Here is a 144,179-nt window from a genome sequence, read left to right on the forward strand (position 1 = left end):
GCCAGATATGCATTTCGAGACATAATTCCATTTTGGCCCCTGGTCACAACTGAGACCTCAATGATCCGGTGATGCTGTGATACTCCAGGACAAGATTACACCAGCTGAAGACATCCTGGGAGGAACAAAATCTTCATCTGCATAGTTCCTCATTAATCTAGGAATTGTGCTCCCTCTCCAGTCATTTGTTACATTTGTTTCTCCCGATGTACAGAATAAAAGGTGCTGTAACCTGGGGGCTTTCGTCTCTGCCGTCCAGAGCAGCACTGATCAGACCCGAAGCTCAGCTTCTTCTCAGTCTCATTTTTCTACCTTTCCTGTAATTCTCCTTGTGCTACCGTGGCTCACAGGAGACTAGGACTCACTGCAGAGGTTCTGGTAACGTCCCCTTTCCCTGTTCCCTACACTTTGGGAAAGGGGAAAGGCAAAATAAGGACAATCTCTTATGACCAGGAGCACGAGAAAACTTCCCCAGACAAGCATCTGGTCTGGGGTATCTCTTTCTACTTAGGGACAGGGCGACCCCATCCTTCCAGGGGGCTCATGCAACCTAGTTTCCCTCTGTGCCTGACTCATCCCCACACTGTCCGGACTTACCTGCACCTTACCCGTGCATGGATGGGAGTCATGGCTTGACTCCAGCCCTGGTCCTTGGTGTTTCTTTTTATATCCTCTCTATTGCTGCCTTTGCCATTCTTCAAATACGTGGAGTTCCCCAAAAGCCCTCTGCTTTACAGAGTTAAGGATGGCCATTAAGGTCACATCCCAAAGTGGCTCAGGTGTCACTCAGGGCCAGTAAGGAAAGCAGGACCAGAAGGACCTGCACAGTTCAGGACAGGGTCAATCAGGCTTCTTCTGAAACTCAGTCACAGAGTTCACGTTGGGGAGTTCTAATGCATATAAGAGAAAGAGGGGCCCCCTTGCTCAGTGTCCAATTTCTCATCTAAGGTCCCTAGGTAATCATCAGGATGGGTTGAGAGATGGCAAAACAAGTGGAAGATGAATGGGAGGAGGTGGTCTGGGTTTAGCCAGGGCCTAATCTCAAATGCCAGTTTCCCCTAGGACAGGCATGACAGAAGCGAGGATTTTGGGTGGGGAAGCACATTCTCATGAAGAGGTGTGACTCCTGTCCTGAACAATTTAGGCTGGAGATGACCTGAAAGAAATTGTGCTCTTGAGCCCGCAGGCAGATAGGTCGCTGGGTCATGGTATACGTACAGCAGTACCTCAGTTCATGAACGCTTCTGTTCATGAACAATGTCGTTAGCAAATAGGAGTGTTTAGAAAAATTTTGCTTCTGTTTTCAAATTCCCCATTGGGTGATGAACACAACCACAGCCGTCTCCCCCAGCACCGTGGAATGAATTAAGTTTATGAACCAAGGTACCACTACTATATTTCCTGCTTTCCCCATGTTGGGGTCTAACTTTCTGACCAAACCAAAGAGAGTCCCTCTTGGCAATAGGCAAATTAGTTGAAGTTCTCGATGGGGTGTGGACCAGAGTCTTGGGCTCTTAGCAATAGGGGAGTCTGTATAAACCCCAGACTAGGTGTAGACCAGTGTGAGGATGGAATCCTCCTAGAATGGGGCCCCCATCACCCAAAGGGGTCCCAGCCAAGGGTTATCAGCCATGCTAGATTGTGGTTGGGGGGACCTCCAGGTGTCTAGAAAATGACATAACAAGGTGATGAATGTCTTCCTGTGTTCACTGCTGTTTAGGCTGGGTTATGCTGACCGTGGCCGTTGGTCTTTGATGTCTTTTCATGCTCCTCAACGAGCCCCCCAAATATGTCATGTCCAGTGGATCTGGGGTTGCCAGCCCACCCTTGAACTTTCCTCAGCTTGCCTCTCTCTCCAACTTAGAAAAAAGAAGAGGAGTCAGAATACCATGCAGAGCCAAGGATGTAGCTCAGTGGTGCCATCCCTGCCTGGTAAGCACAAGGTTATAAGTTCGATCCCCAGTCCAAAAAAAAAAAAAAAAAAAGAATACTGTGCAAAGCAGGAGTAAAGTTTATTTGCAAAAGAAAGTGGTACAAAGCTAATTCAAGGAGTGGGAACTGCAGAGCTGGGTAACCGCTGACTGTGGGCAGTGATCCTGTTTTTATGGAGTAGGGGCCTGGGACCCACCTTCCTCTGAGGGTAGCTGCATTTGATTGAGTGTTCAGCTTGTTGCTAGGGGTTTGGGCTTTGTGGGCTAATAGAACTTGAATAGGCATGGCTGTCTGCACAAGGAAGTGCCAGGGTAGACCGTGTTGCCCACAGAGAGACAGAAGTAAAGCCACAGACTGCCTGCTTCAGAAGAAAAACCACAAAACTCCCACAGAGGCTGCTTTTCTTTTACTTTCTAAAAGGTCCCATGTCATATTCTGACCCTACCTATGGGTCCCATCTTTCCCTGCAGCAGGGAGTTGGTGGCCAAAGTGAGGATCTGCCCCTCAGATTCTATCTGCTATCTTCCAGCATCAGGAAGTGACCCAAATCAGCAAACAGACACAGTCTAGGAGCTAAGATGGCCACAGAGCCACACACAGAGGTGCCCTGTAAGACAGCCCTACATCCACATGGTGCTTTCTGGCTAGCTGACACACAGAAACAGGGAGGGGAGGCCACCTCACCACTCTAGCGCACAGAATCTGCAGGAGTTGCATGTGTCGAATGGAACTAGAGCACATCCAAGACACACTACAAAAGAACCTGGGACATGTGGTTTTCAGCTTTTCAGACGATTCACACTACAAGGAAGTCACAATAGTATCAAGGGTCAATGGATCACATCTGCCAAGAACATTCTGTTCTTCCTCTTCCCCTGGCTGGATCCTGCTCATTCTCAGGTCTTGGACTAGACTGCACTTGCTGAACAAGGCATTCCCTGACCTCCATTTTGCTTAGATGCACTACCTCTCCCTTGCCCTTTGCTGAGAATAACCTCCTGTTGCCCTGCTATTTTCCATTGCAATTTGTACTCATATCCTCCAAGAACTTGTCACTCTTCCTTGCTGAGCTCCAGGAGAGCAGGACTCTATCTTGTTCACCCTTGTATTCTCCATAGTGTACCCAGTGCATGGCACTCTGTGGTCTCTATGTGAAATGAACGAGTATGTTGAATGAGTAAGTAAATGAATGCTCAAAGCACAGGAAGGGGGTAAGTATCATGAGAAGAGTGTGAAATAAGGCGATGCAGACACTGGTTGGAGAGAAGTTCCTTTGACATAGGAGGAGATTGCAGTATCTGTGTTCTGTTTTGCAGGGATTAGATACACAAAGTATTGTTGTTGTTATTGCTGCTGTTTTTCCAGTACCAGGAGTTGAACTGAGGACCTTGGGCTTTTGAGGCAGCCCCAGTGCCACTGAGCTAAATCCCTGGCCCTAGATACGCAAAGTATTAAGTGTGGACATTCTCTTAAATTGCTATCAGGCTGGATATCATTGGGAAAAAGCTATCACATTCTCAAAGACTAAGTTTCCTAGCCAGGCATGGTGGTGCATGCCTGTAATCCAGCATTCTGGGAGGCTGAGACAGGAAGATGGTAAATATAAGCTCAGCCTGGGCAAGTTAGTGACTTAGAGATGGCCTGCCTCAAAATAAAATTTAAAAAAATTCGAAGGCGCTGAGGATGTAGCTTAGTGCATGCAACACCCACCCCCCATCTAAATTTTCTTAAGAAGGACCAAAAGGAGCCCAATTCTCCTAAGACAGCAGCATTGCCTGCTCACTGGTGTCTGTCTCCACTCAGCAGTGCCCCTGGGTCCCTGATCGTGAGGAGGCTGGAGCAGATCCTGGGATGTCCCAGGCCTCAAAGAAGGGAGGCCGCCACCGCTCAGAGGCTGCTGTGACCAGTGCTCAGGAAAGAACAAGGCCAGGGGCAAGTCCCAGCCAGAGGACTGTCGGGCCTGAGCACTCTGAGATTCTGACTGCGGCTGGTGTGTGAGTGTGGGGCTGGGAGGGAGCCAGGACATGAAGCTCTCAGCATCTCTGAGAACAGTATTTGGCATGGTAGTGTTTAAATTCTGGCACAGAACCTGGCTCCTTTCATCACAGAAGAAAAGTGACACTGGAGGGACCAAGGTCTTGTCACAAATGAATGCAGAATTCTCTTTTGGGTTGCTAGGCCCATGGCATCTTGCCTAGTGAACTGACCTTACAGCCGGAAGCGTTAACCCCAGGAGTTCAGAGAGCGCTGAGGTGAGGTGGGGTGGGGTAGAGGGCTGGGGTTGGTCAAGGCAGAGATCTGCTATGGGGCTTGGCTGTGACACCTGCTATCTACGGCCACACTTCACCCCGAAATGCACCATCACAGTCACAAAACTAGTTTCCAAGGTCACAGAAAATAAATGAAATGAGAAATCTACGCTGCGTGTGTATATAAAAACAGCCATGTTTATGGGCATGCAGGGTCCTTCACAGCTAGTCCTGCACCCCAAACCTGCCTCACCTACCAGCCCTCCTTCCTCCCCAACAAGCCTATGAAACTTTTCCCTTCCAGTCCTGCTACTTTCTTTGTTCCTACTTTCTTGGTGTAGCGTAGTCATTAAGAGGCAGAACGCTGGAGCCAGACTTTCTTGGTTTACATTCTGCTTCTACCACTTGTGCCTATGACCTAGGAAAATTAACTCAATTTTTCCGTGCCTCAGCTTTCACTCCACAAAATGGAGATTAAAATATCTCTAATCACTTAGAATCATAGTGGGATTTAAATGAAGTAATCCATATGGCACTTGAAATAATGCTTGTTGATTATAACTCTTCAATGATATCCATTATCCTTCTTATAATTATTGTTACTAATATTGGTTTATAGTATTCTTTTATTGTTTAGAGGCATTGCTTTCATGGGTTTTAGGTACTAAGTCAAATTATGGTTTAAATGACAGCTGGATCACAATTATTTCTCTCTTATTCTCCATTCTAGGGCTTTAAGTATAGCAAGTGTGAATAGGTTGATTTCAGGATAATCTAGAAATGAAATGAAATTTACCACCCAAATGTTCATATTGCAGAAAAAGGATCTTTAGCTAACCAGGCTGCCTTGAGCAGCAGGCAGCCAGTCCTCATGCACTATCCTAAGTTAGACCGGACTGGATCCCTTCACTTGACAATTGCCTACCAATAGGGTGGGCATCAGGGCTGGTGGATTCCGTGATTCAGCAATGTCTGTGTGACCCTAGGCCCTTCCTGTCTCTTCTCTCTGCCTCAGGAGCATCAGCCTCTTCCTATGTGTGGTTTCCCTTGTGTTCAGATGTCGTCTGCAATGGCAATCAGGACACACATGGATCTTTCACATCCAGTGATGGAGAGAGACCCTGGATTCCCGATGTGGTTCTTTTCTGGTCTCCACGAACTTCTCCCCCGACTCAGGGGCCCACAGTGCCTGCAGCCTCCATCTGCCCCGGAATGATCACTGGGAACCGGTGGTGTTGCCAGGGTTTGCTTAGACCAGGCAATTAGGATACCAGCAGGGGTGGAGACTCAGCTCCTGTGGGCTCCGTAGGGATCATAGGCTGAGGCTTCAGAATGACCCAGGGCCTTACCAACTGTGGCTGTTTATCTGTTGCTACACCACAAACAACAGAAGTGGCTTAAAGACACGAACATTTACATGTCGTCAGTTCAGTCAAGGCTCAGCTAGGGTAGGTACTTCAGCTTCATGTGGCTTTGACTAGGGTTGCTCAGTGGCACTCAGCTGGCAGCAGGGTGGCCTGAGGACCCGAGGTTGTCATCACTCATGAGTGCGGCTCCCAGGTGGGTGGGGGGCTGGACCAGTCCCTCATGTGCATCCTCAGGGCCTCGCCATGTGGCCTCTCCAGCAGGGTAGCTGGAAGTGACAGAGTTGTGAAATAAAAGATAAATCCAAATGATTCAAATGTTATTTTCAGTGCATGTAATTAACACAAGCAATGGACATGCAATTTTAACAATTTGTTTCTCTCTGCTTACTAAGATGTGTCCATATTGTTTGACTTGCTTAAGCCACATCCTAGGAAGGGTAAAGACCTGGGGCGAGCAACAGCTAATCTCTGAGACTGGGGCCGGGGCTGGGATGGGAGCAGAACGTGAACACTGAGGAAGGATGATGGCCAAGGCCTCCACCTCAGGGCCCAAACCCACATGAGTCTGGGCAATCCATTCCCTCTAGGCCTCTGCTCCTTGAAGGTGGAGTACTTTGCTCAGTCCCCATAGATATCCTTTTTGTGCACATAGTTTTCTTATTTGGCACACGTATCCAACCCTGCCAGTAGTTTTCCAAGAGGGTGAGTTTTCTGGAGTGATGCATGGACTGCCTTGCCTCAGCCTCCTGGAATGTGACTGCATTCCTTCCTCAGGTTGGTCCCTCGTTAATCAGCCTGACTAGTTCTGCCCCAGCAGGCAGCCTGTCAGGCGTGCATCTGGCACAGGAACTCCCACTGCAGGCACCAGGCAGCCTTTGGTGGTTAACAGCATGGACTCTGGAGAAAAATACAACAGCGTTTGGATGCTAAATCCATTCCTTACTCGCTGTGTGATTTTGGTGAAGTCATTTATCCTCCTGAGCCTTGACCTTACTTACCACAGTGAAGCTAATAAATACTAGCACCTACTGTAATTCCTAGTGTGTTTGTGAGGATTAAATTATTAACCCATGAATCTATATGACAAAGAGTTCAATAAACTTTGAGTATTGATTTTCTACATAAGAACTTCCCTTGCCCTTGGGAAGTCATGAGTTTCTCCAAGATGGAGCAGAGGTGGAGGGAGAGAAGGGGTAGGCGTTTGAGCATGGACCGCACCCTGGGATGTATCAGTGCTGTGTTGGCACAGCTACAAGCCCATGTAGTTGTGTGTAACTCTAGCCCTGATTCCTGTGGACGGAATGCAGTTGGTAGATTGTACAAGCCAAGAGGGAATCCAGGCTCTGATGCTCATTTGCTGTGGGAATCTGGCCAAGTCCCTCTGCCTCCCTCAGCCTCAGTTTTCCACAGTAGTGGCAGTACCTACCGATAACAGTTGCTGTATGGATTGTTTGAACTAACGCCGAGCAAAAAGGCTGAGCTAGGTAACGCTCAGTAAGTGTGAGTTTCTCCATCCCTAAGGGGATGGCTGATTGAGAGCAGGGACTGATTGAATAGAGGGAGAATTCGGGGACATGCAGGAGGGGGCACCTGGGCATTAGGATCTTAGAGGGCTCACCTGTCTTGCTCCTGCACGTGGGATTCCTCCTCGGGCTAGCAGGACTCAGGTGGCTCTATCTCTGACCCTTCTGGGTCCAGAACATGGGAGGGGAAGGTAGAGATGAACAGGAAAGAGTCCCAGCAGCATTCTACCGGTCAGCACTCCTGGGCTTTAGCTCTGACTCTACCGCTTATCATCCATGTGACTTTGGACAAGTCCTGATCTCTGTGAGCCTCACTTCCGCTCTAGAAAGAGCACAATACCACATGTGTTCTGATTGTCCACTGTTGCAAAATCAACCATCCCAAACCTGAATGGCTCACAGCTATAGCTCTTCGCTCTCAGGTCTCTGTGTTGCTGGGTTCAGCTGGGAAGCCCTTGATGGAGCTGAATGCAATTTGCAATGAGATGGTAGTTGGGGCTGGAGTCCTCTGGGGGCACGGCTGGGCTAGATGTCCCAGCTGGCCTTTTCATTCACATGCCTGGCTCCAGGGCTGGGCAGCTGGAAAAACGGCAGGCTGTCTGAACCCTCTCTTTGGCCACCTGACCTCACCCTATGACTTGTGGGGCCTCGCTGCACACTGGTCTTAGGGTAATCAGACTTCTCACACGGCTGCTGGCTTCCCCGGAGGAAGGATGCAGGACCAACAACAGGCTACTTCTGACCAAGCTTGGGAGTCCTCTGTGTCCCTTCTGTTACACGCAGTTGGGTATACGTGAGTCACAGGGGCAGCCTAGTCACAAGTGTCCACAGTCTGCCACCATCACTAACCTGCCGGTCCCCGTATGCCATATCTCTCTCCCCAGGGCTGTTGTGAAGACAGGGAAGATGGGGTACATAAAAGCCCTCAGTGTAAATCAACAAAGACACGAGGCTGTTGTTCAAGTCCATCCCTTCCTGCTGCCCTGGGCCAGGTAAGCGTCCTTTCCCTCCGGCATGGCAGCCTCTCTGCCTGGCATCTCCCTGTCCAATGTGTCCTTCACAAATGTCCTCCTCCACGTCTGTCCCCAGTGGGAAACTGCCAGGAGCCCCCATGGCCTTCTGGCCTATGCAGTCTAAACTGGCCACATACTGAGACCCCCCACCACCCCCAGGCGCAGTACTCTGCCCCACCTCACTGCCCTGGCCCCCTCTTCCTCCCCAGAATGCCTTCCTCTTTCCGCCTCTGCCCTGAACTCTCACCTCTCTGGTTAATTCCCCCTACAGATGTTGTCTTCTCCAGGCAGTCTATCCCAACTCCTGAGTCCACTACTGACCCACACCCCTGCTGGATTTAAGTCCCCCACCCTGGGCTCCATCAACCCTGCACTCACTCCAGACTGGCCTTCCTGCTATTCCTCAAAAATGTTTAACATCACTGGTCATTCCAGAGATGCAGATGAAAACAACGCTGAGATTCCACCTCACCTCACAAAGAATGGCTGCTATCAAGAAATCAACCAATAACAAATGCTGGCAGGGCTGTGGGAAAGAGGAACCCTGCTCCACTGCTGGTGGGAGTGTAGACTGGTGCAACCACTGTGGAAATCAGTATGGAGATGCCTCAAAGAACTAGGACTGGAAGTCCCATTTGACCCTGCTATTCCACTGCTGGGGATCTTCCCCAAAGAATTAAAAGAATCATACCACAGTGATATATGTGCACCCATGTTTATAGCGGCACAGTTTGTAATAGCTAAAACTTGGAAACAGCCCAAATGCCCATCAACTGGAGACTGAATAAAGAAGATGTTTTTTTTTTTATAAAATGGAGTACTACTCAGACATAAAGAATAAGGAGATATTTATAGCTAAGTGGTTCCACATTGAGGCCATACTCTTAAGTGAAATAAATAGGACACACATGCGTAAATACCGAATAGTTTCTCTAGTGTGAGAAACTGAAAGTGTAAATAAGGGCTAAAACGTATGATAGGTAATGTGAAATAGGAAGAAAAGGTCTAAAGGAGTACGGGAAGTGGGAGGTGTAGGAGAAAGGAAAGAAGGGATAAGAAAAAATATGAGAAAAGGAAAAAAATGGAAACAAAGTCTTTGTAAATAGGGAAGGGTGGAGAGGGTAAAGGGAGGGCAGGAGAATGGGGAAAAAATAAGAACCAAGATACATCATGTTAAGGTACAAGATCCCAATGATGAATGAAACTGTGTTGTATACATAAAATGTACCAATAAACTTAATGAAAAAAAAGGCCAAGAAGATTGGTGCCTCGGGGCCTTTGCACCTGCTGTTCCTTCCCCACTAAGTAGCAGATTCCTAATTTTACTCCAGGCCCCTGTGCAAATCTCACCTCCACAGCAAGGCCACATGGCCACGGGTGTAAAGTAGCGCAGCATCATTCTGGTCCCTGGACCCTTCCTTCCCTCAAAGCCCTCCTGTCTGTTACCTGTCTCAGGGTCTGTGCTCTGCTGCAAGAACAAATTGCGTTAATCTCTCACCACACTGGGCCTGAGACTGGCCACAAGACAGCAGTCACAGCAAGCATGACACCCAAACACACAGCTTAGGGTGCTCTTTTCTCTTTGTCCAGCAGGTTCCGTTGTCAAACATCGACTGCACAGTGCTGTGTCTGTGTAGCTGTTTATTTTTTCTCTCCCACGAGATCCATTTCCCTCAAGGCAGTGGCTGTATTCCTGCTGTGTTCTCAGCGGCTGGTGCACAACGGACATGCTCAGTGTTTGTTGAATGAGTGAACAAGTGGACAAAACAACCAATGAGTGACAGTACTCATACTGAATTGTAGGCTGAGCTCCTTAGGAACAGACATGGTCTCTCTCTCTGTGTCTCTCTCTTTTCTTGAGACAGTGTCTCGCTATGTAGTTTCAGGGTATGATGGCAGTCCTTCTGCCCCAGCCTCCCGCGATTACAGGCCTGTCAGACATTGTCTCTTTTTTCACCTTTCATAGCCAGCACAGAGCCTGACATGTAGAAGGAACTCAGGAAGTGTCGATGAAGAAGCAAATACACTCTGCCAAGGGCTATTTCCAGCTCAGACCCAGCTGCACCTTGGTGAGCATAAAACCCTGGGCGGCACGGCTCCAGCGGGAGACAGAAATGTGCACCGTGCAGGCAGAGAGCAAGCCTTGGCCTGCAAAGCAGGAGCTTAGGTTTCTGTCTCATGGTGGCTCTGCTGGCTGTGTGACCTCAGGCAAGTTGCTCCTCAATCCTGGCTCTTAGTTTTCCCACTGGTAAAATTATTTTTGTGTAGTTCCTTTAGAAATGGCTTCACAATCAAAAGTATTCCAGAAAAAAAAAAGAGCAGGCTGGGGATTTAGCTCAGTGGTTTCACCTCCTGCTGCGCAAGCACAAGGACCCGAGTTCGATCCCCGGTACCAAAAAAAAAAAAGTATTCCAGGGCCTTCTTGACTTGAAGAAAGAATTGGATGAGACAAGCCACACAGGGTGCCAAAAGTTTATTTGAAAAGTGCAGGGTGAATGGGTATGGAAGAAACCAGCTCTGCAGATCGAACTTGGGCTGAACAAAGAGGAAAAAGAGAATAAAAGCAAAAATAAACGTGTGTGCTGTGTCTGAGAAATGCAGCATGGGCCATGGTGGGAAGTCTGATAGCGAGCTTCCCCTGGTGTCTGTCTGGTCTTCTTTTATGCCATCCATCTCATGGGAGCTTGCAAGGAACCATAGGGGGTCCTGAGAGTTATTTGGCGCTATCCTGGGATCCTGCAAGTGACAGGTCCCGCCCATTACCCAGCTAGCTTTGCCTCGCTATGTAAGAATGAGGCAACTTGGAGTCAGGGGTGGGCTGCTGGGTACTGGGGTGGGTGTGGGCAGAAAGTGGGTGACTCAGCGGGGCTGGCTCCTACAGAGCACCCACAGCTGGATCAGAGGATGCTCCAGACCCTGCAACACTGGGAGCTGTGGGTAGGCCCTTTCCCCTCCCACGTCCTACCTCTGCCTGGAAAGGAAGGCAACTCTTCTCCCTGCCTTGACTTGGCTCCTGACCTGAGGTTTCTCTGCATATAATTAGACAGTGGGCTGCTCCTCCTCCTTGAGCTGGACTCAGCCCCAGACAGGGAGGGGCGGGGAGGTGTGTCCCGCTTCCACCCGGGCTCATCTTCTTACAAACAAGCTGGCCTTATTGTTTCACCAGCTCCTTGTTTCCTGTTGTTGCTTGAGCCACAGGGGTCATGAGCAGTTCACAGCAGTTGGAAGAGGCCTGGTTTGGGGAGCAGAAGCTAACTTCATTCAGCACTTAACTGTGCGACAGTTGCTACTCTCAGCTAAAGGCTGCAAACTCCAGACCACTGGCCAAACTCTACAAAAACTAAACTATCTGGCCTTGTATAAAAAGTTTGCTAGCCCCCATTCGAAGTCTTTACCATGGATGAACTTCTTATCCTTTGATGACCCTGTAAAGTAGGTCACTGTTATTATCCCCACTTTATCGATGAGCAAACAGAGGCATGGGGAGGTCAGGGGATTTACTGAGGTCGAATAGCCAGTAAATGGTGAGGGCAGGGTTGGAAGTCAGGCAGGAAGTCTGAGCACTTTAAGATCAAAGTGCCTAGGGTTCTCACTGGCTGGCTGTGTGACCTTGAACAAATCATTTCAAGCTGGGAAGGCAATGAACTCCATCAGAACATTCACTGACTAAGCTGAGGGAGAGAAAGTCCTTGAAATGAATAAACTTCAGGGAATCTGTGACACTCCCACTGGGAACAGTGCAGAATAGAGTGTGCTTATATGACAGTTGCATTAATCTGCAGAGACAATCCAACTTTCCTCAGAAAGGGATGCCAGGACTCCAAACAGATTCTCTGCTGGCCTTCCCGGAAGGCCCTCTCCATCCATAGCTGTCTGCTTGTGTGGTCATTTTGTTGTTTTCGGTGTTACTTCATTCAGTTGTCTTTTGTATGCAAATGGTGGAGTTTCCCCTCCAGCTCTAAATAGTCATCTGAAAACAATGAGACAAAACAGACAAATTTAAGAGCAAGATATGTTTTTCTAGAGGCATTCTGCAACTCCAAGTAAATAATCCACAGCAGGGAAGGCGGGAGCTGAGGTTTATAACTCTTTACTGTAGCTATTCATGCTTCTGTATCAGCACAGGTGCACTGAGCCCCACCCCTGGAAGGTAGTAGCTGTGTGGAGTTTGAGCTCCTCTGTCAGGGGCTGGGTGCTACTGGCCCATGTCCCGTCTAGTGCAGGCCCGGCATGTGGTGGGTGTCCAATGGAGGATGCCTGGCCCCAGCCTAGAGGGTGGATGAGTACATCGGTGAATCCTGTGAGTGGGTGGGGAGGGCGGTTCAGGATGCTGAGTGCCCCGGTTCTGCTGGCTCCCAGTTGCCTTCCAGTGGGCAGTGGCCCATGGCCTTGAAGAAGCTGGTGAGGACGGCCCCGTGTTCCTGACAGCAGTCATGGTTGGAAAGGTTACAGTGGAAGTTCTGCAACAGAGCCTGGACTTCTCACATGAATCCAAAGAAATGAATCCAACTTCTTGCATCCCACTGAGGCCAGAGGAACAATGAAGATTTTTCTTGCCCTTTGTCTTGGACCCATACACCCAGAATTAGAAAACAAAAAAGTCTCTTCTTTCTAGCCTGCTTCATTCTTCTAGACTTCTGAACTTTTTCCTCTCCCACTCTTCCTGCCTTCTGTCTCCAGTGTCTAGTGACTCACAGCGTGCAGAGTCGGAGTCTAACTCCTCAGCTCATGTGACCAGGGACCTCAAGGAAGGAGGCGTGGGAGGGCCATCCAGGCGCCTTTTTGCTGGCATTTTCCTTGTTTAAAGGAAGAATAACAAAGGCTATCTCATCTTGGTGTCATAAAGCTTGCGCTGCTGCACACTGTGCTGCTGGCCTGTAACAGCCTCTCTGTAAGTTGAATGTAAGTAGTGCCCAGGAACCATCTGCCCCTGGGAAAGAGGAGAGGAGATGGGTAGGGGGCAGGTAGGGCTCCTCCCCATTCCTGGGCTGAGCAGGGAGAGGTGAGACAGACAGGAGAAGTGAGTCCCAGGCCGTAGCTTTCCCACCGTCCTGGGCGGCTACATCTCCCAGCTGCCTGGTCTGCTCCAATGATGTCATTTGCTGGCCTGTGCCACTGGTGGAAACAATGCCGACCACAATCCAGGTGTGAGGCTGGCATGGGAGGAGGGGTGAGGAAATGGGGAAGCTTCATCTGGAGAGTCCTGGGAAGGGCCAGGGAGGGAGCAGGAGAAAGGAGGAGCTGGGGACAGGAGAGCAGGCATCCATACCAGGGACCCAGGGAGGAAAGGTGAGAACCACCTGTTCTTTATTGCTGCAGGAGACGCAGATCAGCTGTGACAATTCCAGAGGCACAGGACATCCCCGGGTACCATGACAGGCTTTCCAGTGAAGTGCCTGGGGTCAGCATGGGCTGGGGATGGAAGGACGTTGGTCATCACAGGTAGCGTGTGAGCAGTGTCATGGGGTTTGGAGCAGGAATTCCCCTCTGGGTGGTAGCGTGGGCTACATGGCTGCTAAGATCCCTCTCACTAACCTCAAGGAGCAGCACTCAGGTCAGGAGGCTCCAGGAAGGGTGGCTCCCTGGGTGGCAGCAGCACACTTGAGATGGGTTGTCACCTGTGTTACTCATGCTAGAAGTGCTCAGAAGCAGCACATACCTGTGCATCCCTCTCCACACATCACCTGGCTGCCCAGGGACAGGCAGTGCCCCTGTGACTCATCCGTGTAGGTTCCAGCAATGTGGCTGCCTCAGGCATCCCAGAACAGGATTTCCCAGTGCCTCTTCATTTGTTGCCAGATCTCTCTGGAAACGGCAGAGGGACGATTGGGTGTTTACACCCCGCACACATGTGGAAAAGAAGCTGGCTCCTCTGGAGGGAGAAACCAGGCAGGTAGGGGAGCTGTGCACACACAGTTGGTTTGCAACTTATGACAAGGAAACCATGAAGAGAAGAAGGCAGGCAGGTGAAACTGCAGCGAAACCACGGCACAGTCAGGTGGAATCACACTCACTTTCCACATCTGAATGAACTAGGAAACTCAGCGGGATGGGTACCTCACACCAGCCTCTCCTAAAAACTGGAGAAGGACCCCACCCACACAAACAAGCACAAACAGAAATGTTCATCTTCCCAGAAAAATGGGACCAGACATTCCCTGAGGAGCCAAGACCCACACCACACCCAGTATGTCATCCTGACCTCTTCTCCCTACCTCAAGGCCCTCAGGCAGAAACTAAACTGTCATGGGAAAGTGTGTCACTGTTATACTTAATCTCGAGAGGTTACAGAGAATCACCACCAATCTGAGCTAAATTTGAGTCCTTTAAAGTCAGCCAGCAGTCAAGAGTGGCTTGTGCCCGGAAAGCTCTGGACGAGGAAAAGCAGCTTGCAGGGGTTCTTTTAAGCATCTTTTCTAGTTGGAGAGGACTCAGGAAGAAAGGGAGCCCAAGCAGAATTTCACAAGAGCAGAACTTTGCTAAATTAGTGGGGGACAGGGGAAGTTTCACACAGCTTAGTTGAAACAAAGTATCACACAGGTGTGGAGTATCCTGTTTACAAGGTTGTAAAGATAACATATAGTTGCAGATTGCTGAATCAAACAAGATGGGGCAGTCTGTCATGCATTAACTGAGGGGACTCCTAGGGGGAGAGGGGAAGGTGACCACCCTGAATCACTTGACTTTACGCAAATGGAATCAGGTTGGCTATCACCTCACCAGACCAGGGTTCAAATCCCTTCTCAACTTATTGCTAGCTGTGTGACCTTAAACCTCAGCTCCCTCAGGTGAATGGGGACAAGAGTAATTGTTTTGTAGAGTTGCTGGGGGGATTTATCACATGATGAACAAGAATGAGAGTCTATATTAATAACAGAAATTATAGAAGTGGAGAAAAGATGAATAGAAGCAAACTAGAAACCCCACGCTCAAATACTTCTAAAAGTTTTTTTGTGGGATTGACAACATAAAAATTGCTTATTATAAATGTTTTAGGCACACAAGAAGAGATAAACTAGGAAGTAGGGAGATTGATCTTTCTCAGAAGGAAAGGGCATTAAGGGATGGAGGGTGGAAGAGAGGGGAGAGAAAGGGGAAGAAAAAAGAAATTAAGATATTTCTAACATGTACCAACTCCCTACAAGGGATGTAAGCATTATGTACTGCACAGATGTACTAATAAATAAATAAAAATAGACTGCACCCATCCCCTGGCTCTTTTGAATTCTAAAGTTTCACAGTACCTGAGTTACATGTTTAAAGAAATGAAACATTGAAGGCACAGTAGTATATGTCATTCTCTGTACACCTGCTCCCCTAATGGTGGGTCTAGGTTGATTTCTTCTTGGGCTCTCCTTCCTCCATCCTAACAGTCACACAGATGCCTTCCCTCAGTCTGCTTCCTGGTTTCTGCCTAAGATTCACATGCTTGCTCCCTGAGGAGGAAGGGAGACCCTGCCCAGCCTTCCACCATGGCCAACCATCTCAGAAGATGCTCCTTGTTGACACTCAAACTGACAGTGGTCAGGCTAGAGAAGAATGAAGAGTCTTCTCAGACAGCATACCACTGGGTCCTTACACCATCTCTGCGAGGTAACCACAGTACGTGTTTGGGAAAGAGACAAACCAAGAGGAAGGACCTGCCCTGAGTCCAGGGCTAATAAGCAGCAGCACAGAATTCAAACACAGGCTGTGACCTTGCAGCACAACAGAGGGAGCAGGACCCTTTCCATGCCAATGTCTGAGGGGCTGATGGTTGTGACCCTGAGGTCCTAGAGTTTTTAGGTGTGGGCTCACAGCTATGCCCTACACAATCAGTGGTTTGTTCATTCTTTATGGAACCAGAACTTTCAAAAGTACCTGTACAGAGAAGAAGAAAGGAAGAAGAGGAGGAGGAGGAGGGGGAGGAGGAGAAGAAAGCCCCAGGAATGTGAACTGGGTGTTTAACCTCTTTCATCCCTGTTAGTTCCATCTTTGTTAATTTCTATACATCAGGAGACACGGTCAGGAGACCTGGATTCTAGATGTGATCTCAGCACTTACAAGCACCTGACTACAGGAAGCAGGTTCTTCCCTCTCCTGCTAAGGCCTGTTTCCACATCTGCAAGATAGGGGTAATAATACCTTCCCTGCCTGCACCCCAGGGATGCTGCAGGGATCCCAGCAGATAATGAGTGCAGTAAATAAGCCAACACACTATGTCCATCTAGATGGTCTCTGTCCTCCCGAGTCCTGGGGGTCAGGGGATGGTGGGGCCTTGGTGGCTCTCTCCTCGAAGCACCCAGCTCTGTGGACTTGATTTTCAGCAGTCCCCACAATCACCGGCGGTGCGAAGAACCCTTTAATGATCTTTCAACAGCCTCACATCCCCGATTACAGCAACCACAATTATTCTACTTACTATAATGCCCAATACTGGGTGGGGTATTTTGTATTTCTTTTTAACCTTGAATCGTTAAAATAATTCTGGATGGTAAGTGTTGGTTTTTAAATTAATGATACACAGTTTGATTTTTTGTTTTGTTTTTATGTATTAGACTCACAAGTTGGCTTTAGTCTTGGACCAAGAAAAACCGGAGAATCACTGAGAGTTTATAAAACAGAGCACTAGAATAGCTGATGTGGGGTGGGGTGTGTGTTCTTAATAACAAGGTAGGAAATCATTCTTTTCACAGACACTGGGGAAAGGCAGGCATTATTATACCTGTTCTACAATGAAGGAAACCGACTGGTATAATTTAGTCAAAACCACACAGCCAGTGAGTGGTCTAAGGCCAGAATTAAGAGCTCAAGGCTTACTGGATTCAATGGCTGTTTTCTTTCGCCCACAATGTATTCCTTGCCCATAGAACCCCTGGCTGCACCACATCCCTTCTCCCTTCGCTCAAAGCCTCCCTTTCCCAGGGTTCCCTGAGACTGGGTGTTAGGCAGGTGGACAGGCAGAGAGATGAGGATAGGCAGCCGGACAGGCGGTGAGCCTCAGAGCAGGAAGGAAGAGCTGAGTGGGTCTGTGTGAACACTCCTGGGAGGGGAAGTGATCCTGTAACACCCAGCAAACTCGACCCCCGGAGACTCCAGCACACATTACATGGGTTCCTGCCCCTCAGGAACACTTGACAAGCCTAAGGGGATGGAATGCCTTTATGGAAGCTTTTTAAAACACAGTAAAAAACCCCCAAAACCAAGGAAATGAAACAAACAACACGATTTGTTTTGAACTAGGCAGGAAATGGGTAAAAACAGAGGACAGAATTAGCCAGGGCTGTGTTTTGTGTGCCCTTTGGGGGAAAGCCTGGTAGAACCACAGAAATTCAGGCAGGAGTTGGGGAGGAGCACAGAGGTTGCTTTTGGGTTCACTCCATCTTCCACAGAGGATGTAGGCCTGAGCACCTTTCTAACCAGTACCTAATGTACCTGCACTTAAGGACCAAGAAGGCAAAGCCGTGTGCAGCAAACTTTTCTGACAGTCAACACCTCATGGCATACAGACAGGCCCAAGAACCCTCCTCCCTCGGGTTTCCCCTTGGCAGCCTAGGTCCCTGTGGAAGGACAGCCGGGAGGCTCTGCCAGTGACAGAGCTACCTAGTCCATCTTGGAAAAGTGAGAAGACAGGAGAGAGACTTTAAAAGTAAAAACACAAACTAATATTTTTAGAGTCTTGGAGTTTACAAAACTTTTGAATCTCCTGCGTCCTTGAGTTAGCTAGCCTGGATTTTCAGGATAAACTATGAAATACAGACTCTGCCACACCGATTCACTGACGGGGTTGAGAAGCCCATGGAAGTTACTATGTACTCATCCATGTCTGTAGAAAATTAGAAAAGCACAGGGAAAACTCATAGTCCTCGGTGCAGTGGTGAAATCGAGGTCCTCCTCACCAGGGAGGTGACCCTGGAACTGAGAGGAAAAACACAATTCTGCACAAAACAGGTAAAGAAGGGGAGGCTCCAGGCAGACGACTCTGCAAAGACTTGAAAAGCTCGAGAGGTCAACAGGAGGAAGATGACCACAGTAACAAGGACAGCAGCTGACACCTACCCTTCGCTTACTATACCGATAGCGTCAGAACACTCTTCTCAGCAGCGTGTCACATTAATTCTCACACCTTTCTCGTAAGGTGGGTGCTTTTTATGAGGAAACTAAGGCAGAAAGAAGTGGCCTGCTTCTAAGGTTGTATAACAATCTTGCGTTGCTTTATGAAGTATGGATGTCATCCTGAGGGCCAGGAATACACGCATACGCATGCGCGCGCCCACCCATGAAGCTCGAAGGGTCCTGTGATCTAGAAAGCCTGGTCTGAGGCAGGGTGGCTGTGGGCTGGGGAGAAACTGGAACTTGACAAGGCTGTTTGTTCGAGGAAGACTCGGATGGGGACAGCAGGGACCGAGAGCGGAGGGATATTCCCAGAGCCCTGGAGTTGGTAAGAAACCGTCCCTCACAGACACGTCTGTCCACTTCCTCTAGCTATAGAGGCAGACTAATACGCTTCCATCTACGTACCTGCCTCAAGAATCGCTGGAAAATTAATGAGGCAGAGCCCTGGCTAGGTTTCACGTGCCAAACAACAGCCTTGTACTACTACTGGTGCATATTTAAAGCTGAACTATAAAATGTGCTTTGGCAGGGGACCTGGGAATAATTATAGCTTGATAATTATTGTTAATTTTACCACAGCTTTGGAACTCTGAACTTTCTCAGTGATTCAAAAAGAGATTGTAAACCCCTCCATCCCATTAAAGGGGGCACACGGGCAGACCAGCAATTTCTCATCGGCTCATTCTTCTCTGAGCTACTTACATGGACACAGAGTGGGAAAAGCAGTCATTTTCTCTCAGACTCACATTGTTCATAGAACCCCGTACAGTCTTTCTGGCTCTTTCAAATTTGCTTTTTCATCTCTCTACTGAGTATACACATAAACGCTGTGTGTGTGTGTGTGTGTGTGTGTGTGTGTAGGAAAGAAGTGTTTAACGAAGATTTTAATACACAGGACACCAGGACATCAGGGCTGTACCGGTGATGTGCTACCGGAACTGCTCCCTAACTTTTCTTGAGTCCCCTAACAGCCAGGCAGAGAACTGAGACCTCTCCCGGGAATCTGAGAGTATGCTGGGCGACCTCAGTTCCGGGCCTCATCCGCAAGACCTACGAAATTCGGCTGAGAGCCAGCCGGCCAAGGGGCAGGCCTGAGGACGGAATAATACGGGGCTGGGGAAACGTCTGCTATTTGGAGAACCGCGGAAGAAGGGGAGTGGAGGAGTTAGGAGAAATGGGGCTGGGAAAGGGAGAGAGAGGGGGCGGGAGTCTGGGAGCGGCGGGGAGGCCGGCCTGGAGCTGCGTTCCGTCCGTCCTGGGGAAACTCCGGAGGACCCGCGCGTGGGAGCGAGGTGGAGGGCGGTTCTGGGCGGGGCGTCCCCGCGGGGCCGGGCAGTATCGGTGTCCCTCTCAGCTCTCGGTGGGAGGAGGCCGGGCAGCGTCCCCAGCCCTGATCCTATCGCGGGCGGCGCAGGTCTGGCTTCGCCCTCCGTGGGACCGGGCGTGGGGGGTGGCACCCAAATTCCCCGGGCGCGTCGAGGGCTTAAGAGCCCGCGGGAGCGGCCGGCGCCAGACGCCCGCAGCAGCCGAACCATGGCCAGGCCCCCGGGCCTCGCGCCGCTCCTGGCGCTCCTGGCGCTGGCTGCGGCGACCCGTCCGGCGGGCGCGCAGCACAACTGTACGTGCGCCACCAACAAGATGAGCGTCTGCGGCCCCGACGGCCCGGGCGGCAGCTGCCAGTGCCGCGCGCTGGGCTCGGGCGTGCTGCTCGACTGCTCCACGCTCACCGCCAAGTGCCTCCTGCTGCAGGCGCGCGCGCGCGCTCCCCCGCGGGGCCGCTCGCTGGTGTCGCCGGGGCCGCTGGCGATCGTGGACAACGACGGCCTCTACGACCCCGAGTGCGATGGCGAGGGCCGCTTCAAGGCGCGCCAGTGCAACCGGACGTCGGTGTGCTGGTGCGTGAACTCGGTGGGCGTGCGCCGCACCGACAAGGGCGACCGCGGGCTGCGCTGCGCCGGCGTGGTGCGCACGCACCACATCCTCATCCACCTGCGCCACGGCCCGGCCGCCGCGCTCAACCTCTCCTTCCTGGACGCCGAGCTGCGGCAGCTGTTCCGCCAGCGCTATGGCCTGCGTGCCGCCTTTCTGCACGCGGTGCGCTACGAAGCGCCCACCATCCAGATCGAGCTGCTCCAGAACGCGTCGCAGAAGGCGCCCGGCGACGTGGACATCGGCGATGCCGCCTACTACTTCGAGCGTGACGTCAAGGGCGAGTCGCTGTTCCCGGGCCACAGCGGCGCAGGTGTGCCGGTGCGCGGGGGGTCGCTGCCCGTGGACCACACGCTTATCTACTACCTGGACGAGAAGCCGCCTGAGTTCACCATGCGGCGCCTCACGGCCGGCGTCATCGCCATCATCGTGGTGGTCGCGGTGGCCCTGGTCCCTGGCGTGGTCGTCATGGTGATCACCCACTACAAGAGGTCTAGGAAGTACAAGAAGGTGGAGATCAAGGAGTTGGGGGAGCTGAGAAGTGAGCCAAGCTTGTAGGTATCCAGTGGGCACAGGTGGTTGGAGAAACGGACACCACAGCGTCCTGGACCATAGGGAGCACCTGCTTCCTTCTTGCGCAGGAGAAGGCGTTTCCCCAACCCAAGCCCCTGGTCCCCTCTCCAGCTCCCCATACACCAGGCTTGATGGATCCTGGTCTCACAACACCTCTTCCTGACATATCTTGAAGGCCGAATTTCCAAAAGTCCTTCCCTTTGGGTCCAAAGACGAGAAACAGGACTGAGAGTTAGGGGAAGGGCGGCGCAGGGCCAGCTGTAAGAAGTGAGTTTCCAGCCACCCAGAGGCCTTCGCCAGTGACGGGCTCAGCCTTCCAGGCTGTCCTGGGTGTACAGGGAAAGGGTGCTCTTGCTGCCTTGGAGAACGAGAGCTGATGAGCTTTCCTGTCTCATGGCCTTCTCGGCAAAGGGGAGCCTGTTACTGGGGGGCCGGTGTAGGAGTCCAGCTTACCATCATATACATTTCCGACCGCGTATCTTGTCACCCCAAGGAATCCTGTCTCCCTGCCGGAACACCCTGGAGATGTTTTTAAGGGCACATGCCCCACACTGTCTCCTCCTCAGCTCGCCCTGATTACGGCTGATAATTGTAATGTTTTCTTTTGTAAAATGTTTGTACATATGTCGCCTTTGATAATGCTGCTGTGATTCTTTTTTAAAAAACACGAATTTAATAAAATATGGGAAAGGCACAAACCAGAAGATGGAGTTTGTGAAAACACCCGCCTCTAATTCCCACAACTCTTGTTTTTATTTTTCCCCCAAATTTTAACACTCTTCAGAAGCGACCATTTCATATCGACACTCTGGTGCTTTCTAAGCTGTGCTGACTGCTGAAAATTCTGTTCTTCCTAAGATTATTTGGAAAGCTCCTTCAGACTGCAGGGCGTGGGCCTGAGACAAGAAGCAACTGGCAGTGCTGTGGAGGGCGCCAGGCGGATTTAGTTAGCCCGAACAGCTTGTGAATTTGTTTCCCAGGCTGTTTCTCCTCTAAATCCCAGCCCTACTCTGAAATAGGAGGTATGGGTCTCACTCAGCCCTTGGGCAGATGTCTTAATCCCCAAGTGCTGTGGCTCTATGGAAGGTTGCTTGACTTTCTCAAGCTGCTAACCCTGGGGTCCCTGTGATCCAGCTGTGGGCGCTGGTTGTTTCCCTAAGTTTTCTAGTAATGTCAGAACGAGCCCCTGACTCCTTCATGCTTATCTTCTTTTCCACTCATTCACATTCGATTGTGACAGCCAGATGTATCTCTATAGGGCAGCCTAGAGGGAAACGAGTTATTGACATAACCAGGAAGCTGGTGCTGTGTGTGCAGGAGGGAGAGAGTGGTTGGTACAGCAGGTAAGTTAGACCCAAGACTTGAGTTCTCCCCCAGGAGCCTCCCTGGTACCTCTCCACCTACCCTGCCTCTACTTCGTTCCCAGACCCCTCAAACGTCAGAGGACAGACAGTAAAAGAAGGGCGAAATGGATCTCAGCCACTGTCTTCGAAGCTTGGGGCTGTGGGTGTTAAGCACTGGAGGAGTGCAAACTTCAGAATTGCCTGGGTCTCATTCTGTAGCCCCCGAAGTGAGGGAGGAACTTGGGAACTGAGAGTGCAAGGCTCAGCTCTGGACTCCCTGGGTCCTTTCTGCTTCCCTGAGTCACTCAGGGGCTTTAGCAAAAGGGGCCTTGGTGATTGATCTCTCCAACTTAACCCCTCATTTCATGGGTGGAAAAAGCAAATGACTTCTCAAGATTAAGGATTCTGTAGCCCAGGTGGAACGAAAAAGCCTTGTGTCGAGTCAGTTCAGAAAATATTCCTTGACTGCCTGGAAGAGAAACATTATGAATGGAGAGAACAGCTAAACAAAAGGCCTCTGCAAAAGCCCTTTACTCCACCAGGATGTCACTTCTTTGGAGATTTAAGTTTCGGCACTAATTCTAGGCTGTGACTTTCTGCCCTTCTAGCACTCATGGTTGGAAAAGCACTTTCATAGGTATAATTTTTTTTTTTTTTTTTTTTTGGTGGAACCAGGGGTAGAACTCAGGACCTTGCGTTTGCCAGGCAGGTGCAGAGGTATAATCTCTGAGACACTGATTTACTGAAAACAGTGGAGTGCTGACAGACCTGAGTTCAAATCCTGCTTGGTTGGCTAGGGTGTCACGTGACTCCTCTTTTTCCTCATCTGTTAAATGAAAGTACAAATCTGCCTCTCACTGGTGTAGAGATGAAATGAGCTGATTGAGATGTGTGCCTAGAGCGATCTGGGAAATTCATGAGAGTTCAGGAAATTCAAAATTTTCTCTGTTCTGAATTGTATCCACGCCACACATGGGAACACAGGTCTGAAGGGGTTGACTAACCCCATGAACACACATCCTCCATATGCCAAAGCCAGGGTTTGCAACATTGGCTTTGACTTCCTAGCCCAGGAGGTTGTCCCGGCCCTAGCAGGAGGAGACACCTTTCTTACTCATTTCCTCCAAGCCCCTCATGCTGTTTTGAAGCTCAGCTTGCCTCTGCGGAGGCCAGAACTCCTGAACCAGCTACCCGAAGGGATTTAGCCTCCACGCCCGGGATCTTCCTCCTTCCCAAACTTCCCCTTCTCTGCTTTGGCCTTCTCTGTCTCTGCCTTGGAAGGAATGTGAGAAGCAGGTGTGGCTGACGCAGCAGGTCCCAGCTTGTGTCTCCTCAGCCTGCAGAAGGCTCAACAGGTTACCTTGTGTAAGTTCCCAGGGCTTTCTCCACTCTTGCTGTTTGCTTCATTGGAGGAATTTTTTAAAATCACCCATCCTGCACTACCACCACTTGCGTATTTTTTTCTTTATCTTTCCAAGTAGACTGTTAGAGCTGGAAAGAAGGTTGTGTAGTCCAACACCCCCATTCCACAGATGAAGAGGGTGAAGCCCAGAGAGAATGGCTTTGCCCAAGTCAGGCTGAGAGTGGCAGAGTTAGCCAGAGCACCAAATCCTGGCTCTAGGTAGCTCTTCCTTCCACTGCCTCCGTGGGGAGTGTCCTGCTTACTTATTTTTCCATTATTTCTGTTCTTAAATTGTGACTATTCTTTAGGTTTGGAATATCGCTTAAATGCGAGAGATACTTTGACTAAATGTAAAATGGACGAGCTTTGAAGTTCCTTGGCTGTGATTCTCCTTATACACCAGCCGTAGTTTTAGCTACGATGCTACACTTTAAAGATCAGACGGAAGATCTAAAAAGATTAAATCTGTATTCCATGAATGATCACTGTTTGAGCTCTAGCAAGTTACCTAAGAGGAAACAATTACTAGCACTGGCTGAATTATTCCAGTGGGATGTGAATAGAACTTCGCCCTGTTTTCCACAAGGATACCTGCATCCTAAATTCCTGTTACTAGAGCAGCTAGCAAGACCTTGCAAGGCACCTGTTCTACAGAGGCAGAGCCCATGGACCAAGTACTGTGCCCGGCCTGCCAGTGCAGCACACTGATCTGCAACTATGATGTCTTCTTTTTAAACTACAAGTTGAGCAGCGCCAACTTGAAAATCTGAAATCCCAAATGCTCCCGTCTGAAACTTCCTGAGTGTTGAGCTGGGATCACAAATGGAAAATTCCACACCTGAAGTCATGTGACATGTCACAGTCAAAATGCAGAAACACTGGACATACTGTGTAAAGTTACCTCCTGGCTGTGAGTGTAAGGTGCATATAAAAAATAAATGACTAGTTTATTTAGACTATTAGACGAGTTTAGGCGAGTCTCTCACCTCCGGGATGTCTCATTATGTGTATACAAGTATTTCAAAATCTCCCAAAATAAAAAAATCTGAAATTCTTTTCTGGTCCCAAGCATTTTGAATAAGAGATATTCTGCTGTGCTTTGTTATTACTGAGTCTCTGTAATAATTTTTCATTTTATTTTAACTTGCTCTTTTACCCTAATTGATTTGAGTGGCTATACTGTCCCTGTGACAGAGGAGACAATTAAGAGACTGAGAAGTTAAATCAGTTGTTGCAGGTCACACATCAGACAGGTGGCATGCTTAGATTAGAACTGAGGTGATTGGCCCTCGTATCCATGTTTTAACCAGGGTGCTATACTGCCTCATTGTAATTTATAAGATTGCAAGCCAGAATGTATTCATTTTCTCTTGCTGCTCTGACAAATTTCCATAAACTCAGCGGCTTAAACAACACACCTTGGTTATCTCAGAGGCCTAACACTGGGCTAAAATCAGGTGTCAGCAGGGTTCGATTCCTTTTGGAGGTGCTAGGGGAACATTTCAGTTATGGGAACAAAGTCTGCACTTCCTTGCTGGCCAGAAACTGAGGGATTTTCCCACCTTGCAGAGGTAGCCCATGTTACTCCCTTCATCTTCTGAGCCAACAAAGAAGCAATTCTATCTCCCTCCCACCTCTTCCCTTGTTCATCTCTTTCTGACCACAGCTGGCAAAGTTTCCCCACTTGCACGGGCTCCTCTGATTAGATTGAGTCCACCAGTAATCCAGGTTGAGATGGTCCTATCTCAGAGTCTCTAGTTTAATCATACCTGCAGAGTCTCTTTGCCATGTTGGGTAACATAGTCACAGGTTCTAGGGTTAGATGTAGCTATCTTTCATAAGGGAGAGCACTGTTCAGTCCACAACAGAGGACAGCCCTGAATCCATGCTGTTAGGCAGTGTGCTATACTGCTTCTGTAAAATTGCTAGCCAGAGTAGGTTTTTATATTCAGTCGTTGCTATTTACTGAATGTACCCTCCTCCAATTCATAGGTTGATACCCACCCCACAATGAGGTGATATTAGTGGGTGGGGTTAGAGCCCTTCTAACAGGGGCCCCAACTAGACCAATGCCTCTGTCACCATGTGAGGACACAGCAAAAAGATGCTCATCTATGAACCAGGAAGCAGATGTCACAAGCACTGAATCTACAGGCCTCTTGATCTTGGAATTCTTAGCCTTGGGAACTCCGATAAATACATTTCTGTTGTTTATAAGCTACCCAGTCCAAATAGATTAACACAGTCACAAAAGAGAGGTCTGTCCTCCACTGCTCTCTTCTCTGTCCCGTTTTAAATGCAATCTTTTCCAAGGAGGAAAAGGACCTCCAGGAAGAATTATTCATGTATTTCATACATGTGGTCATATAGGATGCTGGTGTCTAATAAGCACTCAGGAGAGGTGTGTTGGATTCAACTAGTACCAAAGGCTGCCAGTGACCGAGCGCATTGGACGTTCCTAACACAATCTTCATTGTCTCATGCATTTCCAGTAATCCCAAGGACTTGAGGTATGTTCTATCATTCCTACTTTACCGATGAGGAAACAAAGCATTAAATAAGAAGTCACATGGCTGATAATGAATACAATTAGAGTTCAAATCCAGAGACTCTGCTCTTACTACCACACCCTGCCACATGCAGGGTCGATTTTTTATTTTTATTTATTTTTTGGTGCTGGGAATCGAACTTGGGTCCTTGTGCTTTCAAGACAGGCGAAACCACTGAGTTAAACCACTGGTCCGGGGTCGATTTTTTAGATTTGGGTTCTCGGAGAGTTGTTTACAGGTTCTTTGTGTCCTGAAAAAATAACTGAGCAAGACACCCAGGAAGAGTAGCAAGAGTAAGATTAAAAAGGAGCAACAAGAGCAAACGAAAGAAGTGAAGGTCCACAGGGTGGGACTGGGCCAGTGAGAAGAGCTCAGGTTCCAACAGGGGCAGCTGCTGGGTTTGTTCGGGTCCTGGGATTATGGGATGGTCTATAGCTGGGGATTGACAGGAGTTATGGGCCAATGGGTACATGACTCAGCCCACCCATCAGGAAGGGGAATTTTCAACCATACAAGGTTTTCTGTGGCAATGTCATGGTGTCCAAAGTTCACTAGGGGTCAAAATCACAATGCAAATGAGGTTGGGTGAGGCTGGGGTCATATACTTTTGGGTGTGTGGATTCCTGGGCGCTTTAGGAGGACAAAGTGACTTATCTATAAATGGTTTGATACTTTATATAGCCCTTCGTGTTCTGTCTGGTTTCTCGATTCTTGTCCTGTTGCTTTCTGTTTACTCATCCTTGTTCTACCTCCTAACTCAGAGCAGCATTCCAGGACACAAAGCGATGATGTAGCAGGGATGCTCATTCTCAGTGACCTAGGTGCAATCCCTCCATGTGGGGCCTTAACAGGGTTCTTTCACAATCCAGCACATCCGGCTGGGCATGCTCCAGTTGTAATTTCCTTCCAGGAACCCTCCTCAGCTATCGCTAAATACCATCAGAGGTCTTTTTATTGCCTTTGGCGGTGAGCTCAAGAAGAACATTATTGGAGGGGGCTAGGTGATGGAGTTAGGCCCAGTCACTGTTAGGGAATTAACTGGAACTAACAGGAGAACTGTGTCTCCTGGCCCCCAGTATATTTTAGTAGAAATTTTCCGTTGCATGCTGTACAGTGGGCCCAAGCAAGCTGGAGAAGGAGGGAGAGGGACATCACCTAGAGTGAGGGTTTGAGCACACTGACCAGTTTCTCTTACCACAATCAAGAATCCTGCCTAATAGATGCTCTGCCCTATGGAATTTAAAAGCTGGAACCAGAGGCAGCTATTAACTACATAATGCAACTGTTTTAGGAGTTAGATTTCATATATTTCTATCCATAAGTCACCACTCAAAATATATTCAGAAGCAAAAGGAGGAAAAGAAAGCTACTTAAAACTTCATGAGGTTTCTTAAGGAAAAACAATATAGAAAGAACATAGTTAATTTATGAGTAGAATAAATATAAAACAAGACACAAGGAAACAAGAGTTAGCACAATATAGTATGCAGAAATTTAATAGCTTTACTATATAAAGAATTTAGATTGATTAGAAAAACAATGACCTAGTTAAGGCCTGAAGTAGCACCTTTGTGCAGACGAGAAAGGGCGCCCTCTGGGGGCAGACAATTTGAAAAAAGCTCTTTGTCAGGTCTTGCAGGGAAGGGGAATGGCGTAGGTAGGAAGGCACCTTTATGGGAAGAAAACTCATGTTCCCGACTCAGCTTCTGGGACAAAGGTAGGTGATTGGAGTCAGGCTCGATGTCGCCCCCGCTCCCCTCAGTCTCTGTGAGGCAGCCCTGGCTTCTGTAGATATTGGACAAAGGTCATGAATGGACAGTTCTGGAAGAACTAGAAACACTACTCGATATCTTTGAAAAACACATGGAATATCCCCAGTAATCAAATGAGTTAAAAGCACAGTGGGATAAGAGGGTCTCTTGAGAACTTAATAAAACCAGTGTTAGTGCTGGTTGAGGGCACATTAATTGGTATAACCCTTATGGGAAACAAGTAGAAAATATCCACCAAGAGCCTTGATGTTTCTAGCCTTTCCTTTGATCCCTAATTCCATTTCAAGGAATTTGTCTTAAGGAAAGGAACATGAGTGCAAACAAAGGTTCACATTGTGATGCATTTTGTGCAACCCTTTTTGTAAGAGTAGAGAAGTGAAAAGAAGGTAAATATCCAATGGAGTTGGTCATATAGGTCCACAACTCCAAGACCTTGTGTATTTCAGAAGTGAGAAATTTTCAGTAGTAGGAGAGTTTGGTGCGCATGCCATTCAATCCTTCAGCAGGGTTTCTGATGACATCCTGTAGTCACCACATTCAGACTTCTATCATGTACTTACGACTAGTCACACACTAAGTGATATAAATAAATAGAACATAAATATCCATAAGTCACTTCAGGTCAGCTTAGCTGCCAAAGGAGTATGGACTAAACTTGCAAAACAGCATTCGATTTTTGGAGCGAAAATGCTTTGTGAGCAAGATATTGTGAATCTGTATAAATTATGATATAATCCTTGAGGATTTTTCAATAAGAGACTAGGCTCACAACATCTTGTTGACCTAAATAAAACTACATGGTGACCCTGCTTGATTTTGCAAAAATGGGAACAGATTTGTTATTTTAAGTGCAAATTTTGTTCCTTTAAGTCCAAACTGAATGGAACTACTTTCCTTTCTCTCTGGTTTTTTTTTTTTTTTTTTTTTTTTGCCTTCTTTCTTTTAAAAAATCTCTGAGTAGAATGGAATAATTTTTATCAGTGGAGAATTCCCACTGTTTTACTTTGGTCTGTTTTACTGTAGGTGTCACCCTTTGAAGAGCCTGCCAGGGCAGAAGAAAAGGAAACTCCTGGTGGCCCCTCTTCTTTGATGAGACAGAGGATGGGCCTGGGATGTGCCAAGAGGCCTTGTGCTTGTAAGGGTCTAAAGGTCGCTTTGTGAAAGAGGGAGAAAATAGTTTGGACTTGATGAAGGTTGGTGGTGAGAGAGGAATCTCACTTGGCAGGGGATTGTGTTAGGTTCCTTGGGCTGCCATACAAGGTCACAAATTTGGTGGCCTAATAAAAACAGATTAATTTCTGGTTTTGGAGGTTACAAATCAAAATCAAGGTGTCAGCACAATCATGATTTTTCTGAAAGCTCTGGGGAAATAATTCTTTCTTCCACCTTCTTGCTTTTGGGAGTTACTGACAATCGTTGGTGTTCCTCGGCCTGGAACACAGATTAATTTCAATCTTTGCTCCCTTCTGTGGCTGTCTCCTTGTGTGTGTCCATGTATCAAAATTCCCTTCTTCTTATGAGGACGCCAGCCACTGGACTGCAATGCACCACCCTAATCCAGTATCACCTCATCTTTATTTAATTACATCTGCAAAGATGCTGTTTCCAAATAAGGCCACACTCATGGATCACAGGTGGGGATGAATTTTGGGGGGCTACAGTTCAACCTAATTCAGAACCCTTCTGTAACTTGACTAAGAAAATGGAATTCTCATATTACCCTTATTTTACAGATGATTGAATCAATCAATCACTCCTTGCCTTTACCCCCAGATTTTTAGTTCAAGTTAACTATGCAAGTGTGCTGAAAGGGTAATGTTGTTTGTGTGGAACTTAAGGGAAGAGCTACTGTGGGATAAAAATGGGAGCATCCAGGAGAAGTGAAGTCAAGCATCCTGTAAGAGGAACCTTAAATAAGTCCCGCCAGGAAGTGCCGAGATGTCCCCTAGAATAAGAGCTGCAGATCTGACATGCAGTAGTCCATACATGTACCCTTAGCTACTGGGGAGGCTGAGGCAGAAAGATCACTTAAGCCCAGCAGTTGAATCTACACTGGGTAATGTTGCTGAGACAAAATACTCAACAAGTTAAAGGAGGAGAAGTTTATTTTAGCTCACATTTTATATGAGTTTCAGTCCATAATCATTGGCTCCAAGGCAGAGGGGCATGGCAGAGGAAAAACAGTCCATGGCATAGCAGGCAAGAAGTGGTGAAACTTCCTTCTTCTTTCCTTTTTTATTCCTTCCAGCCTATAGGCCTATTGGTGTCACCCACACTCAGGGTAGGTCTTCCCTCTTCAGTAAATCCACTATCCAGACACACCCAGAACTATGCTAAGCCAATCAGTGGACTAATACAGTATCACACACCCATGATACAGTCATTCCCAAAAGCTCCATCTATGAATACATGAGGCTTTGGGGGGACATCTAGATATAAGCCACAACAGACCCCATATCAGGAAAAAAGGAGCGGGAAAGATAAGACTTTAGCTCATTTGTAGAGTGAGCACCAGTTTAGCATGCCCAAGGGCCTAGGTCTCATCTCCAGTACCACAAAAGAAATCCATAAGTAAGAGCAGTAACTAGATTTTATACTAAAAATTAATCAGAACATATTATCTTTGTCTAGTAGCCATATGAAAACACTTACACTTAGTCATAATTTATTTTACTATAATTTTGAAAATGAAATGAAGATTCAAAGCTACAAGTGATTAGACATTAGCTACCCACTTAATTCCATCACTGTGCTAGAAAGGGGAATATAGCAATAAACAGAATTTGTTCTGCCCTCAACAATCTTGTAGTTCAGCATGGTGATAGTGATGAGTGAGGGGAATAAATGAAACAAGTGATTACAGTCACATGGGAACAGTGTGTATGATAAGGGATTGCAGGACCTTTGAGGATGCCAGGCAAGGAGAACTGACATAATCCAAGGTGGAGAGGGGACCCTTTAGAGTAGATCTGCTCAAGAAAGAGATGTTTCAGCTGTGACATGAGAACAAATAAGAATTTACCAGATGTAAGAAGAAGAAAGGGACATTAACTGAGGAAGAAACCAAATGAACATCAAGCATGTCAGCAAGGACTATTTCAGTTCCAAGCGTTAGTAACCCAATTCAAATCAAGCTAATTTCAGTAAAAAGGATACTTGTTAATTCATGTAACTGGAAAGCAAAGGGGAGGAATTAGTTCTAGTTGTAGCTGGAAACAAGGATTCAAATGTACAATATTGTCAGTCTCTGTTTCTTTTTTGTGTTATTATTCATTAAGTTCATTGGTACATTTTAGGTGTACAATATGATGACATTCATCATTGGGAATTTGTACCTTTACATGATATATCTTGGTTCTTAGGTCTCTGTTTCTTAACAGCTTTTTAAAAAATATTGATGTTTCATTAGTCAGAGTTTTCCAGAGGACACAGAATAATTACGATATATACAGATATATAGATAAAGATTTATTGTGAGGGATGGGTCTTCCAATCATGCAGATGGAGAAGTTCCATAACCTACCATATACAAGCAGGGAGCCCAGGAAATCCAGTGGTGAGCACCAGTCCAACTGAACTCCTGGAAACCAGTCCAAGGCCCAGAAACCAGGAAAACCAATAGCTGAGGACAGGAGAAAATGGATGCCCAAGCAGTGCAAGCAAAAAGAGCATCTTCTTGTTTGTTGGGGCCTTTGATAAATTGGTTGATGCCTATGAACATTGCTATGGGTGATTTCTTTACTCACTACAGTTCAAATGCTGATATCTTCCAGAAACACCCCAAGAAACTGTTTTACCAGCTACCTGGGCATCCTTTAGTCCAGTCAAATTGATAAAATTAACCATCACCATAGGCTTTATTTTGTTTCAGCAGTCTTAGGCTCACATGAAAATTGAGTAGAAGGCACCAGATATTGTATATCCCTTGTCTCAGTACATGCACAGCCTTCCCCACCAGAGCACTGCATGTCTTTACAATTCATAATCTGTGTTGACACGTTATTGTCACCCAGACTCCATATTCACTTTAAGGCTCACTCTTGGTATTTTATGCTTCATGAATTTGGACAAATGTATGACGTGTGTCCACCACTGTAGTAACATACAGGGTGTTTTTACTGCAGTAAACATTTTCTATGCTCCACCTAGTCCTTCTTTTCCCCTGACTCCTGACAACTACAATTTTGGCTTTTACAGAATGTCATATATTTAGAATAATATAGTACATGACTTTTTCAGATGGGCTTCTTTAATTTAATAATAAATATTTCAGTTTCCTCTGGGTCTTTTCATGGCTTAATTATTCATTTCTTTCTAGTGCTGAATAATATTTCACTGTCTTGATGTAGCACAATTTTTCTATCACCTACTGAAGGAGTCTGTGACTGCTTCCATGGTTTGGCAATTGTGAATAAAGCTGCTATCCGCATCTGTAGAGATGTTTGTGTGGACCTAAGTTTCCAACTCCTTTGGATAAATTTACATCAAGGAGCATAGTTGCTGGGTCAGCTGGTAAAGTATATGCTTGGTTTTGTAAGAAATTTCCAAGCTATCATTAAAAGTGGTCATATCATTTCGTATTTTCATAAACAATGAATGGGAGTTTCTGTTGCTCCACATCTTCTCCAGCATTTGGTGTTGTCAGTGTTGTGGATTTTTGCCATTTTAGTAGATTATGTAGTGATGGCTCATTGTTGTTTTAACTTGCATTTCCCTGATAACATGATGTGGGGCATCTTTTCATATGTATTTGCCACATGAATTTTCTTTTTCATGAGATATCTGTTGTTATCTTGTTTTTAAGTCAAATTGTTTGTTTTCTTATTGTTGAATGTTAAGTCTTTGCATATTATGGATATGTCTTTTATTAGTTTTTTTTTTTTTTTTGCAAATATCTTCCCTTAGTCTGTGACTTGCCTTTTTACTGTCTTTTGCAGAGCTGACATTTTCAATTTCAATGAAGTCAGTCTCATCCATTTCTTCTTGCATAGATTATACCTTTGGTGTTGCATTTTTAAAAATCATTGCCAAAGCCAGGTATGGTGGTGCACACCTGTAATCCCAACATTCTCTGTATTAATTAGGGTTCACTAGAGGAACAGAATATATGTGATTATATAAAGGATTTTTACTAGGTAGCTAGGTAAGCTTTGGCCACCTGCAGAATCAGAGGTGGAAGAATGCAAAATGGTCTTCTGCATCCTGGAGAACTAGAGGATCTAGTTGAAAGTTGATGGCCTGGAGCTCACTGCAGAGTCTGTTGAGAGTGTGTGTTGGAAAGCCAAAGAGTCTTACTGTAAGGCTAAAGAGTCTGCACTGTAAGTCTAAAGGAACTGGAGACCAATGTCCAGAGAAAATGATGAACGCCAGAGCTCCTCCTCTGAAGGAAAAGGGAAGAGTTCTTTCTTGTCTTTCTTTTGTTCTGTCCAGGCTGCAAGCCTGTTGGTTGGTTTCACCCACATCCTGGTGGGTCTTCCCTCCTCAGGCTTACATGTCAATCCACACACATCCAGAGCTTTACTCATCTGCTAGGCAGTTCTTACTGAAGTCAAGTTGACACATCGCAATTAATGATCACACTCTTGGGAAGCTAAGGCAGGAGGATCACAAGTTTGAACCCAGCCTGAGCAATTTAGTGATTCAGTGAGACCCTGTCTCAATATAAACAATAAAAAGTGCCAAGGATATATCTGTGTGAAGCCCTACATTCAGTATTCAATATCACACGTACAAAATCATCGTTAAGGGCTGGGGATTTAGCTCAGTGGTTTAGCCGCCTGCTGCACAAGCACAAGGACCCGAGTTTGATCCCTGGCACCAAAAAAAAAAAAACATTGTTAAACCAAGTGTCACCTAGACTTCCTATGCTATCTCCTGTGTTTATAGTTTTGTGTTTTATATTTCATCTGTGATCCATTTAGAGTTAATTTTTGTGAAAAATGCATGGAAGTCTGTATCTTTATTCTAGTGTGTGTGTGTGTGTGTGTGTGTGTATGTGTCCAATTGTTCCCTCACTAATTCTCAAAAGGACAAGCTTTTCGCCATTATGTTGCCTTTGTTTCTTTGTCAAGGATCAGTTGAGTATATTTGTGTGTGTCTATGTTATGGTATATAGCTAGACATCCCCCAAGAGCTTCATGTGGTCATAGGTGGGGCTTTTGGAAGGTGATCGGATCATGGGGGCTTATAGCTGACTTGCTGTTAGGAGGTGGGATCACAGGGGGTATAACCTGGAAGGGTGTGTCTCCCTTTCCACTTGCTCCCTTCTCTGTCTTCTTCCTGGATGCCATGAGGTGAGCAGCTTTGCTCTTCCCAGGCCTTTCTGCCATACCTTTTCTGTGTATAGCCTACTGAACATGGGCTGGGACTTCTGAACTCAGCCAAAATAAATTTCTCTTTTAAGTTATGGGTATTAGGAATTGTGTCCTAGTAACTATGAGAGTCTATTTATGGGCTCCCTGTTCTGTTCCATTGACATATTTGTCTATTCTGTCCACAATAACCTGCTGCATTAATAAGATTAGTATCATATTAAGTCTTGATGTTGAGTATTGTTAATCTCTTAAGTTTGTTGTCCTTCAATATTGTTTTGGCTACTCTGGGTCTTTTGTCTTTCCATACAAACCCTAGAGTCAGCTCATTAATATCTATAAAATAACTTGATGGAATTTTGGTTGAAATTGCATTGAATCTATGGGTCAAGTTGTAAACAACTGATATTTTGACAATGTTGAAGTTTCCTACCCATGATCATGGAATATCTCATTTATTTAGGTCTTCTTTGCTCTCATTAGGTGTTTGTATGTTTCTTCATGTAGTATTTATACTTTTTATTTTTTTATTTCAAAACACAGAGTAGAGAGAAATGTGAAGATGGAGGTAGACTATAATGATACATCTATAAACCAAGGGGCTCATTTATATTTGTTTAGTACAGTGGTAGCAAACCTATGGCATGCATGTTATTTAAGACAGAAGATGTTAATGTATGAGTTGTTTTTTAAAACCTCAGTATTCAGGTTTAGTTGCAGTGTTGGTAATTTGTGATAAATAAGTGAGTTTTGGGTTACAGTTTGGGCACTTGTGTCTAAAAGGTTCATTATCCCTGGTTTAGTAGATTCACCCTGAGGTTTGGGGCCAGGTAACCTGGGCCTCAGCACTCTTACTTACAAGCTCTTGGTAGGAGTGACATAAACACAAAGTGCCCATGTGCACATAAGGGGGGCAACACACTGGGTCTAGTCTAGGTACACTCAAGACTGGACAGAGCTGTGGTTTCTGTACTGCGTTTTGAAGAGTGAATTAGCTATGTGGTGGCAGAAAAGGCATTTGTAGCAAATCCTTATGGTGTCCACGCACATCTCCTTTCCTGTTGGTGCCTCACCTGTATTTCTGTGCATGCTGGTCCAACTTGCAACTACTAGCACCTAAAGGTTTTTGGTTGAAGTTTTCTCTGCCCAGTAGGATTCCACTTTGCTTGTGCATGTAGGAAGCTGGATGAGCTAGAGAATGAATCACCTCCAGGACAGCCTTCAACCAGTGACTGGCAGAAGATGGTGGATAAACAGCAGAGATTCTTCATCCTTCAGTTGAAGAAACTCTGAGGCCAATTTTACAGTGTTCCAGTCTTCCTCAGAGGGATTATACTCCATTTGCCTCTGTATGTAACTAATTTGTTAATGCATCCTTTATTGGTGGTATAGTTTGGATATTGAACATCTGCCAAAGGCCCATGAGTGTTAAAGGTTTGGTCCCCAGGGTGGGGCTTTGGGGATCATGGAATCTTTAGGAATTGAGGCTTGCAGGAGGTACTTATGTCAATGGGGGGTATGCCCTTGAAGGGGATTGTGGGACACTTTCTTTCTTTGTGTCCTGGCTGTGAGTTGAGTGGGCCTTCTCTGGCATGCACTCTCATCATGACGTACTACTGTGCTACCACAAGCCCTAAGCAAGCAGGCCAATCTGAAATCTCCAAATCTGTGAACAAAACTAAACCTTTCTTATTTATTTATACCAGGGATTGAACTCAGGGCCTTTTCCCTGAATTACATCCCAGCCTTTTTAAATTATCTTTTAAAGTTTTGACACAGGGTCTCACTAAGTCAGTATATTGCTCAGGCTGGGATAGAACTTGCAATCTTCCTGTGTCAGTCTTGCAGAGTGCCTAGCAAACCTTTCCTCTTTTTAAAATAGACTTATTTCAGGTATTAGCTACAGTAATAGAAAGCTGACTAACACAATTGGCTTCCTTTCCTTCCCTGTCACACTTCTGGTAACTGGTATATCCTGAGCTCATTCCCCCCTGCAAATTACATGCATTTGAATTCGTATCTTAGAATTTTCTTCTGGGAATCCCCCTACTAGACAGTATTTTACACAGAAAAAGTGACATGTGCAAGAGCATGCCAGTACAAGCATCGACTCTCAAAACAAACTAAAGAGGTTATCCAAATTATTTGGGAATCTGATGTTGAGAGAACTAATGAATAAACAATCACCGGGGGCTTATAAACAGATGGGTACCACAAGCTAATGACCCATATTTTATTGTGGGAATTGTGGGAGTTGAGGACCTAGGGATTGCCAGTTTTCCTTGGAGCACCAATTCAAAACAGTGCCTGGCATACAGTGTCCATAGGTACTGTATTACCGAATCAATGGATTTTTTTATGGTATTAAAGTTAATGTAGATTATGGACTCTGGATGATCACAATGTGTCAATTTTAACAAAGATACCGTTCTGGGTAGTGAGGGAAGCTGTGCATTTGTGAGATCAACATGTACTTTCCATTCTGTACTTCCCATCCAATTAAAATCTAAAACTTTTTTAAACAATAAGTTTTTTTTTTTACATGCTAAAAGAAAATTCTAGTACTTACGATGCACTAGGGTGCACTCATAATGCATGCTCAAGACATGTTTGTTGAACAGAACTGAAGGACACTGGAAAGCCAAAGAAATGCCTTTCTTTGAGCAGGCTTTGAATGACCTGGTCATAATTTTTGAGGAGGGAGATTCTGCAGGCAGTGGTTGAGTGCTCTACAATTTTGGAGACTTTGATTTAGAGCTCAAGATTGTGAGCTGAGTTGTTCATAACAGCAAAACTATAGAAATGACTTATGTGTCCATCAACAGAGGAATACTAGAGAAACTGATGCCATATCCTTTCCATAGAGCACTGTGTGCAGAGATTAAAATGTATTAAGTTGAATATACATATATATATAATTTTATTGTGTCTTACTCATTTTCCTTGCTGGCACAAAATACCCGACATTTACCATTTAAAGGAGGAGAGGTTTATTTTGGTTCACAGGCAGGCTTAATACATAAACAGTAAAATTTAAGGGTCTGCTGCAGAGAAAAGTGGCTCACAACATGGTGGCCAGGAGGCAGAGAAAGAAGGGAAGCCAAGGAGGGAGATACACTGCTCCAGATCATGACCCAGTGACTCACCTCTAATCAGGCCCCAACTCCTAACAGCAATATAGTTGTAGTGCATAACTCATTTGCCTTCAAGCCCCACCCTACCTTTGAGCACATGAGGCTTTGGAGGGACATTCCAGATCTAAACCACAGTCTTCCTCTGGCCCCCAAAGGATTGACACACATTTCTTTATGAAGAATGCATTTAGTCTATCTCTAAGAGTGGCCAAAGTCTTAAGAGTTTTAGCAATGCTGAAAAGTCCAAGTGCAAAGTCTCTTCTGAGACTCAAGGGAAATTCTTAGCTATGAGTCCCTGTAAAAATCAAAACTAGAATTAAACACTGCCAACATACAATGGCACAGGGTAAATATCTCTATTCTAAAAGGAAGAAAAAGGGATATTAAAGCAAAACTGAAACTCAGCAAGACAAACATTAAGTCCTTAGCTCTGTGTCCAGCACCTGGAACAAATTTGTGAAGTCTTAATGGCTTGAGCCACTCCAGTGGCATTGCCAGTTGTAGCCCTCATGGTATTTCTCTTTGGGGTAACTTTGCTTACTGCCTACAGAAATTCTCAGTGGACATTCTATGTTTCCAGCATCTCCACCTTCCTGGGGTTCTTACTGCACTTTCGGCTTCACTCTTGCAGCTTCATAAATTGCTTGTTTAGTGGCACACTTCCTGGCCTTCTGGGCCTTCTTCCAAAATCTGGATGGAAACTTCCCTGACCCCACAATTCTTGACTTCTGCATGGCCATAAAGCCAGCACCACATGAATAATGCCAAGGTCTACCACTAACTCGAGCAGCAGCCAGGCCCTTTAGATCATGGTTGCAGAGACCACTGAATGCCTGGATGGCTGAGCACTATAAGCAAATTCCCAATGCCCTTCTCAAACAAGGTGCCCTGGGGGTTTCTTTTCAAAAGTAAAGTCTTTCACTTTTGCAGCTCTGAGCCTGAGAAGGATGAGGTCTTATTGATTCCCAGGATGGCTTCAAGGCATCCTCCTGTTGTTCTGATACAAAGTACTTCCCTTCATTTTTAATACTAACCTTTTTAGTAACCAAGCTCTCCTAGGCTCTCCTTTGTACACCCCAACTTTACAGAAGTTTCTTTGTCATATGCTCTTCATTCTCACTGTAGTGCTGACTAAAAGCCCCCTATAGTACCCATGGCATAGCTTCAACATTAGGTTTGCCTTGACATTTCATTTGTCAGATTAATTAATCCATTGCCTTCATCTTAGTTTCTTACAAAAATCTCAGAACATAAGCCAAATGTAGACAAATTTTCTGCCAGAGCATAACACGTATGATCTCAAGTACTTGTAACCAACTGAAGTCTCCCAAGTCTGGTTTGTACCGTTTGCATTTTTACCAGCATTCTCATCTTCTGTGCTCTGACCAGAATCTACCATCAAGCTACCATCAATCTACACAGCAATCTAGGGCTTTTCCAGCCAGGATATTCAAATCTTCCCAAACTACTCCTGTGAACCAGTTCTAAAACCTTCTAAAACAAATGCTCAGATAACAGTCACAGCAATGACAGCATTTCTCTGGCACCCAAATCTTAGTCACTTTTCTTGTTGCTGGGACAAAGTACCTGACACCTGCAACGTAAAGGAGGAGAGGATAATTTTAGTGCATAGTTTCAGAAGTTTCAATCCATGTTCGGCAAGCCTAGTGCAGAAATAGCATAGCAGAAAAGCCTATTATGAGGGAAGGGTGCTCAAATCGGGGCAGCTAGGATGCAGGTAGAGAATTGAGGAACGGGGAGGGAGATACATCCTTCCAGCTCATACCCGCAGTGACCCACTTCTAACCAGGCCCCACCTCCTAACAGCAAGTCCTCTACAGCCTCCATAGTCCAATCACCTCCCACGAGCCCCACTTCTGAGTGCATGAGGCTTTGGCAGGCCATTCTAGATCTAAACCACAACAGTCATTCAAATTACAAACTACAACTCACAGAAAATATGTATAGTATAATATTGTCATGTTTTTAAAAACACCAAAATATACACCATATCTTTGGTTGTCTAAGAAGGAGGCTCAGCAACAGATGAGATGGTGTAATAAGGCAATTTTTAAGTCCCATCCAACTCTCAGTTTCTATAATCCCAAGAAGTAAATGTTTATAGTTCCTTTAAAAAATATACAGCTTTGACCTATATAGGAAAACTGTAGAATTTTGTGGAGAGGCATATAAAGGAGACCTGGATAAAAGGAGATGCATGACAGTGTTTTGGATTGAAAGTCAACATTGTGAAGATATAAATTTTCCCCAAAGGTAATCTAAGATTAACAACAACAACAACAACAACAAAAATGCATTTTAGTAAGTGGACAAAAAAATAGTTCTAAAGATCATCTTGAAGATTAAATGTGTAAGAGGCATCTCTCCAAGATTCAGAATCTGGACACTGGACAATAACAACTTGGAGATGAAAAGGAGGGAGCTGATCTCTAGGATCCAAGGAGGCTCTGAAGGATACATTGAAGCCCACAGAGAAAGTAGAAGGACAGACCTCGGTGCAGAAAAAGCAGCAGGCATCCTGTACTTTCTCCCTAGCTCCTGGCTTGTGGCATGAGAGAGGAGGATCAAATCTACCAAGACACAGTGAGGGCTGGTGACACCAGAATCCTGCAGGGAGAAACACACCAGTGGAACAGAGCAGTGGATGCTGTTGTTACAACAGCTGGTGAGTGACTCCAGTCCAAGGGACTGCAGTGTCCCCTGCAGATGGTGCTTGGCCAGACACCATTTTAGGGAGGGCCTAGCTGAGCCTGGGACTGAGACCTAGTGTTGAAATCACAGAGAAACTGAGTGAGGGACAGCCATGAAGATGTCCAGGGTCAGGGAACCATGGTGGGGCCTGAAAGAGACACTCAGGGTGTTGTAGGCTGAATGACTCTGGGGCCAACCCTGAGACCAGAGGCCAAGATGAACCTGAACTTCTGTGGATTTGAATGTACCAGAATCAGCAACTCCCCCTAATCCTATTGCAGGCTTGTTGGGATTATCCAGCACCTTGCTCTAATCCTTGTAGGCTTGCTGAGATTTTCTAGCATGGGTCTGGGCTCTGACTGCCTCCTCTGACTACCAATGACAGCAGAGTTACACCCTGAATTGGACACTGCCACAAAACTGTAGGCCCCAGAAGATAATTACAGGCTTGAAATCATAGAGAAATATATTTATATTTTTTCTTCACATTTTTTTGGTTGTTCATTTATTTTCACTTTTTTATGAGTGTGAACATTGTTTTTAGTTTAGTTTAGTTCTTGTTTTTTTCTTTTCTTTCCCTCCTGTCTCCTTACCAGTTTTCCAAGGCTTGTGTAATCTTCCTTTGTCCTTTGTCCTTGCTTTGAATATCTTCCTCTTCTTTTATTTCTCTATTTTTTCCTCTTATCTCTTTTAAATTTTCTCCCCTTAGGGCAAAATTTTTGAGTGGATATTTACTGTATATAATTTTCTGATTTTCTTAGTGTTTTTATATAACTATAAAATCTTGTATCTATGGTTAAAGTTAGCAAATTATTATTTATCTCAGTTTGTCATTTTCTAGTCTGTGCTTGATGCTATTGTTATTGGCTGAACTACTTTAGCCAAAGTGACATAGTTGTAATCAGTTAATCTTCCTTATATGTCAATACCTAGATTGTCTGGGGGTCATAAACAATACAATCCAGTATCAAACAACTGGGTGTTAGGCCAAACAGGCAGCAACTTTCATCCCTGATAAAATGAACAGGCAGGATCTTGGGACAGACTCAAAAGCCAAAAGCCAGCTATGCCTAGAAGACATCTCTGAAAAGAAGTCATTTCCCAAAGAGGTCTCCATACTAGTAATAAAGCTACCCACCATAAATAATTTACAAGCATCAAAGCAGAAAACAAACAAACAAACAAAATAGAAAATGAGGAAACCCAGAAGCAAGATGCAACCCATAATCCCCAACTCACCCAAGACAAATCAAGGAGGCACTGAAGTGAAAGAAATCAAAAACTTCCCAACTGAATTTTATGAAATTGTGGCAGTGGAAGGAACAAAACATCAATAAGTCTTGACAAAAATAAATCAGAAAATTAAAGAGATGATGACTATAAAGAAGGAAATAATCAATGAATCTAGAATAGACAGATAGCTGCTAGAAAAAAAAAAGAGCAAGTTAATCCCAAAGCATACAAGGGAGGAAATTATAAATATTAGAGCAAAAATTAATGCCATTGAGACTAAGAACACAATACAAAGAATCAGTGATTTGAAGAGTTGGTTCTTCGAAAGATTAAATAAAATAGACAAACTCTTAGCTAACCTTATTAAAAAAAAGGAAAGAAAAGACTCAAATCTGCTCAATTAGGAAAGAATGGTTGAAGGGAGAGGAATCCCCCAAACAACAACAAAAAAGAATTAAAAAATATTATGAGCAGGTACAAATTCCCTATGATGAATGTGATCAATATGTATAACGGATATGAACTGATAAAAATTAAATTAAAAACAAAAATGTGTAAGAGCCAGACAATATTTTAAAATAAAATGTATATTATAAAGTCACAATAGTTGAAATCGTGTACTTGTGCCAGAACAGACAGATCAAGGAACAAAAAAGAAAATCCAGAAATATGAGAATTTATCACATAACTAAAGTGACACCTTAAATCAACCAGGAAAGGGAAGATTATTCAGTTAAATTTTGGGACAGCAGTCACCATGCTGGTCCTACCTGGGGGGAGGGAACATATACATGTGCTTTGTAAAAGATCTACTGGCCTTATCATACAGAAAATATCTAGGTAATATTTTTCTTTCCCACCTTATGCTGAAATAAATTCACAGTAGATTATATATTTTGAAAGATTTAAGAAACAAGAAAGTTTTTAAAGCACTACAAAAATATTTAATACTGGGATTGAGATGTACTATAATTATGATCTCAGAGGCAGAAACCAAAATGAAAAAATGGATAGATTTGCCCATATCCAACACGTTAAAATTAGGTATATATGTATATGTGAATTAACAAAATTGAAAAGACAAACACCGTGTGGGATAAAGGCTACATAAATGACAGACAATTCTTAAGTGCATTTTTTTACAAGCTAATGAAACAAGAAATGAGTATTTTATAGAAAAATGAGTTAAAGGCATGGAAAGATACTTGCTAAAGAAGAAATTCAGAAACGATGTAAGCATGAAAAAATGTTTACCTCGTTAGGAATTAAAGGAATGCACATTAAAGTGACAAGGAAGAATATTTTGTTCTAGTAATGTTTTAAGAAGTTTAGGTATTGCAAGACAGGTACATATCAAAATGTGAGCAGCAGTCATTTTTGGGTAGTGGGTATAAAGGTAAATTTCTTTTGTTTTTCTGTGGTGTTATTATTTTACTTGTGCAATAAAGAAATAATGGTTGGCATTGTTAGAAAGTCTAGAATTTCTGGAAACATAATCTCTACAGTAGGAACAAGGGCATTTTCAAGCTTGGCCTCTTGGGCTCCACTGGCAGCCTGCTCAGCCACATTCCATCATGCTGGCATCCAAATCAGGAACTGGGTTGTGGTGGCTGCTGTTTGGACAAGCAGAATGGGGCAGGAGGCAGTGAGACTAGTCAAGAAGCTGGTGTAATAATAATTTAAGTGATAATTCATAAAAATAGCACTGGACCTTGGTGTGACCATTGTCTTCAAATAACCAATTACAGTAAATAAATGCAGATCTGTTCATTTTATCTTGTTTAAGAATACTCAGGAGGACAAATAGGAAAGGGAAGTTAATGTGGATGAAACAATGCCAAGCTAAATTTCGTTGGAATGGAACATGTAGATGGAGACGCTGAAATTTTCTCGGTTCAGATTCACAAGCAGCCATTTCAACCCTGTAAGAAGGACAGGCCACTCCGGTGAGGTGCCACTCACATTTCAGGGCCCAGCAAACACGCGACCCTGGCCAGATCCCGAAGCCCTTTCTTCCACCTGGCTCTCAGTCCCCAGAATAGATGATCGTGATGAGCTTCCCTTTGAAATTGTTCTAAAACAAGCCATGCCTTCGAATTGTTCAGGGTTTCTCAACTTCCTGCACTTCCAGTCGGTGGAAGGAAACGTCTTACCCACATTGTCTCCTAGCCACACACTTAGGTTATTTATACTGCGTCTTTCCTAAAATGTGTCACCTAGAAATGAGGCAGAGTGTTTCCACACTCCATGACTACTTCTATCCACGCAGCTTCAGAGCCAAGGAGCCTTAGTCTTCTGGTAGCCCTCAGTCTCTTTCCTTTGACCAGTAGTGCCTTAGGAACTTCAGCAGGCACGACTTTGTCTCGATCATGCTTTACAAGATCCAACGCACCGGAGGCAAATACAAAATACCTAGGACTGGACTAAGAAGGTAATTCATAGGCAGGCCAGCCCAGGGCCACGTCCCTCCTCCGGCCGCACGGGGGAGCCCGAGCGCCGCAGTGCGCGCAGGGGCCAGGGCCCGCCGGGAGAACGACTCTGGCCCAGGCCCGATGATTGATTGGCCGGTGTGGGCGGAGCCAAAGGCAAGCGGCAAATGGGGGACAGGAAGTGGGGCGGGGCCTAGGGAGGGAGGGCACGCGCTTGCGCAGAGCTGCGTCGTCGGAGTCCGCCCTGGCCATTGCCAGTCAGTCAGTCCTCACGTCCTTCTCGGAGTCTGGCGGGCTGGGGGGCTGGGGCCGGGTCGGGGGCCGGGTCGGGGGCCGGGTCGGGGGCGGGGGTGGGGGCGGGGGCGGGAGCGCCGGCGGGGTGGGCGCCGCCTGTGGAGGGGCGCGGGGGACGGGCGGGGAGAGGGAGGGAGCGCGGGGCCGGGCCTCGTCCGCCTCCGGCCCGGGCGGGACCCTCTCTGTGCACCCGGGCCGGGCCATTCCTCCCGGGTGGGCAGCAGGTGTGTTCTGCCTCGGCATTTCTAGAAAGAGACGAAGAAGTTCTCCTGTCTGTATTCGGCCATGAAAACCAGAAAATCTGTTGTCGAAACAGTTGTGCGATTTAATAACTTCTTTACAAACTTGCCCGCGAAAATCACTTTTTATATTACGTAAACCACCTGTGCGTGTAAGACGGAGCAGCGGTTTTCTTGTGCCCTGCGGTACCCAGCAGGAAATGTCAGTGCGGGGAGGTGGAAGTGCCGCTCGTGGAGCTGCGGGGCTGATGCCCCCAGCGATTCTAGCTGGGACCACGAACCGCGCCAGGAGGGTTTACCTTCAGACCCTTCACTCTCAGCCGGGGGAACGGGCGCAGGGGGACATTTGAGAGCTCAAGAGTCGAGCCTGCTGCCTTGTACATTTTTTTAAAGCCCTCCATCATGTGTGCACTTTGCTTGAATGATTATTTTAAAGCACATGTCCTATTTTTGCCAATTGACAGCTGTTTCCATAGAAACTAGACAAGAAATAGTCATTTTCAGCAAGAGTTGTTAAAACTGTCTTCTAGGCTTCAGCCGCGAGTCCCACTGAGTGCCGTACTTGCTCATTCTGAGGAAGCACTTCAAGAATTAAGGGTCTGAAATGTTCACAGAGGCCGACAATCCAGATTGTTTCATTTTCTCACATCGTTAATTTAGTAATCCTCGAAGTCTGCCAGCGATGTTTGTTGACCTACGATAGTTCTGTGAAGAGGAGGTGTCAGCCCTAATTCTTTCTTAGGTGCTGTGTAGTCTAGTGATTGGCTCTTTGAAAATATAGGGATAGACTTCTTCCCCCGTTTTTTACCCTGTCTGGAGGATAAACCAGGCCTTACAAAATATCAGGTACTGTTTTTAGTCTAAGTGACATTTGATTGTCAGTGATATAACTGATAATTTTTATTATATTCAGACAATAGGGCTTTTGCTTTTCTTTCAGTAAAATAAAAGTTTCCACGTGAGAGATGAGCAGGAGCTTGCTTGTTGTGAGAGCAGAGCTAAGCAATGTGAACAGATGTGCATGGGTGTAGATCTGAGAGCTTTCTCTTCTGAGGGGTTATATGTCCACAGAGGTCCTGGAGCTTAGCAATGGGTGAAGGAGACTTGGGAATGGTACCTGAGAAGTAGTGGGAAGCAGCATTATGGAGTGTGTTGAAGCCAATAGAAAATCAATGGAAATTATAAAAATAGTTAACTTATTTGGGGTTTACAGAAGTAATACACCTTGTAAAAAATTTGCACAGATGGAAATACTAAATCCTTAACTACCATCCTGCTATCCCAAGTAATCATTACAAATAAGCTATGTAGCTTTTTTTTTTTTTTTTGGTACCGGGGATCAAACTCCCGATGGACCAAGGGCTTGTGAGGCAGGTGGTGGAACCACTGAGCTAAATCCCCGGCCCTAAGCTATGTAGCTTTCTTAAGATGTATTTATTTTTGTACACATTGACATATTTTTGTCATTACTATTTTTACAAATTGGGCAGAGATTTTTGTCTGTTTTGTTCTCTACAGTAATCCTGCCACCCAGAATATTGTCTGACATGTAATAGGCACTAATTAATTATTGAAATGACAGTATAGTATTTAGCAGAGTGGAGTGAGTGAATCAATGAAGAATATAATTCAGAGGTCAGAAACTGAATGAGGTAAGTGAATGTTTGGTCAAGGTGATCAGATATTTTTAAAGTTAGTTGCCACCATTTAGAAATTGATGAATCTCACATGGAATCTGAATTCTGGCTTTCCTTGGGAGTTTTTAAGACATTTGATAATGTGAAGCTTGTGTTCTACTGCACTTGCTGCACCTCCTCTAGAGGAGTAGCAATCTGCATTCACATCAGCATGCTTTAACTGATACTCTGCTGCTTGTACCCTCAAACTTACACTGCCCAGTACAATAGCCACCGTCTTGGATAGCAGGGAGACAGATCTCTGTCGTTGAACCGAGTTTCATCATGTAGTGCTGCTTTAGACATATAAGTTTGCCTCTCTTGCAGAACAGAGGTTTTGCAAGTAGCGTGTATTTTAATTATTTTTAAATTTGCATGTCTGTTGTGACACAGATCTCCATCTTTGAAATGACAGTATAGTATTTAGCAGTCTAGGACTGGCTTTGTGTGAGTTTGCTAGATTCTGTTGTCTGGTTTGCATTTTAGAGAGATTGCTTTAGGTCTAGTTTGTGGGATGAGCTGCAGAGGAAGGAGTTGGTAGCGAATGAAGCAGAGAAGTTGACAGTTCATAGTAATCAACACCCTAGAGTTGCAGAGCCCAGGAATAGCTGGATTGAGATCTTGAGGAGGTGGAATTGACAGGACTGATTTAATGTGGGCTTAGATCTTTTGTATGTTATAGTCATTAGAGATAATACAGTATGTCCTGGTACTGATTCAGTGTTCAAAAGTGGGAAATTTGTAAAGTATAGAAAGGACCCTTGGGTAGTTCCAATAAAAGCATGTATGATATTAAAATGTTGTCAATTTGTTTTATAAGCTAATGTGTAAATGTTATATACCATATAAATGTCTGAGGGACCAGGAAGGTCTTATTTATTCATTAGCATCTCCTTTTCTCCCCAGTCCCTGTATGTCTCCTTCTCCCTGGTTCCCTACCTCCTCTTTCTTGTCTTCCTCTTCCTCCTCCCTCTTCATAGTCCCTCACTTGTCTCCTTTCCACACATACATTCCCATTTTTTTTTTGTGCACACTAACTTCTTTTTGCAAAGCTTTGTGTTTGATTCTTGCCTTGTTTTACCATAGCACCAATTGTCACTCCTATTTTTACATGCCCTTGTATTCCTATGTTGGATATTGTCTTACATAAAATATTTTCTTTGTCAGATACTAATTGGTAGGTCTATGGCTAGTGGCAGGGGTTATTGGGACAAGCATGAACCTTTGGACCCATCTAAGTTGAGGCTGTGATTGAGCAAATATCTAAGTTTATCCTCCATAATAAGTCTTCAGATTTGACATAAAGGAAAGAAAACAGATTCGTGTAGTTTTTGGAGTTTGATTTCTAGTAGAAAAGCTAAGATATACTTTCCCATTCAAAACAGTTAATTTTTTTTTTGTTTTTCTACATCTACCCAAATGGCATAAAATATAATAGTTGCCTTTCTTATCTAATCTGCTATATTGACATCCCTTCCCCATTTTATTCGTACAATACGTGGCACTTAATGAGGAGCTGTATTTTATTTTCCCCTAATAGTCCTAGGTTCATTTTTGCCTTCTCAACTAGAGAATAATCTCTGTGATCACGAGGTCTGTATTTTATGTGGCTTCTATAACTCCTATGCCATCTAGCCAAAGAAAAACCTTTCTAGCTATTCAAAAACATGAGGATGATTCCATAAAATTAGAATGGAACTGAAGGAATCTTGTCATCCAATGACATGGTATCTGTTGTAATGTTTGGTGAATAAATATTTTCCACAGATATTTATGTTTTATTTTTGTGTTTCAGATAATCAAGCAAAAGAAAGATGAGCTTCATTTATGGACTGCAGTCTACTAGAAACTCTTTTCTCTTCCGGTTTAATCTACTGGGCAGCTGGAGAAAGCGGAACTCACTGGCAGTAACTTCAGCAGGCTGCCATCAGTTTCAAAATTTCTATGTAGTAAATAAATACCAGGGGCTTACATCATTCACTCAGTGTGACAGGTTGACATTTCTGCATGGAAACTTCCATTTTAACAGGACTTTCAATAACAGAAGACCAGGATGCCTCTCAAGTGCCAAAAGTAGGGGCATTTGGGTGATTACCCACAAATGTACCTCCTTTTCAAGATGGGTACTGACCAGAGAAAGTGCAGTTGCTCCTGCCCTTGCAGCTTGGTGTCCTGTGACCTATTCTCCCGTAAGATCTGCCAGGAATTTCCATACTTCTCCACGGGTTCAAGCTGCTCCCGTTCCTCTCCTGTTGGTCCTTCTAAAGCCACTGCAGAAACTACTTGCAATCATCGTGGGCAGGTAAAATACTTTTTTGAAAAGTATTTTTATTGTATTGACTTTTATTTTTGTATTCACATTTTGTACCAACTTGTACTAATTCTTAAAAATTAAACTTTGGTATTTACAAATGTGTACTTTTAAAGAAGCCATGTTAGTTGTCCTCGTATTTAGCTTAAAATTAAATTCTAAACAGTAGGTTCTACCCAATTTTATATGTGATTTAATAATGTTGAAATAATTTTCTGCATATTTATGGTATAGAAAGGTGATCTTTAAACTACATATTGATATTTTAAAAGATTTTATGTTTGTAATTATAAGAAAAATCAAGTACTTGTAATAACTCATGTATAGGAATAGTACTTATAAACATTGCCTTTTTATTTTGTGGTATTTGAGACAAAGAATCATGAAACTGGGGAAACTTACTTAAGTAAGAGCTCATGCCTAGCCAAGTTAACTCTTAAACCATTAATATTTATTTTTTCTATTCTGATTCCAGAAATATTTGTTATTTTATCTTGGTAGGTTTTAAAAAAAAAATACTATTTTTATGTTAAATACCAGTACTTCTTTTTTTAACCCTGCTTCTCATTTCATGAAGAGTGAAGAAAGCTATCTCTTCTTAAAGATTTAAAAAAAAATTTTTTTTTGAGACAGGGTTTTGCTGTGTAGTCCAGGCTGGTCTTCAACTCACTGTGTAGTCAGGCTAGCCTCAAACTCATGACAGTCCTCCTGCCTCAGCCTCCTGAGTGCTGGGATTACAGGTAGGCACCACTCCACCCAGCATCTGTTCATGAAGATTTAAGTTTGATAACTATGCAGTTCCTTCTTGTCCTTTCTTTCCTACTAATAACCCATTTTACTTTTAATCACAACTCCAGACCATCTCGTCTGTAGCTTGGTGTGTTTACTTCTGGGAATGATAGCTTTCTGATTTCTAGTGTATTTTTGTCCTTTCCAACTCTTTAGTTTTAATTTTGTTTCTGTTACTGCTGTAAGCCACCTAAAATTTCCTTTTAGAATACATTCTGCATGCATTGTAAATAATAATGTCACAAAAAGTTTTAAATAGGAAATGAATATGCTTCACGGTTTGATTTATGTCCCTATGGTTCAAACACTGTTCAAAGGCATTTCATATCTGTCGCCATGATAAAATGCCTGAAAATCCCCTTAGGAGGTGGAAGGGTTTCTTTCAGCTCATGGTTCCATTATGTGGTTGCTGGCCCTGGTGCTTTGGGTCTGTGGTGGCACCTTACACCATGGGGATGGGGGATACAGCAGAGGAGGCCTGCTCCCCTCATGGTGGCCAGCCAGGAAGTAAAAAAAAAACAAGAAGGGGCTGGGGTCCCAGTGTCCCCTCAAGGGCACATTCTCTGTGGCCCAATTTCCTTCCACTAGGCCCTACCTCCTAACGGCTTTGCCACCTCAAGTTGCACCAGAGGCTGACAACCATGCTTTAATAAATGGCCTGAGGGGGACACTTTCAGATCACAGCAGTCAGTCAGCACACGGTGTTAACGTAAAGAAGTTGTTTTGTAAAATGAATTTTTGTCAAGAGAATGATGTATATATGTTAAATTTTCATTATGATTTTATGGATGAACTCACAAGGAAGAATTTTTGCCTCCCCCCGCCGCCCCTTTTTTTTGATACCGGGGGATTGAACTCGGGACCTTGCGCTTGCAAGGCAGGCAGCAGAACTACTGAGCTAAATTCCTGGCCCTGTCCCATTATTGAAAACATTGCTTGCTGTCAAAATGGTTTTGAACTCTGCTGAGTACTTAGAGAGTATCAAGTATAGACACTGGACCTTCTCAGACATTGTCTATAGATAAGAAAATCTCCCTTTTCCTTATTTACAGTGCTGCTTATCATATTACCTCCCCTTTCTCATGTCCTAGAAAGACAGTGGTGTCTGCTTCTGAGAAACATTTATTTCCAAAATTCATGCTGAGGTAGTTTCCCTTGTACCTTGTTGAAGCACTGGCAGATTGTGCCAAAAGTCTGAGGAGCAGTTGGAAGAATAGTGGTTAAGGGTCTAGATCTATTGTGCAGTAGCCCTCAGATGTTTACTGGGTATTTATCCCTATGACGTAGCTAAGTGGTCAGACTCAGCAACATCCTGTCTTCATTCTCTCTCATTACCTCTTTGACACGGGGCAAGGTGCTTAATTTCTCTATGTCTCATTTTGTGTAACTCAGCTTTAGGAAGATTAAATGAGATGACATATGTATAATGAGAAGAGTCCTTTGCATATGGTAAATAGTTAATAAGTATTAATTAGTGGTAATTTAAAAATAGCTACTCATTTAGTGTTTGTCCTTAAAATAGGTAAAGAAGAAGTTCATGAGCTTTAGAATTTTTAACTGTGGCTCTATATAGTTGCTTCTCTTTCACCATTTAGCTAAGAATTTTATAAATTAAAAAGTCATCTCCACAGAGACATGTATCATAAAGATTTAAGTGTTTGATGCTGTAAAACTCTACCGTGTGCATTTGTGTTTCGGTGATACGTACTCCTATAATTACTAGCACTTTTCATTTCTCTCTTTTGCTCTAGGGGCATAAGGAAATGGTGGCAAGCCCTTCCTCCTAACAAAAAGGAACTATTTAGAGAGAGTGTGAGGAGGAATAAATGGAAGCTGTTTCTTGGTTTGAGTACCTGTGGACTGTTATTTGTAGTGTTTTATTTTACTCACCTGGAAGTGAGCCCAATCACAGGAAGGAAAAAGCTACTATTGCTGGGGAAGGAGCATTTCAGAGTTCTCTCAGAACTGGAATATAAAGCAGTAAGTAGTAAGAGTTGTTAAATTTCTTAAGGAAAGCAGAAAAGTTTCTTAAATATGAAAGATGAACTACTTTTAAATTTTAGACTTTGAATGAAATTAACATTTTTTCCCAGAAGGCCTTAGATCTTTCACACTTAATATTCCTGCTGTCTTCATTGCTTTCTTCCCATTTGGCCTGCTGTCACCTGCCTAGCATGTCGTGTTCACTGTCACTTTCTCAGGGAAGCCTTCCTTGATGATTCATTGTAGCTTAGGCAGGGTCCTAGACCAGGCACTCAAGGGTATTTTTTGTGGGTTTTTTTTTTTTTTCTTGTTTTTTTGTTTGGTGGAGAAGATACAGTATAATTGGTCCAGCATCCAGTTCTTTGGAGATGAGCTGATGAGCTGCAGTACTATCGATGACACAAAGACAAACCAGATATTGATATACAAAAAAAACCAACCTAGTTAATAGCAACAACTATGCCACCCTGGCAATAACAAGAAGATCAGCAACAATAATAGAATCTAAGACAACCTAGATATAAATACATCATAAAAAAAAAGCTACCCTTGTACCATCCTTAACCATAGGAAAAAATATATTTATAATATAGATACAAAGACAAACCAAATATTGACATACAATATATATCTACTAAATGCAATTATTAGAGCCACCATTAGCAATAGAAAAGAATTCATCAGTAATAGCATAGAGTTAACTAAATTTGTAAAGACTATTTATTAGTAATACTAGTAAAGGTGGAGAGAGTGAGGAACAGGTGACTGAAAGAAAGAAAATTTGAAAAATAGTGAAAAGGAAGAGGAAACAGAAAAGTGAGATAAAGGATCCTATTAAAGAGTAAAAAACATTAAACTGGGTAAAAGTGACAGATAAAAACTACTAAGAAAAAAAAAAAAGAAAAGAAAACTGAGAGAAAATAAAGAATAAAAAAGATTGGGCCCAGGATTTAGCTCAGTGGTTCCGCAGCCTGCCTGAAAAGCTCAAGGACCCGAGTTCGATCCTCAGTGGTACCAAAAAAAAGATAGACTGACAAGAAAAAACTCCAAAGCTCCCAAAACACCAGTGAAGGAACAGAGAGAGAGAGAGAGACAGACAGACAGAGGACCCCACACAATTTCCTTAATATTTTTGAATAAGTGGCTCTCCTGCAAGATCTGCAGTATTAGAATCTATCAGCTATGAGGGAGAAATCACAAGTCACTTCTATCACCTGTTGTTTCCACACTCTTGGTTTTGTGTATGTGCTGAGTCCCACCCCGCCTTTCTTGCTGGTTGTGGTGGGTCAGTGGTGTTCACTCTAGGGCTTTATAGTCATTCTATCTGTTGCCAGTTTCCATGTCTAGAGGGTATCCTTTGTCATACTGAACTGTGATGGGCTGCATACTTGGTGCTAGTGGGGTTAGGTCTCCTTTTTTTCTCTCTCTGTACTGTGCTTTTCCTTTGAATTGCTTATCTGAAGGTAACTTAACCTATTTACTTTGGCAATTTATTGTATTTTCTGAATACAAAATAAAGTTAGAATTCAGAAATCTTAACCCTTGGAAAGTATAACTCAGGGAGTTACACATTTTGAACTCTGGTAAATTCTTTGAGAATAGAGAATGTCATTCTGTCTCCAGTGCACAGCATACCCCTAGTATGTGCTTAGTTTTTTTTCCCCCCTAAATTGTCATTTGTAAGCTTAGCTTGACAGCTTCAACATGGTTAGGTTTTGTATCTTTTTATTCCAAATGAGCTTCAGAGTTTAATCAAAGGAAAATTATCATTAAAAGGAGAAATGGCACTGGCTTTTCACTATAAAATTGTTCTTAAGCTAAGACCAGTCTCTTGTAGTAGAGTATATAGAGGGATTTGAAATGTTTTCTAGAATTTAGTCTAGTAGGTGGCAAGTTTAAGGAAAGTGTTCTGGAAAGATTGAGACAAACCTTACATTAAATTAATGCATTTTCTATCACTTTTATTGTTAAAAATTTTTAAAAAATATATTTATATACATATTTATACATATGTGTATATATAGAAATAGACATATATATGTTCTTTAATATTTAGTCTACAAATGAAATGCCTACTTGATATTGAAAATTCAAGCACATTATAGACATACTATAAAGAGCTATGATTATACATAATCTTAACTATTCAGGAAGGTTAGTGAATAATGGATTTTTTTGCTTCAGGCAGTTTACATTGATGAATAATGCCTTAAAATGCTAATTGATGTAAAAAGTATTTTAAATTCATATCTGTAAAATTATGTATTTTTATAGTATCTCAAAGGTTACCAACTTGTTGATTGCTGTGTGAAAGAAATTGTATATTTTATAGATACTAAAGTAATATTTTCAGAATATTTTTAATTCTCTCCATGTACTTGAAAGGATCTCATGAGTATAGCTTCAGAAAAGTGTCTTTGTATATAATGTGGCCATGGCTAGTCTTAACAGCATCATTTAGAGAAATGATAGGCCCTTTAGTTCTGAGATTTCAGTAATTTGCATTTAGTCTGTGTGAGTAAAACACTTTAAAATTAATGAAATGACTTTTTGGGTCTAAGTCTAACCTTCAAATTAAGTTTAGGGTGTTTTTCTATTTAATGTGTCATAAAAGTAATTTCCTTTTGTATCTTGATTTTTTTTTGTGAAATCTTTGTTCTTAGGCAGTGTTTTCCTGAAATACTTAAGGAAGTAGAAATAATATTTAAGCATTTTACATGTGGACAGGTTAAAAGGATGAAATTTTAATTTCAATACATTTATATGAAAAATCTTAGTATTAGAATATATTCCTTTGTGAAAAACCACATTGCCCTTGCATGAATAATTCACATTTCAGAAATTTGAGCATTTAATGTATTCAAATTTTTGCATAGTTAAACATTGAAATGTTTAACACTAAGCAGGCATATAGCTGTCCATGAAGCAATATAAACATTTTATAGAGCTAAAACTCTTAAAATGAAGAATACTTTGCTTTAATCTTTCAGTGGATGGAAGAATTTAAGAATGACATGCTAACTGAGAAAGACCCTCGATACCTGACTGTTAAAGAAGTGGTCTGTCATCTCGTTGAATGCAATAAGGATATCCCAGAAATCTCTGAGATCAATTGGGTTATTCATGTGGTTGATTCCCCGACTATTATAAATGCCTTTGTGCTTCCTGTGAGTGTTCTCAAGCACATTTTTATTGCTGAATTTAATGTCCTTATTTTTTATGGTGTTCTAATTGTTTACCTTATTTTCTTTATGGTACAGAATGGACAAGTGTTTGTTTTCACGGGGCTTTTAAATAGTGTAACTGATATTCATCAGCTTTCCTTCCTTCTGGGCCATGAAATAGCACATGCTATACTTGGGCATGCTGTAAGTACCTAAAATGAACGCTCAGTTGTTGAAATATTGCTTTGAAGTTAGCAAGCTATGTTGTTTAAAGGACTGGGTCTTCAGTTTACTTTCTTTTTTAATGATGAAATTTAATTTTTAGTTACTTGCTTTATTCTAGTACCTGAAAAAGTATATTGGCTAATTTTGAGAAGTTTTATGACCTTTAACATTTGATACTCAATAATTAGTCTTTTAAAATACCATTTTATCACTTGTCTCTTTTGCTAAAAAGTAATTATTTTCAACCTCTAATTATTTCAAATTAGATTTTAACTTTCCATAATTATTAACATACTTGTAATCTAGTCAGCAAAATTAATTGTAGGAAAGTGATGTTACTATTTGAGTAAATCAGTTTTCTTTCTTTTTATTCATTCTCAGAGGATAGCTTAGAGCATCTCTGAAAATATCTAGAATGACATGCCATATATAATTAATGCAGAGTAATAATGGTACCTTGTCATCTTTCAGTTTACTGAGTCTTTTAATATGTATCTTCTCATTCATAACTTTAATATTTCATGAAGTATGTATTTATTATCCCTGTTTTACATATGAGGAAACTAATACTTAAAAGACTCCAAATAACACAACTGATCTGACAAAGTGACTAACTGGGGACTTTACTCCAAGTCTTCTGCATGCAAGTCCAGCATCTTCCTTTTACGCAGTTACCTGGTTGTTGCTGGTACTCTTTATAGAATTTCGAGTGATGTATGCTCCTGTAATTATACATCTCTTTGGCTTGGCGGAGATCAGGAAAACATATTTATTTTACTCATTTAAAATTTTTTATTCATTAAAAAATATAAATGACTATTGTCCAAAATAAAGAAAAATTTATTTTCTTTAATTAGAAACATGAAACATGAAATTTTCTTTAATTGAAACATGAATTGTGAAATGCAAGTAATATTAACATCAAATGGAAATGATAATGTTTATAATCCTTCTAAAAGTCACCTCTATTTCTGCCTAATCTTAGAAGAGAGGTGTGTTAAAGAAAGTTGCATTTTTCTGAAGTACAGATGATAATTATTTTTCTTAGTTATAAGAACCTTTGAAAAATATTTTTGTTAAATATATACAAGAACAAATCTAAGCAATCAATAGTGTCATTTTATGCTCGTATCTTTCAAGTAATAGTGTCAAACCTGCAAAAGCAAATCGGTTTTTTTCTCTTCAGAATTTAAAAGTTGTTACTGTTCAGAACATTTGTTTTCTGGGATGCAGCTCAATGCTTTATTTTCATTGTATTGTTGTCATCTCTATCAGTGCAAGAACAATAATTAGATGAGACATAAAATGCAAATAGCAGCCTTGATAGAAAATAGTTATTAATATTTCTTTGCCAGAGGTCTTTATTATCAACACAGTATTTTTTCTTTTGGACGTCTCAATTTAGAGTCAATCTAACCTTTTATTTTTTCATTCTACACAGATTTTTTTAAAGTTCTGGTTTTCTAAGACTGCATAGTAGCAACTATAGTCTTTAATAATAGCAAGGACTTTTTGTTCTATAATGACTTTCTCATTTGAGTTTTACTCTTTTGTGTTAAAATAATTCCATAATTTTTCTGCACAACATACAGTTCTTATGAAGCAAAGTATGTTTTTGTGAGGACAGGTTATATTGTTAAAGGACGTAGTCTAAACCATTGGCTTTAGTTTCCAGCCATGTTTCATATATTCAGGTAATGACTGCTATATTGTTAGCATCACCATTACATTAGCATTTACTAATAAACTTTAACAGTGAACAATGAAAAATGCAATGTATTAAACTTGAATTAGACATTACAACTCAAAACAACTATGTTAGAGCTAGACATGGTAGTGATGCTGTAATCCCAGCATTTGGGAGGTTGGTGGAGAAGGATCACAAGTTTGAAGCCAGGCTGGGCATCATAGTGAGTTTGAGGTCAGCCTGTATTATATAGTGAGACCTTGTCTCAAAAAACCAAAAAATAAATAAGTAAAAAGTAGAAAGGTATTTTATATAAAACCTGTTTTGGTTATTGCCATAAATAAATACAAAAACTCATAGAACTCTCAATTCTCTGGTAAGAACTACTGAACTTCTAAAATTACTAACTTGTTTAAATAAATCATACTTTCATATATTAGGTCATAAAGATCAAAAAGGCTCTTATTTAAAATAAGTTTTCAATCTTTCTGGATTGTTCTTTAAGAGTAGTGTATAGTCTTTATCAAAAATATAAATACAATAAACAGGCTTATTTGATATTTAGAAAAGATACAGAGAGCAGAAACTAAAACTGCTTCATTTTGATTCTTGGTCCTTTCACTAACAGCTATGTGAATTTGAGCTGTTCTTTTTAACCTCTTTCCATGTAAGTTTATCTATAGAATAGAAATAATTGTACCTAGTTCACACAATGTGCTTGTTAATATAAGAAATTGCAAGTGAATGAAATTGTCATTGTTTCTGACTGATAATGACATTGTATATGTTAGTTACATGCGTGAATGACTAAGATAAACAAGGGAAAACAGAACAGATAAGTACATTGAAGGAAAAACTATGGAATCATAATTGCTGAAGGACAGTTAGACACATGCAGTTAATTACTGAATGTGATTACTCATGATAACTAGAATATATAAGCATATATTGTCTCAGTTTATTAAAATTGACTGTAATTTTTATTATTTTTATTATTCTCAGGCAGAAAAGGCTAGCGTGGCTCATTTATTGGATTTCCTAGGTATGATTTTTCTCACAATGATTTGGGCCGTTTGTCCACGAGATAGTTTGGCAGTTTTGGGCCAGTGGGTACAGTCTAAATTGCAAGAGGTAAGTCTGAGGTAATAACTTGAATTTATAATAATCTGTTTTGAGGATTTTATGCTATTACTGTAAAACAACAAATACCAAGAATATTTTCACTTTTTATCAGAAAAGTAAATGTACCGAGTTTTAGTGTCTTATAAATTCTCATCTTTAGAGGATATTCTTATATATGAACATTTAAGTTAAGGAATACTACATCTCTCATATAATGCCCATTAATGAGTTAGAAGGGTGTGGCATATTTTGCCTAATATTTTTGTTAGTAGTACTGGGGAATTAAGCCAGGGAACGCTGAACTATATCCCCAGCCACCTTTTAAATTTTATTTTGAGATAAAGTCTTGCTGAGTTGCCCAGGATGGCCTCAAACTTGTGGTCTTCTCCCTCAAGCCCCTGTGTGTCTGGGATCACAGGTTTGTCCCTCGATACCTGGTTGTATTATTTTTTTCATGGTTCCTACAGAGAGAAAACCCAATCACTGACCCTTCTCTTCCTAGTGTGGCTTTGGTGTGCTGACTCCCCCATCCCAGGCATTTGCATTTGGGTGGGGAACTTTTTAAAGAAGCTTCTGAATCCAAACTGTAGTACTCATGGGATTGGCTGAAGGTGCTTTACCATCCTCCTGTCCTGCTGACTCCCAGTTAAACTAACATTGGTTAGAAAATGTTGAAAGGACAGTCTTACTAAGGATTTGTTAACTTTTGTTCTTAGTGTATGTGTATAATGATAATCCTCCCAAACATAGTTCTTCATTTTATTCGGAACACTGTATCACTGAGAGTATTTCTTGAGATCTTTGTAACTGTTTTGTCAACCATGATTAATTATTTAATTTTACATCTTCAGATACTCCTCTTGTCCTGGGATGTTTGGTTATTTAGGAGCAGTCTGTTGTTTGTTTAATGATTTGTGGAGCACCCATCAGAGTGCCATCTGTGGGCTGTTCAGATCTAATTCTGAGACAAATTGCTTTTGAGATTAGGTAACTCTTACCCAGCATTGCCATATTCATTGACTTCATTTATATGAAAATAAAAGTTCTCAAAGATAGAAAGACTGGTTACTGCTCTAGTTGATAGGACCTCAAGGTTTGAACATTATTTCTGTCACTAGTCTACTGGGATGCTAAAGAAGTTCATGTCGTTTCCCCCGGCTACCTATAGATTGCTTTTTCTTAATGGAATCAGATTTGTCTATAACAAAGATATTGTGTAGCTATTGTCTCTTGAAATACTCAATGAATTCAGCCTCTTTAGTGTAATTCTTCAATTTAACAATTAAATTGAAAATAAAGTAGGGATAACTTCTGTGTAAATTCTTTTTTTCCTACATCAAAGCCCCTGTGTGATTTTGATGATAGATATTTTTCTCTCTGCTCCCTGTGATGAGAGAGCAGAAGAGAATGGCAAAGGTGGAGCTATTAGGGAGCAGGAATTGCCTACACTCCTTTCCCACTTAGCCACATTGTGATGACAGAATATGGAAGGCAGGGTTTCTTCATCTGAGAACCACTGGAATCTTGACCTGGGTAATTATGGTGGGGAGTTGTCCCACTCATTGTAGGATATTTTGCAGCATATTGGGCCTCTACCCACTAGATGCCACTGTCTCCCTAGCCCAGTTGTTATAGTCAGAAATATCTCCAAACACTTAGAAATGTCCCTAGAGGACACAGTCACACCAAATTAAAAACCACTGATTTAAGGCATTTAGCACAGTACCTGCTATATAGTAAGGACTCAGCAGATAAGAGCTATTAATTTTATTATTGCCACATTGAATCCTTGCAAATCTAGAGTTGGGACTATTATTTGTTCTCTTTTCTATATAATGCTACTGGCTCTCCATTGAAAGTCAGTGTTTTTTGTCACTATATGGTCGGTAGACTGGATAGGGTGCATGTAGACTGCTCATTGACAGTGAGATCCTGTCTGATTTTGTTCATCAACCTAAAACAGCCATGATTGAGAAGGAAGAAGATTGTATCTAATGGTCACGTAGTGCAGACCAGATTGATCATTGCAGGTGATCACAGTGATATATCTGCCTTTGAAAAAATTGCTCTCCCAATAAATAGCCTTTTCTCAAAAGTCCTGTCTATTGATCCATCTCTTGGAAAGTTTTAGTATTTACTGAAAATTACAATTTAACTGGAAAGCATTCCCATAAATAATAGTAATTAGGAAAATTAAAGTTAAGGTATCTATTTATATTTTTTATTTAAAGTCAGAAGAAAATTTTATTTTTGTAACTAATCAATACTTGGAAAAGGAAATTAAGTTAATTTATGAAAGAAAGAACATTCTGCTATATGGTTAATTTTCTTATTGAAATCCTCTAGAAATGTCATTAGCTATTATATACCTATATTTTTTCAATTTTTATTTAAAACTATAAGATCAAAATGTTCCTTGACTATATTAAAAGCCTTCATTAATAAGGTTTCTCAGAGAACCCTCTGTTCAGTGGTTGGAAATTGTAATAATGGAAATTAACTTATGAGAGATTTTCCAGAAATTCATAGGCAAGACTTTTTCTATTTTCCTTCATGTTTTTCAGGTATTAATTTGATGGAGAAAATAAAGATTGTATGTATATTTTATACTGTGGTGTTCTGTAAGTGTTATAGTGTATAGAAATTTTATCTTAGCTAGTCCATGAAATTAATTCTAAAAAAAAAAATCTCTGTTAGTCTTTTTGGCATAAAGTAAATTACTTTAATGGAGTTTTTCTATTGTATTTCTTCTTAGTATATGTTTGATAGACCATACAGTAGAACATTGGAAACTGAAGCAGATAAAATTGGACTACAGCTTGCTGCGAAGGTAAAATGATTAGTCACTGAAAATACAGTGTCCTTCCTATAGAAAATGATAAATATGTTGTCTTAATGTTTGTCATGGGCAGAGAATGAGAGCTGAACTGTATTGTGTGCACATTGCTACAACAAAATACCAGGGGCAACTACTAACTTATAAACTAGAAAAGGTTTATTTAACTCAGCTTTGGAGGTTGAAAGGCATCAGCTCAGTTCCAGTGCAAGCAGAAGATGGTGGCACAGTATGGGAAGGGCACATGTAGAAGCAAAATGGTCACATCGGGGACTGGAGCAGAGAGAGGGGACAGGCAGGGCCCCCACAATCTGTGTCAAGGGCACATTCCAGTGACCTAAGTATCTCCCACTAATGCCCACCTGTGCAAGGTTCTACCACATCCCAGTAGCACTGCCTTGAGCCCTTCATCCTAATGAACCCGTGGGCATCACGCAGACCCCATCCAACCATTGTACCCTTTATACAGTTTTCTTAACTCTATAAAAGTTGAAGATTATGGCCCTTGAATGAATACATAGCTAAAGATACTTATGTAACTCCCTTCTATATTTGAAGCTGTATTATGCCTTTGACAGAATATATGCAATTATAGTGCTATAATTATAAGAGTGTATACAAAAGTCTTAATCTTTTATTGGAAAGGAGTTTTTTACATGTATATATTTTTTGGTTATGTAATGTCCCAAATCCTTTGTAAAACTTGTGCCCTCTGGAAAGTTAATGCTGTCTTTATATTACTTCTCTCCCTTGATTTTTAATCTAAGGAAGCTTTTTGAGTGAATAAGATGACATGTAGCTGCTTTTCCCCACCTGGAGAAAGGTGAATCCTACTGTAGTTATGATCGTGGCTGAACAGATTTAAGTTTCTACTACTTATTTAAATGGTAGAAGAACAATTAGGTATTTTTATTATTACATCTGACTCCCCCCCCCCCAACTCTAGGCCTTTACTTTTATTTAAATTGGCTTTGTTCCTTTCTGATGAACAGGACACTTCAGACTTGGCTGCTATTTTAATCACCTGTGATAACTGGGTTATTAATAGAATTATCATTAGAAGTAAAACTACATTTAAAAAAGTATAAACAATGCTGTTTAACATATTAAATGCAAGTCTTATATGAGTCTTTCTTTAATTTCCAGTAGTTATTATTAGAACTTATTCTTTTAACCTCTCTTTATGAGTTATTGATTTAATTTCATAAATCTTGATTTAACTCATTGGCAAACCAAAAATGGCTTTTTGAATGTTAAATGAGTAGGATTAAGTGAATTATCAGACTGCATATATTCAGTGGTTCCCAAATAAAGGCCACAGGTTTGCTGCATCAAGAATTTCCTAATTCTGCATCTACCAAATTTCCCTTATATGTTAAGCACATTCTATGTTTTGGTTAAGAAACTTTCATCTTGATACATTGTCCTTTACTTCTAAGAAACTTTATTGTTTTGTTATCTCTTTTATATATCATATGAAAAAAAGGACACAAATTTTTTTCCCATATGGGTAGCAATAGACTCAGAACCATTTTTTTCTACCACATTGGCTTATTTACTGTCTTTCATCCAATACCACATCATCTCTGTAGTTTTGTGGTAAGTGTTGGTATGTAATAGCTTCTGTCATTCAGTGTTGTTCTGTAGCACTGATCTGGCTATTTTTGAATTTTTACATTTTCATATAAAGTTTAGTTGCAGCTTATTAAATTACACACCCATACAAAAGCATGCCTGGGATTTTGATTAGAATTGCATTGAATTTGTACATCAGTTTGGGGACAGGACAGTTGACTAGTATCTATCATACAGAGTTTTCCAATCCATAGACATGGTATATTTGTCCATTTATTTAGATATTCTTTACTGTCAATACTATTTTGAAATGTTTTTGTATATAGGAGTTCTGTATATTTTGTAGATTTATTGTAAGTTTTTGATATTTTTGATTTTGTGATAGTATCATCATTATTATTATTTTTTGGTACCAGGGATCAAACTTGGGTCCTTGCACTTGCACAGCAGGCAGCAAAACCACTGAGCTAAATCCCTGGCCCGTGATAGTATCATTATAAAAATAAATTGCTTATGTTTAGAAATATAATGATTTATATGTCTGACTTTGTATCTAGCAACCTTTATTTCTCCTTTTCCAGCGTATACTCTTTTCCATCTTATTTTACTATCTAGCAACTTCAGTCCAAAGTTAATGGTGGACAGTTTTGTTCCTGATTTTAGAATAAAGAAAAATTAGGTATTTTACTATCTATTATGATGTTTATTGTAAATTTTGTAATAGATGGTTTTTAATCATGTGAGTTTCCCTTCTATTTCTAATATTTTAAGAGATTTAAAACATGAAAAAGTGATGAATTTTATCAAGAACATTTTCTGCATTTTGAAATAATTATGTGATTTTTCTCCTTTAATCTGATGATGTGACAAATTATATGACACTCCTGTAATCCCAGCACTTGGGAGGCTGAAGAGGCTGAGGCAGGAGGATCACTATGAGTTCAAGGCCAGCCTGAAATACATAGTGAGAACCTGTCTCAAAAAAACAAAAAAGTCAAACTTTTGCTCTTGGAAATCTAATTTTGTCAATTATATATTGTCCTTTAATATATTACTAGAATTGGTTTGCTAATATTTTGATTAGAATGTTTGTATTTATGTATATGGGACATAATGGCCCAGAATTTTATTTTCTAGTAGTGTCCTGTCAGGTTTTGGTATCAAGGTTATACCAGCTTCATAAAATGAGTTGGGAAATGTGGTTCATTTTTCTCTTCTCTGCAAGAATTTGTGCAGGAGTAGTGTTATTTATTTTTCAGATGTTTGGAGAATTCATGGCTAAAGCCATCTGGGCCTACTCTTTTTGAGATTGTCTTTAGCTATGGATGTAGCCTCATCAATAAATACAACAAATCCATTCAGATTTTTCTTTTTGTGTCAGTTTTTGCAGTCTTGATTTACTAAGAATTTGTTTTTAAATTTTATGTGTTTTTAATTCTAGGGGATACCAGTATTTTATATATTACATTTTAAATGTTCTCCTGGTCTCCAGAATTGGTGATCTGTGCCTTTTTTTGCTAGATTTTAGCTCTTTTTAAAATCATTTAAAAAACCATCTTTTGGCTTTTCATATTCTCTATTATGTGTGTTTCCTGTTTTATTAGTTACTTTGCTTATCTTTATTTTCTCTGTGCCGGCTTCCTTTGAGTTTCACGTTATTCTTTTCCTTTGCTTCTTAAGAAGGACACCTATATGATTGATTTTTAATCTCTTTTGCTTTCTAGTACAGATACTCAACTTACAGAGAGGTTGTTTTCCTATAAATTTGTCATAAGTTGAAAGTGCATTTATGCTGTGGTTTGAAGTGCCCTCCACAGGCCCGTGTTTTAAAAGGGTGTGGTTCCCAGTCTGTGATACCATTGGGAGTTGGCAGAACATTTAAGAGGTGAGGCCTACTGAGAGGAAGTTAGGTCATTCAAGGCTTTCATAGGACATAATGTCCTTTGAAGGGGTTACTGGAGCTTTCACTTCTTCCTCTTGTTTTTCCACTACTTGGCCATCTGATGAATAGACCTCCTTTGCTACATGTTTCTGCCATAATGTATTATGCTACCACAGGCCCAAAGCAACACGGACAAGCAACTATGGACTGAAACCTCTCAGAATAAACCGTGTCTCTTTTTAAGTTGTCTCAGATGTTTTGTCACAGTGATAGAAAGCAGATTAACACAGTTTAATACACATAACTTACTAAGCATCATAGCTTAGCCACACACTACATGGCAGAGTATCAGTGGTTTACCCTTATGATCACATGGCTGTTAGCTAGCCCAGGAAAAGCTCAAAACTCAAAATTTGAAATATAGTTTCTCTTGAATGCCTATCACTTTCTTATTATTGTGAAGTTGAAAAACTAAGCTGAACCATGGTAAGTTGAGGACTGTATGTATATATATTTAAGGCTGTACTTTTTCCACTAAGAGTGTTGATACTTGTTGTGTTATAGGTCTTGATATGTTTTTTTCTTTACTTTAAAATGCATTGTTTTCACTATGATTTCTTCTTTTACTTATGAGTTATTTTACTCATGAGGTATTTTCTTAGTTTTTGAACATTTCATGATTTTATGGATACCTTGTTGTATTAGTCACTTTCCCATTGCTGGGATAAAATATACTCCACACCTGCAGTTTACAGGAGGAGTTTATTTTGGCACATCATTTAAGTGGGTTCATTCAGGTATAAACCATAACACCTTGCTTTTTACTCCTAGCTTAATTATACTCTAATTGGAGAATATACTGAATGGTTAGAGTCATTGGAAAATTATTGGGTCTTACTTTATGAGTCAGCATGTGATCAGGATTGTTAAAATGGTATGTACTTGGGAGTAGAGCCTGCTATTGTGGATGCAGTGTTCTACAGACATCAATTTTGTCAAGGTTGTTAATTTTGTTGTTTCGGGTCTTCGATATCCTTGCTGAAATTTTTTCTTCCTTTTTTTTTCAGTTACCAAGAGAGGTTTGTTAAGTGTTTCATTAAGGTTGTAGATTTTTTCTCCTTTTAGTTTTATCAACTTTTGCTTTGTATATCTTATGATTTTACCATACGTATCTGGGATTGTTAGAGCTTCCTGGTGGATTGACCTTTTTAACAACATAAACTTCCTTTTGTCTCAAACAATGCTTCTTGCCTAATGCCCACCTTTTTCTTTATTAATATTGTTACCTCAGCTTTCATTTTATTAGTGCTGGAATGTATATCTTTCATTCTCTTGTTTTCATACTTTCTGTGGTGTGTGTGTGTGTGTGTGTGTGTGTGTGTGTGTGTGTTTGTGGTGCAGTGCTATGGGTCAAACCCAGGGCCTTGTGTATACTAGGCAAGCACTCTACCACTGAACTACATCCCTAGCCCTAAGCTTTCTGTGACCTTATGTGTGTATATCTCATACATAGAACATTCTTGTTCTTTTCTTTAACCTTTGCCTTTTGAGGGGTATATTTAATCTATTTATGAGTTTAATATATATTGTCGACTAATGATTTGGAGCATACTTTTCTATTTGTATTGGGTATTCACGTATCTTTCTTTGTTAATTGTTCAGATATTTTGTCATGTGTTTTAAAATTGAATTGTTAGCTTATTTATGAGTTGTAAGAAGTTTTTATATACTTGTTGGATATGAATTTTTTGTCAGATATGTACTACAATTAATTTCCCTCATTTTATGGTTTGCTTTTCATTTTTTTACTGGATTTTCTTTGAAGAACAAAAATTTAAACTTTATGAGAGGCTGAGGTAGGAAGGTCATAAGTTCAACCCCAGCTCAGGCAATTTAGAGAGACCTTGTGTATAAAAAGAAAGGCTGGAGATACATCTCAGTGTGAAGGCCCTGGGTTCAATCCCTAGTATCACAAAAGAAAAAAGTTTAGATTTTTCTACTTCGAGAGTTTAATTACTGCTCTTTTTCTAGTTTACTAAGATGGAAACTAAGATCATTGGTTGTAGTCTTTTTTGTTCTTTAGCCCAGCAGTTAAAACTGTAAGTTTCCCTCTCTGTTACTGTAGTTAAATCTGATACATTTTGATACTGTGTTTTTCATTATTATTAAAGTAAAAATGTTTCCTTATTTCCTTTGTGTTTTCTCCCTTTGTCCATGGGGTTTTCAGAACTGACTTGTTATTGTCCAGATACTTGGGGTTTATCTAAATGTGTTTTATTGTTTATTTCTAATTTAATTCCTTTATGGTCAGAGAACATGCCCTGTAAGATCTTAATTTCTTGGACTCTATGGAGACTTAGTTTGTGAAGCAGCATTTGGCCTGACTTGGTGAATATTCCATCACTTGGAAAAAATGTGTTGAATGTGTTTTCTAGAAAAACCAATTAGGCTAAGCTACTTTATGGTGTCATTCACATTTCTATTGAAGCAGGAAACTGTGAGGACCCCACACAGAGCACTCTTAACACAAAGATAGGAGCAAAAAGCAGCTTCTAAGGCCAGCGGCTCAGCAAGTGACTCCTGTCAGTCTCAAGAGCCCCAAATAGAAGTTTGCTCTTCTTCCTATACCTCTTTTTACATCTATGAAGCTTAATTCCATTGGAGTTTTCCTGGGAATATAGCAAGCAGGATTTACACAAAGCAGAGCAGCAAAGGGGTGGGGGTAAGGTTGGCAAAGAGCTCTGGCAGGACTTTTTAAGTCTGTTATGCTCCTTTGCTGACAGATTACAGAAGTTGTCACAGCTACTCAGGTACAATCTACAAAGAGTGTAGTTACCTGGTTAAACCACAGTTGCCTAATAACGCAGTTAACCCATAGTTGTCCAGTTCTATACATAAGGGTGGTCTCCTTTCCCAGTATTTTTCTGTTTTTTTTTCCTACTTGTCTACTTATTTTTGAGAGAGGAAGTAAAAATCTCTTAAGTGTAATTGTAGATGTTTTTCTTTTCAGTTCTATAAAGTTTTTCTTTGTGTAATTTGAAGCTGTGTGTTAACATACATACTTGTTTGGGACTATTTTATTCTCTTGAATTGACTGATCCTTATGAAATATTTCATCTTGTTAGTAATACTCCTTGATTTGAAGTCTGCTTTGCTTGACATTAATTAATACCTGTATAACCACATGACACATTTGAATTTTTACATTTAATATACATCTCCTGCAGAAAGCGTATACTAGGTTTTTGCTTTGTTGTTTTACTTGTCTGATAATCTCTGTCTTAATAGATTGAAGTGCATATCCCATTTATATATAATTAAATACTATTGTTTGCATTTAGGTCTGCCAATTTGCAATTTGTTTTTTATTTGCCTTGTTTTTTGTTTCCCTGTTCCTCCTTTTCTGCCTTATTTTGTGTCAATGAAGTATTTTTTAGTCTCTTTGTGGATTTCTACTGATAGTGTTATGGCTTATATCTAGATGTCTCCTCAAAGTCTCTCATGTGTTCATAGGTGGGGTTTTTTGGAGGTGGCTGGATCTACGGTATATGAATGTGGATTAAGGGTGTAGTAACTAAATTAGCTCACTGATTGTTTAGCTTTATTCTGGGTAATGGGAAGCCCTACCCTGGGTGTGGGTGGAACTACCCAAAAGACTTGTAGCCTAGGTGGGATAAAAGGGAAGGGGAAGCTGCTGCTTGCTGTTTCCTGCCTACTTTGCTGTGGATGATTTCTCTTCTGTCCCACTCTGCAGTGCCAACCTGCTTTTGAGTCATACAGCTATGGAGTGAAACCTCTACATACAACGAAATAAACCTTTCCTGCTTTAACTTGTGGGTGTCCAGTATCTTGTCCCAGTGATGAGAAAAGAAAGACAGATAGACAGGTAGCTCTTGTATTGTTTTTAAACATATTCTCTGGGTATGGTAGTATGCATCTTTAACAGATCCAAATCTACTTGTTGATATTGAATAATTTCTGAGAAAACATAGGAACTTTGGAATTACATGTCTGGCAAACTTCAAGTGGATGTGATAAAAACACAGTGAATGTTTAAAAGTATTTATTAAAGTAAAAGATACATTGCCATCGACCCCCCTCAAAACACTACCAACACTTCCAGCACATTTATTTTTTCATTCTTGTCACTTTCTGAAGTAGTTCTGAAAGTCCTCTTTTGTGAGTATCTTTATTTGCACTCTTGTGGCCGCCTTGATGTTCTGACTCAATGCAAAATGTTTACCTTTCATGGTCATTTTGACTTTGGGGAAGAGCTAGAAGTTAAACTGTGCCAGACCTTGTGAATAAAATGGATGAGGCCACAGTGTAATGTTTTTATTTCAGGTAAATTACTATACAAGAAGTGGATATAGCATGGAGTGTTGTCATGATGGGGGATGAAACTGTTTGCCCATTTCTTAGGCTGTTTTCTACATACATCATTTCTTAAATGCGCTAATAAGCCCTTACAATAGTGAAAGTTCCCTAGTGTTTTTGGATACAAATTCAGATTGCACAATTCTATCCAGGTCAAAAACCACAATCAGTATCACCTTGATGTTGGATCATAATTGACCCACTTTTTTCACATGAGAACTGGGTGATTTCCATTGACATCTCTGAAGCTTCATTTCAGGATCATAACCATAGACACACATTTCCCCTCCTGTGATGACATCTCTTAAAAGGTAGAATCCGAAGCAGCATGATTGCACAACTCCAACACGATTGACAGAATTTCATGTCAACGCGTTGTTTGTGATCCATGACTTTCAGCCCACTTTAAAACACAACTTCTCTCAATTGAAGCTCACAACTGACTGCACTGAACAAGCTGAAATGTGTCACACACTGAAACTAAGGTACTTGCTACCTTAATACCTTACTTAGTATGCTGCTTCTCGTATTGAAAATCCCTGCCTTTTTCCTTTTTTTTTTTTTTGGAGACAAGATCTCACCATGTAGTCCAGGCTGACCTCAAACTCTCAGCAGTCCTCTTCCTGCTGGGATTACAGGCATGCACCACCACGCCCAGCTCAGATCCCTGCCTTTTTGTTGAATGGCACTCAGCAGCAGCACTCCCTGTATTTTTTCATCATGCATACTGTATATAGGCAAAGATAGAGCCCACTCTGTGTTGTTTCCTTGCCTCTGAGAATTTCCTCTTGATTTCCATCTGTACTGCTTGTTTCAGGTTCTGTCCACAGAATCTTCAAGCCCTTAGGACTTCAGCTTCCTGTTGCTGAAACTGCTCCTGGTTGATGAGTGTGCTGATGGGGTGGGAGAGGGAGGCATCAGCTTTACAGAGCTGGTCTCCATAGTCTGTCTTTTAAAAGTAGATTTCTCTCTGGTCTTTGCCAGCTTGTCTACAGGCGTACCATGACATCCTCTTCAGATTTCTCCCCCTTTTGTCAGATGCCAGTCAGGAATTTGGGCAGAGCTCACACAGTTTTTTACTCATTTTGTTGTACTCTAACTGTAAGAATTTCCTGTTTTAGAGTTCTCACCGCTTTTCTATCTCTGAGCTGTGTTCTCTGGACCTGTAGCTGGGGAGGCTATTGTTTTCCACTCCTATTTTCTGTGACTTTCTTCATTCTAGCCAGGCAATACTGTTAGGCCAGAAAGTCTGTTTTTTCAAAGATTTTCAGTGTTACATTCTCTTCTGGCTTCCATTAATTCTTATATATTTCCCAGTGTCTTTAAATAGTTGTGATTGATAGTTAGGTTTTTACTGTCATATGCTATGGGGTTCACATGACCACTTTCTTTTTCTTCCACTAATGGAAGCTTCACATCCTGTTCAGGCATATTTTTTTAGGGCATAAAATTTTAAATTAGCAGTTTTTTCTTTTGGCATATTAATGACATTCCAGTGTTTTTCCTTTCCTTTCCCTTCTCTTCCCCCCTTTCTTCCTTTCCTAGATGTCAGTCTTTCCATTGTTTCTTAAAAGGCAATGAGGTTTTTTTTCCCATGGTGACTAAAATTTTCTATTTGTCTTTACTTTTCTGTAGTTTGACTATCTATATATGTGTTCTTTGTAGTTATTGTACTTCTATGACTGTATATTTTTCATCACAGTTGTCTTAGTTACTTTTCTCGTTGTTGAGACGAAATACTCGATACTCAAAATTGAAGGGGGAAAGGTTTATTTAGCTCACCGTTTGTAGAGGATTCAGTCCATAGCCAGCTGGCTCTAAGGCAGGGTGGCACGGCAGATAGGCATCACAGAAGAGAAACAATTCATGGCAGGCAGAAGACAGCAAAAGCAAGCGAGCAACCACAACAAGCCTCTTTCTGTCCCTTAGGTCTTATTGAGGCTAGCTGCCCTTAGTGTGGGTGGCGTTCATACCCTTAATCTTATCACTCTTAATCCTGGCATTGTATCATGAATCAATACCCATTACATGCTGTAGATCCAGCCACCTCTGGAAAGCTCCACCCATGACTGCATGAGCCTTCTAGAAACAAGCCATCACAACTGGGAAATTCTCAGCCATTGTGTTTTAACATATTTACTTGCTCCATTTTCTCTCTTCCTTCCTTCTGGGATTGTGCTTATACATATTAAACTCATATTTCTCTTATTTTTATTTTTTCTGTTTTCCATATTTGTCAATGTTTCAGCATTTTTTTTTTACTGTCTTGCAGTTCAGTTGGGTTCCTTTTCAGTTGGGTTCATTATGAATTAAACTCATGTTTGAGTTTTAAATTTTTGTTATTGTATCTTTCCTTTCTAGAATTTCCATTTGATTCTTTGTTAAGATTCAATTCTCTGGTGAAATTCTCCATTTTGTCATATATTTCTTTATTTATATTTTCTTGAATGTGTTCATCATACTGTCTGCTAATGCTAATATGTGGATTATGTCTGAGTCTGTTTCTGTAGTCTGTATTGCCTTTGGTCTTCTTTCATGGTATGGTTGCTTATTTTTAGTTGAATGCTGGGAATTTCATATAAGTAGATACATTGGCTCTAAAGGATATTTTCTTCCACCAAAGGGGATTTTCCTTGTATTTGGGGGGTACATTGAATAGAGCAGATTGCTTCACTCAGTCAGAGCTGATCATTTTTAAAGTACACCACATTTGTCAGAGGGTTGCCATTTTGGAAAGCCTCTTGAAGGCCTGGAGTGTGCACCTTATTCCTCCTGAGCTTTATCTTTGTTCTCCTAGCACTAAGAGACTACTGAGGTCTCTATTCAGCTTTTTGGACTACTTTTTAACTTCTTTACCCCTTGTCCGGGCAGTTTAGGACAGTAAACTATCCTTAAATCTTGGTTGTGTCTCCCTTATCTTTTGAGTTTGACTTCTCAAAATTTGGCTGCCTTAATGAGTCTGATTTCTAGGTTTTGGTGTTCTAGTCTTGTCGGATTCCGAGTACTTTCCTTAGCTACTTCTTTCTAGTTGAATTTCAGTTCAATTCTGCTCACATTTTCAGCCTTTTGCCCTTCACTGCTTAAAACCCCTCAAAGTTGCTGAGGGCAAGAGCTACACAAAGGTCAGACTCATTTTACTGAGCTTTCTTTCTCAGGGGGTTTGGCTTCTTCAGCCTCACTAACTTAGACCTTTGAACAAGTACACTTTTCATTTTATCCAGATTTTCTGGTTGTTTTTGGCAGGAACACTGATCTGTCAGAAGCTACTTTACTACTACAAGAGGAATTCCCCATCTTACTCATTTTAATGGCCACCTAATATTCTGTAATAGGGATAATACATTTAATTATTTACCTATTAATGAGCCATTTGAATTATTTCCATTTTTTGTTGTTGTTATAGACAGTTCTGAAAAAGGTATTATCATTCATATATCCTTGAGCTTCCACAAGTTTTTATAGCTGTAGGATAGGTAGCTATAAATAAGATTGGTAAAATCATCATTTTTATTTTTAAAAGATACTGCCAGTTATTCCACAATGTTAATAGCAAATCTCACCAACATATGAGAATGCTTGTTTTCTTATATCCACATCAGCACTGTTTTCAATTTTTAAATTTTTATCAATTTGGGCAAAAAATATCATATTGCTTTTTAAATTTGTGTTTTTCTTACCTCATGGTAAATTGAAATACGTTGTCTCATTTTTATTGGCTATTTTATTTCCTCTTTTGCAGATTGCCTTTTATCATGTTTTGCTGGGTGGTTTTAAAAGAGCACATTTTAGACTTTGTACTTGGACATTCTGAATCAGTAGATAGACGATGATGATCCTCTAGTCTGAAAGCATTTAAAAGCAGCCAGGTGATTGTGATATCCAGGCAGATTTGGACTTTTACCTCTAAGTTTTCGAACTCCAATTTGTGTTTTGGGGTGGCTTGGTAAGTTCAATTTTCTGTTTTATTTGAAGAATTAAATTCATTCTTCTCTAAATTCAAGAAGTTAGTGAAGAAATACTAATATTCCTTTGGTTATTTATAAATTACAATTCTTTTTTTTAAAGCATATCTTTCATAAAAGTGTATCTGGTTAGGTAAAACTATGATTCTGTTTTCTAAAGCACACTAGGTATTGTTGTGTTGTGTATAATACATGACTTTCTGCCAGTTGTGATAATGTAGTATATTTAGTTCAAAGGAGAAAGAGCTGTTTTTACAGATGTTAAGTCATAAATACATAGTGATACAGATAATGTCTTTATTTTGGAACACTTTAGGATAGAAAAATGCCATCTCTGAAATACAAGTATTTATTTCTTGTCAGAAAAGAAAAACAGTATAAAAGCCTTGAATATTATATTTATGCTGCCATTTATTCAGTGATATCACCTTTTTGGGTAATAGCACCATTATCCATCATTTTGTACTTACTATGTGCGGGGACTGTGCTCAGTGTTTCATGTATGTTGTCTAATCTTCTCCGTTTTATAGTAATACCATGAAGTGGTCATTGTTATGATCATCATCTCTGTTTTACAGATGAAGGAGCTGAAATCCACATAGGTTAAGTCACTTTCTTGTTCAGAGGAACAAATAGTAAAGCTGTGATTCAAACCAGGACTGTATGATTTCAAGGCCTGTGCCTCTACCATGGGGACATTTCGCTAATCAGCTTGTCTGCTTTTGTGTTGTCATATCCCATGCTTAACTTTTCCCTCTATCTTGTTCTACTTTTAGTAGCACTTGACACTATTAACTGTATTTCCTTTAGAAAGTTATTTGTGTGTGTAGACACAGATTTCGGTGTAGTATTGTAAACTCACAATAAAAGTAATAGCCCTCTCTGCCCTTCCTAACAGCTTAGACTCCAGGTGATTAATTGTCTTAAATCTTCTTAGCTTTCTATATAATATGTTTATTACATATCTCTATGTAATGTATTTGTGGTGGTTGGGTTGAGTGTAGTGTCAGTTCATCTGCTAGGGGAATTGGTGGTCACACTTCTGGGTCTGTCTGGGTGAGCCGTGGAATGTGGCGATGGGGTCTGTGTCTGGGCCCTGGCCCCTTCCTCTTTGACAGTGCTCTCCTGCTCTGCCTCCTGGCTGCTTTCCTCTACACACCTTTCCACTGTGATGCTTCTGCTTTGGAGTGAGCTGATCAAAGACTGAATCCCCTTAAAATGTGAGTGAGGTTAAACCTCTCCTCCTTTCAATTGTGCATGTCAGGTGTCGTGTCTAGCAACAGGAAAGCTAACTGCATATTTTATAATTTCTTTATTCATTAAGTTTAGATATTATACATTGACCTCTCATAATGGAAGATTTAGTCTTTCATAATCTAATGACTTTATGTGCCTATTTCTACTTGTATTCCTTTTTTTTTTCTTTTAATGGTACTGGGCATAGAACCCTGGCTTTCACGCTGAGCTATGTGCCCAGCCCTTTTTATTTTTTATTTTGAGATGAGGTTTTAATAAGTCACTAAGTCATCCAGGCTAAGCTTGAGAGTTTGATTCTCCTGCCTCAGCCTCGCAGAGTGCTGGGATTATCGGAGTATGCTACCATGCTCAGCTGTATTGCTATTTTGTTACATATCTGTTCAAGTCTTTCATCATATTCTAATTGGATAGGTTATTTTCTTACCACTAACTTTGGAGTGTTTTTTAATGTATTCTAGACAAAGACATTTATTGGTTATATAATTTGGAAGTGGTTTTTCTTCATCTGTAGGTTGTCTTTTCTTTTTCTTAACAGGTTTTTTTCTTATGTCTTTGTTTATGTTTTATGTCTTTCAATGAAGTCCACTTTGAGGAACCCAGAAGAACTTCTGTTCCAATTACTAGGGCCCTGCTTCTTTCCGGTGCCTTACTCCAAAACCTCAGGCCCCTTCTGCAGTCCTCCAGGCCTGTGTCTTCACTCTCTCAGTGAGAATTGTCATTCTTCACTTGGGTCTGTCTCCCCAGGCCGTGATCAGGGAAATGCCACCTGTCAGACAGCAGGGTGCATCTGGGAGTCACCTGACATGTTTCTCTTCTCAAGCATCACAGGCCTGTCCTGCCTATTATTCATTACCTGGAAACATTTGCGTTGTGTGTTTGTCCAGCTTCATAGTTATGTATGGTGAGAAGATATTCTCTTGTGACTAGGAGTATGTATAAGTTCTCAGATTTCTGAACCTTAGACCTCAAGCTTCTTTCTTGGATATCAGATTTGAACCTTTCTCGGGTTCCTGTAGTGTTAGGGAATCAGTCAGCTGCCTGGAAGCAGTGTAGTGTGGTGATAGTATGTGGGCTCTGGAACTAGACTGTCCAAGTTTTAGAATCTGATTTGCCAGAGAGAATCAACTGTGTGATACTGAACAAGTTATTTTTCTTTCGTAGCTCAACCTTCCTCCTTTATATTATAGGAAGAGTAATTGGATCCTCTCATAGAATTAGTAGTTAAAATCCTTAGAGCACCAGTCTTCTAAATTTTTGTATTCAAGTATTTCCCTATTATTTTCTCTTCTCTCTTTCACAAGTACTTCAAACCTAGTATGCTCAGTATTAAATGCTTGATTTACCCTCACCTATTTCTAATTTTGTCGTTTTCTCAGTAAACATACTATTTTATATTCTGCTTTTTAAAAAAGCCTGGAGTCCACTGTAGTTCTTTACTTTTCCTTAACAATTACATCTAATTTTTTACCAAGTCTTGGCAGTACTGTGTATATAATGTATCACAGTATGCTTCCATCTGTACTATATAGCATCTTCTCTCTGAACTTCTGCACCAGCCTCACTGTACCTTCCATTTATTCCATACATACTTGTTTATTCCATTCACCACCCTGCTGCAAATAATAAGAAGCAGGGCCAATAAGCTGGGATACTCATTTTCTCAAAATAAGTTGTAAGGGGACATTGGCCGGCATTTGGCTCCAGAGTTTTCAGTTTCTGGGTTGATTCACCCCTTACTTCTTTTTTATTTTTTATTTTTCATACCAGGGATCGAACTCAGGTCCTTGCACTTGTACAGCAGGTGGCAAAACCACTGAGCTAAATCCCCGGCCCACACCCCCCTACTTCTAATGGATATGTTCTTTGTATAAGTGTTAATACAATCAGAAGACAAATTGTTCAGACCCAGGTGCTGGATCTTCTCTATTATGCTGATTTTTATTTATTAGTTAAACATATATTTATGGTGTGCCTACTTTCTCCCAGGTTGTAGGATTACATAATACCTTCACGGGAATGAGAATTTGAGTAGGAGAAGAGACATTCAATAAATAACTTTAGCCAAGTTTGGAGTATTGTGACAGGCACATGTAGGAGACATTCTTCCCATGGGAGAATGTTGCAGAGAGCTGTAATGTGGTCTAAGAGCCAGGAAGACAGCTTAGGGAATACACTGAGAAATATTTAAAGTGGAGCTCTGGAGGATAAATAATATCCTGGTGTAGGAAGTCTTGGGAGGGGGTTGGCATAACAAACAGCATGTTCAAAAGCAAGAAAAACTGACATTCCGGGAATTGAAAATTCAATGGGGCTAAAATGAAGACAGACTTCAGGAGCACCAATGGCAAAAGATAAACTGAAAAGTAGGCAGGGACTTCTTTGTTAGTAATTTTAAGGATTTTTATACCTTATCTAACATTGGGATTAGGGCTTTGGACTCCATGTCAGGCAGATCTTTGAATTCTTATCTCCTCCACTTGACCACAGGCAAATCAGTTCACCTCTTCAACTCTGTTTTCTAGTCTGAAAAATGGGCATAATGATAGCACTTATGTAACAGGGTTGTTTTGGGTGTCTTGGGCTTGAATCTTGTTTGTGGCCTATATCCTCCTTTTTAGACTTTGATCTCTCTGCCTCTCTGGAGTTTTGGGGATCACACTGAGGGTTTCATATGTGCTAGACAGTTACTCCACTCCTGAGCTTTACCACAGTTCCCCCACCATCAGACGCCTGTGACTTCTTACCATTCAATACATAGTTCTCCTATTTCTGATTCCTAGCTTCATTTGTCACATGCCTAGAAAGGAGAGAATGTGTTGACTCAAGGACACAGATGCCCTGGGTTCTTGGAAGTTTTGGGAGTTATAGTTATCTCTGTCCACAAATAATTTGGCATTCTGATTGTATGTCAGTCTTGTGAGCTCCATTAATGGGAATTGTTCCTGAGAGGTAGATCTCTTGGTCATGTGCTGTTCCATTCGATTTATGAGTTTTCAAGGCCAAGGGCCAAACAGTGTGGAAAATCCACTAAAATGAAGTTATTCATGAGATCTCTTTCAAAATAGGCAGCTCATCTTCCCTGGAGATCTATCTGTGTCTGCTGTGATATTAGTTGAGAATTTATTTTTGCATGCTTACATTTTTATAGTTTTTATTTTTTATTTTGAAGATATTTATCATTATATAAAGTAACAATGATTAATACAGAGTTAGTAATAACTGAAATGTAACTTGAACATACAACTAGCTATTCAGTTATCACCTATCAAAAAGATACCCTATTAAGTATTTGATTTTGTTGACTGCATATTCGTCACTGTAAAGAAATTTTGACACTTTATAGTCATTTACAAAAATGACTTATTTTTTAAATTTCACAGACAACTAAACCATCCATTTTTGTTTTTAAGTATGTTTTTTAAGTTTGAAAAAAGCTAGTTATTTTTTAGTGGTTCTATACTGAGGGCTGCCTCTGAGGGCATTATGTGTGATTGCTTTGGTTTGTTACAGTGATGGAGAGGCTTGGGGGGATTATTGTGTTTAATGGATGAGAACTAGGGATGATAAATTCCCCAAAGTGGCTTTGAGAGCTCTCGGGGGAGGAATTGTCCAGCTGTCCCCGTCCTGCCCCCCCCCCCCCCCCCCCCCCCCGTTTTTAATGCCCTTCTGGGAAACTGCCTGCTGGTTCTTTAAATAAGCTAAGATAGGTATGCCAATAGCACCATCTAGTGAGGAGTTAGGTCACACACACAGTTGACTTACTGAAAGAGGAGACAATTTAAAATTCTAAACTTTATGTAAAACAGATTGCAGAATCATAGTTGTGGAGCAGGGAGAAATATTGGAGTTAATTTAATCTACCTTCTCCTTTTACATGTAAGGAAACTAGCATCCAAAAAGTTGGTATGATTTATCTAAAATCTAGTTAGTAGCAAGACCCCTGGGTTTTGTTTTCCAGGTTAGTATTCTGAGCCTTCATCACAGTGAACTACCATTTGACTTTTATTCGGGCTGCCATTTTAGTTTCTTGGCTTATTCACTTACGAAGGAAAAAACAGTTAATGAGAACATTTCATTTAATGTGTTGTGAAATAACTTTGATAATACATGCATTATGGCTAACATCTTATTTTGAACCTAATTTTATCATTTAGAGAAATGAGTATTCACTTATGGTTGAAATGATTTGAGCTCCTAAGTGTTGAGGCATATGATAAAACTCTGTCTAAAGATAGAGAAAAATATATATGTGAAAATTTATTTAAACCTTACTGTATTGATCAGTGAACTAATATGGGGGCAATCAAAAGATGCAGAAAATGTATGCAAAAACTTTTGTTTTAACTCTATATCCTTTTATTGGTACATTATAGGTATACAATATAATGACATTCATCATTGGAAATTTGCATCTTTACATACTCTCTTGGTTCATATTTTTCCCCCTTCCCCTGCTCTCCCTTCAACCCCTCCATCACTTCCTATTTACAAAGACTTTGTTTCCTTTTTTTCATTTTTTTCATATTAATTCCATTCCCTTCTTTCCTTTCCCCTACCCTTCCCACTTCCCCTTCCCTTTTGCCCTTTTTCTTCATATTTCACGTTATCTATTATACCTTTTAGTCCTTATTTACACTTTCAGTTTCTCACACTAGAGAAACTTTGGTATGTACACATGTGTGGCCTATTTATTTCACTTAAGAGTATCGCCTGAATGTGCATCCATTTAGCAATAAAAGTCTCTAATTTCTCATTTTTTATGGCTGAGTAGTACTCCATTTTATTAAAAAACTACATTTTCTTGATCCACTCTCCAGTTGATGGGCATTTGCGATGTTTCCAAGTTTTAGCTATTACAAACTGTGCTGCTATGAACATAGGTGCACATATATCACTGTGGTGTGATTCTTTTAATTCTTTGGGGAAGATACCCAGCAGGGGAATAGCTGGGTCAAATGGGACTTCCAGTTCTAGTTCTTTGAGGTATCTCCACACTGATTTCCACAGTGGTTGCACTAGTCTGCACTCCCACCAGCAGTGAAGCAGTGTTCCTCTTTCCCCACAGCCCTGCCAGCGTTTATTGGTTGAATTCTTGATAGCAGCCATTCTTTCTGGGATGAGGTGGAATCTCAGCATTGTTTTCATCTGCATCTCTCGAATGAGCAGTGATGTTGAACATTTTTTCATATGTTTATTTGTCATGTCTACTTTGTGTGAGAAGTGTCTGTTCATTTCAGATGCCCATTTTTGGATTGGGTCTTTAAATTTGAGAGGTCTGATTTTTTTAAGTTCTTTATAGATTCTAGACAATAGACCTTTGTCTCAGGGACTGCTGGTGAAAATTTTTTCCCACATTGTGGGTTGTCTCTTTACACTGCTGGTGGTTTCTCTTGCTGTGCAGAAGCTTTTTAGTAAGAAGAGATCCCACTTGTTGATTGTTTGTGCTAGTTCACAGGCAACTGAGGTTTTGTTCATAAAATCTTTTCTTACACCAATGTCTTCAAGAGTTCTACCTGACCTCTGTTCCAGCCGGTTTTAATATTTAGATCTTTAATCCATTGCGATTTCAGTTGAGTGTATGGTGAGAGATATAAGTCTAGTTTTAGTCTTTGGTAAGTTGAAACCCAATTTTTCCAGCACCATTTATTAAAGAGGCTATCTTTCCCCCAGTAAGGATATTTGGCTCCTTTGTCAAAGATGAGGTGGCTGAGTGTGTCTGGAGTTGTTTCTGCACCTTCTAATCTGTTCCACTGGTCCTCAGGTCAGTTTCTTTGGCAGCACCATGCTGTTTTTATCACAGTAGCTTTGTAGTATAGTTTCAAGTTGGGGGTTGTAATACCCGCTGCCGTGTCTCTGTTGCCTAGAATTGCTTTTGCTATTCTAGGTCTCTTCCTGTTCCAAATGAATTTTTGGATTGTTTTCTCAAGGTCTGTGAAGTATGCTGCTGGGATTTCAATTGGGATTGCATTGAATCTATATAGCAGTTTTGGAAGTATGGCCATTTTCACTATGTTGATTCTTCCCACCCAGGAGCAAGGGATGTCTTTCTATTTTCTGATATCATCTTCAATCTCTTTTCAGAGTGCTATAGTTTTCAGAGAAGAGGTCTTTGATTTCTTTTGTTAGGTTGATTCTTAGGTATTTCAGTTTTTTGGATGCTATTGTGAAAGGAATTGTTTGCCCTATTTCTCTCTCAGTGAGTGTTGTTCATGTAGAGGAAAGCTATTGATTTTTGTGTGGTGACCTTGTATCCAGCTACTCTACTGAATTTGATTAATAAGCCTAGAAGACATTTGGTGGAGTTCTTGGGGTCTTCTATATAGAGTATCATGTCATCAGCAAATAATGACAATTTGACTTCTTCGTTTCCTATCTTCATTCCTTTTATTTCTTTCTCTCGTCTAATTGCTGTGGCTAATGTTTCCAAGACTGTCTTGTACAGGAGTGATGATAGTGGACATCCTTGTCTTGTTCCTGATTTTAGTGTGAAGGATTTCAGTTGTTGACCATTTAGTATGATGTTGGCTGTTGGTTTTTCATAGATGCCTTTTATCAGATTGAGGTAGAGACCGTCTATTCAAATTTTTTGTAGAGTTTTTATCATAAATGCGTGTTGGATTTTGGCAAGTGCTTTTTTTTGAGATGCTCATATGTCTTCTATTCTTGGCTCTATTGATATAGTGTATTGTATTTATTGATTTGCATATGTTGAACCATCCCTGCATCCCTGGGATGAATCCCATTTGGTCAGGGTGTATGATCTTCTTGATGATCTTCTGCATTCTATTTGCCAGTATCTTATTAAGAATTTTTGCATTATGTTCATTAGTGAGACTGGCCTATAGTTCTCTTTTTCAGTTGGGTGGGTCTTTCTCTGCTTTGGGGATCAAAGTGATGCTTGCTTCCAGGTATGAATTTGGGAGTATTGCTTCCCTTTCAATTTCATTGAAGAGTTTAAACAGTAGTGGCAGTAGTTCCTCTCTAAATGTCATGTAGAATTCAGCAGTGAAGCATCACGGGCTTTTCTTAGTTGGTTAGTTTTTAATTACGTTTTCAATTTCATTGATTGGTAGTGGGTCGTTTAGAATTTTTAGGTGTTCTTTGTTCAACTTTGGTAATTCATACGTATCTAGGAATCTGTTCATTTCTTCTGTGTTTTCCATCTTATTGGTGTATAGGTTCTGGAAGTAGGTATTGATGATCCTCTGGATTTCTGCTGGGTCCTTTGTAATTTCATCCTTTTCACCCCTAATTGCATGGATGTGGCCCTTTTCTTTCCTTTTCCTGATAAGGTTGGCTAAGGGTTTATCAATTTTGTTTATTCTTTTGAAGAACCAACTCTTGGCTTCATTGATTTTTTTGTATCATTCTCTTAGTCTCCATTGCATTGATTTCTGCTCTGATCTTCATAATTTCCTCCCTTTTATGAGCTTTGGGTTTGTCCTGCTCTTCTTTTTCTAGAAGCTTGAGGTTCAGCATCAGGTTGTTTAACTGTGCTCCCTCTGTTTTCCTAATGTGAGTATTCGCTGTTATGAATTTCCCTTGTAAGATTGCTTTCATTGTGTCCCATAGATTCTGATATGTTGTATTAGCATTGTCATTTAATTCAAGGAACTGATTTCTTCTTTCATTTGCTCTGTGACCCATTGGTTATTTGGAAGTGTGTTGTTCAGTTTCCATGCGTTTATGAAATTCTTGTGGTTTCTTTTGGTATTGATCTCCAATTTCATCGCACTATGGTCTGATAATATACAGGGTATAACTTCAATTCCTTTGCACTTACTTAAACATGTTCTATGAGCGAGTATGTGGTCCATTTTGGAGAAAGACCCGTGTGCAGCTGAAAAGAATGCGTATTCTGATTTTGTGGGCTGGAACACTCTAAACATCTACTAAGTTCATTTTTTCAAGAGTTTGATTGAGTTCTAGTATTTCCTTGCTTTTTTGTGTGTCTAGTTGATCTATCTGTTTGTGACAGTGGGGTATTGAGGTCTCCCACTACTATTGTATTAGTGCTTATTTGATTTTTCATGTCCATTAGTATTTGCTTTATATAGTTGGGTGCACTAGTGTTTGGTGAATATATGTTTATGATTGTCATCTCCTTCTCTTGGATTGTTCCCTTTATAAGGATTTAGTGTCCGTCTTTGTCTCTCTTAATCAGTGTTGGTTTGAAATCCATTTGATCTGCAAAGAGGATAGCTACTTCTGCTTTTTTTCGGGTTCCTGCCACATGGAGTATTGTTTTCCACCCTTTAACTTTCAGACTATGCATTTCTTTTTGAATTAAGTGTGTTTCTTGTATGCAGCATGTTGTTCAATCTTGCTTCTTGACCCATTCTGCCAGTCTATTTCTTTTGATTGTTGAGTTGAGACCGTTAACATTGATGGTTATAACTGATATGTATTGACTTATCATTGTTATGACTTTTTCTTTTTATTTGATTCTCTCCCTTTACATTTAATTTCTTGTCGCGCCTGATGGGTTCATTCTGTTGTGCTTCCTGGGGTCGTGATCCTCATTTTCTGTTCCTAGGATATTGTCTAAAATTTTTTGGAGTGCTGGTTTGGTATTCGTGAAGTTCCTCAGGTGTTCTTTGTCATGAAAGTATCTTATTTCTCCATCAATTTTGAAAGATAGTTTTGCAGGGTACATCAATCTGGGTTGGAGGCTGTTTTCCTTTAGGGCTTGGAATAGGTCACTCCAACCTCTTCTTGCTTTGAGGGTTTGCGTTGAGAAGTCTGTTGTGATTCTGATGGGCTTTCCTTTGTATGTGATTTGTTTCTTTTCTAACTGCTTGTAGAAGTTTGTTCTGTGGGGTTTCTGGAATCTTAACTACTATATCGCTATGTGTAGATTTTTTTTTTGATCAATGCCAGTTGGAGTCCTATATACCTCTCTTATCTGTATGTCAAGTTCTTTTCCCCTCCTTGGGAAGTTTTCTGCCATCACTTCTGTGAGCAGTTTTTTTATGTCGTCTGCACTCTCTCCTCTTCCTTCATTGACTTCAATCAGTCTTATGTTATTCTTCTTTGCATCGTCTAGCAGCTGCTAGATTGATTTCTCATGGTCCCTTACAATTTTAAATAAATTTTCCTTTTCCCGGTCACTAATTGCAATCTTATCTACTATATCTGAAATTCTGTCTTCACATTGGCTCATTCTGCTGCATAGACTTTCAGTCGAATTTTTAATCTCCTGGAAATCTGTTTGCATCTGTTTTATGGATTCCATTTATTTCCTATGGTGGGATTCCATCATGTTCTTCAGCTCCTCTACTTTTTTATCTGTGTTGTCCTCTCTAGATTTATTAATCATGTCTTGCACTATGGGCACAATCTCTGCTGTTATCTGAGAAATTATTTCTGATTTCATTTTTTCCATATCCTCTTTTGTTGCTAGTTCAGGGAGTCCAGGTGGTTGAGTATCAGATTGTTCCATCTCTTTTCCCTTTGGGGTTGCTGTAGGTGATCTTAAAGTCTGGTTCTGAGGCTTGTTTACATGTCTTCTCATTTGGATGGGAGAGAGGTGCTGCTGATAGCTGTATGGCTCACTTCCTCTGGCCTGGGAGTTATGATAGGTCAGCCTGGAAGCCTCCTACTCTGCAGTGGGGCCTGTGGCACGTTGACCCAGAAGCCTCCTCTGTGCTGGGAGCTGTCAAAAACTTTTATACTATAATTAAATATACTACAAAATATGTTTTCCATTTCCTTTCTTTGCTGGGACATACATAGCTTTTTTTTTTTAATCAGATTTTCGTTTTTCTTTTTTCTTGAGGAGGATTAACAAATACTAAGAATGGTTTAGCTGAAACTATGTTGAAACTATGTCACAGTCAGTTGGAAGAGAGCAGTTTTAAATTGTTTACTGGAAAAATGTTTAGAGACGTAATGGGCTACGAAAGTGAGTTTTAACACATGATGCCATCAGCAGTATTGAAGAATGATGAAGTTGTGACGGTGCATGAGACCGAAATGATTTTGTTTACTGTGGGTTGTGGGGACACTGACAGTGGAGCAGCAGTGGTCACAATAGTAATATAAATGATGTTTTCCCACGTGCTGGGCGTTATTTTGATTGCTTTAGTTGTGTTAATCTTGTAATCTTTATTATAACACTGTGAGGCTTAAGTACTGTTATCCTCATAGATGAAACAGAGCAATAGAGAAGTAATTTGGCAAAGGGTTCACAGGTAGTAAGATTTTTCCTACTGCAGGGAGAGGTGCATTTAATTTCTGTTATGGAACTTTCTTATTTTAACTGCTGGAAGCAATTTTGGTCTTCTGCAGTATTGCCTCTGAAATAATTTCCACTTTTATATGTTTTGGTCCCTTTAAATTTTGTCTTATATACCTCAGTATATATCTCAATGTATTTTTCTAGCCATGGAAGTCAAACTGCCCTCATTCATGGACCTTTATAAAAGTGTTGTCTCAGATGATGATTTTGCTGACCACTTGTTTGTGTGGAATACAGGAAAGGATGCCAGAATGAGTGGGACAAGTGTATGATGTTAATGGTGTTGAAAAAAGAGTCAGAATTGTTAATAGAAGGATTTACTTCTGGGAGGGTGTGATTGGTGATAGGTATTTTGTTATAGTCTAGTGAATAGAAAGAGAAAATTGAGACACACTTTTCATCTTTTATGTCTAATGAACATTTTGACTACAGGTAGGATACAGTCAGGCTTCAGCTTGGTGTAGATCTACTTGTACATTTTTTTCTGGTGTTGTTTTAGCATTGGGAAATGTTCAGATTATAAGGGCAGTTCTTTATGAATATCATAGCTCACTGCATTTCTAATTGAATATTAGTGAATTCTTTATCAATTAATATGTCCCTTGATGCATATTAATTATAGTCTCCCATTAAACTAGATCCTACTTTACTTATAAATTCATGACATCATCGCTTATGACCAAACATACTATAATTACAGTATTCCTCTGATTGTTCACTAGGGAAAGGGGGACTACAAATACTGTTCACTATGCCCTCAGTTCTGGATTGGCTGCTTTGCAAGAATTATCACATTGGCCTTATAATTTACTGCTATAATTACATTACAAATGAAACAGAGGCTCTTGGAGATGGAAGTTTTGTCCCAAGGATACAAACTCTTCCACCAGACTACTTGAGTTCAAATTGTGGCCCTGTCATGAGCTGTGTGACCTTTGGTAGGTCATTTAAATATGGGCCTTGATTTCATCTGCTCTGTAAAATTAGAGTAAGACCAGTACTTATTTCACTAGGTGTTATGTGGATTAAATAAATTAGTACAGTGAATTAATATTTTTATTATACCTAGTATAGTCCCTAGCACATGATATCATATAAATAAATAAATGACTTATTTTGAAGCTAGTTCTTTCTCCGTAGACTTTCCATTATCTCAGCTTGCTGCCTAAAAACATATTTTAGGATCAGTGCATTTCACTACCACATGTTTCTTATATTTTTCTGGCTAGTTGTTGTCATTACTAGTTTTGTAGTAAGAAGGGAAGGTTGCCTAGAGCATTATCCTTTCTCTGTGCACATCCAGATGCTTTATAAACACAAGTTTCTTACATTTGCAGTTATTTTTATTGAGACAAGTGAATTAGGCTTATGATATGGTAAATATTTAATTTTGAATATTTTAAAATATTTTCATTTTGGTATATAATTATCACTTTTTTCTCTTGTCATACAAACATGAGATCAATCTATGATTATTTTTTTTTTAATTTTTATTTTGAGACTGGGTCTTTCTGTGTAGTCCAGGCTACCTTTGAACTTGGTGATCTTTCTGCCCCAGTCTCCTGAGTATTGGGATTACACACTTGGGCCACTACACCTGGCTAACTCTCTTAAATTTTTAAGTGTATAAGACAGTATTAACTAAAGGAACCATGTTGTACAATTGATCTGCAGAACTAATCATTTTGCATAACTAAGACTTTATGACCATTGACTAACAATTTTCTGTTATCTATTACTCCCAGTCCCTCATAAGCACTATTCTATTCCATTTCTATGAATTTGATTATTTTCAATACCTGCCATAAGTTGAATCATGCAGTATTTGTCTTTTTGTGACTGGCTTATTTAACTTAGCTTAATGTCCTCAAAGTTCATCCATGCTGTTGCATATGGAGGGATTTCCTTGTTTGCTAAGGCCGAATAATATTTTGTTGTATGTTTATACTGTACCATATTTTCTTAGTTTATCTGTTGTGAACATTTAAGTTGTTTCCACCTCTTGGCTATTATGAATAATGTGGTAGTGAATGTGTGAGAGCATATCTCTCTTTGAAATCCTGTTTTCAACTCTTGGATGAATACCTAGAACATATGCCAATTCTATTTTTAATTTTTTTGAATACACTCCATACTGTTTTCTGTAGAGGCTACACCATTTTACATTTCTACAGGCAATGAACAAGGGTTCTAGTTTCTTCCCATTTTTGGCTTTATTTAAAAAGAAATTTTATAATAGCCATCCTTACAGGTATGAGGTGATATCTCATTATAATTTGGATTTGGATTTCCTTGATGATTAGTGATACTAAACATTTTTCATATTTTTATTGGTCTTCACCCATTTTAATTGAATTATTATTTTGATGTTGAGTATTTCTTATATTTTAGATATTAATTCTTTGTCAGATATATTATATACAAATGTTTTCTACCTTTCGTAGGTTGGTTTTTCACTCGATTGATGCTGTTCTTTGCTCTGGAAAAGATTTGTAGTTTAATAATAGTACCGTTTATCTATTTTTGCGTTTGTTACCGGTATGTTTGGTGTCATATCCAAGAAATTGTTGTCAAGACCAGTGTTGTGAAGCTTTCTTTTTGTTTTCTTCCAGTTTTATAGCTTCAGTTCATATATTTAACTTTTCAATCCATTTTCAGTTGTTTTTAAAAATATGGTGTAAGGGTCTAGTTTCATTCACATTTCATTATTTGCATGTGTATATCCAGTTTTCCTAGCACCATTTGTTGTAAGACTGTGCCTTTCCTCATTGTATATTCTTGCCTCTCAAGGCAAGAAGAGCTTGGAGTGACCTATTCCAAGCCCTAAAGGAAAATAGCCTCCAACCCAGATTGATGTACCCTGCAAAACTATCTTTCAAAATTGATGGAGAAATAAGATACTTTCATGACAAAGAACACCTGAGGAACTTCATGATTACCAAACCAGCACTCTAAAAAATTTTAGACAATATCCTAGGAACAGAAAATGAGGATCACAACCCCAGGAAGCACAGGAGAATGAACCCATCGGGTGCGACAAGAAATTAAATGTAAAGCTGGAGAATCCAACAAAAAGAAAGAGTCATGACAATGTTAAGTCAATGTTATAACATATCAGTTATAACCATCCATGTTAGTGGCCTCAATTCAGCAATCAAAAGAAATAGACTGGCAGAATGGGTCAAGAAGCAAGATCCAACAATATGCTGAATACAAGAAACACATTTAGTTCAAAAAGAAACTCATAGACTGAAAGTTAAAGGATGGAAAACAATACTCCATGTGACAGGAACCCGAAAAAAAGCAGGAGTAGCTATCCTCTTTGCAGATCAAATGGATTTCAAACCAACACTGATTAAGAGAGGCCCTGGGTTCAACTCCCAGTACCCCAAGAAGAAAAAAAATGCTGATAGTTATGTTGACTCCTTTATGTGTGATGTGTCTCTTACCTTTTGTTTCTCTTAGAACTTTGTCTTTGTCTTTGATTTTTTGGTAGTTGGTTATTGTATGTCAGAGTGTGCTTCTCTTTGGATTGGATTTCATTAATGACCTCTGCACTTTCTGTAACTGATTATTGGCATCTTTGGGAAGATTTGGACACTTTCAACTGTTAAATATACTTTCTGACTTTTTTTCCCCTATAACTCATAACCAGAATGTATGGAGTATTCCATAAGTCCCATAGGCTATCTTCTTTTTCACTGGTGAACTTCCAGTGTCTTCTAGTTTGCTTGACACAGTCTGCTGTTGAAGTTTTTCATTGACTTTTCCATGTTAGTCAATATATTCTTCATCTGTAGAATTTCTGCTTGGTTCTTATTTATTGTTTCTGTTTGTCATACGTCTCACTTTTTTTATGGATTGTTTTCTAAATTTCATTAAATTTTTTCCCCGTATTTTCATAGTTCACAAAACTTCTTCATGAGTGTTATTGTGAACTCTTTGTTATTTTATAGATTTCCATTTCTTGGGGGACCATTATTAGAATTTTATTAGTTTCTTTTCAAAATGACTTGATTCCCTTATTCTTGGTAATCCTTCTGTCCTTACATTGTTGTCCACACATTAGAGGAATATCCTCTTCTGGCCTTCAGAGGTATTCTTTGCCAAGGATAGCCCTTCACTATTTAGTCTACGTTGTGATTCTGGAGGATCAGCTAGTGGTAACCCCAAGAAGGCAGAGCTTGTTTTGGGTGGGCTTTTGGACTGAGCAAAGCAGGTGTTTAACTTTTTGTGTCAAGCTGGGCTTAGCCCTAGTGCTTCTCCAAGATGTGCTGAGGTGTAAGTCTTCCAGCCTGAGCAAGGTCATTGATTGGGAGTGCCTTTTGACTTGGTAGACCTATTGCTTGACTTCCTGGATCAAGCTGGTCTAACCTTTTCCTTTCTCTGAAATAGTTGGAAGCAGGCTTTCCCTGCCTTGGTGGAGTCATTGGAGTGGGCTCTGAGGGTGGTTAGGGAGATTGACAGTCTAGGAACTCAAGCTGGGTTGTGCTTTACACTTGCTTTTGGAGGTGACATGCTCAGCCTTGTTGGGTAGGCTGCGATTTTAACTAACACCTCTGATCAGGTAGGTACCACCAAAACCTACTAGCTGGTCACTGTGTCCCCTGCTTCACTTCTTTGTTTTTACCTGAGCCTGGGTAGTCTGGCTGTACCATTTACCCAAGTGCTTTCCCTGTGAGGTGAGACTGAGTATGCTCCCTGAGAGTTTGCGTTGAGAAGTCTGCTGTGATTCTGATGGGCTTGAGTGTATTGATGGGCTTTCCTTTGTATGTGACTTGTATTGATTTGTTTCCCTCCTATCTTGGAGGGCTCAGGAAGATAGATGACTGCCTCTGGTTTGGATTTCCTCTGTATTAGTTGTGGGCCCAGGAAAATCATCTCTGCCTGGTTTTGTGCAGATCTGGTGAGTCAGAAGAGTGATGTTGCAAGAGGAAGACTGTTCTTACACCTGCACCTCAAGTTTGTTTCCATGTGTTAGTATCTTCAGCAGGATGTTCCAGTCTGTGGACACTTGCTAGTTGTACTTTGTGTTGGCCATGGGGCCTGACTTCTATTCCACCATCTTGCTCACTTCACTCACCCAGTGATCTTTAAAAAATATTTTTAGTTTGAAATAATTTTGTATTTTATTGAGATAATTTCTGTTTCTGTATAAAAATGTTTATGGATTGGCTTCAACTGAGTTACTTTGAAATTGAACAGAGAATTATTGTCTTTTGACTAACACTTGCTGACTAAAAAAAAAAAAACCACAAAAGTATGCCTTTGGTTTGTATAGGAAACATTTAGTCAGATAATTTATGAATTTGTAAGACCTGTTGAAATGTTTATCTTCCAGTTTTTGGTATTTTGTTTGTTTTCTCTGCTAGATAAACTGTACTTTTTTTTCATTGTTTGAGACAGGGTCTCACTATATAGTTCAGGCTGGTCTTAAACGCACTGTGTAGTCCATGTTGGCCTCAAACTTGTGGCAGTTTCCTTACCTCAGCCTCCCAGTGCTGGGGTTACAGGCATGTGCCACCATGCTTGGAAAGCTGCACTTTTAAAACGGATATGATTTCAGTTGGAATTCTTTTAAGTCATCGTATATTTAAAATTATTGTAGAAGATTACCTTTCTTGTCTCAGCTTTTATTTGTATTGTCAATGTGGTAACCTGGTGACCTCTGAATATTGAGGGACGTATTACTGTAGATATTTGTAATTCAGCCATAAATACTAATTATTCCTGTGTGAATATGTGTGTGTATATATATAATATATGTTACCTATATTACACATATGTTGCACATATAGAGACTTGTATCTGTATATGAAGAACATGGGTTAAATATGTTTGATATGTGCATTTCTCTCATTATTCCTGTTTAGATACACATATACATGTATATCCATATCTGTGCAGTTGGATAAAGTACCCTGGACTCAGTTATATTCAGAGTAGTCAAAAATCTTAAAGAATTATATTGCTTTGAATATTGAATAAATTTTATTTGAATTTCAAATAATTTTTTTCTTTATTTTCCAAGCTTGAAAATATTTTAATGATGCTTGATATGAAACAGTGTAGACATTACTTAGCTGTAATTAGCATGTGTTTTATATTTTCCTTTTTGGATGCCAGAGTCACATTATTTGAAGGGTTTTTGATACCGCATTTTAGTGTATAAAATGTGATTTCTTTTTCCATTTTAATCCAAGTAAAATTGTTATAATCACTTACTTTCCTGATACTTCTTGTAGAAAGAGTAAGTTAAGAAATATGAAGAAGTTGAATAGGCCTAAAAAAATATTAAACTACCTCATAAAGGATTTAAAAATAATTTTTGTTGCAGACATACTTTAATGTAAATCAGAAGTAAAATTCCTATGCTCTCTCCACCATCAGATACCTCATTTACCTTCTTAGGGTAACCACAGTTAGTAGATCCCTTTTTTTTTGGTACTGGGGATTGAACTCAGGACCTTGCACTTGCCAGGCAAGTGCGGTGCCACTGAGCTACACCCCTGGCCCCTAGTTAGTAGTTTCTTAAGTAGTCTTATAGAAATGTTCTATAACAAACATTTATGAGATATTTTAAATGGCTTATATATTATTTTGCACATACATTGAGGAAAAGTAGATAAGTTGATGTCCATTAAATAACTGTCTTTTCATTCTGCATTTTTATTTGAAGACTTCTCAGTTGTTCCAGTGAGTACAGATTAGAAATAAAATTTCTCTAGTCTAATTTAATAACAGGTTCTCTGTTAAGACCTTTAAAAATGCTAGAAAATTTTAATTTATATAGATTTTACCCTTAACACATGTTGTTAGTATACATTATGCTGAAGATAGTGGATTATCTTTGGGGGTGGGATTATTATGAATGCTGCATAGGGAGAGGAGTGACACAGGAGGGTGGTAATATCCTTTTCTGTAATACTATATTGGTTGAGTTTTTCTTTTTTTAAAGCAATACTACTTTTACTAAAATGGTGATAGAAAATGTTTAAAAAATATGTAGCGATGGGCCACCCCATTTGGGACCCCTCCTGAACATCCAGGAGCTATTCTTCTCCTTATTTCCAATAAAAACTCCCCTAACCTCCTCCTTTGAAAAAAAATAATGTAGTAACATAATTTTTTAAAAATTGTTCTCAGAACAAGCTTATGGTGTCTGTGCTTTTATTAATTTTGGTTTTAGGCTTGTGTGGATGTAAGAGCCAGTTCAGTGTTTTGGCAGCAGATGGAGTTTACAGACATCCTACATGGTCATCCCAAGTTGCCAGAGTGGTTATCTACACACCCTTCTCATGGAAACCGAGCTGAGCACTTGGATAGACTTATACCAGAGGTGAGCTAACATTCTATAAGGCAGAATTAATTATTTTACTGTATCATTTACTGGTAATGCTGTTCCTTCTTTTGCACAGAACAAGAATTGTAATATGTCAGCTACTTTGATTACTATAATTATGGAATATCAGTTTTCCAATGATTGGGCTAAAAGTAAAATACTGCTTGTCCACATATCTTAGAAAATAAATTGCTTTGTACAGTTGACTTTTTCTAATGGTGAAGATTTAATCTTTAATTATATCTGACTCGATAAAAGTTTAAAACAGGGCATGTTGTTGTTTTCAATTTATTGATCATAATTTAATCTTTCCTTGGTGATGTAAGGTTTTTGTTAAAAAATACCAAATAATGGGTTGTATAGAAATTTGGGGTCAAATGAGCGTTAGTTTCAGTTGTTTTCTTAGGGGAAAAAGTCTGTTAACGGTTTGCTTCTGGTTGTTTCTTTGTAAAGATAGAATGACACATGTGTTGTCTGGCTCTTTTTTGGTAAAACTAATTTATGGATCAGGCTGATGCAGCTATGTCCCAGATAGGTTTTACTAGACCTAAAAATGACTTGTCACATCACTCAGATTCTTTCTGTGGTTTCCACATCAGTACAAATGCATGCCAGGCATTGCTGAGTGAGGCAGGACACTCTGTCGTCAGTTGGTTATGAAAGGTGAACACTCTTTGGCAATTTAGAAATTAGCACTGGGTTATTTGCTCAAGAAACACACAGCAGATCATGTGTATGAAAGAAATATCTTTCACTATGACTTCAAATTTAGATCCACAAATATGAGTACCTGTTAAAAGAGAAAATGCTACACGTAGGCCATAGAAAGCTAAAGAGGTGTGGTTCTTTCTATTTTAATGATGCAAAGCTAAGCATAAAATTGAATACAAGAAATATAATCATCATAAGAAAGTATAAATATAGTAATATGGTTTTTTTTGTTGTTTTTTTTTTTTCGGTACCGGGGATCAAACTTGGGACCTTGAAGTTGTGAGGCAGGCGCCAGAACCACTGAACTAAATCCCTGGCCCCTGTAATATGGTTTTTAAGGAAGAAAAATCTGCATTTACTTTGAGATAAACAAGCATAAGATTCATCAATTCATTTGATCAGTTCTTACTGATATTTATTGGTAATCTACCATTCTGTGCCCTATTTCTGGTGAACGACAAGGGACAAAACAGTCTGTGCTTTGTCAATGCTCGCACTCTAGTAGATAATGCAGTTAACAAAGAGACAGTATGTTGGGCATCAGTAAGGTAAGTGCAAGAGATCAGAGAGGCCAGGTGGCAGAGAAGAAGCACTGTTCTGCGTTCTGCTGTCTAGGAAGGCCTGACTGGACAGGATCAGGAAAGGGGAAGGGGCATAAGTCCTGTGCCTGCCTGGAGGGAGAGCCTTGTAGTTGGGGAAGCAGCTCGTCGGAGGACCAGACACGAGGGATGCTTGGTGTGTTCGTGGAGTATCAAGGAAGACATGGGGCTGAGTAAAGAAAGGGAGGTACCAAGGGACTAGGCTGTGAAAGATTGGGCATTGTAAGGACCGAATTTTACTTTGGGCCAGTAGAGGTTTGGAACAGAGGAGAGACTTGGACAGTCTCATGTTCTTTTTTGATTTTGTCCATTTTTATTTATTTTTTATTAGCATGTGTTGTAGTACATAATGATTACAGTCCTCATGGGGAGTTGGTACACGTACATAACACATCCTAATTATTTTTCTGTCCCCTTCCCTCCCTCCTTCCTCTGTCTTCCTTCTCTTCGTCTCCTTCCCATTTGTGAAAGATCTGTGTCCCTATTTCCTACTATCCATCTTTTACCTTTCTCTTTATTTATATTTGGGGATTCTCATATAAGAGAAACCATGTGATAATTAAGCTTGTGCGTCTGATTTGTTTCACTTGACATTATGGTCTGAAGGTGTGTCTGTTTTCCTGCAGATGACTCAAGTTTACCCTTTATGGCAGCGTAGTACTCCATTGTGTTTAAATACCACATGTTCTTTACCCATTCACCTGTCAATGGACATACAGGGCTCAGCCTCAGGTTCTGTAGTGATCACAGGGGTTTCTGTGTGGAGAGTGGGAGGGTGGAAGGGCAAGCCTGGAGTTGGGACCGCTGAGGAGGTTCTTTAATCCTGGTACAAGGTGATAGTGGCAGCAGAAGAGCGGGAGAGAATTGGTCAGATTCTGGATGTATTTCGAAAGGAAAGATGACAGGATTTGTTGATAATACGAGCATACTTTGTGCCTTCCGTGAGCATTGCAGACCCCTGAGCTTGGCTTCTTAACAGCTGTCTTAGTTGGCAGCTATTACAGATTACCATGGACTCAGTGGCTTATAAATTTGTTTCTCACAGTTTTGGAGACTAGAAAGTCTTAGATTAAAGTGCCAGCAAGTTGGATCCCTGGTGAAGGCCTGTTTCCCAGCTCATGGACAGTTGTCTTCTGTAGTAACCTCATAAGATAAGAAGGGGCTTGGGGCCCCTAATCCCAGTCACTAGGGCTCTACTGTCATGATCCTAGCACTGCTCCAAGGCCTTGCCCTCAGTCACCATCACATATGAGTCTGAAGGGTCACAAACATTCAGTCTATAGCAACACTTACCCCAACCCAATTTCATTTATATTCTTAATTTGAAGAAAAAATACTTGAGAAAGAAAGAGCAATAAAATTTGCCTGATTTAGTATGTAGCAATCCCTCACCTTCCAGGGCAGTGTAGGCCTCGCAGAGTGTCTCCCCGGTGACTGAGTGTGTTGGGTGTCACTGCCTCTCAGAGCCTTCTCAGTGCTGCTGCCCAGGAACTGTGGGCTTTTTAGCACGCTCTGAGGCCGAGCTTGGCTCTAAAGCCACAGTAAACCTATGATTTCTCTTGGAAATTCCTCCTTTTATTTTTGCTGAATGAAATTTTAAAAATAAATAGTTTGTTAAAGGATGATAATGAATTCTACTAACCAACTTTGATAAAAAGGCTTTCCTAAATTCCAAGTTATCATTTCATCTAATTACTGAGTATCTTCAGAGAGATTTAAAAAATGTGCTTTAAAAAATTTTTGTTTTTAAAATAATAATTAGTTGATTAGTGATTATGGAGAAAAATGGTTGGAGAAACGAATGTTATTTGGGAGCCAATGTTGAAGAAAAACATGGGAGTTATTTTTCTTCTAAAAATAAACTATCCCAGTTCAGAAACTTAATTTGAAATCTTCAGATAAATTTCTTATATTTCCCCCCCAAGTGATTAAATTCAATTTGAAAGCAATAAAACTTTACTGCAATATTGGGAATAGTTCAGTGGTTGAAGTGAAACTGATAATTAGTGTAAGGGTATGCTGTTAATTAGAATACATAGTCATAACTCAAAGATTATAATTCCCTGTTGCCACAGGTCTAATTTCTATGATGAAAGAAAGCAGTTCCTCAGGCAGAATGTGGAATTATGTGAATCTATACTCAACTAAAGATAACATTTTAGAATTGTTTTGTTTAGGATTTTTTTTTTCCACTCAGATGGGTACAGTGTTATAATCTACCTAAAGCGCTGTCCTTTGATGTTTCTGATGGTATGGCTTAAATGATGCATGCCCTATGGGTCTTTAGGAAGACAGCGCAGCACCCAAGCACACACAGATCTAGGCCAGAGATGACGACCTCACAGTTACTCCAAAGAGGTGATGTGAAGCTGTGAGAGTAGTTGAGTTCACCTAGCAATTGAGTGGAGAGCAAGTTCTGGGACAGGAAAGCCAGAGTAGGTGTTTTCCACATTTAATTGGTAGGAGAAGGACATAGCCTGTGTGGATCAGATTCACAGGAGAACAAGAAAGCAAGATTTTGTGCTTCTATGGTGAGAACACAAATTCTGATGTTTTTAATTTAACTTATTGAAGATCGTAAATCTTTTTATTGGCTTCTTTGAATATCATTACAAAATGTGTTATTTCTTGCCATAGTATATCCATAGTTTAAGATATTTTAAGTTTGGGGTTGGGGATGTGGCTCAGTGGCACCATGCCTGCCTGGCAAATGCAAGGCCCTGAGTTTGATCTCCGGTACCACACACACACACAAAAATAAGCCTTCAGTAAGTATTTATTAATCATATCTTGTGTCATGTTGTAGGTGTGGTAGCTGATGTGAACTAAATAGCCAGAAATCCACCCTTCCTAAAGCTTATTCTGCAGTACGGAAGGCCAGCGATAAAAAGGGGAGATAGGGAGAAGTTTGGCTCTCTGGTGTCCCTCATTATGAGGACATTAATGGCATTGGATCAACGTCCCATATTTATGACCTCATTTAACCTTAATTACCTCCTTGTAGGCTCTGTCTGCAAATGTGTTCACCTTGGGGTTTAGAGCTTTAAACTGTGAATTTGGGGGAGAAGAGTTTCCTTGGAAGCCAGGCGATGTGTGAGGAAAGGGGAGGAAATAGCAGTTCAGACTGCGGCCGGAGAAGGTGGGCCCTGGAGGACCTGGCCTCGTGCACAGGTGGGACTCGACGGGAAGGTCGTGGGCATCAGCGGCTCCAGCTTGTGTTGGGAAGGATGTGATCTGCAACTTGTGCACAGCAGTACGGTTGTCTAATTTTGGAGTCCTTTCTTGTACTATATTGCTCAGAAAACAGATTAGTTCCTGTTTTGTTTTGTTTTTAAATCAAGATAACTCCCCCAAATGGAAAAAATATACCCTTGCTATTTTTTTCATGTGAATTCCAAGATGAAACGTGTAAATGCCTACTTAAATATAAGGCTGTGATCTACTAGCATTTAAAAAGGATAAATATAGGTTTGTAGTAATAATATTACTTGCAGTTAATAAGCTGATGTGTTATAATTTTATTTACTTGAAATAATCAGTTAAATTTAGGAAACATCCCACATATTTTGGTTACCATAACAACTTGGGTGAAAAATTGAAGAACAGATGTTTTATCAACTTGTTGATGTTTAATAGCATGACAGTTGTAAAATTACAGTTATACTGTTCAGACTTTAAATTTATGTATAAGCTTATATCATAATTTGTCTTTGAAAGAGATGGCTAACTTCTTGAAAAATAAGAATTTTTATAAGATAGCAATAGGTATAAATAAGGGAAATTTACTTGAAAGATTAATTTTTAAACTACAAGTATTTGGATTGAATTATTTATTCTTTACATCCCCCTCCCTGTTTTTCTCTTTGCCATCTCTTTGGCAGCAAAGAGGATGGAGGATGATAGAAGGGAAGAACATTAATTTGAAATTGTTAGTTTTTTAGGTTATGTTATTATAATCAAAATAAGAGGATTTGTATTTAAGTGTTTTTAGAGCTTTCAGTGCCAGCAGTATTTGTCCACCGTTTTTTAAAATCTTGATGTTCAGATTTCCCACAGTCAGATTTTAGGTATCAGAATCACTCAGTGGCAGACTGTAAATGCATTCATTTTAATCCCATCTTATTTGAATCCTTTAAACTCAGGAAGTTATGGGTTTAAGCTCATGTACAAATCATTCTTATGTATTTATAATTGGGCAAAGTAAAGGAATAAATCATTAATATAATACATCTCATGAGCAGAAAAATGAGTGTTTTAACATTAAAGTGAAATGTTGTTGTTGGCTAGTGTGCACAAACATACCCCATTCACCTCACAGAATTTCATTTTGTCTGACATGGAGAATGTTGAAGAAAAGGTAAATATCATAGCAGCTCCTGTAATTGAATTGGCCTCTGTATCATATAAGCCAGGAAGACTCACAGTAACATTGTCTAAATCCCTAAAGAAACATTATGGTGCATGTAATGTGTATCTGCTTGAGACTGAAATGAATGGACTGTTGGAAAAAATTCCTTTTGCGGGGGTAAAGAGGGAACAGTATGCTGTTTTTAGGAAAACATGCAAAAATGGAGGTGGAGTTTTTCTCTTGAAGCATCTTGCTTTCCTGCTTTCAGAGAAAGCTTTTAATCCAGCCATAAAGCCTCTCTGGCATTCATTTTTTAATTTTTAAATGAAACTTAATTGTTACCATGGATAGTTTATGCATAAGTAATTGCTGTTTTCTTGGTGCATAGTTCCTAGAAAAATCCCAGTGTGTACTACTAGCAAGTTGTTTCATAAATATTAGTTGCTACTGGGAATAAATATAGCCCATACTTTTTAAATAAAATGCATGTGTTTATTAACTTCTTAAAAAGTTGTATGTGTTTATGGGTACAAGAAGGTCATTTGATATTTGTATAGATTGTAGAATGGTCAGTTCAAACTAACATGTCCATCACCTCACATACTTTTTCTTTTTTTTTTTTTTTTTTTGGTGACAACATTTGAAATCTGTACTCTTAGCAGTTTTTACCACAAATCATTATTATTTAGTGTGGTCACAGTGCTGTGCCATAGATCTTCAGAACTTCTTCATTCAATGTCGCTGAGACTTTGTCCCCTTTGACCAGGATTTCCCATCCCCACTCCTCCATCCTGCCCCTGGCAGCTATCATTCTCTCAACTTCTGTGAGTTCCAGTGTTTTAGATACTACATGTGAAATTGTTATAGACAGCTAAGCTAGGTAGAAATATTATAGGCACTCAGACAGGGTGAGGCCCTCAAGGGAGTCAGTGCAGAAGATGAGAACACATCAAAACTGTAGCTAGGGGCAGGGATTTAGCTCCGTTGCCTGCCTTGAAAGCACAAGGTCCCGAGTTCTATCCCTGGTACCAAAAAAAAAAAAGGTAAAACTGTGGCTGGAGGTGCATCTGAAGAAGATTAAAGTCACGATGGCCAGATTTACTTTTTCTTTTCTTTTTTCTTTTTTTCCTTTTTAAGATTTAATATACAAATATATTTTTTTGTATATCCTTTTATTGGTACATTTTAGGTGTACAACATGATGGCATTAATCATTGGAGATACTCACCTTTACATACTCTCTTGGTTCTTATTTTTCCCCCTTCCCCTACTGTCCCTTCAACCCCTCCATCCCTCCCTATTTACAGAGACTTTGTTTCCATTTTTTTGTTTTCTCATATTAATTCCATTCCCCTCTTTCCTTTCCCCTACCCCTCCCACTTCCCCCTCCCCTTTGGCCCTTTTCTTCCTATTTCACATTATCTATTATACCTTTTAGTCCTTATTTAAACTTTCACTTTCTCACACTAGAGAAACTATTTGGTATTTACACGTGTGTCCTGTTTATTTCACTTAAGAGTATCATCTCAATGTGCATCCATTTAGCAATAAATGTCTCTAATTTCTTGTTTTTGATGGCTGAGTAGTACTCTATTTTATAAAAAAACCACATTTTCTTGATCCAGACTCCAGCTGATGGGCATTTGGGCTGTTTCCAAGTTTTAGCTATTACAAATTGTGCTGCTATGAACATGGGTGCACATATATCACTATGGTGTGATTCTTTTAATTCTTTGGGGAAGATACTCAGCAGAGGAATAGCTGGGTCAAATGGGACTTCCAGTCCTAGTTCTTAGAGGTATCTCCATACTGATTTCCACAGTGGTTGCACCAATCTACACTCCACCAGCAGTGGAGCAGTGTTTCTCTTTCCCCACAGCGCTGCCAGCATTTGTTGTTGGTTGATTTCTTGATCACCTTTCTTTCTGGAGTGAGGTGGAATCTCAGTGTGGTTTTCATTTGTGTCTCTTGAATGACCAGTAATGTTGAACATTTTTTCATATGTTTATTTGCCATGTCTACTTCTTTGTGTGACAAATGTCTGTTCATTTCAAATGCCCATTTTTGGATTGGGTCTTTAAATTTGGGAGGCCTGATTTTTTTATGTTCTTTATAGATTCGAGATAGTAGACCTTTGTCTGAGGGACCGCTGGTGAAAATGTTTTCCCACATTGTAGGTTGTCTCTTCACACTGCTGGTGGTTTCTCTTGCTGTGCAGAAGCTTTTTAGTAAAAAGAGATCCCACTTGTTGATTGTTTGTGCTAGTTCATGGGCAACTGAGGTTTTGTTCATAAAATCTTTTCCTACCCCAATGTCTTGAAGAGTTCAGTGTTTCTGTTTTTATATTTAGATCTTTAACCCATTTAAATTTTAGATTAGTGCATGGCCAGAGATATAGGTCTAGTTTTAGTCTTTGGCAAGTAGAAACCCAATGTCTCCAGCACCATTTATTAAAGAGACTATCTTTCCTCCATTGAGGGTGTTTGGCTCCTTTGTCAAAAATGAGGTGGCTGAATGTGTCTGGAGTTGTTTCTGCATCTTCTAGTCTGTTCCACTGGTCCTCAGGTCTGTTTCTTTGGCAGTACCATGCTGTTTTTATCACAGTAGCTTTGTAGTATAGTTTCAAGTTGGGGGTTGTAATACCCCTGCCGTGTCTCTGTTGCCTAGAATTGCTTTTGCTATTCTAGGTCTCTTCTGGTTCCAAATGAATTTTTGGATTGTTTTCTCAAGGTCTGTGAAGTATGCTGCTGGGATTTCAATTGAGATTGCATTGAATCTATATAGCAATTTTGGAAGTATAGCCAAAATGGCCAGATTTACGTACTTCTCTAAGGAATTAAGAGAAGCTTGAGATTATTAGTAGCACCCTTTTGAGATTTCCTGTATAAATAAACCACTATCTCATTAGGGGTAGGCAGGCCATCCTCTCCCACCCCCTAAGACTAAGACCACTAAGACTACTAAGACTAAGACTGTAGATTAGTGACCAAAATTAATAGGTGACCTTATTTTTTTTTGGGGGGGGGAAGTTTTTGTTTACTTTAAATTCTTCAGTTTATACTTTTAACTTTAGATAACTTAAAAAATGAGTCAGACTCCAATTTCAGTTGTAGTTTATGAAAATAAATGAAATGAGTTTAAAGGATAAATTTTTTGAAAGGTGAAATTATGCCTCATACAAATATAAAACAAATAAGTCTGAGATTTTAGTTGTCATTAATGAGGGAAAATGACATGCTACAACTAGTGCAAAGAACAATCCAGGAATTCAGATGTGAGCCATGAAATTAAGATAAACACAAAGACAGTCACAGTGAAATAAAAAATAGATTTGCAAATTGGGAGTACAGGTGCAGTTATATGGCACAGGTGTTCCACTAAAGGAAAGTGAGTTTCGGTTTTTATCGTGTCCAGCAGTTAGAAACGGTTGCAAATAAGGATGGTCATGATACAAGAGAAATATAAAAACCAACCTGCTGGATGTCAGATGCACCGAGCTTGTGTCCTCTGAAACTGAAGAATGAATTCCAAAGCACAATGGAGGTTAAGAGTAGGAAAAACTTATTGAGAGGTAGCTCCTGAGAGACTGGAGGGGTCCTGAAGGGTTGCCACTAAAGTCCTTTGTCAGGGGTAATTTATACAGCAAAGTCACAATGTGGGCACAACATGGGTCATAGTTATAATCAACTAATAAGATGACAAGTGTAGCTGCTTAGCGAATAATACTGTATTGATTAAGAGTATATAGCTGACATCATTAACCTTGGCTTAGCTATGACTTCTAAAACAGGAACATTTTTGGGAAGGGATGACTCCAGGTGTTCTGGTCACCCACCTGGGTGTGTGATATATATCTGGACTTAATGGACTGGGTGGTACTAATTATAGTACTATATAATCTCAAATTCTGCTCATCCCTTAGGGAAGTATGCAAGTATAGCCACTGTGACTTTATCTTGAGGCTTGAGCTTCTTCAGATGCACCTCCAGCCACAATTCTGATGTCTTTATTTTTTACTGACTTCCTTGAGAGCCCAGTTCCTCTATGACCATATATTAATTTCCTATCTAACTTAGCTGTCTATAATAGTCATAAATTTCATAAGTTCATTAGAATGTCTGGGTCAATAGGCAAAACTGTACTCCAGTTTCTCAAATTTTACAAGGTCTTGTTAGATTCCAGGAAATTATTCCCTTTGTTGGGATGTTTGTGTAATATTCCTTCTGTTGGTACATTTCTAAAGCTCAGGAAAGGATTTTGAGCTCTCTTTTTTAAATGATTCTGCAGCCATTTTGACTTTTATTTTATCAGTAGGTATAAAGGCGCAATAAAGAATACAAATAGGTGCAAAATTGCTCCATTTATAGGGCGGTAATCAGTTGCATTCTATCAGACAATAGTTCATTTCCATGAACAAGTATCATTTTTATTATTAACTATTTACAATTCACAAAGTTGTGAGATCATTCAAAGACCATGAATGATGGAGATAACCCTGAATAATACACTTTGTAGGGCACTGTTGGAGTCAGTGGGCTCAAAGGAAGCCGGGTCAGGCAAGGTCTCCATAGAAAAGAACAGCCGTCGCCTGCCTCGTAAATGCAAGGTCCAGAGCTCAATCCCCTGGTACAAAAAAAAAAAAAAAGAAAAGAACAAGTGTGGAGCAGACATCACAAAAAAGCAGGAACCAAACTTTATTTTCCAGCACAGCACTTATAGTAGTTTTTTTTTTTTTTATCAGCTTACTGAGACATAGTAAGACAAAACATTCTGGGTGGCCTTGCAGGCCATGTAGTGCATGTGTGGTTGTCTGTGCTGATTCATTATTATGTAACAAAGCTCCATCATGCGTCTGTGCTAAACAGTGGGATTGTGTCCTCAGGTACCCTCTCACAGCGGCCCGCTACAGGCACCTCATGCCTCATTTCAAAGACTTTCATAACTCTGTTTTTATTTTCTATTGTTAATCATTTTCATTTCAAGGAAAGATACCAAATCAAGTCCTTTGAGAGTAATATATAAATATAAATCTTGTTTTATTTTTGAGTAGCCATATAGGCAGTATCCCTGGCATATTTCTATTGTCATTGTTGTTAAATGTATGACTAAGTCTTGAGATTGCAATTATTGTGCTAAACTCCTTAGGCCTTTCAAAAAGTGTATGCTTTCTTTCAGAAATTAAGGAAGAGATTTGGAAGTAGAGGTGGTAGTATAAATGAATGCAATGGTTTCTCCCCTTGGTGAATGCAAAGCAGAGAAGCTTATCTGAAACAATAGGAAAAAAATAAAGACAACTTTGAAGGGAAAGATCATAAAAGATTGACTTCAGTTTCCAGGAGAAGCATTTAAAACTCATGTGCTATTAAGAACTAAAAACTCAGATGTAAAGCTAAGGGTTGAGTTGCGGTCAAGCAAAACATGACAGATGACAGAAGAGCAGGCTGATGTCTTTCTTTGTTACCTATGGCAAATCTAAACTTAGAGATCTTTGTAGGCTTTTTTGGGAAGTCTGCAGCTTCTTCTTCAGCTGATTGCTTCTCAGTGCTGTGACTGGACCTTTCCCCTCCATTATTGGAAGAAACAGTCTTAGTTTTCACGAGTTTTGTGCTGCTTCTTCAGGTCCTTCTGCGACTCCAGCTCTCTCGCTTGGCTTCTCCTCTCCCGCCTTTCCTTTGGCCATTTTCCTGGCCACCTATTATAAAATTTTTAAAAACGTGTAAAGATAAGAGTGATGTGAATAATTTAATGAATACCCACACTTCACTTAATCAAACTCAGCAGTATCAACCCTTTTGTACACTTGCTTTCTCTGTCCTTTTTCCCATAGATATAGTTTAATGCAGATTCCAAACTTCCATGCATTTTACTCCTAATTACTTTATAGAAGAAGAAAAATAAACAAATGACACAAGGGCATAGGGGATGACCTGGCTATGGAGTGGGTGCCAGTAAACTTCATGCAGTAAACAAGGGGAAGGTTTGTTGTGCTGATGTAGGTCAGTATCCTCTCCATGGTTATGAGTCTAGTGACTTTCCTGGTACAGAACAGGGGATTTTCTTTATTCATGTACATTTCTATAGGAAAAGAGTAGCTTCTGTTGTGTTTAGAGCTTCTCCCTAGTGTGTTCTATTTCCCAAAATAATCATTTTAAAATAATTGTTGTGTGGGGCCAGAGATTTAGCTCAGTGGTGCCATGCCTGCCTGGCAAGCATAAGGTCCTGAGTTTGATTCCTGGTACCCCCAAAATTCCAAAAATTATTGTGCTGAAGAGCCATATTCTGTTCTCTTATAGTTGTATTTTGGGATGTGTGCTGAACTCCACTCACTATAGGGGAGCAAAAATGGCTTCCCTTCACCCTTCCAGGTTCCTTGGTTAGGTTACTAATAAAATTGACGTAAAAGAAGTTAACAGGAGAAAACTATGTTTAATTACATATATAGACCCAAAATGTGAAGCTTCAACAAGGGCCAGATAAGGATTAGGATCTTAGGGTTTCTGAGTGGTGATGGGGACACATGTTACGGGAGGGCAAGGTGAGTAAAAGTTGTTACACAGATAGTGTCTCTAGGATTCTAAAAGTTGTAGAGTAGCTGATAGTATGTCTGGTCATGGTGTCAACTTTCAGTATCCTCTGTGATCTGAATAAATCTTCCCTCGCTGATAAGGTTTTCCAAGAAGGGATTCATGACAGTTGGGTTCCTTTTGTTTTTGTTTTGAGTCTTGCTATGTAGTTCAGGCTGATCTTGAACTCACTATGTAGTCTAGGCTAGCCTAGAACTCACAGTAATCCTCCTGCCTCAGCCTCCCAAGTGCTGGGATTACAGGCATGCACCACCAGGCCTGGCTCCAGTTGAGTTCCTTTTGGAGCATCTGTCTCTAGGCAGATAAGGAGTGTTTACTCTTACCTTCCTCTGCTGGTATCCAAGCACTCATTTCAAGGTAATCAGCCAATCAAAGTGTCATTTTGGGGGTGACATTTCCTGCTCTTTCACCATCAACTTCAGTATGCCGTTCAGAAAGTAAAATCATTTTCTTCCACCATCATGCCATTATCCTGCCTCATGGACTCAGCTTCACGTGACTAGCCAGCTGGAGTCATGCTGCAATAATTGCCCAGAGTTAGCTGCTTGACTTCTCTTGTATGGTTTCACAGCAAACTGGAAATAGACATAACAATTAGACTGGTCTGTGGAACTTTACAACTGGTTCCTGGAATGTGCTGACTCTTTGATACGAGTTTAAGATAAACCAGGTACATTCCAACTGCGATGAAGTCACTTTTGTCTTGACTTATATATTATACACTCTTCTTTGTGACTCAGATTGCAGGGATTCAACTGGTATTCCTGCTTCCCAGAACCACACTTCAGTCAGTCCATCAATGGATTACCCTCTGTGGCATCCTGGATCTGTCTGCTTCTCTTTGTTCCATTTCATGGCACCTTGGGGCCAGTTCTCATATTTTGAGGGTGGCTGTTCCAAAACACCTCCCTAAGAAAATTCATAGTAATACCTTAAAATTAACTCTCCTATTCACGTTGAGATTTCCTTTTTTCAGAATACAGTTTTGCCTTTGCTTTGTTCAAATTAGGATCTGATAAGAGTCCACACACTGCATTTTGTCCTTATGTCTTTTACCTCTGTTTCACTTTAGATCAGGCCCCTCCCTTTGTTTTATTTTTAAACATATCATTGACTCCTTGAATAGAGGCACTCCTCCCGCATTCTAGGGTCTAGACTTACCTGTTTGCTTCTGTGTGGTATTATCCAATGTGTTTCTCCTCTGTATATATCTATAAATAGTCAAATTCTGGCAAGAACTTTTTTTTTTGTATTAAATTCTTTTATTGGTACATTTTAGGTACACAACACAATTACATTTCTCACTGGGAATTGTACCTTTACATAATGCATCTTGGTTCTTACTTTTTCCCCATTCCTAGCCCTCCCTTCACCCCCTCCACCCTTCCCTATTTACAAAGACTTTATTTCCACTTTTTCCATTTCTCATCATTTTTCCTTTCCCTTCTTTCCTTTCCCCTGCCCCTCCCACTACCCCTACCTCTTTGGACCTTTTCTTCCTATTTTGCATTATCGATTATTCATTCTAGTCATTGGTACATTTTAGGTAGACAATATAATGACATTCATCATTGGAAATTTGCACCTTTACATAGTCTCTCTTGGTTCTTATTTTTCGCCCTTGCCCAGCCCTCCCTTCAACCCCTCCATTCCTCCCTATTTACAAAGATTTGTTCCTATTTTTCCATTTTCTCATATTAATCCCATTCCCTTCTATCCTTTCCCCTAGCCCTCCCACTTCCTTCCCCTTTGCCCCTTTTCTTCCTATTTAACATTACCTATTATACATTTTAGTCCTTATTTACACTTTCAGTTTCTCACACCAGAGAAACTATTTGGTATTTATACATGTGTGTCCTATTTATTTCACTTAAGAGTATCTCCTCAATGTGCATCCATTTAGCTATAAATGTCTCTAATTTCTCATTTTTTATGGCTGAGTAGTACTCCATTTTATAAAAAACACCCACATTTTCTTTATCCAGACTCCAGTTGATGGGCATTTGGGCTGTTTCCAAGTTTTAGCTATCACAAACTGTGCTGCTGTGAACATGGGCATGCATATATCACTGTGGTATGATTCTTTTAATTCTTTGGGGAAGATCCCCAGCAGTGGAATAGCTGGGTCAAATGGGACTTCCAATCCTAGTTCTCTGAGGTATCTCCATACTGATTTCCACAGGGGTTGCACCAGTCTGCACTCCCACCAGCAGTGGAGCAAGGTTCCTCTTTCCCCACAGCCCCACCAGCATTTGTTATTGGTTGATTTCATGATAGCAGCCATTCTTTCTGGAGTGAGGTGGAATCTCAGAATTGTTTTCATTTGGCAAGAACATTTTATAGGTGGAGCAGCTATGCTGCATGTTCTTTTTCATGGAGAGTTCTCAATATCTGGTTTCCCTGCTTCTTGATGTCAGCGTCCACTGGGGTTGGATGGTGCAAGCCTGAATCAAAGTGATCTCCCACCTTAAGGGCAGCCAGTGCTTGTGGGGTGATAATTTTGCCCCCTGCAAATAATCCTCTTTTCAAGCAACCTGAGTTTTTTTGGTTGAGGAGCCATCTCCTCCTCTTTCTGAAGTGGCTGACTTGAGTGTGTGTCTTCAAAAGCAATCTGTATAAAACACTGAAGAACAAACCTAGACCAACCAAATCAATCCTAATAGAATAACAGAGGTCACAGCCACATTTCCCCCCTCTTTAAGGGAAGAGAAACTTTCAACAAATCAGAATAATAAGTGTACATGCGTTGAAAAGAGTTGAAAAGAATGAGGAAGGCAGTTTTATCTAAAAGATTTATTGACTGTCCTTAACTAATATAATACAATAACACTACAAGAACTATCCTATAAACTAAAGCTAGTAATGCAAAAAACAATGTCCATTGTCTGCTATAAGATAAGCTTTACGAGTAGAAAATTATGAAAAACAAAATGAAAAGTCAAATCTCAGGTACGTATAGTGTAGAAAATTCCTCTACTGAAGAGGACAGCATGAGTGGCCAGAACTCTACAGAAGCAGTGCCACCAGCCTTGAAAGCTACAGAGCAAGGAAGAATGACTTTACAAAGGTGAGAGACCTTCATTGCAGAAAATCACTCAACGTGCGAATACAGCAGAGAACCCATACAACATTTAGTGGAGCATGTGAAGAGCAGAACTGTTGCTCCAGAGCATAGTCTCATTAATGTAGATGATTAAGGAACATAGCGCAACCAAGTTAAAATACTGAAAGCCCCCCAAATGTCTAAGAAATGAAAGAATATTGAGAAACACCAGGAAATCCAAGCTGTATGTAGCAGTAGAAAAGAAATCCATTTGTTCGTTTACTTGTGTGTTTATTTCTTTGTGGTGCTGTATCACATTTTTTGGTTTAGATAGCGTTTCTCAAGATGTGTTTTCAGACATTTCCCCAGAGTATTATGCCTGAGAAGCTTGGAAGTGATAAAGCTCAGGTAGTTAAAGTTAGGAAGTGTTTAATCTTCATCACAAAGGTAGGCTCTTACAAGTTACCTAGGAAGAAGAAGAGCTTTAAGGACACCACAGTAAGAATAACACTGGACCCCAGAGAAGTGTAAGTTTAGAGGTGAGGAGAACAAAAAAGCAATGGAACTAGTACACTTTGATGTATTTAGCCATATCAACTTTTTTTCTTGTGAGATGGAAGATCCTTCCCACTTGAAATGCAGAGCAGCATGCAGCCCTCTTTCCAGGGGTTTACGTCAACTACAAGTTTGTATATTATTATAGCATTCTTACATATTATAGTATGCTGCCAGAAAACCTCAAGCCAAGTAAGGAATTAAAGAATTCAATTAAATAGTATGAAAAATAAGATGTAACTGCCAAGGAACTACTGACAGGCATGGCTGTACTTACCTGTAATCCCGGTGTCCTGGGGGGCTGAGGCACGGAGATCACAAGTTCAAGCCCAGCCTAGGCAACCTAACAATTTAGCAAGAAGCTATCCAAAATAAATGGAAAATGGGCTAGGGATATGGTTTGGTGCAAGGGCCCTGGTTAGCCCCAGTACTACACACACACACACACACACACACACACACACACACACACACTAACACACATGCACACACAGAAACTATTAAGAAAAAGAACTATATTTTCAAATGTATACAACTGGGGGCCGGGGATTTAGCTCAGTGGTGCCGCTGCCTGCCTCGCAAGTACAAGGTCCCGCGTTCCATCCCCGGTACCAAACAAACAAATGTATACAATCATTTTTTTAAAAAATATTGATCATGTAACTTAAAAAAATAAGTATATGATTATAGTCAAATTGTCAGAACATAGTACAATAAAATTAATACAAATTAGAAGATAGTAGCCGCATAAAAATTAAAATGTACATGTAAGAGAGAAATCTGTAAACAAATTGTTAAAAAAAATCAATAAATTTTATAAAGATGTAATTATATTTTATGAGTTGTTGCCAAAACTGTATTTAAAGAAAACTTTATCAGTTGAAATGTCCATAGTTAAAACTGTCATAAGTGCTTCAAATAAAATACAGTTAATGAAGTTAAGCACAAATAAGCAAAATGACAATAGTTGATTCTTTGGAAAATTTAGTTAAAATGATAATCATTCAATTGGTTAAACAAATATTAAAATGTAAATAGGATCAGAGATAAAGTAACATAAAATAGATAAAGTAACATAAAACCAAAATATTTGGAAGAATATTACTTTTAGTTAGATAACATTAATAAAGTCAAGATCAGAAAAGTGTGTGTGTGTGTAAATTGCCAGAGTGGATGCAGCTAGAAGTAGAAACTATAGTAAACTAGAGTGAACATCCTCAGGTTAATTTTGGAAATGGGTAAGATGTAAATACACCGAAACAACCTGAATTAATAACCCATGCAGTCATAACAAATTATCAAAGGACAACTAACCCTGATGGAGTTAATTTTGGAGAATTTTTTCATATGTTCAAACAGTAATTATTTGGGAACTTATTCTTAGGTGCAAAATAGAAAAAGGGACATTATTAAGTATTGATTCATTTTTTGCTATATTAAGGGCATAAATGATTTTATTTTGACAAATTGATAATTACCTTTAAACACATTTTGGGGTTAGGGGTGTATCTCAGGGGCAGAGCACTTGCCTACCAAGCACGAGGTGCTGGGTTTGATCCCCAGCACCACACACACACAAAAAAGTTTATGCACTTGGGTCGTTAATCAGCAAATACTGTATTATAATACTGTATGACAATAATTGTTTACTATGAGCAAGTAAATTGTTCTCCAGTTCATGGGTGACATAACAAAAGAAAAGCCACTCAGGACCGAGGAGGAGACTCAAGATTCCTCCCTGATTGCACTTTCCCTCTCTGCTTCTTGTCCCTGAGAACCTCTTTTGACTTCCTCCAGTGTAATGGGAGTCTGTGCTCTCATCCCTCACATCTGCCTCTGCCCAGTACAAGCCACCTTTGTACGAGTTATCACAGTGTCTGTTTAGTCTCCCTATTCCATTTTCCACCTCTTTTTGATGTAATGTTCTTGCTTAAAACCTTCCAGTGGTTTCTCATCTAATTTTGAATAAAAATCCACACTCCTTGCTCAGTCTTTAAATCACATAATTTGGCCACTGCTTACCCCTCTAATTTTATTGCCAGTTGCTCTCTGCAGTTTTCCTTGGTTCCAGCTATTTCATATCAAGCTTACTTCCTCTTCACAGCTCCTTGCTGATTTCTCTGCCATAAGCATCCTTCCCTCAGCTCTTCATACCTCCCTGGAGAGCTTGCTCTGGTCCCTCAGTGTCAAGTAGGCTGTCTTCCACGCACTCATTCTTCACATTGTAACACAGTGCAGTGGCATGTCTCTGTGTGCTTAACTAGACTGAGCTCATTAGCTTGCTTATTGTCTGTCTTCTACCCTAAAACATAAAGCCCCTGTTCATCTCTGCATCCCTAGTGCATGTGATGGTGTTTGAAATTCCTGGTAAATATTTAAGTGACTCCATGAAGTATAATCAGAGGGAAACATAAGCAATATAGTAGCGTGCTAAAAATATAAAAGCAGTAGAATTGAATAGCATTTTCACTCCTTTGTAGAACATTAGCATGTAGAAAGTTATAGCTAATAATGAAGAAAAGATGCTCATAGGGGCTGGGGATTTAGCTCAGTGTTTCTGGTGCCTGCCTCCCAAGCGCAAGGTCCTGAGTTCAATCCTCAGTACCAAAAAAAAAGAATGCTCATAGGAAATAGTATTGTAAAACTGGCAGTGGCTTAGGAGTATTGGCTTTTAATTCTGACCTAGCCACTTAACTTAAAGACAATCTAACCTTGGTTTTCTTCATATGTAGCATTAAAATATCTCCAAGGTGTTTGCTTTGTGTACTTGTACATCTGTGTGGGTAAGATCCTAGCACCCTCTCTCCCTTTCCCCCTCCCTTGTAAAATACTGTAACGATAAAGTATTCTATACCAGGTTCAGTATTTTTAAAATGTTTTATACCATAACATCGGTTTAGATGATACATGTAAATACCTGGCACTATGCAAGACACAAAATGATCAGTTAACAGTAGGTCCTTTTACTTTTAGATGGAATCTTTAGGCGGTCAATTCCAAATCTACTTCAGTCTTTTCTAGGGATTCTCAGAAGTATATATTCTTGCTGTTAAGAGTACTTTTCTGATTACTCTTAGATTGTAAACTCTTCAGTGTTTTCCTTATGACATTTATCATAATGACTTCTTGATAGCCAGTGTTCTATAAATGTTTAAAAATTCAACATGGATTTATTGTCTATTACATGTAATAGATGGGGTTAAATACAGAAAACAAAGTAAAGGAAGTACAAAGGCATATTCTGTCTGTATGTTGGGAAATATACTTAATAAAAGATTTGAATTTTTAAAAGTTAAATGATTTTGGCACCTTGGCATGTAATAAAATAAATATGGAATGTAAAACAAAACAAAACAAAAAACCCCCCAAATATTTTACTAAGATACTAGATAAAATCTTACACTGCAAAATAGGTGAAGGTTTAATAGAAATATATGTGGTTTATAACAGGATTTTGGTTGATTATGAGAAGAGAGAAATAGTTTACACACAAAAAAGTAACAATAGGAAACTTTTATGAAGAATATATAATTTTTAAGCAATTGAATGAACATAGGTCTAATATCTCCAAAGTACATACAATAAAAATTTTGTTCAAGAAACATCATGTGATGCAAAGAAATCATTAGCATAAAAAGCTTCTAAGGCAAAAGCATTAAAAACAAAAAAGGTTCTAACTAATCTAGCTTTTTACTTCCAAGCCAGCTTCTTTTTTCTCATAATAAACTTATTTTGAAGCAGAATTGAGGGTAAGGTACTGAGATTTCCCACCTAACCACAAATATAGCCTTCCATACCATCATAATCAGCACCGATTTGTTAAAACTAGTGAACCTATATTGACCCATGGTTATTACCCCAAGTCTGTAATCACACTAGGGTTCCCTCTTGGTAGTGTGGCTTCTGTGGATTTTGATAAATGTATGATGGCTCATTTCTGTCTTTTCAGTACCATACTGAATATTTTGTGCCTGTTTATTACCCCCCCAATACCTGGCAACCACTGATCTTTTTACTGTATGCATCATTTTGCCTTTTCCAGAATGTCATATAGCAGTAATGGCATACCTTTTACAGCTTGCAGTTATAGAAACAACCTGCTGTGGCACATGTACCATAGGTTTGCCACCATGGTCATATAGCCTACTCAGATCGGCTTTTCTCATAACATACACTTATGGTTCTTCCATGTCTTTGTGTGACTTGACCGCACATTTCTTCAAATACTCAATTGCCTGGACAAGTCAGTGTATTTATGCCTCTACTGGAAGATATATCCTGGGTGCTTCCACATTTTGGCAAGCAAAGCTGTTATAAGGATTTTCCAAGCTAGCTTTTTGTTTCCTGCCAGTCATTTAACTTCTCTAGATTTCAATTTCCTTATCTATAAAATTTAGTTGATAATCTTTAAGGATTCTTAGATTTGAAATTATTAGGTTATCTAGCTAAATATCATGAAACTTTGTTATCTTGGTTGTGAATGACTTTATAAGTTGATAAAGGATTTCTAGTAGAAAGCAATCTGGTCCTATATTATAAAAGTGTAATCTGTTCTTAATTTTTTGATCAGATCCTTCTACTTTGGGGGTATACTTAAACCAAAATGGAGTTTAAAAAGTAAGATTGATTTTTTAAAAAAGATTCTCATAGTAGAGTAATTCATAAAAGCCAGATAAAACTATGGGAACAATTTAAATCTCCAGTAGTATAAAAATATAAAATGTATGAAGACAGCACCCTAGCACCTTACTCGGTGTGGTTCTACCATAAGTAAGAGGATCTAAGAGAAGAGCTTTTACCAAATACAGAAAGATGATGGAGGATGGCATTCTGTTCTTCTCTTTGCTGTTTTGTGTGTCTCATTGCTAAACTCAACTATGCTAGATGTTGCCTGCTGGACTCATAGTTTCCCCTGTTGCTGAAGCCATTGCAGGGCTTAAACATGTGGTACTGCACCCATGACAAGGAAACTTTGCACTTGGAAAAGAAAATTAACATGGTCATGAAGGAATTAATGTTACAGTAACTGTGTGTCCCAGTTTTTGCCAAGAAAGCCTTGGCTTTTGTCTGATGTCTTGGTGTGAATCTCAACATTGTCCCCTCACCCCTCAAACGTATCCCTGTTTGGACAGTAAGTCACCCTTTAGCCAAGGGTCTTTCTATTCGCTGCAGTGCTGTAGTAAGGAAACATTTTCTTTTATTTCAATTCAATTTACTTTGACATTTATTTAACCTGAATCCATTATGTTGTGAGATACAAAGGAAATAAGGCAAAATCCTTGCTACCAAAATAGTTCACATTAAGTACTGATTTTTCCTCTTTAGTTTGATAAAGTATAGTCTCATCAATCAGAGGGCTCCTAGCCCAGGCTCATGCCTATCCACTTAGAGAACTCCTTTCTGACTATCTCTGGCTCCATCCCTCCATCTCTTGTGGCATTGTTCCCAGCTAAGGAGCTATCCTCCACCACACCACACTCTGGGTGGCTGAGATAATGTGATTCCTTGCTTCCAGGGCCCACCCAGACCTCTTCCCTTGGACATATGTGCTCAAGGGCCCTCACAGAGTATGTTCAGCCAGAGATGAGAGAAGAGCACAGGCCGTAGGCTGGAGGGAGGAGCTAGAGTAGGCTCCCCTCACCCTTATACATTCTGAAATTCTAGAATTTTAATTTTGTACCTGGTCTATCAGGTAATTTTGGATGGCTATTCCTCAAGGCAGGAGAATAGAACACATTTTATGCAGTAGTTTATGTCCTTGAATTGTAGCTTGTAGATATTTAGACACATAGTATCTGGGCCTCCAGTTGCATTCTTGCTATGGACTCATAAACAACAGAGGCAGGCCTGCTGAAGAGTACAACCTGTGTCTGTCCCATGACCTGTAAATTCCCAGTCTGCTCCTGCCCTCTCACCTGTGCTGCTCAGTTGTACCAGCCTCGACACTGTGTGGAGCACCTTGGATACACACCCTCCTACCTTGCACTCTTGCTCCTTCTCAGTGTTCTTCCCTGAGGTTGCTATAGGATCTCTCCTGTCACAGTCTATAGGTCCTTTTCCCCCTAAAATTATTACCAGCGAACCCTTGCCTGCCCCGTCTTAAGATTTTATACTCAAACTCTTACTGTCCCTTTCCTGCCTTATTTAATCCCTTATGATACATCATCATCAAAAAATCAGAATTATGAGCTTTTCCCCCTACATATCCTTCTTCCAAAAGCCCCTAAATACTGACTTTTTTCTTCAAATATAGCCTATTCAACAAGTGGTGGTGGGAAAATTAGGTAACTGTTTGCAGAAGATTGAACTTGGCCCCATATCTCTCACCATGTACTAAATTAAAAATACATCAGAGATCTAAGCATTAAAACAAACATTGAACCTACTGGAAGATAAAATAGGTAAAACACTTGAAGTCACAAGTATAGGAAATGATTTTCTAGACAAAACTGAAATTGTACAAGAAATAACAGCAAGAATCAACAAATGGGATTACATCAAGTTAAAAAACTTTTTGCCACCTGTTCCTCAAACAGAGGACTAATATCTAGAATATGCAAGGAACTCAAAATAGACCACCTAAAATAAAGAGCCAGTCAAGAAATGGGCAAATGAAATGAACAGACACTTCACAGTGGAAGAAGTACGTGTGGCCAGCATATACTCTAAAACCTTGGTTTGTGAGCATAATTCATTCTGGAAATGTGCTTATAATCCAAAGCACTCATATATCAAAGCGAATTTCCCCATAAGAAGTAATGGAAACTCAGACAATTCACTCTACAACCCAAAAATATTCATATAAAATGATTATAATACTGTAATATAATAAAATACAAAATATAATGAAAAATAAATTAACCTGCACTTTGAAAACCTTCATGGCTGATGTGAGGGAGACAAGAGAGGAGGGTTACTGTGTAGGATGACTTTCACTATCACTAAGGGAATCACTGCTCTCTATTGGCTCAGTGGAATCTTTTTCTTTCCATGCAACTTTAATAAAAAACCTATCCAATGATGCTTGCTTTTCCCTGCTTTTGAGGATTTTTTGGAATTGTGACATTGCATCGTCATTAAGCAGATTCGTTGCTCACAGTGCTACAGCCTTATTTGGAAGGTGCTTTTCTACAAAATTTTGTACTATTTTCTACATATGACATTCAGTGTCATGTACTACTTGCATCACAAGATGTTGTTCATTTATTAAGTTAAAATTTATTAGAAATGTTTCCTCATCTTGCAGACCACTTGCAGAAGAAGTAACTTACAATCCAAGGTTTATTGTGTATGAAAAAATATTCAACATCTGTGGCCATTAGAGAAATGCAAATTAAAACAATACTAAGATTCTATCATACACCAGAAAGAATGGCAGTCATCAAGAAATCAAAAAGTAACAATTGCTGGTGAGGCTGGGGTGAAAATGAAACCCTCCTACATGGTTGGTGAGAATGAAAACTTATCAGCCATTATGAGATCAGGATGGAGATTTCTTAAAGAACCAGAATTAGAAATTCCATATGACCCATATATCCCTCTTTTAGATATCTTCCCCCCAAAACTTAAGATATCATATACTATAATGATACATGCAAACCAGTGTTTAGAGTAGTTAATTCATAATAGCTAATTCATAATAGTTAAATTCTGGAAGCAGAATGTATACCCATCAACAGATGATTGGATAAAGAAAATGTGGTATCTGTACATAATGGAATACTACCTGGCTATAGAGAAGGACAAATTTGAGATATATGTAGGAAAATGAATGCACCTAGAAAATATAATGTTAAGTGAAATAAACCAGACACGCAATCTCAAATACAGTATGGTATCTCTCATTTGAGTAAGGGAAAGTACAAAGAGAAAAATGAAGGATGGATAGGCGACAAGGGGATGGATGTATTGCAAATGGAAAGGGGGCCAAGAAAACATGGGTGAGAGGAGAGGGGGAGGAGAAGGGGAAATAAATAGAATGAAGACATGTACAAGGAACCTGACAGCCTGAATGAATGTGAACATTATATGCCATAAACATGAGCTAAGATTAATAATATCAACCAGAATGAAAATGAGGAAAGGGAAATTAGAGGAGGGAAAAGGAATGGAGATTAAAAAAAGGATCAAGCTGTATTATGTACACGTACCCACTCCCCAAGATGATTGTAAGCTGTATGTACTACAAACTTATATTAATAAATTTTTAAAAATTAGTTTTTATATTTTAAAATAACCCATTTTGAAGAGTTAACTATTCTTTAAGGCAAGTTACTTTTTTCCCCCCATTAAGTTTATTGGTACATTTTAGATATACAATACAGTTACATTCATCATTGGGATCTTGTACCATTACATGAGTATCTTGGTTCTTTTTTTTTTCCCCTTCCCTTGCCCTCCCTTCATCCCCTGCACCCTTCCCTATTTGTAAAGACCTTGTTTCCATTTTTTTCCTCTTCTCACATTTTTTCCTTTCCCTTTTTTCCCTTCCCCAACCCCTCCCAATTCCCCTGCTCTTTTAGACCTTTTCTTCCTGTTACACAATATCAGTTATACATTTTTAAAATTACAATATTAAGATCTAGGAGACATTACCACAGATTTTGCAGAATTTAAAAGGATATAGAAAGCATATTACAAAAATCTTTTTGAAATAAATTTGACAACTTCTAAGAAGTAACTTAGAAGACAAATTAATGAAACTAACTCTGGAGGAAATATAAAATTTGAATAGCACCTATTAAAGAAAGTATATTCCTAGCTTGAAAACCTACCTATATGACAACAGCAGGCTCATAACCATTTTAACTGATAAATTATATCAAACAATTAAAGCAGAAAAAAGAAGGAACACTTCTCCCCTCATTTTAGGAACTCAACATTGTGCTAATCCTAAAATTGGATAAAGATAATAGAAGAAAAAAGTATGAACATAGATAGAAATTTGTTTAACAAAACAAACTCTTAGAAGTCAGATCTGGCAGTATGTAGAAAGTGGTTTTGTTATAGGGATGGCAGTGTTGTTTCAGCATTGAAAGATCCACTCCCAAAGTCATCATTTTAAGAGAGGAAAGGAGAAAGCTATATGACCCTGTCACTAGTTAGAGGAAGAGTATTGGACTAAATTCTACAGCTGTTCATGGTAAAAGCTATCAGGAGACTAAGAGTAGAACAGAACCTTCTCAACAGATCAAAGACATGTACTCCATACTTCCAACAAAAACTCTTTCTATGAATGGAGACGATGCAATGCTTTCTCCCTAAAGTGGGGAACAAGGGCATATATGCCTACTCTTCATCAGTCCATTAGACTTTGAAACATAGGTCTAAACCAAAATAGTCTGGCAATAAAATGACACAACTAGAATAGGATTGGCACGGCAGAAGCAAAATCTTTATATGTAGATGAAATGATCATCTACAGAGAAAATACTAAGAAATCTCTAGGAGCCCCTAGAACTTGTACTTGAATTTAGCAGGATTAGAAAACACAAAGTATATATAAAAATTCAGGTCTGTGTATACTTGCTATAAATGAAGAACTGGATATTGAAATTTAAAAGTTATGTAGGAGTACAAAGGACCCAGAAAAGCCAAAAACAAAAACAAAAACAGTGTTGGAAGACGTTTAGCACCCAATTTTAAGACTTCTTCTAAAGCTACAGTAATCAAGACAGTGTTGGTGTAAGGAAAGACATATAGATCATTGGAATAAAACATAGAATCTAGAAATAGAACCACACATATATGGTCCACTGAGTTTTGAAAGATTATTTAACATTAGCATTTTATAGAATATAAACTTGATTCAAGAGCCGAGGAAGAGATAGTGTCTTCAGCAAATGGCACTAGAACACCTGGTATCCATATATAAAAAATTAACCTCAACCCTTTTATTCCATACATGAAAATAACTTGGAGGGATCTATGAACCTAAATAAGAAAGCCTAAAAGTATAAAACTTTAAGAAGAAATTATAAGGGAAAATATTTATGAATTCAGTGTAGGCAAGAACTACCTAGGGTACAAAAACCATGATGTATAAAAGAAAAAAAATTGATAAATGAGATTCCATCAAAATTTAGAACTTTAAATGACATCCTTAAAATGAAAAGTAGTCCTTAAACAGACCATATTTACAATGCATAAAACCTATGAGCAGAATGTATAAAGAATTCTTAGAGCTCATTAATAGACAACCCAGTTAAAATGTAGACATAAGATGATAAATAGCCAGTATAGCACAAGGAATAGTGTGCAATTCTAAAATCAGAAAAATACTAATCAGTACAATAATAAGATTGAATTATACACTCATTAGGGAGATGAAGTCAAAAGTTTTAAAAGTAAGGCAAGTTACTTAAAGCAGCAATTGTCCACCCTGTCCTCACTTTTGGAGGTAGCTGTTGTCAGCTCTGTTGGATGATTTTTTTGGTTTTCCTACATTTCAACATTCTTACATTTCTGTTTTCTAAGTTTGCAGCTTTAGGTTTTCTCTTGTTTTGCATTCCAGAGGACCAGACTTAAGCACCTTCTTAACCACTGTCACACCCTGCACTTGCACAAATACCTGTCCAGCTGTCCGCTTCTTCAAATGATCAGATTGTGATTTGTGGTCAGGTCAAGATCTAATGTTTTAAACTGAACACAATTTACAGCTGAGTCACATAGTGTACTGTGCTTGTTTTTCCTTCCCCTGTTGCATTTTATTTTTCCTGGAGTTAAAAGTTGCCATGCACTTCGTTTGTTTCCTTTTCGAGGTTATCGGCATCAGTTCCACCAAGGTGTTCAGTTGTGTGTATCGTTTATCATTGTGTTTCAGACATGTGTATTCTACTGTCTTGACACAACCTTGTAGAGCTGTCAGGTCCTTGCTAATCTCAGTGGTCATTCTAGGGTCCCCTGGAGCTCCAGGGAGCCAGTCCTCTCTCTGAGACTCGTTTATCCTCAACAGAGAATTTGGTGGTTGCAGCAGATACAGTCGCTGTTGTTTTTAAAGTATTTATTTGAGAAAATTATGAAAAGTAACTATGCTGGTATTTCTCTTTTATGTGTTGTGATGAAGATAAACTTGAATTTAAAAATAAAGAATGTATTCTTTTATTTAATTGTTTTGTTTAGAGCATATTAAAAACTGCATTGTATTCTGTCTTCATAGGCTGTGAAAATCAGAGAGGTCTGTAATTGCCCACCACTTTCTGGACCAGATCCTCGATTACTATTCAAACTTAGCATGAAGAATTTTTGTCAAGAATTGGAAAAAGACCAAAATACCACTTTTAAGAAACAGAAAATGGATCCTCTTCCCACTCAAAAACAGGAGCAAATACCATTAACATACATAGTAGAGAAGCAAACTGGGAGTTGAATTAAAATTTATGAGACTCAGAATATGTGAAGAATACAGTAATCTTTACCGTTTTTATGTTACTTTTTAGAAAATTATGTTTGAAATGAAAATGGATATTTAGGGTTAAATCATGTGTATTACAGATACTGTACTATCTAAATTCTTCTAAGTATTTATTTTTCATGAAATATTGATGTATTTTAATCTATTTTAAAATAATTTCAGTGAGGAAAATGTCACAGAATAAATTTCCATTACACATTTTTACTCTCTTGTACTTCCTTTTTTGATTTGGAAGGCAGACCCCTTGTGGATGAAAAACCTGAAGGTGCAGTAATTGTTAGTGTAGAGAGGGTTTCAGCCGAGCCGAAACTGGATTTCAGAGTCTGGGTGGTTATGATGAACCAGGAAACTCATAGTCTGCTTGCAGGAAATGGTTTGCATTGAGGGAGGATTATGTGGACAGTGGGACCTTGGGATAGAGGATTTCCTGGTCTTCGCCTATGGATGAGTGGGGAAGGGCTGTCAGCAGAAGTGGAAGAAGCACTTTTCATGGAGAGGTACAATGGTCCAGGTGAAAGAGCAAGCAACAGAATGAGGAGGAAGATCATCTTTAGGCTGTCACAGTGTGTTTCTGAAGTTGTCACAAATCATGTCATTTTAATTCTTCATCAGTGCTACATTTTGGAAGTGGCTGGCATTCTCAGAGAGGACAGCTACTCTGCCAGTGAGGGTTCTACCACGAGGGGCAGGCGAGCTACTGCTGCAAAGGCTGTCTCCCCAACTGGACAACATCAAGAGGCTGCCAGATGAAGACTGCAGAGAAATAGCCATAATGCCCAGAAATTAATGTACTATATAAACATGGAAGTAAGATTTAAACACATTATTATTTTGTACTACCAAATTGGTGAAGTCTAGTGATGGTTAAGTTACAAGTAGTCTTAAGAGTTGGAACATTTTTCTTGTAACATTTATATTAAATACTTTCTTAAAAAATTAAGAGGGAAAGAAACTATTTACTGGGTATATACAGTGAGCTGGGCCTCATTCATTTATTCTACAACCTTATGAAATACATGTTTTCTCATTTTACACCAAAAAACATGCGTGGAGAGGTTAAGTTACATACCCAGTGTCTCTCACCTAAAAAGAGCAAAGCTGTACCTGTCTGAGTACTATTCTGTCCATCTTCCACAGCTCTTGGGTATCCAAGACTATAAACTATCAAAGATAAGGAACAAGTCAACTTTCAGTTTGTTAGTTTCTTCATGTGTGGTGTCAGTACAGGGAAAGATAACTATGGAATCAGATCACATGTGCTGTCTGCAGAATGATTGTCCAAGTCTTTCTCTCAGACTCTTCTATCAAAATCTAAGTGAGAAGCCTGGGGTGAGGCCAAATAGAGTGGGCCCTACCTGCCTGTGGAAGCCCGTAAAGTCTGTTCAGTTTGCTTAGACAAAACATTTACCTAGTTGCTGAGAAGACAAATTCAGACCCTGTTTATATTTCTCATGGCTTATCACATATTGCTTTTAAGGTATTTCTTGATCTGCATAGAAGATAGCACTTCTAAGGGAGAGGTTCACAGGAACTGTTGTCCATCATGTCATTCTTTATTTACGCTTCTGGTGATTGAAGTTTTATAAGAGGCTCCGTGTAACACATAAAGATGTTTGGAGAATGTCACCTAGAGCTAACCAGTAAAACACACTAATTTCCCTGCAGATTTCCCAAGAAAATAATGTGTGGAAACCCTGATCTGTTTTTCTTCCATCTCATTGTCACATGTAATTGTGTTGTTCAGACTTCTTAAAAACATATACAAGTTGGCATCATGTTAGAAAGAGCAGAGATAATACAGAGGTAATATATTCATAGCACCTATGTGAAAGGTGTTTTACCCATAGAGTCAAATATAAAAAATGTTACATTTTGGCTCAGGGTTTTAAGAGAAATTAACAATTTGAATGTAAGATGTATACTTTTAAGTGTTATATGGAAACAGCCTCTATGTTCTGCATTTAGTTGTAGATCTTTTGTTGTTATCTCTGCTTTTCCTGCTCCTATAGGATTTGGTTGTTGACTGGTTAGTTAGGTGCAGGAAGCTAGCAAATTCAAGGCATAAACTTAGTCTAATCTCTTCTATAATTCAGATAGTTGTAATCTGGATAGAGACTATCCTCTGAAACCAAAAGAGAATGTAGCTGGGCATTGTGGCTCATACCTATAATACCTGCTACTGGGGAGGCTGAGGTAGGAGGATTGCAAATTTGATGCCAGCCAAGGCAACTTAGTGTGAAACTTTGCCTCTCAGAAAACAACAAGAAAGAGCTGAGATGTAGCTCAGTGGTAGACTCCCTAGATTCAATCCCCAGTAATACACACACACACAAACACACAGAGAATATGTATATTTACCTGTATATATCTGATACCTCAATAGTTTTTTGCACATTATAAGCATTTGGTTAACATTTTATTTACCACCAACATTAATCATCTGGTCAAAGAATTAAAAAAAATCATACTTTGTGAAATCTCTGCCTTTTGGTAGCTGTGGGACCCTACCCTAGAAAAGTTACCTAAACTCTAACCCTCATTTCTAAATCTGACAGCCCTCATCCATCAATGTGATGATAAAATGAAATGTATGCAACGCCTCAGCCTACTGTTATAGAGCTCCAGTCACCATTTTTATTGAGTGCTTGTTTTGTACTGAGCACCACACTAAGCATTTTTCAAGCACTCTTGAACCTTTGTGCAGCCCTGTATGTAGAGACCACTGCCCTCCATTGTAGATCAGCAAACTGAACTTTAGAGAGTGAATGAAACTTGCTCAAGGTTAAGCTATGGAAACAGCAGAAGCAAACTTTACCCATAAGAACAGAAAACCAACTCAGTCATGAAAATTCATTGCCTCACCTAACAGGAAACCCCATGTGTCTCCCCGCTTTGGGCACAGTTTAATTCAGAGGATCACTGTGTCATCAAACAGTGTCCTTTTTCTTTTGAGTCTTTCTCATCTCTGGTCACTGAGCCCTGATGGCGGTGAGGTGACTTCAGGCAGCTCCATGTTTCACTCGTGTCCAGGTGGGAAGAGTGATTGTCTTCACACCTGCTGAATGAAGCCTTCCACACTGGGGGAGGCGGGGTGCAGGATTAACTTGGACCTGTCAGTGCCCAGCCCCGGGGCCGAGGAGAGGAGGGGTACTCAAAATCACCCACAGTTGCCGCTGCATTGTGGGACAGAGCAACTGCAGGGCCTGTTGAGTAAGCAGCAGGGCCAGAATTAAAACCTGTAATTGTTATCCTCTTTTGTCGGAAAGAAACAAGAGAATTTCTTCACAGTTTGATCTGAAATGGAACTTGATCCCAACAAAAATAATGTAGCATGAGTTTCACATTGGCAGTAGAATATTTGCTTAATGTTAGTATATTTACCATACAAGGCTTGTCTTGTTTTTGTTGTTTTAAACCTAAACTATATCCTCAAAACCAACCTGTAAGATTAAAAGACAAATGGCATTATTTACTGCAAGGAGAGAAAACCAAAGGATGGAAGAATCAGATTATCCAAGTGTGAACTTCAAGTTAATGACTGAACTGGGGCTGAATCTAAAAGATTCTCTGCTTTGTAACCAACTCATTGTTCTTTCTGCAGCACCACATCTTCGGAGAAGCAGGTATTACCTTCATTTCTTATCTGGAAACCAGAGCTCAAAGATATTAAGCAGTGTGTGCCCAGAAGTACTCAGCTCTGAATGAGAGAACTGAGATTCAGATCCTCATCGTCTGACTAGTCTGTGCTTCTCATTCACTTACTGCCTCTTCAGTTGGCAGATCTCGTGAAGGTAGTGAGGATGAAAACTGTGTGTTTCCCTGCAGCCCTCTCTTATGAGCAGCAGGGCCAATACTTCTTTCCCCTTGTTTAAAAGCACTCATTTGAATACTCTGACAGCTGATAAAAGTATACATTTGAAGCATATTTGTACATGTGAAGGATAAAATTAATCACCTCATAATGTGCTTATTAGGGTCTAGGGAGTTCTTCAGTTTCTGGTGAGAAATGGACCCCATTCCCTTCCGGAAGAAGCCTCAGCTTTCTACCCCTCCATCCTGGTCCCCTGAATCCTATCAGAAATGTTTAGCCACTGGCTCCCTGTCTCCAAATCTCCAAGTACTCCTTTCCTGGTACTTGCTTTGTGTGTGAGGAACCTCAGACCACAGCTCTGTTTTGAAGGGTTGGAATGTCTGGACTCATGACCAGAATCTCACAACCTTGGCTGTTGAGGAGCGGAGACTGCTGAGCAGAGGGCAGAAGTCACAGTGGCTTCTCTTCCAGCTTTCAGAATCTCTATCAGCAAAGATCACATAATGATCTCTGATCATTATGTGTCCTCTGGTGTCAGCAGAACTCCAGCTAAAAGAGCAGAAATTTGTGGTTTTAATTTGCTAGAGTTGCCTAGTTATGTGAGAGAGAAAAATACAAAACTTTTTGTAGGCTCTTGGAAATAACGAAGCATAGCTGGCAGATTGTCTCCTCTTTTGAGAATATAAAAGAAATTAAAACTCGTGTATTAATTTTGACCAACAGACCCAAAGTATAACCGTATTTTTGTAGGTTAGAGATGATGATGGTCTACTTAAGGACTCTGGGGTTCTATACTTAAGGATATATTTTCTAAATCACCTTGTTTTTGCACAGAAACAAATTAAAATTTTCCACATTAATTCCCCTATCATGTTATTGTAGTTATGAGAGAATCAAGGGCAACATCACTGGTCTTATTTTTTTCTTTGGGAAAATGGGATAGTAACATTTCCCTTACCCAATTCCTAGGATTTAAATATAGTAACATGTATATGCTTTGTACAGCATCCAAAGGGCTGTACCTGTGCTGATTCTTACATGTTAGCATTATTAGGAGAGGACATTGTCAGAGGGCAGCCACTTACCTGATCTGTCACAACTCAGAACTGATGATGATTTGCCCTTGTCTGGAGAATGCTCCTGATTCCCATCAATTCCAACATTCTAATGCTTAAACCTACAGAAATGGTCAGTCTTTACCTGGAATCACCAGTCCAGTGTCCACGTGATGGGCCGGAAGAATGAGAACTGGAGTTTGTTGAGCACTACAAAGGGCAGGATCCCACAGCCTTTTCTCTCCTTTTCATCTTCACAGCACCCATACAAGCTATGGACTGATCCCGAAACTGGAGGTAGCACAATGGGGCTTTTCTGGACCATTGTCGCTTGACAGGTCACACAGATAGCCGAGGTCCTTGAGACCTGGATGCTTTAACTGCCTTTAACACCTGCTCCTTCACTTGCAGGAAATGAACACAATTGGCAGAGCAGCAAGGGAAGCACTTATTTGGGGCCCTTACTTTGTTCTGGAGCTTAGAGCTTTTCTCCTACTCCTTAATCTCTGAAACTCTCTGTTACCTCATCTCGTAACAGCAGCTGCAATGCCTAGCAGCTGACCGAAAGTCAAGAAAAGCTCCCAGGGACAGGTATTAGACAGAAAAAGTGCTCCATGAGTTCAGGGAAACAGGGAGATAGATCTTTTGCAAATGGGAAAGGGGGTAACAGATGGAGAGGGAGGGAAGGGAAGAGAAGGGGATGCAAAGAGAAGAAGGGTGTGTTATGTACATGTGCTAACTCCCCACAATGAGTATGATCATTATGTACTGCAAACGTACTAATAAAAGTAAACATTTTAAGACAGAGGAATTGAGAACAACCAGTAAGTCGGCTTCTTTCCGTCTTAAACTAGGAATCCATCTCAATTAGGGATAATCCAACAATCAGAAAAATTGTTTAAAATAAAAGATACAAGTGCTGCCACAAAGAGTTTTAGAATTGTGCTGTACAATCATATCTTTTTAAGATGCCTCTGTCTTGGAAAGCTAAGAAGGTGGGCAAAATCGGTTCTTAGATAGTCATCAGGAAAGTAACATTCAAGAGAGTAAGAAAAGCACTTCAAACAGATGAACTATTTTTTTCCTTTGGGAACTACCATGGTTTGGGTGGGGTTTGAGTGTCCCCTAGGGGTCCATTTAGATAGGAGGCTTGGTCCCCAGGGTAAGGCTAGTGGCCTTAGTGGTAGGCCTTCAGATCGCTGGGGATGTTGATCTTGGAGAGGATGTGGGATCCCAGGTTCTCTCTCTTTGACTTCCTGTTTGGTCATATAATCTCTTACACATACATGCATCTCTGCCACAATGTGACATAGCCAAGAGAGAGAGCCCTCACTGGAATTGAGCTGGTGCCAATACCATGCCTGTAAACCTCCAGAACTGTGAGTTAAATAAACCTTTTTTATATGTAAAAAAAAAAAGTAAAAATTTTAAAAAGATGTTGTCACAGTACTACTAAAAAGGTTGAAAGAATTAAGGAAAGAATATGTAAATATGGGCAAACAAGCAAGCAAGACCAGTATTTGTGTGAAGTAGTTTTGGGTGAACTTTACTTACTAACACAGAAGGGAGGCCTCACCCACAGGTATCTCCACATCACCTTCCTCAGTGCCCAGAGTTTGTAAGCTCCAGTTCTACCTGCAAGCCCTCGAGGCATTGTGTAGAAAAAGCCCACCAGTTGTGTACCCCTTAGTCACTCACTCCCCCTATTATCTGCTTTATTTTTCTTCACAGTACATCTGTCCCACTGAAATCATAGACCTATTTGACCCTAATGACTACCAGAAGTCATTTGGACCACCATCTTTGACGTGAGCTAACCACAATGAACTAACTCCTCCTCTCAAGAGAACTATTTTAGGAAACAAGAAGATGTGGCTTCAATCCTGCCTTCCTTGCCAGCTGTGTAATGATCCAGTCACCCTGCCTCCCAGAACCTCAAGTTGTCCTTTTATGTGTAATGTGGAGATGGAGCAAGCTCTTTTCCCACTCCTACAACACTGTCCCAAAAGCACGCCACTGTCTCCTGACCACAGACCAAACCACTGCTTCATACATGCTTCTTAACATAGTGTGAAGACTAGTGACTTTCTGCCTTTTAATACATCGGTCTTCACAGTTCTCCCTCTAGCTGTGCCTTAAAGGTGTACCCATGAGAGCCGGCCTCTGTGTCACACAGACCTGGGGGGAGGCTTATGGGTGTTGAGAGGTTACTTCACTCTCTGACTCTGTTTTCCTCCTCTGTCAGAGTCAGTGTCAGAGTGGCAGTGAGGCTACACCAATGCTCTCCCTGAGATTTCTGTGGCACTCAGGATGAGGCCACTAGAAGTGCAAAGGATTCACACCCTCAGGGGCATCCCCGAGCTGGTGGGGATCCGAGGCAGTGGATGTGGGACTTAGCCTTCTAATCCTTTTGCAATGATTCAGGTCTGTTCTAGTTTGTCACAGGGCTGAGCCCCAGGGGCCCAGATCATTAACCTACTTGCTTATGTATTCTTCATTGGCTTTTCTCTCCTGCTTGTCTCCCCTCTGTCTTAGCCACTTTGCTTAATACTGAGATACAATACAGTACCCATCAGCTGCAATATAAAAGAGGAAAAGCTTTTTGTAGCTTACAGTTTGTAGAGTTTCAAGTCCATAGTTGGCTGGCTCCAAGACAAGATGATATTGCAGAGGGGTATGGTATCCAGGAAGCAGAGAGTCAAGGGAAGAACTAGGAAGGGAGATGAACTCTGTAGACGATTCCCTTAGTGATCTGCCTCTTCTGACCAAATCCCATCTCCTAAGAGCAAGTCAGCTGTAAGCCCTCAAAATCTACCTTTCAGAAGCTCTACCCTTGAACATGTGAGGCTTTGAGGGACTATCTAGATATAAAACATAATACCTTCTTTATCCCTCCTGAGTCACAGTACCTGAAGCCTACTGTCCACCTCAAATCTGTCATATAGCTTACTGTGGGGGAACCCAAACTAGGAAGCTGGCTAACATCATTATTAAATCTCTCAGCAGCCCTGTGGGGAAACTCTACCCAAAGGAGTGTTTGAAGTGAATTCGAAAAGCAAAGGGACTTTCTGCTCAACAGTTCCCATGGTCTGGGAATGCACAGCTAGAGTTTAGAGCAGAATTTACAGGACAACAATCAGCAGAATTAAAAGCAGTTTGTTCTCAGAAATGTTTGTTTTGACCATTATGTCCCCTCTGCTCTGACAGGATTATTTAAATTAAGTCAACATGTCACATAACAAATCATTCCATTCTGGCCCGTCCCCTGATCAAAACTCCTATACAATATGTTGCAAATGCTTTTCTTCTACATCTTTGTTCTCATATCCTTGAGTTACACATGGATATCCACAGAGGTTCCAGCTCACTGCTGATTCCCTGAAGCACTCTTATCCTGAACTAGCACCCCCTCTAGACCCTCTCAGTGACTGATCTAAAGTCTCATTTCTGAGTAATTTTTTTCATCCTTTATACAGCCATGGTTGTATACTGCGACAAGTGGTGCCCAATGTGGGGCACTAACTCATGTATGAGGCAAAGAAACAATGGGAGTAGAACTGTGAGGTATGAAACTGCAAGGCAAAACCTGCAGCACAAATTGACATAGAGGACCAGCTTCTCAGAGCCTTAAAAGGAACAAGAGCATCTAATTCATCATTTTAATCTGTGAGGGAGACATAGATAGCCATGGAATAGCTTGGAGCACCTTGGCAAGGTTCCAGTCTAGGTCTTTTCAACCCAAAGTTTATCATTGTCCAATTGCTTACTGAGCAGGGGCAGTGTTTTTTTATATACTAATTTTATTATCTCTTGCTTTTATCTTCTCTCTTGGGCTACTATCAGGGGATCACCTAGAGGTCTCTTGGCTGTTCAATTTCTAAGTGTATGGGGACAAATCATTTGTTTCTTATTTTTCTCTTTTACTTTCATTTCTCCTGCTTTGCCTATGATATGGGTCAAACTTTATCTAAAGAGATAAAACAATGTAAGCAACATTCATAATGTCTTTTAAGAACATCCAACTGTGAAATAAAAATTTTTTTTTGGTACCAGGGAACTAACTCGGGACCTTATGCTTGTGAAGCAGGCAGAGGAACCACTGAGCTAAATCCCTGGCCCCTGAAAAATAAAATTAAAAAAATAAAATAAAATAATTTTTAAAAACAGAAAAAGAAAACCGAGAAAAGCAGGGAAAGAGAGGGAAAACAAAGAAAATAGGGATAAAAGCAAGAAAAGCCAAGCCAGTAAAGCATGCTAAACTGGGATAAACTATCAGTACAATAGAAACTCCTATTAGTAATTTTATAGGGACTCAAAGCTGATGGCCATCTGGAGAGTGCACTCTGATTACCACACCTGCAGCTGTTTTGTTTTGAGCTCAACAATGTTTTTCTCTCTCTCTTTTTTTTTTCTTTTTCTTTTGGCTTTTTGGCTTTTTGGCTTTTTGGGATTTCCAAGGAAACTTATTTATATAAGATTTCAAAAAGAACGTTATCTCAAATGCTTGATACCAAGAAAATTGGCTTTATAAATGCACCATCTATTGTTGCCTGTATACAGTAATTTACCAGTTTTTTCATTAGTATTCAAGAGATAAACATAAAAAGGGAATTAAGAATCCTATAATGGGGGAAAAGACTCTTAGGGGTTAAAACTAAAAACACACAGGTTCTCAACTTCAGCATGCCTGTCTGTGTGTACTGGTGCCCCTCTTATAAGAATATAAGTTATAGCCTTCTTATGCTGCCTCTGGAGTCCAATTTGGATCTAAACAAGTAAATTCATTTCTTTTCCACTTGGGGACTCACCTGGAAAATTCTGTGCCTGCATGTAACAGGTTCTGGGGGAGAGGAAGATGTATTCCAACCCCATTTTTGGGTGGCCCACTCTACCTAGGATTTTCCATCTCTGCACAGGAGCCATAGCACACTCAAGACTGTTGTTTTAAGGACAGCAAAATGGACACAGGGAGAGATAAAACTTATACTTGGGATAACCAAATTACTTCGTGCATGAAACAAAATAAAAAATTAGAGTATAACCACTGCCTCTTAAATGTATAGGAAATATGCTCCAGAGTACACATAAAACCCCCATTGGAGGAAAACTCAGCCACATGGACCAACCAATTATAACAAACATTCTAAGTCTAGTAAAACAAAAATAAGAAATAGAAATTAGTCCTGGAACTTTGCCCAGATGTTCTGCTGAACATAAATACTATTTCTTAAATTTACAAGAGCCTATTGTTACCAGTCTTAGTTAACTGATAAATTTATTTTTAGTTTCAAATTTAAGTTGGTATTTTGTTTAATTGTTGTGCTTAGAACATTTCTTGTGCTTTGTGAATTCTTAGACTACAAGTATAGGGTTAATTTTTTCTTCTATCAATTCAGTAGAGATAAAATACTTTTTGAGCTCACTTGAAAATTTATTGGCAACCAATCAAATTTACGGTGTAACAACCTGTGAACATAGAAAAAAAAGAGACAGAAGGACAGGGACACATTAAAATTCATGCAGCAGAAGCAAGTAGGAAAGAAAAGAGAATATGGGCAAAAACTTTAAGTATATAGATGTATTTTTGTGGTGAGAGGATTTTGTAAGATGACTTCCCCTACCAGAATAGGGAGGGAGGCAAGAGAGAGAGAGACAGAGAGAGAGTGAGAGGGAGAGAGAGCCAAAAACTAGAAGGCTCAAGTAGGTTAAAAAACAGGTTTATGGAAGATGAAGTTTATAGAAAGAAATGTGTGTTTAGTTATTTTGTTTTCCTCTTGTTGATTTGATTGAGCTCAAGCTAACCCTTCTAAATCCTCCTTGTTAAAAGATGATTAGGGGGTAACTGTGACTCTCATCAGTCACTCTGCCCCAGGTCCCAACTCTCCTATCCAATTTAATTTGATGCTTTCAGACAAAGACCATAATTCTCATTTCTGAGATTAATATTAAACATGAGCTCTTCTGCATGACTAACAGAGGCACCTAAATTGGTCAGTAATAAAACACGAGACAAAGCTGCCTCCTTGAACATTTTCAACTTAGTTTGTGACAGTCATTATTGCTGGCTTTATAGTGTTTTGCAAATATTTATGTTTCCGAAGTGTAAGATGCAAAATTGAGGAACATCTCATCACATTACTGACTTCCAGGATAAAATTACTCATGATGGTAAACTTTTAAACTGAAATATTTGACTTCCCTTTCCTTGTGTTCCAACTATTGGTGATAAATATACATGCCAACCCAACATAGGCTAGACAACCAAAGGATATAAGTACTTTTTCAAAGCTTAAGCTTATATAATTGTTATATATATGATATATCTATATATCTATATCTCTGTAGATCTATCTACCTATGTTCACACATTGTACAGTCGAAACAACATCACATAAAATACAGCTATAGAAAAATACATTCTTCTTAGATGACACTCTATTGAAAAATAATGCATTTAGATGAAAGTTTCTTCATGTCATTTATATAATGTCATCATGATTGTTATGCTAATATGTTATGATGCTTTTGCTCTCAAGTTTTCTCTATAAAGCTTTATAATTGTATCAATTTCTTTTTTAAAATAAATTTTATTTTATCCCATTCCCCCTTATACTCCCTCCCCTTCCTATGTACAAAAACTTTGTTTCCATTTTTTTCTATTTTCACTTTTTTTCCTTGACCCTTCCTTCCTTTCTCCCTCCCTCTTCCATTGTTCTCCTTCACCTTTCAACATTTTCTTCCCATTTCCCAATATTTATCATACATTTTAGTTCTTATTTTCACTTTTGGTTTCTCACACCAGAGAAATATTGTAATATGTGAACATATGTGTCCAATTTATTTCACTTAAGAGTATGGTCTCAAGGTTCATCCATTTAGCTATAAATGTCTGAAGCTCATTGTTCTTTATGGCAGAGTAGTACTTCACTGTATAAAAAAACCACATCTTTATCCACTCATTGATTGATGGGCATTTGGGCAGTTTCCAAGATTTAGCTATTGCAAACTGTGCCACTATAAACATGGATGTGCATATATTGCTGTGGTATGATGCTTTTAATTCTCTTGGAAAGATACCAAGAAGAGAAATAGCTGGATCAAATGGAACCTCTAGTTTTAGTTTTTTGGGAAATCTCCACACAGATTTCCATGGTGGTTGCACCAGTCTACACTCCTACCAACAGTGGAGAAGTGTTCCTTTTTCCTCACAGCCACACAGCATTTGTTATTGGTTAATTTCTTGGTAGCAGCCATTCTTTCTGGAGTGAGATAGAATCTCAGCATTGTTTTAATTTGCATTTCATGAATGGCCAGTGATGTTGAAAATTTTTCATATGTCTATTTGCCATTTCTAATTCTTCATCTGAGAAGTGTCTTTGCATTTCAGATCCCTATTTTTGGATTGGGTCTTTAAATTTGAGGGACCTGATTTTTTTTTTTGAGTTCTTTATATATGCTAGATAATAGCCCAATATCTGATGAACAGCTGTTCAAAATTTTTTTCTCATGCTATGGGTAGTCTCTTCACTCTGTTGGTGGTTTCTTTTGCTGTGCAAGAGCTTTTTAATAAGATGAAGTCCCAGATGTTGATTCTTTGTAGTACTTCTCATGTGGTCTGGGTTTTCTTCATGAAGTCTTTGCCTATTTCTATGTCCTCAAGCATTCTACCTATTCTCTCTTCCAGCAGATTTAGTGTTTCCATTTAGCTCTTTAATCCATCTTGATTTTAGATTAGTGTGTGGTGAAAGATAAGGGTCTAGTTTCAATCTTCAGCATGTGGAAAGCCAAGGGATTCAATTTCTAAGACAAACAAAATTGATAAAAAATTACAGTTCTGAGAGCTGCCCCCAGTGTAGAGCAGGTGAACCTTCTGGGCTGCTATACCACCGCCCCCAGTACAGAGGAGGTGACATGTCCCCCCTCCCCCACTCAAATGAGAAGACACATAAAAAAAGTCTCAAAAGCAGACTTCCACATCACCTAAAGCAAGCCCAAAGGGATAAGAGATGGAACAATCTCATGGTCAACCATCTGGACTCCCTGAACTGGCAACAAAAGAGGCTCTGGAAAAAATGAAATCAGAAATAATTTCTAGATATCAGCAGAGATTGTGCCCAAAATGCAAGACATGATTAATAAATCTAGAGAGACAACAGATAAAAAATAGAGAAGGTGAGGAATATGATGGAATCCCAACACAGGAAACAAATGGAACCCATGAAACAGATGCAAACAGATTTCCAGGAGATTAAACACCCCATTGACAGTTTACGCAGCAGAATGAGCCAATGTGAAGACAGAATTTCAGATATAGATGATAAGATTCCAATTAGTGACCAGGAAAAGAAAAAAATTTCTTTAAAATAGTAAGGGACCATGAGAAATCAATCCAGCAGCTGCTAGATGATGCAAAGAAGAATAACATGACTGATCAGAGTCAATGAAGAAACAAGAGAGAGGGCAGATGACAGAAAAAAAACTGTTCACAGAAGTGATGGCAGAAAAGTTCCCAAGCAGGGGAAAAGAACTTCACATACAGATAAGCGATGCATATAGGACTCCAACTAGCCTGGATCAAAAAATACTACACATAGGCATATAATAGTTAAGATTTCAGAAATCAAACAGAAGAACAAAGTTCTAGAAGCAGTTAGAGAAAAGAAACAAATCACATACAAAGGAAAGCCCATCAGAATCACTTCAGACTTCCAGCGCAAACCATCAAGACAAGAAGAGCTTGGAGTGATGTATTTCAAGCCCTAAAGGAAAACAGCCTCCAAACCAGATTCATATATCCTGCAAAATTATCTTTCAAAATTAATGGAGAAATAAGACACTTTCATGACAAAGAGCACCTTAGGAACTTCATGAATACCAAACCAGAACCCAAAGAATTTTAGACAAAATCCTAGGAAAAGACAATGAGTATCACAACCCCAGGAAGCCCAGCAGAATGAATCAACTGGGCATGACAAGAAATTAAAAGCAAAGGGGAGAATCCAACAAAAATAAAAAGTCATGACAATGATAAGTCAATACCTATCAGTTATAACCATCAGTGTTAATGGTCTCAATTCACCAATCAAAGGAAATAGACTGGCAGACTGGGTCAAGAAGCAAGATCCAACAATACGCTATATACAAGAAACACACTTAATTCAAAAAGAAACTCATAGACTGAAAGTTAAAGGGTGGAAAACAATATTCCATGTGGCAGGAACCCGAAAAAAAGCAGGAGTAGCTATCCTCTTTGCAGATCAAGTGGATTTCAAACCAACACTGATTAAGAGAGACAAAGAAGGATACTAAATCCTCGTAAAGGGAACAATCCAAGAGGAGGAGATGACAATCATAATAAACATATATTCAGCAAACACTAGCACACCCAACAATATAAAACAAATACTAATGGACACGAAAAATCAAATAAGCACTAATACAATAGTAGTGGGGGACCTCAATACCTCAGTCACAAATAGATAGATGAACTACACAAAAAAACCAAGGAAATGAACTCAATCAAACTCTTGAACAAATGAACTTAACAGATGTTTACAGAGTGTTCCAGCCCACAAAATCAGAATACACATACTTTTCAGCTGCACAAGGGTCATTCTCCAAAGTAGACCACATACTCACTCATAGAACATGTTTAAGTAAGTGTAAAGGAATTGAAGTTATCACCTGTCTATTATCAAACCATAGTGAGATGAAATCGGAGATCAATAGCAAAAGAAACCTCAGGAATTTCATAAACACATGGAAATTGAATAACACACTTCTGAATAACCAGTGGGTCACAGAGGAAATTAAAGAAGAAATCAGACAGTTCCTACAATTAAATAATAATGAAAATACAACATATCAGAATCTATTGTACACAATTAAAGCAGTTTTATGAGGGATACTCATAGCAGTGAATACTCATAATAGGAAAACAGAGCAAGCCCAATTAAACAACCTGATGCTGAACCTCAAGCTTCTAGAAAAAGAAGAGCAGGACAAACCCAAAGCTCATACAAGGGAGGAAATTATAAAGATCAGAGCAGAAATCAATCCAATGGAGACTAAGAGAATGATACAAAAAATCAATGAAGCCAAGAGTTGGTTCTTTGAAAGAAGACACAAAATTGACAATTTAGCCAATCTTATCAGGAAAAGGAAAGAAAAGGCCCAAATCCATGCAATTAGGAGTGAAAAGGATGAAATTACAATGGACCCATCAGAAATCCAGAAGATGATCAATATGTACTTTGAGAACCTATATGCAGTAAGGTGGAAAACACAGAAGAAATGAACAGATTCCTAGATACGTATGAATTACCAAAGTTGAACAAAGAACACCTAAAAATTCTAAACGACCCACTACCAATCAATGAAATTGAAAATGTAATTAAAAACTAACCAACTAAGAAAAGCCTGGGTCCTGATGGCTTCACTGCAGAATTCTACATGACATTTAGAGAGGAACTACTGCCACTACTGTTTAAACTCTTCAATAAAATGGAAAGGGAAGCAATACTCCGGAATTCATTCCTGGAAGCAAGAATCACCTTGATCCCCAAAGCAGAGAAAGACCCACCCAACCGAAAAAGAGAACTATAGGCCAATCTCACTAATGAACATAGATGCAAAAATCCTTAATAAGATACTGGCAAATAGAGTCCAGAAGATCATCAAGAAGACTATACACCCTGACCAAGTGGGATTCATCCCAGGGATGCAGGGATGGTTCAACATACTCAAATCAATAAATGTATTACACCATATCAATAGACCCAAGGACAAAAACCATATGATCATCTCAATAGATGCAAAAAAAGCATTTGACAAAATCCAACATCCATTTATGATAAAAAAAAAACCTACAAAAAATTGGAATAGGCAGTCTCTAGCTCAATGTGATAAAAGCCATCAATGAAAAACCAACAGCCAATGTCCTACTAAATGGTCAAAAACTGAGATCCTTCACACTAAAATCAGGAACAAGACAAGGATGTCCACTATCACCACTCCTATTCAATATAGTCTTGGAAACATTAGCCACAGTAATTAGACAAGAGAACAAAATAAAAGGAATGAAAATAGGAAATGAAGTCAAATTGTCATTATTTGCAGATGACATGATACTCTATATAGAAGACCCCAAGTACTCCACCAACAGTCTTCTAGACTTAATAACCAAATTCAGTAAAGAAGCTGGATTCAAGGTCAACAGACAGAAATCAATAGCTTTCCTCTACACGAACAACAGACTCACTGACAGAGTAGGGCAAACAGTTCCTTTCACAATAGCATTCAAAAAAACTGAAATACCTAGGAATCAACCTAACAAAAGCAATCAAAGACGTCTTTTCTGAAAACTATAGCACTCTGAACAGAGAGATTGAAGATGATATCAGAAAATGGAAAGACATTCCTTGCTCCTGGGTGGGAAGAATCAACATAGTGAAAATGGCCATACTTCCAAAACTGCTATATAGATTCAGTGCAATCCCAATTGAAATCCCAGCAGCATTCTTCAAGGACCTTGAGAAAACAATCCAAAAATTCATTTGGAACGTGAGGAGACCTAGAATAGAAAAAGCAATTCTAGGCAACAGAGACATGGCAGGGGGTATTACAACCCCCAATTTGAAACTATATTACAAAGCTACAGTGATAAAAACAGCATGGTACTGCCATGGTACTGAGGACTAGTGGTACAGATTAGAAGGTACAGAAACAACTCCAGACACACTCAGCCACCTCATCTTTGACAAAGGAGCCAAATATCTTTACTGGGGAAAAGATAGCCTCCTTAATAAATGGTGTTGGAAAAATTGGGTTTCAACTTGCCAAAGACTAAAACTAGACCTATATCTCTCACCATACACTCAACTAAAATCTCAATGGATTAAAGATCTAAAAATTAAAACAGAAACACTGAACCGGCTGGAACAGAGGTTAGATAGAACTCTTGAAGACATTGGTGTAAGAAAATATTTTATGAACAAAACCTCAGTTGCCCGTGAACTAGCACAATCAACAAGTGGGATCTCTTCTTATTAAAAAGCTTCTGCAAACCACCTGCCAGCTTAGCCATGCAGGCAGAGCAGTCATGGGCTGACTGCGCCCTGCTCCTTCCAGCTCGCTCTGCCCACTTGGGACCAGGAGGTGGTAAGACCCCCCCAGACACGCCCACCAGCTGCCAGCTTAGCCACCCGGGGAAGAGCGGTCACAGGCTGACTGTACCCTGCTCTGTCTGGCTCTCTCCACCCACCTGTGACCAGGAGACAAGGCACAGGGGGACATAATAGCCAGTCCTGAGCTGCCGAAGTGAACAACAGAGAGAGGGCCTCTCTCAGGCTCCCTGATGAAAACTGAAGCCCACTGGAAAAGTGAGGAGAATCTCTGCAATAAAGGCACACCAGACCACCAGACCACCGTGCTTGGTAAGTTGGAGGGATCATCACCTTCCATCGGAACCTGGATTATCTTCAGGGGAAAGGCAGCTGAAACCTGCCATAGAACCTTGCAGAGTTCAACTCTTCAGGAGAACAGGGAGCTCAACTTGGGATTTGCAGCCAGAATTCTGCCTGAATCTCACGATTCAGGGTCTGTGACTGGCTTACTGAGACTTATTGACTTATAACTACACACTGCTGCCCACATTGTCTATTGTGACAGCAGAGACATACCCTGAAAGAGGCCCTTCATTTTTATCTTTTATTGGTTATTTTCAAAATGACCACTATCTTTTTTGCTCTTATTTAAATTTTTTTTTTATTTGCTACTCTTTTTTTTTCTCATAATTTTTCCTTTCCCTTCTTTCCTTTCCCCTACCCCTCCCACTTCCCCTACCCCTTTGGACCTTTTCTTCCTATTTTGCATTATCAATTATTCATTTTAGTCATTGGTACATTTTAGGTATACAATATAATGACATTCATCATTGGAAATTTACACCTTTACATATTCTCTCTTGGTTCTTATTTTTCCCATTCCCCTGCCCTCCTTTCAACCCCTCCAGTCCTCCCTATTTGCAAAGACTTTGTTTCCATTTTTTCATTTTCTCATAGTAATTCCATTCCCTTCTTTCCTTTCCCCTACCCTCCCACTTCCCCTTCCCCTTTGCCCCTTTTCTTCCTATTTCATATTATCTATTATACCTTTTAGTCGTTATTTACACTTTCAGTTTCTCACACTAGGGAAACTCTCTGGTATTTACATATGTGTGTTCTATTTATTTCACCATAGACAAAGGACTACTATCTAAAATATATAAAGAACTGAAAAAAAATCAGACTCCCCAAATTCAAAGACCCAATTCAAAAATGGACATCTGAAATGAACAGACATTTCTCAGACAAAGAAGTAAAAGCAACAAATAAATATATGAAAAAAATATTCAACATTGCTGGTCATTCGAGAGATACAGATGAAAACAACAATGAGATTCAACCTCACCCAAGAAAGAATGGCTGTTATCATGAAGTCAACCAATAACAAGTGCTGGCAGGGCTGTGGGGAAAGAGGAACCCTGCTCCACTGCTGGTGGGAGTGCAGACTGGTGCAACCACTGTGGAAATCAGTGTGGAGCTACCTCAAAGAACTAGGACTGGAAGTCCCATTTGACCCAGCTATTCCCCTGCTGGGTATCTTTCCCAAAGAATTAAAACAATCATACCACAGTGATATGTGTGCACCCATGTTCATAACAGCACAATTTGTAATACTTAAAACTTGGAACCAGTCCATTTGCCCATCAACTGGAGACTGGATAAAGAAAATGTTTTTTTAAAAAAATAAAATGGAGTACTACTCAGCCATAAAAAATGAGGAATTAGAGACATTTATAGCTAAATGGATGCACATTGAGATGATACTCTTAAGTGAAATAAATAAGACACGTGTAAATACCAAATAGTTTCTCTAGTGTGAGAAACTGAAAGTGTAAATAACGACTAAAAGGTATAATAGATAATATGAAATAGGAAGAAAAGGGGCAAAGGGGAAGGGAAAGTGGGAGGGTAGGGGAAAGGAAAGAAGGGAATGGAATTAATATGAGAAAATGAAAAAAAGGAAACAAAGTCTTTGTAAATAGGGAGGGATGGAGGGGTTGAAGGGAGGGTAGGGCAAGGGGGAAAAATAAGAACCAAGAGAAATTATGTAAAGGTGCAAATTTCCAATGATGAATGTCATTATATTGTATACTTAAAATGTACCAATAAAATTAATTTTAAAAAATTACAGTTCATTAAGCAACTCACTGATTTGGCTTATGTTGTGAGAACCCTATAGGTTATTAAAATAGCCCTTATTCATAATGGTAATGAGGAAATTCTCTTCCATATGTTTAGAGACCTGGAAGAATTGATTAGACTAGTACTCACATATGCTCTCACTCTGATCTCCATGGCCCCTCAGGGGAGGGCAACACTTGTGCTGATACTCTGGTTATGCTTTCTTCTTCTTTTAGTTAATTTTCTTGGTACAATTTAGATACACATAATGATCATCTTTGTCACAGAGAATTTGTATCTGTACCTGATATATCTTGATTCCTCTTTTTTCCCCAATCCCCTCACCTCCCTGCAACCCCTCTGCCTCTCCTGATTTACAAAAGCTTTTATTCCATTTTTTCCTTTTTTTCCTCATTTAAATTCTTTTCCTTTCCTTCTATTCGCGCTCCTGCTCCCTAGTTCCCCTCTCCTTTTGAACAATCTCTTCCTATTTCACATTATCTACTATACATTTTCGTCCTTATTTTCAGTTTCTCACAACAGAGAGACAATGCTAAATTTATACATGTGTGTCCAATTTATTGATATGATAATTTAACTTCTTCCTTTCCTATCTTTATTCCTTTTATTTCTTTCTCTTGTGTACTTGCTCTGGCTAATGTTTGCAGAAGTATAGTGAATAGAAGTGGTGATAGTGGATGTCTTTGTCTTGTTCTTGATTTTAGAGTGAAAGCTTTCAATTTTTGATCATTTTGTATTATATTGGCTGTTGGTTTGTCATAGATGGATTTTTATCAGATTGGGGTAAAGACCTTCTATCCCAATTTTCTGTAGATTTTAAAAAAATTATGAATGGATGTTGGACTTTGTCAAATGCTTTTTCCACATCTATTGAGATGATCATGTGATTTTTGTCTTTGGCTCTGTTAATATAGTGTATTACATTTATTGATTTGCATATGTTCAACCATCCCTTGATCCCTGGGATTGATCCAACTTGGTCATGGTGTATAATCTTTTTGATGATTTGCTACATTCTGTTTGTCAGTATCTTATTGAGGATTTTTATATCTGTGTTCATTAGGGAGATTATCCTGTAAGTTTTTTGGAGGAGTTGGATCCTTCTCTGATTTTGGTATCATGGTAATGCTTGGTTCCAGTAATGATTTTGAGAGTATTGCTTCCCTTTCTATTTTATTAAAGAATTTGAAGGTAACTGGAATTAGCTCTTCTCTAAATTTCTTGTAGAGTTCAACAGTGAAACCATCAGGAGCTGGGCTTTTCTTTGTTGGTAGGTTTTTAATTACATCTTCAATTTCATCAGCTGATATTGGTTTATTTAGAATTTTAATATCTTCTTGATTCAGCTTTGGTAATTCGTATGTGTCTAGAAATCTGTCCATTTCTTCCATGTTTTCCATCTTATTAGAGTACAGTTTTCTCCAAGTAGGCATTTATGATGTTCTGGATTTCCATGGGATCCATTGTGATTTCACCTTTTTCATTCCTAATTTCATGAATTTGACTTTTTCTTCCCTTTTTTATAAGGTTGGCTAAGAATTTGTCAATTTTATTTAATCATTCAAAGAACCAATTCTTCAGTTCATTGATTCTTTGTATTGTTTTCTTAGTTTCAGTTGCATTAATTTCTGCTCTGATCCTTATAATATCCTCCCTTGTGAAAGCTTTGGGCCTGACTTCTTTTTCTAGAAGCTTGAGGATCAACATTAGGTTGTTTATTTGAGCTCCTTATTTTTTCTTGATGTGAGAGTACACTGCTATAAACTTCCCTCTTAGGACTGCTTTCATTTCATCTCATAAGTTACAGTATGCAGTGTCAGCATTATCATTTAATTGTAGATAGTGTTTAATTTCTTCTTTAATTTCATCTGTGACTCATTGTTCAGGATAGTGTTATTTAATTTCCATGTGTTTATGGAGATTTTGTGTTTTCTTTTGCTGTTGACTTCCATTTTCATTGCAATATGGTCAAATAATATGCATAGGATAATTTCAATTTCATTTACCTAAGCATGTGCTATGGACTAGTTTGTGGTCTATTTTGGAAAATGTTCAATGTGCAGCTGAGAAGAATGTGTATTATGATGTTTTGGGGTGGAACACACTATAGACATCTACAAAGTCTATTTGTTCACAAGTTTTGGTCAGTTCTGACATTTTGTTGCTTTTTTGTCTAGTTGATCTATTTATGACAATAGAGTATTAAGGTCCCCCATTAAATTGTGTTAGTGCTTATTAGATATCTCATGTCTGTTAATATTTGTTTTATATTGTTGCATGAACTGATATTTGGTACATATATATTTATAATTGTTGTCTCCTCTTCTTGCAGTTTTCCCTTAACAAGTATGTAGGTGTGCAGTGACCTTCTTTGTCTCTTGTGATCAGTCTTGGCTTGAAGTTCACATTGTCTGCAAATAGAATAGCTACCCCTGATTTTTCCTGGATTCCTATTGCATGGAATATTGTTTTTCATTATTTGACTTTCAGTCTATAAATTTATTTTTGAGTCAAATATATTTCTTGTCTGCAACATATTGTTGGATTTTGTTTCTCAATCTATTTTGAATCTGTTTATTTTGATTAGTAAATTGAAACTATTTACATTGATCATTATAACTGATGTGTATTGGCTTATCCTTGTCATATTATTTTCCTGTTGTTGGTTCCCTGTCTTTCCCCCTCTGTTTCATTGCTCACCCTGGCCATTCATTTTTCTTCTGGTGTTCTTGTAATTGTGATTTTCATTATCTCTTTGTAAAATGCCCTTCAAAACACTTTGTACAGCTGGTTTGTTGGTCATGAATTTCTTCAGTTGATCTTTGTCATGGAAATATTTGTTTTCTCCATTGATTTAGAAAGATAGCTTTGTGGGGTACATCAATCTGGATTGGAGGTTGTTTTCTTTTAGGACTTGAAATACTTCATTCCAAGCTCTCCTTGCCATAAGGGTTTGTACTGAAAAGTCTGCTGTGATTCTGATGGGCTTTCCTTTATAGGTGATTTGTTTCTTTTCTTTAATAGTTTTTAATATCCTGTTCTTGTGGTGAATTTCTGGAACATTGATTATTATATGCCTTGGTGTAGATTTATTTTGGTCATACATATTTGGAGTTTTCTATGTCTCACTTATTTTTATGTCTAATTCCTTTTTCATGTTTTGAAAATTTTTCTGCCATTACTTTTGTGAACAAGTTTTTTATGGCATTTGCACTGTCTCCTGGTCTCTCATTCACTCTGATCAATTTTATATTGTTCTTGTTTGCATCATCTTGCAATTGTTGGATTGATTTTTCATGGTCCCTTGCTTTTTTTAAGATATCTTTCTTTTCATGGTCATTACCCACAATCCTGTCTTCTAGATCTGAAATTCTGTCCTCGCCTTGGTTGAAATTATTATATATACTTTCAATGGAGTTTTTAATCTCTTGGATATCTATTTGAATCTGTTTCATGGATTCCATTTCTTTCCTATTTGGGGATTCATGGTTTTCATCATTTTTCCAACCTTCTCTATTTTGCTGGGCAGGGATATGTATCTACTCTAGTTCATTGAGCATATTGATCTTACTGCACACTTGATGGGGTTACACAGCACATTTACAGACTGTGTCTCAGACACTAACATAGAACTGTAGATCCCATAGGAATTTTATTATTTTTCTTCTCTTTATTTGCTTAATTACTTTTCCTTTTTATGTCTGGTTGGGTTTTTCTAGGCTGTTTAGTTTTTATGCATTTATTCTTGTTCTGTTCTATTCATCTTCTTTCTGTCTTTCCTCAACTATTTCTTTTGATTTTATGATTTTTTTTTGATTTTTATGATATTTTTATGTGAATGAACAGTGTCTCTTGTCTTTCTTGTGTACTTCAATATTATTTTGCTTCCTCCTTCATGCTTTCTCTCCTGCCCTCTTCTCCAGTTTCTCAAAGCTTGGGTGTTCATCCTTTGCCATCCAGCCTTGCTTCTAGTATATTTCTCTTCATTTATCTCTTTGCTTTGTCTCCTATCCCTTTTAAATTTCCCTCCCATAGCATAAAGTCTTTCTAAGGGAAAAATCATTGCATAAAAGTTCTTGGTTTATGTTGGGTTTTGTTATATAATGGTAGAGCTTGCTCATATTATTAAAGGTACCAAATTAATAAGTACCAGTTTGCCAGTTTTAGGCTGTGTTTGATGCTATTGATATTGCTAATTGTACTGTTTTAGCCAGGATATCATACTTGTTGTAATCAGTTGTCTTCCCTTGTATGACAACACTGAGATTGTCTGGGGTCACAACCATCACTATAGTCTAGTGCCAAAGAACTCTATCCTGAGCTAAATAAATAGCAAGTTCTCATTCTCAATAGATTGCAAAGGTAGACTCTTGGGATAGGCACAAAGACCAAGAACCACCTGCACCTAGAAGACATCTCTGAGGCATAGACATTTTTTAGAGAAGCCTCGATACTAGTGATAAAGCTATCTACCATAAGAAATCTACAAGCGACAACCCAGAAAACTAAATAAAATTAAAAAATAGAAAATGACAAGACATAGAAGCAAAAGCAACCCCAGACATCCAGCCCAACCAGGACAAATCCAGGGGACAACAAGATAGAGGAAATTGGAAGCCACTTACTTGAACTTTCTGAACTGATAGCAGCAGAAGTTAAAAATACAGATGGATGAGGCTATAAAGAAAATAACCTTTTAGGTAAAAAAGAAAGAAATGACAATCAAAATGATGGACAATGAAGGACATGCTTTCCACCTCTTTACAAGAGGCTCTTGCTTCACATCAGTTTTTTCACCAAGGTCCTAAAGCATTCTTCCATTTTTAATAATTACGCATAAACAGGCTTGCAAAATCATTCCCGCCTCCCCTGATTACTAAAAATAGATACAATCTGCTCTTTATATAGGGATCAATCCCCATGGTTTAAAAAGTAATAAAATTTGACAAATGGACTAACTCATCATAACCCTTTCATTAAACTTAAATATGTTTGTATAGATTCCTACTCTGGAGAAAAAAATATATGTGCCATTCTCTCAGGTTTTCTTTCTTTCAACTCTGCCATATTAAACATGCAACATGTATACCTCATAACTATACAGATCAAGCAATAGTGAAATGAGCTAATGGACTCCTTAAGACTCAACTATTAAAATAAAGAAAAGGAGTATGATGGAGAAGCTCCCTCCACAAGAACAAGTATCTAAAGCATTATTTACTTTAAAATTTTAAAATTATGAATCAGAAGGTTTCACCACAGTAGAGAAACACTTTGTTCCATAAAGGACAGGCTAAAACCATTGGTCCTTTACCATCACCCATTATCAGGCCCATAGTGGCTGGGTCCAACAAAATTGCTTACTTGGGAGAGGGGATATGCATCTGTTTTGTCACCCACCGGCCCACTTTGGATTCCCACAAAGGCTGTTCATCCATATCACGTGGCACCAAGTCAGAGCAAATCTGCTACCCTCTATAACACAATCATTAGGGGCAAGATTAAACAACTCACTACTCAAGCTGAATAATCCCTGAAGAGTACTGGCATTCCTTTCACCCCAGAAAACCACTTCCTGGCAATGATATCACAAGTCACCTATAATTCTAAGATGGTAAAGGTAAAAGTGTTCATTTTTATTCTACTTCTATTTAGCTGTACAACAAAAGTGAGTGGCATGATATATTGGGAACATACACTTACACCTCCTGTATTTGATATAGTTACATGGGGAGACCCTGAGCCTCCCCTCTTTTCTAATGATATCTCTTTTACTAGCAGAGCCTGGCTACCCTCTCCTGGCCCTATAAGTGATTGTGGTAGGGACTGTGGCCAATCTGGAAACTTTAATAGCTAGTATTTACTATCTCATGAATGGTACTTTTCCCCACTGTTTGGTGTCTAATGTCACTAATAGCTTTTATTGTAGTCCCTTTCATCCCCAATGGTGTGTGAATCATATTTTCATTGGGCCCAACTATATTGAGGGGGCCTACTGGACTTCCTTTATCAATACTGGTGTAGTTTCAGGTTCCTCTGTTTCTGGCAGGCATTTTCCAAAACCTAACATTCTCATGTGCTCATCCATGGGTGACTATAGAAGATGGTTTAGATTTGGAGTGGACTTCATGTTGGTCCACCAATCTGTCTGTTATTCATCTTGCTTTAACCTAACCCTCAAAAATTGGGGACCCCATAATTTGGTGGCATTAGAGTCTAATTCCACCTGGAATTATACTTTGCTTTTTAATTACTATAGCAGCCCACCAGCATGGAATCCTGGGCTTGCTGGACCCTTGTTAAACCTCTCCTCAGGCACTTAACTTTCCCCTGTCAAAACCCCCCTCCGGCACCTAGCTTTTACCTTCTTCCCTCACATTATTAGCACTAACTGATTATTATTAATATATAAATAACCTCAGATGGATTGCTCATGACACTTCTCACTATGTTTGATCTTCACTTCCTGTCCATATATTCTAACCCTCATTTAATCAAGAATCTCAAATAATCAAATATAATTCCTCTAATCATCATTGTAAACCCTTTCAAGCACTTAATATTTCACTTTCTTTTTTCTTTCTTTCTCTTTCTTTCTTTCCTTCCTTCCTTCTCTCTCTCTTTTCTTTCTTTCTTTTTTCTTCCTTCCTTCCTTCCTTCCTTCCTTCCTTCCTTCCTTCCTTCCTTCTTTCTTTCTTTCTTTCTTTCTTTCTTTCTTTCTTTCTTTCTTTCTTTCTTTCTTTTCTTTCTTTTTGTACTGAGAATTGAACTCAGGGCCTTGTGCTTGCCAGGCAGGCACTGTGCCTCTGAACTACATCTCCAGCCCACTTAATATTTCTTTTCCCACTAATGCCACCTGGTTAACTCCTTGTGTTACAAATAATATTTCTCAGCTAAATATTACACACATTATGATACTCTAAACAGCGAGCTTGGATTCCCACCAATTTCTCTCAAGAGTGGATGGGAAATTCCACTTATGAACAAATTACCTTAGCACTCAAACATATGAGACAAAAGCACTTTCTAGGTATTTTGATTGAAGCTATTTTTGCAGCTACTGCATTGGCCACTACCACAGTGACTGCTACTGTTGCTTTAACTCACTCAATCCAAACTGCTCAGACTATGAATGGCTATTTCCAAAATATTACCTCAGAATTATTGACTCAAACTAATATTGATAAGTAAATTCTACAAAGACTTGATGCCCTTGAAGCAGCTGTCAACTGGCTCTGTGAACATCAACAAGTCCTATAGGCATGGAGTCATCTTAGTTGTGATGCT

At 39.7% G+C, this 144,179-nt stretch overlaps 2 protein-coding genes across 9 annotated transcripts; both read left to right on the forward strand.

Annotated features, from left to right (window-relative positions):
- The first annotated feature begins 19,383 nt into the window (after positions 1-19,383).
- Positions 19,384-21,379, forward strand: Tacstd2 (tumor associated calcium signal transducer 2). Its single transcript, XM_004869610.4, has one exon. It carries the CDS (start codon positions 19,713-19,715, stop codon positions 20,664-20,666), a length of 954 nt encoding a protein of 317 aa, XP_004869667.2. The 5' UTR covers positions 19,384-19,712; the 3' UTR covers positions 20,667-21,379.
- A 22,364-nt stretch (positions 21,380-43,743) lies between these two features.
- Oma1 (OMA1 zinc metallopeptidase) lies at positions 43,744-117,984 on the forward strand. 8 transcript variants are annotated; one of them, XR_015452548.1, is made up of 10 exons: positions 43,744-43,823; positions 47,571-48,077; positions 50,627-50,855; positions 53,849-54,025; positions 54,119-54,226; positions 56,937-57,065; positions 59,812-59,886; positions 67,104-67,235; positions 71,466-71,669; positions 90,375-90,524. XR_015452548.1 is itself a non-coding variant. In XM_021248211.2 (10 exons), exons 3-10 carry the CDS (start codon positions 47,590-47,592, stop codon positions 117,733-117,735), a joined length of 1,566 nt encoding a protein of 521 aa, XP_021103870.2. In that variant the 5' UTR covers positions 44,001-44,945; positions 45,618-45,751; positions 47,571-47,589; the 3' UTR covers positions 117,736-117,984. The 8 variants fall into 8 exon arrangements, 6 of the variants coding, with proteins under 6 accessions (XP_004869669.2, XP_012922865.2, XP_012922867.2 ...); XM_021248211.2 differs by lacking the exons at positions 43,744-43,823; positions 67,104-67,235; positions 71,466-71,669 and adding exons at positions 44,001-44,945; positions 45,618-45,751; positions 117,526-117,984; XR_002390866.2 differs by lacking the exon at positions 71,466-71,669.
- The last annotated feature ends 26,195 nt before the right edge of the window (positions 117,985-144,179 follow it).

Source organism: Heterocephalus glaber, unplaced genomic scaffold (genome assembly GCF_053883595.1).
Source record: "Heterocephalus glaber isolate CG9 unplaced genomic scaffold, H.glaber_assembly_v1.0 deba00001447, whole genome shotgun sequence".
NCBI lineage: Eukaryota > Metazoa > Chordata > Mammalia > Rodentia > Bathyergidae > Heterocephalus > Heterocephalus glaber.

Bases quoted from the DNA above. Each gene is read 5' to 3' on its own strand.
- Tacstd2 (XM_004869610.4), top strand. From the start codon at position 19,713: ATGGCCAGGCCCCCGGGCCTCGCGCCGCTCCTGGCGCTCCTGGCGCTG.
- Oma1 (XM_004869612.2), top strand. From the start codon at position 47,590: ATGAGCTTCATTTATGGACTGCAGTCTACTAGAAACTCTTTTCTCTTC. The intron at 59,887-90,374 runs GTAAAATGATTA...TTTTGGTTTTAG, and splicing joins GACTACAGCTTGCTGCGAAG to GCTTGTGTGGATGTAAGAGC. The intron at 90,525-117,525 runs GTGAGCTAACAT...CTGTCTTCATAG, and splicing joins TGGATAGACTTATACCAGAG to GCTGTGAAAATCAGAGAGGT.